Here is a 144,179-nt window from a genome sequence, read left to right as displayed (position 1 = left end):
CTGACTCATTCATTAACACACTGTTTCTGCGAGATGCGTTTTAGTTCTGCTGTGATCTTTGGAACTTTTTCACTGCTGAAATGGAGCAAAAACAGTCTATATTGCATCTAAAATGTAAGTGACTAATGTTAATTCATTGTTTATGGATCTGTCATGTGAAATCAGTGTCATTTTCAGTCATGATGTTATTCAGGAAAACGGCACTCTTGGTGGTGTGACGTTGGGACTGTATCATGCTATAAATATAAAAAAAATATAAAAACTCCACATTTCAAAATTTTCACCGCAGTATGTTAATAACGGAGTTTCTCTGCAAGCACACACACACACAGAGAGAGAGAGAGAGAGAGAGAGAGAGAGAGAGAGAGAGAGAGAGAGAGAGAGAGAGAGAGTAAACGTCGGTGGCATCGTGTGTTTATTGACAACAGAACAGCGTGTAGTGAGAACGTGGGTACAAAGTAATAGTGACCGGTGTAGATTATTATTGTGTCACCCTGCGTCTGCCTCGTTCGCAGCGATAGTGAGGGCGGGGGACGGATTGGGTCACTATAAATCTGGGGGGGACATGTCCCCCCCGTCCCCAGTGCCATCTGCGCGCCTGGTTCCAGGTATAGAAATAAACACAAGATCGACTGCCCGTTCAGTCTGAATGGTTAATAGTAAAACAAACTTGTCCTCGAAGGAGGCTCGTAACAATGCGCAGATCGAGAGAGAATAAGGGAAATAGGAGGAGGAATAGGAGGAGACGGAGAGGCTCAACTCACTCACATTAATGAGAGGAAAATGATGGAGATTTACAGCAAGTTACAAATCCTCCACATTTAATCAAATGCTGATTATATCTTGTGAGCTGTTTGATTCAGAAAGCCTATACAGTGCATAAACTGTTGCAATATTACAGTACAGTGCCATTATTATTCTTTGTTTGTTCTGTAAATATCATTAAATCGTCTGTTTTGTTAATAGTGCTTGTAGATACTTATTTCCTAAGTTCTTTGAGATTTCTTTATTTCCTCCTTAAAGGGGGGGTGAAATGCTGTTTCATGCATACTGATCTTTTTACACTGTTAAAGATTTGGAATCCCATACTAAACATAGACAAAGTTTCAAAAGTTAAGGTGGACGTTTGATGGGAGTATTTCTTTGTCAAAAATACTACTTCCGGTTAGTCATAAGTTTCGGCAAGTTTTTTGAGATCATGCGTCCCCTTTGACGTTAATGGGGGCGGAATTTCCTTGTATGGGCCTTACGGACAATTCTACCGGAAGAGCGTGAGGGAGAGAGAGAGAGAGAGAGGGAGCGAAAGTAACAGGCTACGCCCATCAAAGCGCTGGCTTGTAGGATGCTGGACAGGTAATGTGCACATAACAATGTCACCAAAAAAGTGCGTTTTTGGTTGCCAGACCAAGACAGTCCTGCACAGATTCTCCAAAACCCCGCGTTAAGGCAACAGTGGATGTAATTTGCTTTTCCGGATCAGCAACTGAGTTGCGCGAATGTTTATATCTGTTCGCTGCATTTCGGTGCCGACTGTTTCATAAACAAGGCCCAGCTCGACGCCGGATTTTCCCAATCGCCTAATGCTGAATGATGGAGCAGTCCCAACGTTAGAAGGGTGAGTGAGACTGCTTCAAATGTCTGTGTTTTTTTTAGTCCGCTTACTGTCTACACAAACCACGCGTAAACACACAAACACACGTGCACAACTGCACTTCCCACATGTACACCTTCAAAGACAAAAATACGACGATATAATTCAAGTATAAATATGTAAATAACACAAGCCGCTAAGCATATTATATAGTTAGTGTATAACTTGTAACTTACCACATATAGACGTCCTGCTCTAGTCCTGTTCAACTGCAGCCTCTGGGTCTGATTCCGGATCATAGATGTATGGCTGTATCTGATTAAAAGCCATATTTTTATTTTGAATAAAGTTTTTTTCCCGCTGTTAGGGATGACACAGCTTTACGACGCACTCGACTCAACATAGCAGCAGCGAGCACACGTCATTATTTAGCTCCGCTCACACGACACGCTCCCACCCGCTCGGCTTTTTTCGGAAAGACTCGGAACAGCGCATCTTTCTTATATAATTATTAAAAAAATAAAGACTTTTCGGAGATATGCAGGACGCAATGCTACTCTATAGGTACTCAAGATTGACATGACACTGACTGAAACTGAGTGTTTCACCCCCCCTTTAAGTATCAGAATCCAACAATGGGGTTTTCTCTTCAGCCACAATTTTGTTTAAATCAGCACTGGGTAACTTTTGCTCTCGAGGTCCCCCTACAGTTGGGAAAAAATAATGTCCTCAGCTACCGCCGTAAGTGTTGTACCCTTAAAAGGGGAAAAGTAACGGGAGAAGGTTTAGAAAACACACATGACGCAGCTCTCGCCTTCACTCGTCTGTATTGAATACATTTGAAAAATGTATACAATAAAACATACATTTCAGCATTCAACATCAACCAGAGACATGACATTTTTAATGCTTTCTAAATGATCTTTTTAACTTAATTACCATTATACAATGTTAATTGTTTTAAACAGTTATCAAAATACATTTTAATACTCCTTTTTTAAATGACTTCTCAAGTGACAAAAAGATTAATTGTACTTTTAACAGCATTCAGCAGTATTCAGTATCTCAGCATCACATGAATTCACCCTTGTAGTGATAACGTATACAAAATAACTTTACAGCAGAAATATGTGTACATGTATTTAGTAGTAACCAGCTTAAACACAAACGACACAGTAAACACTCATATACAGTATTGTTCAAAATAACAGCAGTACAATGTGACTAATCAGAATAATCAAGGTTTTTCGTATATTTTTTTATTGCTACGTGGCAAACAAGTTACCAGTAGGTTCAGTAGATTCTCAGAAAACAAATGAGACCCAGCATTCATGATATGCACGCTCTTAAGGCTGTGCAATTGGGCAATTAGTTGAATTAGTTGAAAGGGGTGTGTTCAAAAAAACAGCAGTGTGGCATTCAATCACTGAGGTCATCAATTTTGTGAAGAAACAGGTGTGAATCAGGTGGCCCCTATTTAAGGATGAAGCCAACACTTGTTGAACATGCATTTGAAAGCTGAGGAAAATGGGTCGTTCAAGACATTGTTCAGAAGAACAGCGTACTTTGATTAAAAAGTTGATTAGAGAGGGGAAAACCTATAAAGAGGTGCAAAAAATGATAGGCTGTTCAGCTAAAATGATCTCCAATGCCTTAAAATGGAGAGCAAAACCAGAGAGACGTGGAAGAAAACGGAAGACAACCATCAAAATGGATAGAAGAATAACCAGAATGGCAAAGGCTCAGCCAATGATCACCTCCAGGATGATCAAAGACAGTCTGGAGTTACCTGTAAGTACTGTGACAGTTAGAAGACGTCTGTGTGAAGCTAATCTATTTTCAAGAATCCCCCGCAAAGTCCCTCTGTTAAAAAAAAGGCACAAACCTTCTGTAATATCCCGCTAGCCCCAGGAACTGTCTAACCTCCTTTTTGGTCTTGGGCCTTGGACAGGTTGCAATCGCTGCCGTCTTATCAATTTGGGGACGCACCTGTCCATGACCCAAGTGGAAGCCCAGATATCTTACTTCCACCCGCCCAATCGCACATTTCTTAGGGTTTGCCGTGAGCCCCGCCCTTCTCAGCGACTTCAGGACAGCCCGCAAATGCTGCATATGTCGCTGCCAGTCTGTACTGTAGATGATGATATCATCCAAGTACGCAGCGGCATATGCAGCATGCGGCCGGAAAATTCTGTCCATCAGACGCTGGAAGGTTGCGGGCGCCCCGAACAAGCCGAAAGGAAGGGTGACGAATTGGTGTAATCCGAACGGCGTGGTGAAAGCGTTTTTTTCTTTAGACATTGGAGACAAGGGGATCTGCCAATAGCCCTTTGTTAAATCCAGTGTCGAATAAAAGCGAGCGGTTCCTAGCCGATCAAGCAGTTCGTCAATCCTCGGCATTGGGTACGCATCAAATTTTGACACCGCGTTCACCTTTCTGTAGTCTACACAGAACCGGACCGAGCCGTCAGGCTTTGGAACCAAAACTATCGGGCTCGCCCAATCACTGCTAGACTCTTCTATTACGCCCATATCCAACATAGCCTCTAATTCTGCCTGAACTACTTTTTTCTTGTGTTCTGGCAAACGATACGGCCGGCTGCGAATGACCACGCCCGGCTCCGTCTCAACGTGGTGCTGAATGAGGTCGGTGCGACCCGGTAGGGGCGAGAACACGTCCGCAAAAGCTGCCTGTAACGTTCGTATGTCGGTGAGCTGCGAGGGTGAGAGGTGATCCCCCCCCGGGGCCAGAACGAAAGATTGAGGTTTTTGAACCGCTTCTGGCCCGAGATCCTCCTCTCCGCTAACTACCGTCGCTAGCATCACAGACTCCGCCTCTGACCACTTTTTTAACAAGTTGAGGTGGTAAACACTGCATGAAAAGTGGGATTTTCGTCCCCGTAAACGGCCGGAAATCTCCCTGATTTTCGACAATTAACGTCAGTTTACAGCCTGTGAACGTCGCGTTCGTCTGTGCCACATATTGACGGAAACGAACCATGACGTATGTGGAGCTTGCGGAGGCATGCTGGCGCCGGCGCTAATGGCTCTAATTAGCATATGAATAGCAGCTCTGGGCGGCACCTTGCCGGAATGGCTTAAATTTCCTCACTCAGTATTGGTTGAAACTACTACATTGAAACAAGAAATATCACTCGTGATTGGTTGGCAGATCTGTTACTATTGGTCAACCTGGGTAATAAATTAATAAATTTAAACCCCCAAATTATAATAATTTTACACACATATATATAAAATTATGATTTGCATATTATTTTTTAATTGTATATATTCATATTCATGTGATATGCTATTATGTTTTATATTCATGTCATTGTTATCCTATGGACTACGCTATTATAACCATCAAGGACATTCATTTATTGAGGAAAGGAAAATATGCCAGGGACGTGCAGTTTATTCAAAGAAAGAGCTTTATTAGAACAAACACAAACACACAACCAAATGCAAAACGTTTGAGATCTGCCCACACAACAATAGGAAGCTCACGAGAAGCCCAAAATCCTACAGCACCATGAAGTCTCTGTTTTCCGCTTCAGAGCTGTAGGTAACTAGCGCCATTCTGTCTGATTTCAGTCCATTTTTCAGACGTCTGTCGTGCGTTGCCCTGTTCTTTGGAATCGCCTCTAATCTCGATTGCAGCGTGGCACAGAGCTCGGCGAGCTCCTGGCTGGTCAAACAGTCCATCCAGACACCGCGCCAACGATGCCGTCTTCCTCATCAGACATCAGGTCTATGGTAGCGCACTTCCAAAGGCCCACCTCATCCTCAGCTAACACACTCTTTCTTGCTTGTAGCAGCTGTAAAAACAAACAATAAAGACAATCAGTATTGCGCGGTGTACTGCGTAAAATGCACCTGAAAAATAGTCACACTGACCAAAAACGGATCTAATCTAATAAATCTTACCCTCTTTCTTCTCAATCGACTCCGAGCTGAACTCTTCACAGCTTCTGCTTGCGATGCAAGAAGTGGATGTTTGTACCTGAAGCTCCTGCGTACTGTCTCTGTCTTACATGCAGCTGGAAAACAATTAAATGAGTGTTATGACGAAGTTGTGAAGACGGCGTACTGCTTCCTGTAAAATGACCAGAAAAAGAAAACACTTTTATAAAGCAACTTACATTTGTTCTTTTACAAGGCTAATTTCAGCTTGTGCTACTTAAAAAGCTTTGCTTTAGGTTACTTTAGCTTAGATAACAGTCTTACCGCAATCTTAGGACTGGTCTTCTCTTAGGCACTCGTCTTCTCTTCTTAAAGTTAGTATCTTCCACACAGTTTTTCGACTCCAAAGCAAGCAACCTATCATCTATGGACAGCAACCTGGAGATTACTAAAGTGAACTGCTCGTTAAAATCGGCAGCAAGCTGACGAGATAGCCCACTGATTGCATTCAGCTGTTTCTTCCCGCCGGTGTTACGGATCAACTGGGGATCATGTTATCTGGGGACGGGCGCGTGCACGCAGCTAGTTTTACCTGGATTTACAGCAGATGTTAGACGAGGACAGATTCGTCACAGCGGATTTTCCACTGAACAGATTTAAAACGCTTTCCACATTATTGGTAAATGTTTGCATAATATCAGGCTCTGTGTTTTCCTCTGTCGCTGCTTTGCTGTATGTTTCAAACGCAGTTTAAGGGAATTTTTAATGTGGTTTCATTTCACAACACAGACCACGCCCACATTTTGTTACATTCTTTTCGATGAAAGTCGTATCCAATGACAATTACATTCAATAAATTACATTGTGTCGTATTAGTATCGGAATTTTTATTTTATTTTTAATAACTATTGTTTTTGTAATTTGCTTAGGGTATTTTTTAAATTATATATATATATATATATATATATATATATATATATATATATATATATATATATATATATATATATATCCTAACTAAAATAACTCATAGCCTGTCATATTACCTTTCTCATATTAGCCTATTATATTCTATTATAATCTATTATATTGCCCACCTGCACATCCCAGCTGATATACAAGATTTGGGGGGTCATTCTGCATTTGAAAGTTTGAAAGGGTTTTAAATCTTCTAAATAAAGTAAAATGATTCAAAATCAAGTAATTTATATATACCAAAGTCAACTTTAAACATATACAATATAATTTCCAAACAGCAAAATTGTGGCCAGTGAAAATGCTGAGTGGCTAGTAACTTTGGAAAACCACTAGCCACGGTGGCCAGTGAGCAAAAAAGTTAATGTCAGCCCCTGTATGTATATATGTGTATATTTATATATATATATATATATATATATATATATATATATATATATATATATATATATATATATATATATATATATATATATATATACACACACACACACACACACACACACACACATATATATATATATATATATATATATATATATATATATATATATATATGTAGTGCCGTTAAAATTAATTTGCGTTAACACGTTAATTTTGACAGGCAATGATATATGATATATAAAGTTTTCTGATGTATGACGCCGCTTATTAGCAGGAGACCGCAATGAATTGGTAAAAGTTGCGGTGATTGGTCAAAATTGAGAGTCGCACTGAATTCACGGGGACTGATGGCAAATGACACACAATAAATAATCTAGAATACTTTCATCAAATATATAAATTCAAGCTTAAGTTTAAGATTTTACAATTAGGCTATACTGAGCCTGATCTATCTAAGAGATTTTCTTAGAAGGAAGTTAATACCTTTTAGAAAAATGTCACATGGGTTAAAACTCCTGCTACCCTGATTTGCATTTGTATAGCTCACAGCATGTTCATTTACATGTTAAAGCCTCCCCTGGAGTTAAGGGAAGGGGGGTCTTGGGGGGGACAACTGCCAAGCAAGGCCCACGTCAATTTCTGACAATTCACGGCAGTTTTCGGTGTCGCCTGCAAACTGCCGTGTACAGTCGTAAACCTGATCTTCCACGACAATCTACAGTGCCGCTTACTGACGAAAATCCCACTTTTCATGCAGTGAAATTTGACGTGCCCCGTCCCTATCGGATCGTACCACCTCATAGTTGAGGTCTCCCACTCGCCGTGTAACCTCAAAAGGCCCTTGCCACTTCGCGAGTAATTTTGAACTGGAAGTGGGGAGTAATACCAAGACTTTATCTCCCGGTGCGAATTGACGTAACCTAGCTCCCCTGTTGTACAGCTGCCTTTGTCTGTCCTGGGCCTGTAACAAATTCTCCATTGATGGCCGCCCCAACGTGTGGAGTTTTGTTCTCAGGTCCAGGACATACTGAATTTCATTTTTTGCCGCGGAAGGTCCATCCTCCCAAGCCTCTCTAAGGACATCCAGCACCCCCCGAGGCTGGCGCCCATAGAGAAGCTTGAAGGGGGAAAACCCCGTGGAGGCTTGCGGGACCTCGCGTACAGCAAACAACAGAGGTTCTAGCCACTTATCCCAATTTTTTGCGTCCTCGTGAACGAACTTACGAATCATGGTCTTCAACGTGCGATTAAACCGTTCCACCAGACCATCTGTTTGTGGGTGGTAGACGCTGGTGCGAATCGATTTAATGCCCAATAATTCGTATAGTTCGCGGACCGTCCGTGACATGAACGCCGTGCCTTGGTCGGTGAGAATCTCTTTCGGGATTCCCACCCGGGAGATTAAAGAAAACAGTGCGGCCGCCACACTCTTCGCCGAAATAGTGCGGAGGGGCACTGCTTCCGGGTATCGCGTTGCATAGTCCACTAGGACCAATGCAAAGCGATGCCCTCGTGCAGATCGTTCTAATGGCCCGACGAGGTCCATACCAATTCTTTCGAAGGGGACCTGCACTAGTGGAAGGGGGCACAATGGTGCTTTTGGGGTGGCCGGTGGATTCACCAACTGACATTCACGACAAGACGCGCACCACCTGCGCACGTTCTCGTGAATGCCCGGCCAAAAGAAGCGGGCCATTAGACGGTTAAGTGTTGCTTTTTGTCCTAAATGCCCTGCCATCGGATTACAATGAGCCGCCTGGAATAGCATGTCCCGACGGCTTTTAGGTATTAACAACTGGGTTGTATCCATTTTTGTCTGGGTATCTTGGGTCTCCCGATACAACCTATCTTTCAAAACTGCAAAATTCGGATAGGTGAGCGGTTGTCCCGGTTGGAGGAGGTGGCCATCGATGGAACGGACCTGCTCAAATGCATTTTTCAGCGATTCATCTTGGGACTGTTCCAGGGGAAAGTCATCGCGATCTGTGAGAGGAGCAATCTCCAGACCACTCTGTTCCGCTGAAACAGCTTCCCGAGGTCCCGAATCCACCTCTCCCAACTGAGCGACCGCCTCCCTCCGCTGCATATCTTTCCCCCAAGAGGCATCCGCACATAAGTGCCCTAATAATTTATGGAATGCTGGCCAATTGGTTCCCAGAATCAACGGATGCTGGAGATGCGGGTTAACTGCAGCCTCCACACTATGCTTTTGTCCCCGAAATTGAATAACGACCGGCACTAAAGGATACTTCACCACTTCCCCGTGTACACACCTCACCGTAACCGTGCGGCTGTTACCCAATGCCTTGGGTTGTATCAGGCTTTGGTGGATGGAGGTCTGGTTACAACCTGAATCCACCAAAGCCTGATAAGTACCCCCGTTGATACTCACAGGTATTAGGTACAATCCAGCTTGATCGAGGGCAGCTTGCGGCGCGTCGGGGACCCGGACCAGCGCGCCCACCTCCATGATGGGGCACTGATCAATGAAATGTCCCGGATCCCCGCAGCGCCAACAAGCCGGCCCAGACCTCACCGCCGCCCTAGTGGCCGGAAGCAGGTCGATAGATTGGCGTGGAGAGAGAGCGGGATTGGAGGGAGAAGAGACAGTGTCCGCCGCTGTCGCCCCTCCCCTCGGTGCCGGGCGGGGAGGTGGCCAAGGCTCCCCAGATCCACCCGTCCGCCACCTTGGGGCCGGTTAGGGCGGCACTCCCCCGCGAGACCTGGAAAAGGGATAGGGCGAGAGAGAGGGGGATTGTTAGCAGGAGAGAGAGAGAGAGAAGCAGATGGTAAGTGTTCGCCGACCCCGAGGCACGCCACCAGCTGATCCTCCACCAATTGGATGGCCTGGTTCAGCGACGTCGGGCGGTGGCACTGGACCCATTGCGCGGTCTGTTTGGGAAGCCGCGCGATGAACTGCTCCAGTACCACTCGATCTATGATGCCATCGACGTCGCTTCCACCTGCCATCAGCCACTTGCGGCAGGAGTCCCGGAGCTGGTGCGCGAAGGCGAAGGGCCGGCCGGAGTCGTCAAGGGTCAGGGTCCGGAACCGCTGTCGATGTTGTTCCGGACTCCGGCTGACCCGCTGTAGAATGGCGCGTTTCAGGTCGTCATAGACCAGGAGATTCCGGACTGGCAGTTGGTGGGCGGCTACCTGCGCCTCCCCGGACAGCAATGGCAGGAGCCGCATAGGCCAGTCCGAGCGGGGCCATCCCCTGGACTCGGCGGACCTCTCAAAGAGGTCAATGAATGCCTCCGAGTCATCCTCAGGCCCCGTCTTTGAGAGCTGGAACAGGGTCGGCGAATCGGATGTAGCAGGGGGGGGTGGCCCGAATCTCCCGGTCGATCCAGCTCCGGAACAGCTCCCGGTCTTCATGCTGAGCGCGAAGGAGGACTTCAAAGCACTTTTCGTGGTCCTCCCTCACGGCCAGCAGGTTTTGATGTTGCTCCTGGTGAAGACCGGCGAGCGACTGGACGATGTCCGCAAATGGCGTCTTCGGCGGGGTCTGCATGGCGGCGGCAATCTTCTTCCTTCCCGGGTTTCGGCACCAGTGTAATGAATGTTCGTGGGTGTGTGAAGGAAGAAGATGGGGTCGGCTTTGACTGGGACTCGCTCTCTTTATTCAGTCTTGTTCAAAAACAAATAACGGTCACACATGTGTGTGTGTGTGTGCAAAACTCGTTCTGCCAGAAAGACTCGGAAGAATTAATGCTGTAACAATAACATTTATTTAGGAGCTCAGCAAGCAATCAAGTTCTTTGGCGTAGGCCCCATTTGTAATTCGCATTCCGAGGGTACGGAATCTGCGTATCCTGCCTGAATACAGAGGCAGGGGCGCAGCTCACCCCCACGAAGAACGAAAGGGGGCCATCTGGTGGTGTTGGGGTGGATGGAGGGAGAGACATCCTGAAGTCTTCAGGGTAGAGGGGAGATCCCGTCTGGTGGTGTTGAGGATCATATGAAAGCCTGGCTGGTTGTGTAGGGGGGGATGGAGGAAAGGTCCCAACTTGGCGGTGGTGGGGAGGATGGTGGTGCTGAAGCGGTAGTATCTGCAAACTCAAACATGAGTAAGTACAACCTTTATATGCTCCGGTAAAGGATGTGATTGGATAGATGAGAAGGTAATTAGTGACGTAACAATTGAGTCTTCCTGGCAGAACTTGCACTAACTTCATTTCTGCCAGAAAGACTCGGAAGAATTAATGCTGTAACAATAACATTTTTTTAGGAGCTCAGCAAGCAATCAAGTTCTTTGGCGTAGGCCCCATTTGTAATTCGCATTCCGAGGGTACGGAATCTGCGTATCCTGCCTGAATACAGAGGCAGGGGCGCAGCTCACCCCCAAAGATAGGTGGAAGGAGGATCCACCGTGAACGGGGCCCACCCCCAAAGAACGGTTTATGAAGTATACTCACGGGTCCTTATTCCTGAAGTTCCTAATGGAGAGAAAGAGAAAAGCAATTAGATTTTAGACCATATACTATTTTGGGTTAAGATTCGAAACCGCCGGCAAGCGTATTCCCCGACGCCAGATTCACAGCTACCGTGACATACTGAATATAGCCCGGAGGCCATCTTTTGATAGAACACATGGGCCACGGGCCATCTTTTGATCGGACACATGGGCCACAGGCCGTCTTTTGATCTGACACATGGGCCACAGGCCATCTTTTGATCGGACACATGGGCCACAGGCCATCTTTTGATAGGACACATGGGCCACAGGCCATCTTTTGATAGGACACATGGGCCACCTTTTGATAGGACACGTGGGCCGCAGCCATTTTTTGATAGGACGCATGTCCAACAGCCAACATCTGATAGGACGCATGGCCACAACCATCTTTTGACAGGACGCATGTCCAACGGCCAACTTCTGATAGGACACATGGCCACGAACCATCTTTTGATAGGACATATGTACCACAGACTATCTTTAATATAGTGTAAGACCACTGAAACATAACATCCTGCCAATTCGGCTCGGAACACCACCACCAGTAGTTAAATAGGAATTTACCATTATTGGAGAGCTTGCTGAGCTTCGAGGATGATTTTTGAATCAGTTTTCATACAGACTTGAAAGCAAAAGAAGACCATCTGCCCAGGATTTTGATGGCTGCTGTAGAGATGCCGCACTCGGCTGCTGGAGTGACTGCCCCGATCCTAAAGAATGTCTGGTATGGAGGAAAGACTGCAACTTATAAGGACAGATGAGAGGTGTGGGTCTAAAACCCGGCCTGAGAGAGAGGAGCGCCATTGTGAAAATATAAACCTTAGCCAAACATTAAGATAAAAGATCATGGATGTAAGGGAAGAATACTTACCATATAATATTTAATTAAAGGACTTTGATAATAAAATGTAACTTATCTGATGCTTATTACGACACATGGCTAATCTTAGAATTACCTGAAGGTTTAGCATACTATAGGTTTAAAGTGCTGAAGAAAGCCATCTTGAGTAGGGCTGCACAATAATTCGCTATATTGCACGCAATTTGGCAGAGGCTGTGATAATTGCCTGTGCAGTTTCTCAGAGCGGGACAGCCGCGATCGGCAGCAGTGCTGCGCCGCAAGTCAGAGGGCCCTCTTGCGCAGGGGCTTGGAGAATACCTTTACAGGAACAAAGCCACACAACTAAACAACCATAATCTCATGGTGAAAAGGCAAAGTAGAGATGAAGGCTATGATAGGCCACCTGCACAGAGACCATGTTAGACCACAGAGAAATTCATGAAGCTTATAGATACTAATGAAAACAGGATCAGTGGGAAGTAGTAATTCGAGAAGCATACCACCACCTGTGATTGCATGATAAGTATTACTTGACGTTGGAGTGTTTGAGCAATTTGCATCAGTACTTGCTTGTACTATAATGCTGATGGCGTCGATGTACACAACACCATGATAGAGGAAGCAGACTCTGCATGTTTGAGCTGCATTTGTAGCGACCTCATCTAAGAGAATGTCCTATTCAAATACGAGTTGGAGAACCATAGTTCTTTGTATCTGCAGTTGGAGGAGTTGCAACCATTGGTGTGACTTCCACTTACGGCTTGATAAAGTAGCCATCAGAACCTGTTGAGGGAACCCACAAGAGAGAAACCTGAACAGCATGACCGATGAGTGAAAGAATTAGATCAAAATATACAAACTATTGAGGACCTCAAGATATGCCCTTGCAGAAAATAAGTGCATAATTATATGATGGCACTTTCCTAGCTAATGGCTATAGCTAGCTGCTTGACCCTGTAAAACCTATGAGAACGATCAATACAATAATCATCTTTGGCCCTATCCCGAATGGCACCCTAAACCCTCACGGTCTTCCTCTGAGTCCGCACTTTCGCTGCGTAATGTCGCTTTGACTGCCGGGTAGAAATCCTCTGCATAGCTCGCAAACTTGAGGGCTCAGCTGAAGGGCGCATCCAGGCCGCATAGCAGACGCAAAGGGGGCGCTCACGAGCACCCTTCGCTTAAGCTTAAATGACGAATGGAACACGCTACGGCACCGCGGACCCAACGGACACGCGCACGAGATGGCCATTGTAGGGCCACAAGACTAAAAGTACACGTGAGTGTGCCGTTTGGGACAGGGCCATAGAAACCCAAATCCGGGTTCGTACTGTGCAATTGAGACAAAATATTGCGATCCTGAAAAGTTTTTCCTTTGCTGACATGTCTTTAATAGTTATTTGATAATTCACTAACTGCTAATTTTGCCTGCGAGGGAACACGTTCAACCGATGTAGAATAGATTCGAACCGCGGTGTGGTCAGATTATACAAACATTTTACATTGGAGAAGGATTTTAGCTGCAATTAAGCATTGACAGTTCGTGCATTTTATAAAGGGAGCACCCTCCACTCACTTACTAAATTCATAAAGATATGATAATTATGATTCTGCGCTGTGGTTTAATTGCTATACGGGATGCTATCATTTTAAAGACGGTTAATTTGTGCACAGAAGAAAATTAGTGTTGCTATCTAATAACCAGTTGAACCTTGTTTTGATGTGAACCTTAACTGGCTTTTGCGCTGTAAATGCAAGCGAGAATACACGTATGCGTTTTATTCTAATTGAAGCACTGTGTCCTAGTGCATCTGACAGAAAATGTACTGATGCAGCTGATGAAAGCTATTTGAATAACATTGCATTATAAATAATATATTACTGAAACACCCAACATGGCATAAAGAAAACAGACCAACCATATATTGTCGCGATTGTGAGTTTGTTGTCTTCGAACGTGTCTATCTGCATAGCGATCTCTGCAAGGTTTGTTTATGCCAGGGAGTTCCTGGAATGTTGCATGTTTGTCTGTTCTTCATATGTCATATATGACTAAATGTTCAGTAGTACAGCTTGCCAGCACCCTCCAGCTGCCAGTATGAGCTAAAAACATAGTACAACATCACTCAATGATGGAAGCACAGATTTTTGGATAAGATTGAATAAATATAACTCCTCTGTAAAAATTGACTCAGACATAAGATAATCTAGTGATATTTCTCCACATCTGCACGCATTTGAACTAGAAGCCCTGAGGGATGTTTTGTCGGGATCCTCATGACGCCGCGCATTACAAGGTATTGACGCCGATCATCGCAGTCATAACTCCTGCCACATATTAACGCTATAAGTTGAGAATAAAACCGAGGTGAAATTAAAAATAAACTTTAGTCTTAGATCTTGCAGTGATGTATAGTTTGTCAAGGTAATTACTTACATCTGATAATTTTGAGCTAATTCAAGCAAAGAGAGCTTCAGCACAACCACATCCTCGCGGACCTTAAGAGGTTAATTTATGCATACGTTTATAAAGCAATAAAGAGCATCTTTGAGGAGCACATTCGCTATGTTTCTTCCTCATAAGAAGAAAGCAGTGTAAATAATGCAAGATGTTCTCAACAACACCCTTGAAAATTTGAGCAAAACATGTCTGCATGAACGCCAGGATGACAGCCCAAATGAACTTGACAGTATTTTATCAGTTTAAATTGTATGTTGTATGCCACTTACTGCTTGCGAGAACTGAAGTAACGTTAGATGGAATATCCAGTGATGTCGGGGCTGTACTTTTAAGAACTACTCAGAGCACATTAACGTGTTAATTTACCTCAGCAATCTCGTAATGATGAGTCGATCCGTGATTCGGCTTGCTTTAGTTCGTCCTGAAGCCCGGATAAAATAGGTGCATGTTACTTTAAACCCCGTGAGATTGCCACGCATTCGTGGGGAGACTGATAGGGGATATACAGTACCATCTGTTCTGTTCAGCTAACAATAATTAATGATAGACTGTGCGTAGTGTTTTCGAGGCATTAAATGGTCAGTTTACACACAAACAAGCCACAACAGGACTGATCGCGTTGTGCGAGCAGGGGCTGCGTCCTATGCGTGTGCGTCTGAAATGCATGCTTGCAACAATGAGAAAGAGAGCGATACTACACCAGATCGTCTTTGAAAATACATAACCATATCCCAGCGATGAATGTTGATGTAGGACGCCAGAATGGTGATGAAGAGCGCAGACGTATCTTTAGATAACATGCACAGATAGACTTCCGTGAATGTGATTGTCTGAATCAGAACGCAAGTTGCTCTCCTTAGAAAGGAACAAGCGTCTATTGCCGCGACAGCCCAAGGAAATGATTGCTGACGAGGACTTAAACGCTACTGTATTGCGAATTGTTACTTTATATAAGGCCCATTGATCAACCATGACAAGACGAGACCGTCAACTAACTGTCGGCGTCAGCATGTGCGCAGCATGCTGAAGCGGTAGTATCTGCAAACTCAAACATGAGTAAGTACAACCTTTATATGCTCTGGTAAAGGATGTGATTGGATAGATGAGAAGGTAATTAGTGACGTAACGATTGAGTCTTCCTGGCAGAACTTGCGAAACTTCATTTCCTCCACGATATGGATCGCTCCTTCTTTAATTGACTTTCTTTCTCAGTTTCTCTCAGTTCCTCTCAGTTTCTCTCAGTTTCTCTGCTGTGCACGCAAAGTCCCAGTCCAGGTCTCTCTCCCTCTCTCTCTGTACTGCTGGGGTTTAAATGCGGTCTCTCCACGCCAATTACTGCAAACAGACACAGGTGTTAGTGATCTGCACTTGACCTACTTACTCACCGCTCGGCTCCGCCTCCTCTCTCCCACTACAGACCTCGCGAACCCTCGCCCCTCCTGCCACAAGGTCATGTTGCCCTATGCTGAAGAGGACATGCCCTTGAAATGGTTGTTTCAACAAGACAATGACCCAAAACACACTAGTAAACGGGCAAAGTCTTGGTTCCAAACCAACAAAATTAATGTTATGGAGTGGCCAGCCCAATCTCCAGACCTTAATCCAATTGAGAACTTGTGGGGTGATATCAAAAATGCTGTTTCTGAAGCAAAACCAAGAAATGTGACTGAATTGTGGAATGTTGTTAAAGAATCATGGAGTGGAATAACAGCTGAGAGGTGCCACAAGTTGGTTGACTCCATGCCACACAGATGTCAAGCAGTTTTAAAAAACTGTGGTCATACAACTAAATATTAGTTTAGTGATTCACAGGATTGCTAAATCCCAGAAAAAAAAAATGTTTGTACAAAATAGTTTTGAGTTTGTACAGTCAAAGGTAGACACTGCTATTTTTTTGAACACACCCCTTTTAACTAATTGCCCAATTGCACAGCCTTAAGAGCGTGCATATCATGAATGCTGGGTCTTGTTTGTTTTCTGACAATCTACTGAACCTACTGGTAACTTGTTTGCCACGTAGCAATAAAAAATATACTAAAAACCTTGATTATTCTGGTTAGTCACATTGTACTGCTATTATTTTGAACAATACTGTATGTCGAGACCTGGTCACGATGGAGCCACGAGGTCTCCAAATGCTAGCATAAAGTTATACATCTTTGCAGTTAGCACGAAACTCTTTAAACAATGCAAAAATGTATATTTTACCCATATAAAACCATAATACCATAACGAAATGTATTATAAACATATGTTACTATCTACATTGCTTTGTGATTGGTAAATACCTTAAAAGGGGAAAAATAACGGGAGAAGGTTTAGAAAACACACATGACGCAGCTCTCGCCTTAACTCGTCTGTATTGAATGAGGAAGAGAAGCGAGCGCATGCAATCCCCCTACAGAAGCCCTGAGGCATTACCAATAGATCGACGAATACTCAACCAATAGAAGGATCAGCATTATCTACATTCCACTTCTCAATATTACTCGTCTATATTTTTTTTTTAACAGTGACAACCTTAAAACGTATTCTAATATAATCATTAATTTAACAGACTATAGTAAACTGATTGTAACTTAAATTAATTAGGAACACTTGTCACATACTCCCCCTCAAAATAGATGTTGTCCCCAACATCCGAATGTAACCCTTTGACCTTTAGTGCAAATACAAATAAAAATAGAAAACGTTTAAACCATACTCTATGAATCAACACACAATGCACGGTTATTTCAGATCAACACTTATGCTACATCGTATCTTATATAGTGCAAAATTACAGACTGGAACTCTTTTCATACATTCCTTCAAACACAGGTAAGCCAATATCTTTGAATGTCTTTGTTCCCTGTTTTGATATTTATTTCATGTCCACTTAGGCACATGACTGCCTTGTTAACAGTTCTGTTTGTGCAACATGGTCAAGTAACTTACACTCCCCTTTAACAAAGGTCCACGAGTGTGGTGTGATTCACTGCAACAGTGTCATATGAATGTGAGTGTAGGGTGTAACCACAGTCCACCTTATGTTCAACAGTCCATTTGAATGTGTATTCTGTGCTGAACAGTCCATTTTGAGTGTAATGTGTATGCATTTACTCAGTTCAGCTTCTATCTTTCATGCGCTTAGTAACATAAGTATTGGAAGTGATGTGGCTGTACGATGTATGTCCACGGAACCCTCCAATTTTGTTTTTGTAATGTCCTAATGTTTTGGCAGGTTGGTGATCCAAGCTTATCATACGTGAAAACTCTCGGCCGTCTGTGCTGTCGTCTGGGCCGCTGAAGCGTCTCACCACTTGAAACAAGCAAGGGGGCGGGTTCCTCCAAAGACATATCCTCAACAAAACTGTCCTCTCTCTCCAGTGAGGTTCCCATTTGGTTTGTCGTTCCTTGTTCTCTATCTGGCTCAAGTGGCATGTTCTCCTCAGGCTGTGTGCATTCGAGCTTCGGAGGTGTACTACACACAGGGTTCATTGTCTCAGGTGAGCAAAGCTCATATTTCTGCTGAAGTGACACTGGATAATACTCATCTCCATCATCCTCTTCATCTGACTGCTCTGCTTCCTCTATTTGGTCCACATTCCTTTTCCTGGCTCGTGGCTGCAGTGTCGTTTCAAGTGGTAGATGGTCACATGGGAGAAGAAGGTTACGATGTAAAACTCTTGATCTCCCTTTTCCTTTCTCAGGTCTGAGTTCATAAACTGGAATATCTGGATTCACTTGGCGCACAACTGTGTGGATAATATCCTCCCAATGGTTCCTCAGTTTTCCTGTACCCCCACAAGGTTTCATGTTCCTGACTAAAACACGGTCTCCAGGTTGTAACACTGAGCTTTTAGTTTTACTGTCATAATGTTTCTTACTCCTAATCGTAGCTTTGTGAGCATTCTCTCTTGTGATCTCATAGGCTTCTTCCATGCCCTCCTTCCACTTTTCCATGTAGTGATGGTGATTACAGTTTCCTTGTTCTGAGGTTAAGTTGAATAACATGTCGACTGGCAACCGTGGGGAACGTCCGTATAGTAAGTAAAAGGGGGAAAATCCTGTCACTTCACTCCGAGTACAATTGTATGCAAAGGTCAGTTTGTTTAGGGAGTCTTTCCAGTTTTTTTTTTGTCTCTCTGTGAGGGTCTTTAACATTTGCAGTAGCGTTCGGTTAAACCGCTCTACTTATCCGTTCCCTTAGGGGTGGTAGGGAGTAGTTCTTGACCCAGCAACAGTTGGTTTTCAAATTCACCACCTTGATCGTGGTGTATTCTTGTGGGGAAGCCAAATCTCAGTGTATAGTCATTAAATATTTTGTCTGCTGCTGTTTTTCCTGATTTTGAAGTTGTGGCGTATGCCTGGGCAAAACGTGTAAAGTGGTCAATGATTACAAGAATATATTCATAGCCACTCTTACACTTGTCAAGATGCAAGAAATCTACTGAGACAAGTTCGAATGGTTGAGTGGTGACAATGCTCGTCATCGGGGCTCTGGTCTCACGGCTTGGCTTCTTTTGTTTAAGACATGCACACTTCCTTGTGACATAGTCTTCTATTTCTCTTTGCATATAGGGCCAGTAAAACCGATCTCGGATCAGTGACGTAGTCCTGTCTACACCTTGGGGGCCCATTTCATCGTGAAGCTCCTTTAACACAGTACTTTTATATTTTTCTGGAAGCACCAGTTGTTTTCTGCTTGTTGTTTTCCTGTACAATACCCCGTTTTCGTTCATGTCCAGTTTGTCCCACTCTCTAAGAATGCTCGTGATCTGTGGGCTGAGCTGTCTTAGTTCGTGACCTGATGGTTTATCTCCGGTCAATTTGAACTGAACCACGGGTCCCACAGTGGGGTCATTCCTCTGGTCATTTTTAACTTGTCCTGCTGTTAGTGGACGGAGTAACTTGTCTGTAGCTAGCGTTTCACATTCAGCTGAGATACCCATGGACCAAGATATGCTGGACTCATCCTGACTTTCCACTGCTTGTGTCGCTGCTCATCATACGACATTTCCTCTGAACACTCTTTCATATACGTCTCCTCATCCAAAGGCATTCTGGACAAACTATCTGCATCGATATTTTCTTTACCAGGGCGGTATTTTATTGTGAAATGGAAGTTGGCCAGCTCTGCTACCCAGCGACAGCCTGTTGCATTCAGTCTAGCAGTGGACAGCACATAGGTGAGTGGATTATTGTCACTATAGACAGTGAAGAATGGTGCATAGTATAAGTAGTCGCGAAATTTCACTGTGATTGCCCACTTTAGAGCTAGAAACTCTAACTTGCCTGAGTGCAAATTATAATTCTTCTCTGCTGCAGTCAGGGTACGGGAGCCATAAGCAATCACACGTAGTTTTCCATTCTGTCTTTGATATAATACCGCCCCTAGCCCCTGGCTGGAAGCGTCAGTATGGAGGGTGAATGGCTGGGAATATTCTGGGAAACCTAGAACAGGGGGCTGAATAAGACAGTCTATCAACCGTTCCAAAATGGCCTGATGCACATCAGACCATTCAATTGTCATGTTGGTTGGAACTCCTCTACTGTTTCGTTTTGTTTGCCACTTTCCCTTTATATTTTTCAGGGTCTCATTCTCGACAGGTGCTTTGAGCAGGTCATACAAGGCTGGCAATACGTGAAAAATCCTTGATATACTGCCGGTAATAACTCAACAGTCCTAAAATTGCTCTCAACTCGCCAACAGTACCTGGTTGCTTATCTTTTAGGGCTCTTACCGCAGCAGTATCAGCAGGGTCCATTCTGTTTCCCTCAGCAGACACAATTCTCCCAAGGTACCGCACTTCTGTCTTAAACAGGTCACATTTTCTGGGTTTCAGTTTTATCCCATGCTCCCTCAGCCGTTGCAGCACTTTTCTGACATCACTGACATGATCCTCAAATGTTCTGCTAAACACAAGGACATCATCGAGATATGGCACACAAATTTCATCTCTTAAGCCTTCTAAGCACTGTTCCATGCAACGTTGGAATGCTGCAGGTGCATTCATGAGTCCAAATGGGATCCGAACCCACTCATATAGGCCCCATGGAGTAACAAAAGCTGTTAAATGTCTACTTCCCTTTGCCATGAATCCCTGGTGGTACGCCTTACCCTGATCCAACAGTGAAAAGAGGGTGTTTCCTCCCAGGGTGTCCATAATGTCCTGCACTCTGGGGATGGGGTGGCGGTCTGGATAGGTTTTCTTGTTGAGTTCCCTGTAGTCAATGCATAAGCGCATAGTACCATCTTTTTTTCTGACACAAACAACTGGAGAGGAGTAGGAAGAGGTCGACTTTTCAACCCACCCTTGTGCTATCAAGTTCTGTAAATAGTCTTTCATCTCTCTATATAAAGGTTTTGGAACAGAGAGGTACGTTCTTGACACTGGCTCATTGTCTTTTAGTGAAATGTCCAATTGAAGATTCTCTGCACAGCCTATGTCATTATAATAATAATAATAATAATATATTTTATTTGTAAAGCCCTTTTCATAGTTAAAAACAATCCCAAAGTGCTAAATATTATCAGACCTGGAGAATGACTCTGACTCTTCTCTTAACATCTGACTGACTGTCTGCCTCTGGTGTTCATTAAGGTGAGTCAAATCAACAGGAGGTTCCCATTGTTCTTGGGTAGGGGTACTTCCAATAGAATCCTGAGCCTGGATATGGTGAATGGAGGCGGTTGGTAGATTGTCTTTTTTAAATATGTTGGCAGGATACACTGATCCGGCTGACTGTACAGTTCCAATAACAGTCCTTCCTGACAGCATAATGTCATGACTTGTAGGGTTTTGCACAGTGACAATACATTTTGGGGTCATCCCTGCCTTCACTGACACAAGAGTGTCACAAAACTCTAGTCCTTCAGGCCAACGTGGATTATCATCAGGCTCAAAAATAAGAGTCTTATCCTCTTTGAAAAGTGGGGCCAGTACTCGACACTCGATTTGGATGGAGGTTCATTTAGGCACACTGATTCTCTCATTGGCTGTCTTCACATTATAGTCACATGTCTGTCCTACACTCACTGCATTAATAAATACTTTGGCTTTGTTTTTCTTGAGATAAGGAAAAGCCATCCTTACTGCCTTCACAAGATTGTCATTATCCACACGCTTTGTTTGATCTTGTAGGTTATCTAGGACAAGACGTTCAATGACATTGAAGCCAATAATAGGACATTGTTGTTGTTTGCCTTTTAACACTAGCATGGGTATTCTCAGCTCATCGTCACCAGCAGTAAGTTTAAAGGACACTTCGAGCCATCCGACATACGGCATTTCTTCTCCATTGGCTGCTTCCATTTGCAAAGGGTCAAGAGGGTCAACTAGCTCTGATACATCTCTGAGAGGAACATCAGGTAAATGGCTGTTTTTCCATACCTCATCTATAGCACAAACTTGTGAACCTGTATCCCAAAGTGCCTGGATTTTCTTTTTGTGCAGGAAACACCAGATGACACACTTCTTTCCCACTAACTCACTTACAGTAGGTATTTTCTCTGGAGCCCGCTTTTCCTTGCACTTGACTTTATCTTGTGACTGAATTCCCTGCTTCTTGATACCTGAACATGTATATGGCTTACAAAGTCTTTTGTGTGTGGGCCAATGGTTTCCCTGACACTCTTTTGAACAGTATAGAGTGATTTTACAAACTGAACAACATTTTAATTCCCTCCATCCTTTCTCTTATTTACAGCCTGCACAAAACTGGGACTTATCGCTATCACTGGTTGCTACATGTCCCATGGGAGCAACCCATGTCCCATGGGAGCAACCGCTCTTAGTTTAAAGGGATTCTCCGAGCAGGCTCTACTGGTCTCTGTGCTTTACAACCTGCTCTAAAGTGTTCACTGCTTCCACACCTGAAGCAGTGCTTACAGTACTCCTCACCTGCTTGAGTACATGAGAGACACCTTGGCTGTGGGCGTCGTGCTGGGTAAAACCTCTGTGGTGCAAACCTCTGCTGGAACTGGGCCGTCTCTTTTATTCGCCCAGGGCTGAATGCTGGTCGATATTCCTGCGCTGCTGTTGGTGACTGCTGGTGGTAAAATGGCATGTCATTTGAATCGGCTTTATACAATAAGGATTGTGAGGGTGAAAACACTGGGTAAGGGGAGGCCACAATCGCTGGTTCTCTGCTTGGTGAGAGGCACTGTGGCTGTGCAGTGGGTCTTTGTATGGTTTCCCTGATTTGACAGATCTCAGCTTTCAAGTCTTTTAATAGCACCATGTCAGAGCGCATTTCTTTGATTTCTGCAAGGAGATCGGGGGAAAGTATAGCTGAACTTTGTGAGGTGGCGGTTTTCTTTTCCATCGGAACTTCACTTGACTGTACAGTATTCACATTAGTTACACGTGATGGGGCAGCATGTTTCTTTTTGTCCTGCCTCTCTTTTTCATTGGCACATGAAATGTTCAATTTCTCCAAAAATAGCTCAACTGAGGTATCTGTCTGGAGGAGGTAGGGTTGTAGGTCACCTTTAATATTATCACTCTGAAGGCTAGTTAGGACTGTATGCATAAACAGACTCTGGACTAGTACTGGGTCATATTTTAGACTTGAATCAGCTTCCTGAGAAGCAAACAGGATTTTTTGTCTCAGATCCATTGCCCTGAGCAGGAAGTTTTGAGGGATCTCTTTACTGTTTTGAACCTCAGAAGTGAGTCGTTTATATAGCTCTGTGGCACCTCTCTCCTGGTAATGACACCTGAGGATTCTACGGAGGGCAGGTACACTGTAAAAATTTTTTTTGCGATTTTGTTATTTCAACAAATTTTTTTCAGTAGAGATAACTAGATTGTCCAGACAACAAGGCATTTTAAGTTTTCTTGTCCTCAACTAGACTGAAAGTTAAGTGAACAAGTATAATTGTTGTTTTAACTCAAAAACATATGTTGAAATAACTACACTAGATTTTCTGTTGAATGAACAAGTATAATTGTTGTTTTAACTTAAAAACATAAGTTGAACTGTTCTGGATTTTACTCCAATTATACTTTAGTCTATTTATTTAACTACAGTAAACTAAACTTAATCTACTATGTGCAGCTGATTTATATACAACACTCTAATAATTATATAGATATGAGCACATTTATTTAACTTACCGTATTTAATACGTACCATTCCACACCATATAAACCAAGTCTTAATTCAAGGAGTCAATGAGTAAAGAGTTTTTGTATTAACACGGCTAGTGAAAACAGCGGCATCTGGGGGAGAGGATAATTATGTACATCCAGGAAATGCACGTGCTGTATGCGCGCGCCCCCGTATCCCCTCCCCCACCGACTGACAGACCAGACGCCATTTCCATTCAGTCGCAATGCTGAGCAAATGAGTAGTGTTTACACCGGCATAGTGTTTTATCTCATTAACAGTATGAAGTTTATAACATTATATTGTGGTAGGATGGTATGTGTGTGTGTGTGTGTGTCCGTGCACCTAAACTTAGAGATATCTTCTTTGACTCGCGGTGCAGAGCGGAGGATAGAAGTAGACTAAGGCAAGAGAACTTTTTTACAGGGAAATATTATAAAGTAAGTGTTTTATCTCATTTACCATTTGTTTTTCATAATTTATTGATTTATACCAATATGTAACTTATATGCTGTGCACGTTTAAACGAGCCAAAACTTTTCTCTCAGGGGACATGACTCACCGTGCAGTGCAGACATGGAGTTTACTACACAAAGTAAGTTACGTGTTTAACCTCATCTACAAAGTGCATTTATGACATTATATTGTTTTATAATTATATTTGTGTGTGTGTGCGTGTGTGTGTGTGTTGTGCTCCCAGAGCCGTTGAAATACAGAGTTCCTAACGTTACACGCTTTTACCTCGCGGGGTTCATGGAGCTCTCAACAATGCGCCGTCTATTTGTTCGGATGGTTGGAGGTGGACAGCAGTTCACTATATTTGCTGCAATTTCTGGTAAATATTAACTTTATGAATTTAAATAATATCAAATTGTGAAATTTGAAGTATTTAGCCCTAATTAAATCACATTGAGACATTGTACAGTGTAAACATTGCAACATGTTGTCAATAAGCCTATAAAATGTTTGTTTTTTTTAAAAATGTTTTTATCTATTGCTCCTTGACAAGAAAACTGAACTGGTTTATGGATCGGATGAAACTACATCTCGCTTCACTGCATGGTCTCTCTCTCAGATCGCCATCAGATACAGATAAGTTTCATGAAACTCCTTGAAAATTATTAAATGTGAGTTTGAATCTATACAGGTAAAATAAATAACTATTAAAGGGTAAGTTCACCCAAAAAGGAAAATTACCTCATGATTTACTCACCCTCAAGCCATACTAGGCGTATTCCAGACGAATACAATCGGAGTTATATTTAAAAAAAATCTAAAGCATTATAAATGGCAGTGAATGGCAGTCCAAATTTTTAAGCCCAGAAAAAAGTGCATCCATCCATTGTAAAAGTAATCCACATGGCTCCAGGGGGGTTAATAAAGACATTCTGATGTGAATCGATGGGTTTGTTTAAAAAAAAAAAAAAAATCCAAATTTAACAAGTTATAATGTAAAATATGTAGCTTCTGGCGGGACGGCCTTCCGTATTAAAGTTACGGAAAAAGTGTAACTGGCACGGCGATGTCGTCGGATGTAGAGGGGAAGAAAAACGCAACTGGCGCAGCGACGGCATCGGACATGGTGTAAAAAAAAACGTAATTGCCGCGACGATGACGTCGGACGTGGCGTAAACCTTTTGAACTTCGAGAGGCATTACACTTATTTCGTAAGTTGAAGGCGGTCCGCCAGAAGTCCGCCAGAAGCCTTTATTAACCCCCCGGAGCCTTCTGGATTATTTTTATAATGGATACAGGGCGTGTGTGTGTGTGTGTGTGTGTGTGTGTGTGTGTGTGTGTGTGTGTGTGTGTGTGTGTGTGTGTGTGTGTTTTAAATATAATTTATTCTGAAGTAATATGCTGACCAGTATTCAATCAGCTTTGACATATTTAAATCTGCATATTTGTGAATTTTTTAATTATTATTTTTTACCTTATATAAAGGGCATTTCCCCTCTAATCTTATTAAATATAGGCTATGCTTCAGGTTTCATTTTATATTGTAAAATTTGATCTATACATTAATTTAAAATAAGACACTATAAGGGCTGTTACCAATCACATTAAATAATTTAAACTGAAAAATTTAATTTGCATTAAATAATGTTTTGAAATTTGTATTTTTGGATAGACCAATAATGTTTAAACATCAAACCAAACCTCCAGTAGGTGGCAGCAGGTGGCCGTTTTAATGAGTGAGTCATTGAGTCGTTCATTCAAACGATTCATTCAAACGCTGAATCGTTCAGTAACACACATGTTGCTGTGACGTGTTGCGGTTCTGCTGTGAATGATTTTCACTGCTGAAATAGAACAAAACATTAAATATTGCTTCTTAAATGTAAGTGACTTTAAGGGAGTGTTAATTTAAGTGAATGTTAATTAATTGTTTTGCTATGAACTGTCATATGAAGTCAGTGTCATTTTCAGTCGTGGTGGTATTCAGGAAAACAGGTCAAGTGTTGTAATGTCTTCTCTAGAGGCTGCACAAGTGTCAACAGCGCGACTTTGTTATCGTCAGTTCATTATATATTATTATCCACTATCAATCGCCACTTACACTAAATTAATGCAATCATTCTTGCATTTTGGTGATTCGCTAGCTATTTTTTGTTTTAATCAGGTCCATCGGGCAAGTAAAATTCTCTTTCACTTGTCCCTTCGAAAAATCCACAAGCGTTAATGTCGAGCCCTGGGATAGATGCACTTTTTCTCTGGGCTTCAAAATTTGGGCAGCCATTCACTGCCATTTATAATTTTTGGATTAGCCAGAACTTTTTTTAATATAACTGATTCAGGGCTCGACATTAACGCTTGTCAGGGACAAGTGAAAGAGAATTTTACTTGCCCGATGGACAAGGGCCTGATTAAAACAAAAAATAAACTAACGTTAGCGAATCACCAAAATGCAAGAATGATTGTGCATTAATTTAGTGTAAGTGGCGATCGATAGTGGATAACATATGATGAAATGACGATAACAAGTTTGCGCTGTTGACACTCGTGCAGCCTCTCGAGGAGAAATTACAACACTAGAGCCATTTAAGCTGTTTCCTGAATACAATCACGACAGAAAGTGACTCTGATTTCATATGACGGTTCCATAAACATTACATTAACATTCACTTAGTCACTTACATTTTAGATGCAATATTGAGTGTGTTTGTTCTATTTCAGCAGCCAAAATCGTTCACAGCAGAACCGTAACGTGTCTCACAGCAACTGAACGATTCAGTGTTTGAATGAATCGTTTGAATGAACGACTCAATGGCTCGCTCATTAAGAGGGCCACCTGCTGCCACCTACTGGAGGTTAAGTTTCATGTTTAAACATACTTTTTAACATTTGTATTTGTCTATTCAAAGCTACAAATCTCAAAACATTAAATGTAGTTGTGATTTTTCAGTGTAAATTATTTGATTTGATTGGTAACAGCCCTTATATTGTCTTATTTTAATTTAATGTATTGATCAAATTTAACAATATAGAATGAAACCTGAAGCAGAGCCTTTATTTAATAAGATTAGGGGGAAAATCCCCTTTATAAAAGGTAAAAATATCATACATTTCAAATGATTCAATAATTTTTTTTAAATCACAAATATGCATATTTAAATATGTCAAAGCTGATTGAAAACTGGGGAGAATATTGCTTCAGAATAAATTATATTTACAATGCACACACACACGAAAAAATATTGAACTTTTTTCCGGACAAGCATATTTTTTTATTCGGACAAGTGAATGAACGATTTACTTGTCCGAAGGATAAGCACATAAAGATGCTTAATGTCAAGCCCTGTTATTGTATTCATCTGAAACAAGAATGTAATACACCTAGGATGGCTTGAGGGTGAGTAAATCATGGGCTAATTCTTACTTTTGGGTGAACTAACCCTTTAATATGACAGTGGTTTTAAATGTTGTTTTTGTTGCTTTTTTGCATTTGAATATTGCACTTTACTAGAAGATACAGCATGAAATAAACATGTATGAACATCAGATAATATGTTTAAAGATACAGTACAATGTATGAAATCTGTATTGTCTCATGTAATCGCAGTGTTTCAACTGCGCAAACGTTAATAAACGTCAATAAATAGCTTTTAAGCAATGTCATGTCACATTTACCTCAGAAAAAATATTCTGTCAGCTAGAAAAAGTATATTTACTATATTGCATAGTTATTGTATTGCTGTTCTTTAGTATTTAATGTATGTTTGAATAAATATTTTATGACAGCACCACTTAAAATTTGTATCTGTGTCTCATTTTTTTCCAGCCAGATGACGATGAGAGAGACATTGTTCATGGGGTTAATGTAGGGCATCTTGACCATGAGTGAGGACATCAGACATGATAGTGCCTTCCCAGATGATGTTGTGGATGTGGATGTCATACTAGACGGAGATTGTGGTCATGGATCTAGAAGATGCCCTAAATGCCTTTGCCACACTGTTTGGGCTCGAGCTATGAGGTTATCCAACTTTTTATTTTATTTTTATTTTTAATCTAGGTTTAATGGTTGGGGAGAGCTGCAAAGCTGAAAAAAATGCAGTGAGGTAATATGTGCTTTTTATGCTCATTGATAAATGTACTGAAGCTTGAGAGCTTACACATTGTTAATTAAAATGAACTTAAATTAAATTTAAATTAAAATAGTATAAAGCCAAATCAGAGGTGTTTAACAGTCTGTGCCGTTTCTTTTTGCAATTTTCTGAAGAAAGGACATTTCAGACCTTTTGTGTGGTTGTTTTTGGTGTTTGTTTTTGCAAAAAATATAAATGTGTACTGATATGTGTTGCTGTGATTTTAATTTGTTATAGGTTTTATTCTAAATCAAATGTAATTTACAAATCAATATAGTAATGCAATTAATACGTATTAAAGCAGCTTTGCAACCAACTAAAGTGAAGTTATGATGACTAGAACATTTAAGTTCAGAAAACTGAAGTGATGTTATGATGATTAGAACATTTAAGTTCAGAAAACTGAAGTGAAGTTATGATGACTAGAACATTTAAGTTCAGAAAACTGAAGTGAAGTTATGATGACTAGAACATTTAAGTTCAGAAAACTGAAGTGATGTTATGATGATTAGAACATTTAAGTTCAGAAAACTGAAGTGATGTTATGATGATTAGAACATTTAAGTTCAGAAAACTGAAGTGAAGTTATGATGATTAGAACATTTAAGTTCAGAAAACTGAAGTGAAGTTATGATGACTAGAACATTTAAGTTCAGAAAACTGAAGTGAAGTTATGATGACTAGAACATTTAAGTTCAGAAAACTGAAGTGAAGTTATGATGACTAGAACATTTAAGTTCAGAAAACTGAAGTGATGTTATGATGACTAGAACATTTAAGTTCAGAAAACTGAAGTGAAGTTATGATGACTAGAACATTTAAGTTCAGAAAACTGAAGTGAAGTTATGATGACTAGAACATTTAAGTTCAGAAAACTGAAGTGAAGTTATGATGACTAGAACATTTAAGTTCAGAAAACTGAAGTGAAGTTATGATGACTAGAACATTTAAGTTCAGAAAACTGAAGTGAAGTTATGATGACTAGAACATTTAAGTTCAGAAAACTGAAGTGAAGTTATGATGACTAGAACATTTAAGTTCAGAAAACTGAAGTGAAGTTATGATGACTAGAACATTTAAGTTCAGAAAACTGAAGTGAAGTTATGATGACTAGAACATTTAAGTTCAGAAAACTAAAGGGGAAGTTTTTATTACTAAATGGAATTAGTTCAGATAACTTATCCAAATAAGTAAGAGAAACTTAAAAAAACCAATGCAAAAGATAACAAAATATATTAAGTTAAGTCAACAAATAATTTTTTACAGTGTAGTGTTAATTTGTCTTTCCCTTCAAGGTAACTTCGTAACTGCAGACCTGGTGTGATAGCACGGATTACAGCATCAATGATCTCTGACTCTGGATAGCCTTTGCTGAGCCCAGTTTCAATTTGTTTGGCCAGGCTAGAAAATGTTAGCTTATCTTTTTGCCCTGGCTCGCCTATCTGGCCAGATATCTTAAAATCTTTGCGCCACATGGAGCCATTAGGGGATGCTGGGGCCATATTTTTCTCTGGCTTGCTGGAACTGGCAGGGGGGTTCATGCTTGTTTTCATTAGGTCATACATTGCGTTCTCTTTTTCTTTCAAGGAAAGCCTTAGCGCTTCTACCTCTTTCTGTAGATTTTCCTGTAACTCAATTTGGCTGGAAACTTCATATTCACTTCCGTCTGTTGCCGTATTGATTTGATCTATTATGTCATGTACACTGAGAAGGTCTGACATACCCTCATCCTCTAGGTTGGCTAATTCTTCCCGTTCAAGATACTTTATTACATGTTAAATCACTTGACTGCGAGTTTTACTAGTTACATGTTCTTTCCCTGGTCCTGAAATCTGCAGTGTATTGCATGCTTTAATCAGCTGTTCGATAGTCAGTTTGTACGCTCCTTTAATCTCCAGTTGCAGTTTCTCTAGTTCAGACTCCATTTTATAAGAGGGCACAGACAGTAAAATGATGGTTAGTCTGACTTAATGGCTTTTTGCTACACCCTAGTGGTCAGTTTTGCTCACTTCAGGATACAAGGTGCCAGATTTGTCTGACCACTTCTACTGCCTTTGCTGAACTCTTTTCTCTGATGCCTGGGTTGTTTGAAGGGATGATTGACGCAAGGGCTCCACTTACAGCTCAGGGGTGATCCTCAAGCCAAACATCCCAGCGGTGCCTCCAAATATTGTACCCTTAAAAGGGGAAAAGTAACGGGAGAAGGTTTAGAAAACACACATGACGCAGCTCTCGCCTTCACTCGTCTTTATTGAATACATTTGAAAAATGTATACAATAAAACATACATTTCAGCATTCAACATCAATCACAGACATGACATTTTTAATGCTTTCTAAACTATCTTTTTAACTTAATTACCATATACAATGTTAATTGTTTTAAACAGTTATCAAAATACATTTTAATACTCATTTTTTAAATGACTTCTCAAGTGACAAAAAGATTAATTGTACTTTTAACAGCATTCAGCAGTATTCAGTATCTCAGCATCACATGAATTCACCCTTGTAGTGATGGAAATGGAAATGGACTGCATTTATATAGCGCTTTTATCCAAAGCGCTTTACATTTTTGCCTCACATTCACCCATTCATACACCGACGGCGATGTCAGCCATGTAAGGCGCCATCCAGCTCGTCGGGAGCAGCTGGGGTTAGGTGTCTTGCTCATGGACACTTCGACACTTGGTCAGGTGGAACCGGGGATTGAACCACCAACCTTCTGGTTTGTAGACAACCTACATGAACCACTGAGCCACTGCCGCCCCGTGATAACGTATACAAAATAACTTTACAGCAGAAATATGTGTACATGTATTTAGTAGTAACCAGCTTAAACACAAACGACACAGTAAACACTCATATATGTCGAGACCTGGTCACGATGGAGCCACGAGGTCTCCAAATGCTAGCATAAAGTTATACATCTTTGCAGTTAGCACGGAACTCTTTAAACAATGCAAAAATGTATATTTTACCCATATAAAACCATAATACCATAACGAAATGTATTATAAACATATGTTACTATCTACATTGCTTTGTGATTGGTAAATACCTTAAAAGGGGAAAAATAACGGGAGAAGGTTTAGAAAACACACATGACGCAGCTCTCGCCTTAACTCGTCTGTATTGAATGAGGAAGAGAAGCGAGCGCATGCAATCCCCCTACAGAAGCCCTGAGGCATTACCAATAGATCGACGAATAATCAACCAATAGAAGGATCAGCATTATCTACATTCCACTTCTCAATATTACTCGTCGATATTTTTTTTAACAGTGACAACCTTAAAACGTATTTTAATATAATCATTAATTTAACAGACTATAGTAAACTGATTGTAACTTAGATGAATTAGGAACACTTGTCACATAAGCTCTTGTCATCCTACAACAGGGGATGCCATCGCGCGTGCGTTTGTTGCCATGACAACCCTGACGTCTCATAACCCGCGGACCCCGTATGTCTATTTAATGGTCGCAGGTGCGCGGCGGGTTGTAAAAATATATACAGTGGTGCGGGGCGGGCCAAATAACTTCATAAAAGTGGCGCTGCGGGTTGGTGCAGCACTAACAGTTCCCCTGAACACTGCAGAAGGAGTTCACATGCAGGTGTTCTTCTGGCGGCGCGTGTGAAATGTCTTCATCCCAGGTAACGTTACAGTCAGTGTCATGTTTCAGCATGTCATATGAATATAATTTCATGGGTTTTATTTTTTTCAAACGCCAAATAATCGCGATGCTCACGTTTACAAGCCAGCGTCAGTATAGTAGTCTATTGGTTACCGTTTAACAGAATCTATATGATACTTCAGTTCAATGTTTGAGTGGTAGGTAATCACCATAACAAGCAGGACAGCATCGGTCGGGCACGCCTCCTTCAGCTCACGCCGACCAGCAAACACTGGTCCAATGTTGATCCTCGTCCTGCCTTTAATCCCATCACTTTTTCGTTTCCTCTTATTGCTTTCCGCCAACAAAACCTTTTATTTCTTATTTGTCTGTGCTGCTTCGGACATGACTATATTATCCGACGAGCAAAGTTGGGCTTGCACGTCCGAATTTAAGGAAGTGTGGGTGTTGGTGGAAGTGACGTATATGCCGTAAAGCAGTCAAATTTTGTAGCTCTTTTTGTTCTCGGGTTATGTCACGAGAAGGAACACTGAGGTGACTTATCAACTGTGCGTTTATTGAACATGCTGCATGAACTGCACAGAAAACAACACTGGCCCTTCAGCCGGGCTTTTTCTCTATTTCCCCCCATGTGGGTGGAGTCCCATCAACAGGTACAATTGATTGGCCAACATTATAAGGCAGGTTCAGGACCCCCCCCCCCCCCTTTTACAAAAACATACTATTTTCCTTTAACAACCTGACAAAATAATGCAACACAATTAAACTACATCACAGTTTTTTTTTCAATTAAAGACATTAAAGAACAATGCGATATAACATTTCTTGTTTTTTTTTTCACAACAGAACAAGGTAACTCTAATCAGTCCCTGTGACTAATTTTAGTCTAAATAACGTTTTGGTGTTTTCACAACTCTTCCACTGGAAGTTATCACTGGTTATGCCTTCACAGGAGCACCCGTAGGAATATTTAAAGGTTCTATCTCTGCACCAGCAGGGCCTAAAGTCCTCCCTCCTTGAGGTTCATTGCAGCCAGTAGCGTCTGGGTTCAGTTGCATCACTTGCAGATGCTTACGGTTCCTGTGCAGAACTGCTCTGTTCTGTGTTTGCACCATGTAAGATCTTGGTTCAGATGTTTTTTTCAGCACCACAGCTGGTGTTTTCCTGCCTTTCTCACTGAGCCTTTCTCACTGTCCAGTTTTAAGAAGAACTTTCTCCCCAGGTTGAAGTTCTGGTAAAACTTGAGCAGAGTGTCTCCGATCATAGAAGAAATTGTATGATTCCTTTGCAGCTTTATCCTTCCACTCCATGGCTTTGTAATCAATGGGTCAAGGCTGGTGTTTTTCCTCAAGCATTGGCAGGTTGGTTCGGATCTGTTAACCTGTCATTATCTGGGCAGGGCTTAGTCCAGTTGCAACCATGGGTGTCACCCGGTAGCACATGAGTGCCATATGAGGGTCGGGTTGGCTTAGAATCCGATTTGCAGTTTCAACTGCTCTCTCCGTAGCTCCATTGGCTTGCGGGAAATGAGGACTTGAAGTTGTGTGGTGAAAATCGTAATCTGCACAGAACTGCTGAAATTCAGCTGAGGTGAACTGTGTGCCATTATCAGATACAAGCTCCCTGGGAATTCCCCATCTTACAAACATGCACTTCAGTCTGCTGATGACATGGAAGCTGGATGGTGTCTGGATGTGGGCTATTTCGATGTCACGCGAGTAATAGTCCACAACTACTAAGTAAGTTTTACCATTCAACTCGAATAAATCTGCTGCAATTTTGCACCAGGGACCAGCAGGCAAGGGGGTAGTGATCAAGGGTTCATTCCTTTGTGTGGGTTTGTGGGCTCGACAATAGGTGCTCATTGAGACCTTCCTGTTGATGTCATTGCCTATTGCAGGCCACCAAACTGACATCTTTGCCCTCTGACGGCACTTGGAGAGACCTTGATGCCCTTCATGAATTTGACTTAACACCTCCTCCCTCATCGACTCAGGAATGACAATCCTGTCCTCATACAGGAGCAGCCCATTGACAACAGACAAGGAAGTATGATAGCCACTCAGCTGGAAGGGTATATGCTTTGGACAACCCTTGTTGAGAAAGCTCATCACTGCCTGAAGATCTGCATCTTCCTCCTCTCTCTAATGACATCTAGCTTTGATTGTGACACTTCTTTCGATGTGACAATTGCTTCAACGTATGCCTTCACCTCCTCCTCCATCTCTGAGCGGCAGTGCCCTCTAAGAGGAATCCGAGAAAGTGTGTCCACCACCACCAAACATTTTCCAGGGACATGCACTGCTTCCACATTAAAGCACATGAGGCGCATTGGTAACCGCTGACACCGTAATGGGGCCCGATCAATGTCATAGGAGTTAATGAGTGGGACCAAAGGTTTGTGGTCCGTTTGCAGGCAAAATTTCTCCAAGCCTTGAAGATAGCGGGCGAACCGCTCACATGCCCACACTCCAGCTTGACACTCCTTCTCTATTTGCGAGTATCTGCGTTCCGCTTCAGTCAAGGTCCTGGAGCAGAATGCAACGGCACAAGCTGTATCACCATGAACTTGGAGCAAAGCAGCTCCTAACCCAAAACTACTCGCATCTGCACTGACCATAGTGGGTTTCTCAGGATCGTGATATGCAAGAACAGGAGCTGTGGCTAACTTGCACTTCACTTTATTAAGAGCCTGCTCGTGAACTTCTGTCCAAAGCCAGCTTGCATCCTTCTTCAGCAGAGCTGTGACTGGCTGTAGCTCTGTGGAATGCTCTGGCACGAATTTGCCCAAATAATTAATAATTCCCAGAATTTGCCTGGGCTCTGTCACATTAGTGGGACTAGGCATATCGGTGTTTGCCTTCACCTTGGTTGCATCAGGCTTGATTCCTTCATGACTGATAGTGTGGCCAAAATACTGCAGCTCAGATTTGTTAAAGTGACATTTATCACGGTTCAGTTTCAGACCTTAAAACAGAACCGTCCCACAGGAGTTATAAATGTGGTTAACTTCACGCAGCTTGGGTCCAAAGGGATTTGCCAAAACCCTGAGGATGCATCCAGATTAGAAAATACACAGGCTCCTGAGAGTTTGGGGGCAATATCCTCTAATGTCGGAAGAATGAAGCGCTCACGTTTTACGGCCTGATTCAAACGTTTGAGGTCGACACAAATCCTGACAGAATCCTTTTTCTTCACTACAGGCACCATTGGTGCGCATCATTCCGTTGGTTCGAGGAGAATGGCTGATGACTTAAGCTCAATTTTCACTGGTTCACAATTGAGCAGACCAATGTCTCCATAGACATCATTGTGATCTGTGATTTCCTCCACTCTCTGTACTAAGCCCATCTTACAAGCAGTGCTTCGACTGAGCAAATTGTAAGCAAATGGCCCATCCACAACAAAAACCCAAAAATCAAAATTTTCCCCTTTATTTTCAGTTTTTGCTAGGAATTTTCCCATACAGCTCACTTTCCCCCCAGGACTTCTCACGTTTATACTGGTTTTGTCCAGTGGAGGGCGCCCTTCTAAGCTCTCAAATGTACAGCGCGACATGATGGTGATGTCAGCACCAGTATCAGTTTTGAACTTGACTGATGAGCCCTGTATAGGCAGAGTAATGCACCATCTGTCCTCATTGGCTGACTCATTCATTACAGACCCAAGGAAAAATGTATCACAAGTGTCAGTGTCACACACTACCAGCTCTTTGACATTTTTGGTTTTACATGCAATGGCAAAATGTCCCAATTTATTGCATCTCCTGCATCGCTTATTACGTACAGGGCAATTATTCTCCGTGTGTGTGTGATTACAACGTGTGCAGTCTATGGTTTGTTTCCTCTCACCACCCTTTTCCTTATTTGGTGTTCCTGTAAAGCGCTTGCCTTTCCGGTGTTCGTGCTGTACTGCCGCCCGATCTGGACCGCTTTGTCCAAAGTCAGTTCAGGTTCCATTTGTAACCTCTGGGAAACATCACGATCAGCAATCCCTATGACGACTCTGTCTCGTATTTGTTCCTCCTTGCGCTTGTGCTGAACTCGCAGTATTCAGCCAGTTCACACAGGCATCTCACAAAAGCCTCGACAGTCTCTCCCGATCTCTGTGCGCGCTGGTGAAAACAAGCCCTCTCGTGTATGACGTTCCTCCGTGGAACGAAATGTTCATTAAATTTGCCAACAACAGTTTCGTAATTATTTGCATGTGAAGCTTCAGTAAACGTGAACGATCCGAATACCGCTTCGGCATCTTTGCCCACTGCATAGAGCAGGGAATTTACTTGTACTTCACCACTTTCCTTGTTCAGCTTCGTTGCGATGCGAAACCGGGAGAACTGCTGGATCCATGCAGGCCAGGTCGCAGGCTCAGCGAAGTCGAAAGCCTCTGGTGCGTTGAACTTGGACATTATCACTCAAAACACGATGAATTTGCTCATGGGTGTAACGTACACTTCTGACACCATGTCATGAGAGGGAACACTGAGGTGACTTATCAAATTCAAATGTGCGTTTATTGAACACACTGCATGAACTGCACAGGAAAACAACACTGCCCTTCAGCCGGGCTTTTCTCTATATATCCCCCCCATGTGGGTGAAGTCCCATCAACAGGTACAACATAATAAGGCAGGTTCCACACATATCCCTACCAAAGATTTACTCCAGTCTTCAGTGTCATATGATCATTCAGAAATCATTCGAATATGATGATTTTGAAAGAATCCAAAAAAATCAAAGATATCTGATATTCTTCTTTGAACAAAGACATTTGTTTTACTGTGTTTCACCCCCCTCTCTCTTATCAGTGGGGCTGTTTGGGATTCTCTGTCACGTCACAGACAAGGGAAAATGGTGCGAGGACTCATGTGCAGGAGAAAGATGATTTAATACAAAATAAAACATAAACTCAAAACAACAACCCACGAGGGGGAAAAACACATAATAGAATAATAAAATATAAACTTAAACAAACCAACAGAATCACGGGGAGGACGGAAGACGCAGACATTACACAAGGATCCAACCCAGACTGACAAACACATTATAAAGGGAACAAACAAGGCAGATAATGAGGGAGAACAGGTGGGGCAAATTAACCAATAATCAGATAACAAGAAGGGCGGGGTTGACAGTAGACCGGAGACAAAAACCCAAATGTGCACACAAGACAGGACAGGCATGTGACATTACCCCCTCCTTAAGGAGCGGCTACCAGACGCTCCACTAGGGACGGGCGGGACAGACCAGGGCGGGACGGACCAGGGCGGGACGGGAGGGACAGACCAGGGGGGCACGGGAGGGACAGACCAGGGGGGCACGGGAGGGACAGACCAGGGGGGCACGGGAGGGACAGACCAGGGGGGCACGGGAGGGACAGACTAAGGCGGGACGGGGAAAACAAACAAGGAAGGAACAGACAAGGGAGGGGACAACAAGGGAAACATGAGGAAAACAAAAAGTTCAGGAGAGCATGGTGGCCCACAAAGTTCAGACACCCAGGGAGGCGCGGTCAGAGCAGGGCGCCGGGGCGGCGCAGTCAGAGCAGGACGCCTCAGCGGCGCACGGAGAGCAGGACGCCCCAGCGGCGCAGGGAGAGCAGGACGCCCCAGCGGCGCAGGGAGAGCAGGACGCCCCAGCGGCGCACGGAGAGCAGGACGCCCCGGAGGCGCGAGCAGAGCTGGACGCCCCGGAGGCGCGAGCAGAGCTGGACGCCCGGGAGGCGCGAGCAGAGCTGGACGCCCCGGAGGCGCGAGCAGAGCTGGACGCCCGGGAGGCGCGAGCAGAGCTGGACGCCCGGGAGGCGCGAGCAGAGCTGGACGCCCGGGAGGCGCGGTGAGAGCTGGACGCCCGGGAGGCGCGGTGAGAGCTGGACGCCCGGGAGGCGCGGTGAGAGCTGGACGCCCGGGAGGCGCGAGCAGAGCTGGACGCCCGGGAGGCGCGAGCAGAGCTGGACGCCCGGGAGGCGCGAGCAGAGCTGGACGCCCGGGAGGCGCGAGCAGAGCTGGAGGCGCGGGAGGCGCGGTGAGAGCTGGACGCCCGGGAGGCGCGGTGAGAGCTGGACGCCCGGGAGGCGCGGTGAGAGCTGGACGCCCGGGAGGCGCGGTGAGAGCTGGACGCCCGGGAGGCGCGGTGAGAGCTGGACGCCCGGGAGGCGCGGTGAGAGCTGGACGCCCGGGAGGCGCGGTGAGAGCTGGACGCCCGGGAGGCGCGGTGAGAGCAGGACGCCCGGGAGGCGTGGTGAGAGCAGGACGCCCGGGAGGCGCGGTGAGAGCAGGACGCCCGGGAGGCGCGGTGAGAGCAGGACGCCCGGGAGGCGCGGTGAGAGCAGGACGCCCGGGAGGCGCGGTGAGAGCAGGACGCCCGGGAGGCGCGGTGAGAGCAGGACGCCTGGGAGGCATCTCCGGCCCAGCGGCGTCCACCGGAATGCGATCCACCAGCACAGGGACCACCGGAACACTAGCCACCGGAACAGAGACCACCGGCATCGGGACCACCGGAACACGATCCACCGGTACAGGGACCACCGGAATACGATCCGCCAGTATTGGGACCACCGGAACTCAATCCGCCGGCACTGGGACCACCGGAATACGATCCGCCAGCATTGGGACCACCGGAACACGATCCGCTGGCACTGGGACCACCGGCACAGGGACCACCGGCACAGGCACGGAGGGAGACTTCCTTCTCCTCCTCCGTTTCAGGACCACCGGAACACGATCCGCCGGCATCGGGACCACCGGAACACGATCCGCCGGCACAGGGTCCACCGGAAGTGGATCCACAGGAGCTAAACTGGACTATACGGTCCCAGAGGGGACAGAAGATAGCAGAGGGAGGGGATTGTGGTGACCTCTTTCTCCGCTGAGTCCTCATATTGGTTGGATCCTTCTGTCACGTCACAGACAAGGGAAAATGGTGCGAGGACTCATGTGCAGGAGAAAGATGATTTAATACAAAATAAAACATAAACTCAAAACAACAACCCACGAGGGGGAAAAACACATAATAGAATAATAAAATATAAACTTAAACAAACCAACAGAATCACGGGGAGGACGGAAGACGCAGACATTACACAAGGATCCAACCCAGACTGACAAACACAAGGAGATTATAAAGGGAACAAACAAGGCAGATAATGAGGGAGAACAGGTGGGGCAAATTAACCAATAATCAGATAACAAGAAGGGCGGGGTTGACAGTAGACCGGAGACAAAAACCCAAATGTGCACACAAGACAGGACAGGCATGTGACATTCCTAAAGACAAAGAGATGTTGAGGGCCTGTAGGCCAAATGGTGCCACACCTGTAGTACAGTGGGGGAAGTCTGGTCTGATTGGTCAGTTTGAATGTCTCAGGGTTTCAGTCACATGGTCAGGGGATGGATAAACGAAGATTGCAACTTTTGCTCTGGGTCTTTTTCTCTGGGGGTCTCTTTCCTCTGACGCTGTCTTTTTCTCTGGCTGTCTCTTCTAGGGCCTTCTTGCAGTCAGAACCACTGTAGGCGATCCACCCTTACAATTTACTATCCATGTTGGAAACAGCTCTGCTGCGTGATACTTTTTTCAAGATTCTTTGATTAATTAAAAGTTTAAAAGAACAGCATTTATTCAAAATACAAATCTTTTCTAACAATAAGTTCACTCTTTAAAAAGCCTTTCACTTTTTATCAGTTTAACACATCCTTGCTGAATAAAAGTATTCATTTCTTTAATATATGTATTTTGTTACAAAATATATTTTATATTAATGCTTTTCAAAGTATACTAAAAACAGTATCACAGGCTTTAAAAAATAGACTGGAGTAATGAAGATGAATTCAGCTTTGATGACAGGAATAAATTACACTTTACTATATATTCAAATATAAAAACATTATTTAAAATTGCAATAAGAGTTCACAATACTGTTTTTACTGATGAGTAAGCAGAAGAGATTTCTTACAAAAACATTATGTGTCCAAACTTTTTGACTTATGACAATACTATACAACAGTTAACCATTTTAATAGTCTTTTTATGTTATTCTGCATTGCAATGTTGTGAAAAGTCCAGACTTAAAGCTGTTTTGTCATTTTTAACAGAAATTCACAGGAAGCATTGTTGTCATTTCAAACAATTTTAATTTAAAATCTTTGCGATTGCTTTTAAAAACCTTCTTCTAAAAACCTTCTAAAAACATTCAAATGAAATAACTGACACGAAATGAAAGTAACGATGAAGGAAAGGATAAATAAACGTAAGCCCTTTTCAGAAATGCCCGTAAACTAATCCACTAAATAAATAAAAAATATTTATTCTGAATTCTGAGTTTATAGCTTGCAATTGTGAAGAAAAAAAATGTCAGAATTCCTCGCAATTAAACAAGCTTCCTTAGTAAACAGCTCTCCTCGCTGCAATCGAAAGTAATCAGAACGACGACTCTGGAGAAAACGTACTTCTTTTAAAAAAAAACACAATTATTTCAATACAAATTCTTCTTTAAGGCATAAAGTTACCTGCTGTCTCTTTTGTGGGACTTGATGAGGCCATAATTCAGATTTATCCGCGTTGTTCGCGCAGATATTATGGATTTTAATTAACCATTGCGGATGGAAGAGTTGTTACGAGTTTTTCTGTCTCGGTGGGCAGAGCCAACATTAATATTCATGAGTTTCCTGTTGTTGTGTAATATTAAGTTCCTGTGAAAAAACAGTGAAAAACTAGGCGGAGGGAATACGTAAATATTCATGATATTCCCCTTGTTGTGGGCGTGGTCTTGAGACATCGCGAAAAGAATGGAACTGAAAATACTAGTGCTTTTTCTGTCACTTCATTTTTGTCTTTTATCATGATGCTCTCTGACGCTCCAGATTCAAAATTTTTGCTTTTCTGCCTGAGCTCTGTAGCAAATTATAAATTAGCTCGTGCATGCATGCCAGAGCTGATGTCTCTCAAAAACCACACTCAGTAGTTTCTGAAAGCTTCCAGCATATTTTGCTATTTCAAAAGTGTTGTAAATCTCCAGTGCATCGTACTAAACTGCGGCTGTCATACTCTTTATAGAAACCTCAGCTGCCGTCATATACAATACAGCTCCCATTTGTGCCAGTTTTTACTCACGTTGCCAGTCATTGTCACTGCTGGGGGGGTGGGGTGGGGGGCTTGAAATGCTCCATTTTGTCAGGTATGCATGCAGGTTTTACCTGTAGCCTTGCCTTGACTTTATTTATCCCCGCCTTTCTTCCCAATGTCTTGACTGTTCCTCATCATGATGACGATAGCCAGCTCTTCTGACATGTCATGTTTTCTTTACATGGGTTTACTTATAAAACATTAAACAAAACATGGTTTAGTTGTCTTTTATTTCAGCACATAAACACCAAGGGGGTAATCTAGCGCTCGGAAAGGGTTCCACCCATAGGGGCTGCCATTGCTAACCAAGCCATCACCTGCTGTTAGCATCCCATTGACTCCCATTCATTTTTGAGTCACTTTGACGGTGGATAACTTTACATCTGAGACGTTTAAAGACTCCATTTGTCTATTGTTTATTTCTAAAGAAACACGACAATGCATAAAAGGCTCCATTACCTTGTATCTTACACTATCGCCCCGCAGAAGCTGTTTTTGTAAAAATAGGCTAATGATTGCGTCATAACCAACGCGACTGTCGCACAGTTGAGAAATTACCGTATAGACCTGAGGAGACGCTCGCAGGCAATCTTTTACTGTCTATGAGACAGTCAGGGGGACGTGGAGACATAAAGTCTGATAAAGTCAAGGGGGAAGAATGGGGAGAAGCCGACGGTGAGCCAAAAGCAACGGGAGTAAATATTTAAACAACGTGATTCAGCTTTCACTTTCCACAACTACTAGAAGACCTACAGCTGTCAGACAGGAGGCTCATGTCACATCTACGTCCTCAAGCTCAGTCTGAGCCTGCGCAGTTCGCTCAGCCATCAGGAAGTGAGTGCCCCTAGGTTGACTTCATTATTTAGCCGTTGACGTCAATGGGCTCGCTCTGTCCATTTCTTTTACTGTCTATGATAAACACACACTGCCAGAGAGTAACCATTAGCCCTCTTAAACTTTATAACACTGCCCTCTAGTGGGACATTGCTATAATAGCTTCAATAAACACAGATATATTTACTTCAATAGCCTATACGCACATGCATATACTACACTTATACTAACAGAAGAAATGTGGTTCTCTAAAAAGTGCTTTCAACCTTCTGAATGGATGCAGAAAACTACTTTTAAACAAGAAATGGTGGACTATTTATGCTCATAGTTGCCGTAATCTTTACTGACATTGTCCGTAATGATTACTGAGATTACGTTCAGATAAGACTAAGAAGATCTGGTAATTATTACTTTGACATCTCCATGTAAAGCTAACCCTGTCCGACTGGAGTTTAAGCAGATGAACTTGTAAGAATGGATTTCACCTGAGAACAAACTAAAGGGATTAAAGCTGCAATAAAGACAATAAAACTTCACTATCTGAATGCAAGAGTAAACAAGACTGCACCTGGCCCAATCCTATTTCCTCACCCCTGCCGAGATATGACCCTCTCACCCTCTGGGTCACATGCAAATCTCACAGATACTGCCACAAGCTGTTTCTGTATGGTCAATACAAATACTTTTGGTGTGATTGGTAAACAGGTTTCATTCTCACATCAGGGGAACTGGTGACATTCCAGCTCTAGAAAAACAGGTCGTAAAAGAAGGACAACCGGGTTTGTTCCTCTGGTGTAGGAGATGCTCATAAAGATCTTTTGATAAACATTTGCTGTCAGGCCTCAAGGATAGGTGGGACCATTTGGGTCTGAGAAAAGAACCAAGATCTGCATAAATATTTGGGTGCTAAATGTTTATTGTTCTTTGATCTGGTTGAGTATTTAAGGGGAAGGAGCAAACCGCTCAAGGAAGCAATCAGAACTTCCCACACTGTTCCCATGTGTTTCTAGAAGCCAGGTAAATGATGACTCTTTGAAACTATGTATACACTATTTTATACTTGAGTAACATTGTATGCTGATCAGTTGTGTATCATTGTCTTTTAATTTGACTATATTTTGATGATTTTGCCTGGCTAAATAAACATTAACTTTGATTAATCTTGTATTATTCTAAGGCCGCTTCTTTTAGTACGATCAATCGGAGTCTGGTTTTTCCGCAGGCGTTGTCTCGGCGTAGATCAAACAGCAGGACTCAATGAATTGGAGCATAGCGCACAGAATTAGGGATAATCTGATTTCTGACTATCACTGTATTAGCAAGTTGCAGTTCCTGTGATTATTATTCCCATTACGCTTTAAGATGAGTAAGCAGGCGCAACCACTTAAAGGTAAAATATTCACTCTGCAATCCTCTGACTAATATCAGAACCGGCTCGTCTGTGTTTGAGAATGTAATTCGCGAAACATATCTCTAAGAGATATCGGGTCCCTTGATGAACGAAGATAGTGAGAAGTAGAGATACTCAGAGAGATCAAAGATCTAAATTAAATCACAACTAATCATACGATCAGCCGTAATTTATAAATGTAACAAACTCAAGGAAACTACATACAATTAGAGTCAGATTAAATTAAAACATGGAGTCAGATTTAAAATTGGATCTTCACACTTTAATGAATTACAGTGTCCTTTATAGAAGCGCCCGAAAAGACGAACACGCAGTATTCCTTCGACCAGCTGTTGGATTCCTACGTTGGGCCAAACAGGTGGAGTTTACAAAGTGGTGACCACGACGTGATCTCCCAGTCTCAGGCGAGTGACGTCTTTTGGCGCGACAATTCAGATCCACCCGAGTGAGCATGAGGTTTGAAGTTCTACTTTTCTGTCTACAAATGTCCTGGTAAGTCCATTTTTGTTGTTAGAAAGTGTTGAGGGAAAGCCTAGACGCACCCAATATAGACACATTTGTTGAACGGGTCGGTATACCCACAATAGACCGGAGACCGTAGAAATCCGGTGGTGTTTAAGGTTATTAGAAAACAACATGGCTTATCAGGGAAGCGGCAGTTTGAGTGTAGATAAGGAGATAATGGAAACACTTGGAGTGAACATTAAAGATCTCCTCCTTAGCTTGCGCAACAAAGGTGTAGATTTTGAGTGGAACAATGAGAAAATTCTAGCTTGGTACCAGACTGAGGGCCGTAAATTGGAAAAAAAGGCTCCTTTTAAAAAAATTCTGGTCGCGATCGCTTATCTGCTGCGTCGAAATGATTTGGCAACTATTGCAGAAAACGAGCGTGTAATAGCCAATATAAAAGAGCTAGAAATGCAATGATCGGACGAGTTAAAAAAGCTAAGAGCGCAGGTCGAAGCATTTGTGTATGATAAACAAACATGGGCAAGACAGGGCAGCGTGATCGAATCACAAATGAAAAAGCTTGAAAAGAAGCTTTAATTAGATAAAGATTACACATCCGCGCTTGAGGATTGTTGCGAATCAGCAGGATTTCCTGTATCTGCGGTAGTGGCGGCGATAAGCAGTAAAAAAAGTAACGCTAACGGGCAAAATAGCGATAGTGACGAAGATGATGTTGCACTTCTGTCGAGCAGTTTGCAAGGCCATCTGGACCTGAGAGAGCGTGAGCTTTCTCCAGGACCCGCGAAAGAGCAAAAATTACCCGATGAGCGAAAACAACGCAGTCCTATAATAACTCGAGTTAAATCAGGCTCGGTTCTCCGGAAACCGGTTAAAATTGCTGTGCTTAAAACAATGACGAATGCAGATGATGAAGTCACTACCATTAGCCGCCCTTTAACTTGCGAAGAATGCACTAAACACAAAGAAGTTGTGGGAATGATGCCACGAAAAGGCCCTTTCCAACCCTACTGGGACAACTTAATGTTACAGGCATCGTGTACAAATTAGAGATCAGAGATGTTTGGCAAGTAGCCCTTCTTACCATTCCAGACGAGCTAAAACCAAAAATTCCCAGCGAATTAAGAAATGGAGAAATCATAATCAAACAGGAAGATGAGGATGACGATGACGTGTATGAAAGATTAAAGGAAACTTTATTAGAGTTAAGGGGACCAACACACGCTGAGTGGAATAGGATTTTAGAGATTAAACAGACCAACAAAGAACCGTTTGAAATTTATGCCGAACGTTTATGGGTGACATACAAAGAGCATTCAGGTTTAGAAGATGCACAACGCGATCAGGAAGTTTTATTACAACTCCTGAAAAATAACGCCGGTCCCCATATACAACAGGCATTAGTTCACGGAGCCGATCCGCCAGAGAATACCTACCGGTCATTGGTGGATTGGGCTTCCAAAATAGAGGCCAGACTAAAACAAAACAAAACCCGTTTTGTGGCAACAACACAATGGTTAACCGAAGGAAGAGGTGCTAAAAATCCTGACCCTAAATTTCAACCTCGATGCCAGTTTTGTAAGAAAAACAACCATACTATCAAAACCTGTTTTCAATTAAAACGCAAACTAAATCAGGAAACGCATTCTAAGGACGACAATGGAATACTCAGGCGTTTAGGGGATTTGATTGCAAAGAATAACACTTCAGAAAACAGCGCAAAGCAATCTGAAGAAAGAAAATTGACCAAAGATGACGCATTCCAAACAGAGCTTGCTGCCCTGCTAGAAAAACATAAAAGGCCCCAATAGGGGTGCTTGGCCTCCGTTGCTATGGGAAGCGTTGTCACAAGCGGTAACCGAATCAAAATAAGAGCTAATCTCGGAGGCCGGTTAGTTAACATTCTCATTGATTCTGGAGCCGCCTGCTCTTGTACAAACCTTCCGTTACCCCTAAACACGAGAACTATTCAAATTAAAGGCATAGGCGATACTTTGATGACCGCAACGCAAACACAACCAGTTAAACTTGATTTGGGCGTGGTGGTGCTAACAGAACAATTCTGGTATTTACCAGACAATAGTGAAGGAACTGTGCTGGGAATGGACATTGTGAGAAAGCATGGATTTGTGATTCATTGTTTTGAAAAACAAATTGAACTACGAACATATAAAACTACAAAGGGAAGTTTGCCTAAAGGCAATGCAAACATTATGTCCATGTCCAGTACAGATCCAATTCAACGTCTCATCAGCAAACACAGCGATGTTTGGGCTAATCATGAACACGATTGCGGCCTTGTTGACTTTGAGGTATGCATCGAGGGAGAGCCCCCTCCCCCGCAAAAGCAATACCGCATCAAGCCAGAGGCAGAGGTCGCTGTTCATGAGATAGTACAACAGCTTGAGGCAAGAGGAATAGTTCGACGATGCAGTTCCACTACGAATTCACCGTGCTTGCCAGTGCCAAAACCTAATGGAAAATGGCGTCTGTGCATAGATTATCAGTGTCATAACAAAGTTCTACCTAAAGCGACACGAATAGTGGCAAATCCAGCTACCATCTTATCACAAGTTTCAACCGATGCTTCATGGTTCACAGTGCTTGACATCAAAAATGGTTTTTGGTCTCTTAAAGTTAAACGAAAAGACCAATGGAAATTGGCATTTACTGTATATCAAATGCAGTATACCTGGGAGCGGATGCCACAAGGCCTACACAACAGCCCAGCCATTTTCCACAGAGCTGTGGCAGATGTCCTCGGTCCCTTACTAGGGACTGGCCAGGTCGTTCACTATGTGGATGACATTTTGATAGCTACAGGAAAACAAATTGAGAACCATTTGCAGCTGGTTGACGAGGTGTTACAAAGGTTAGGTGACGCAGGCTTTAAAATGAACAAAGAAAAAGCCCAAACTGCACTAAAAGAGGTACACTATTTAGGGTACACTCTGACGAAAAGCCACAGAGCCTTAACAGATGATAGAAAGAAATGCATCGCCGAACTGCCTCGACCACATACTTTAAACTCGTTACAAAAAGTATTGGGAACAGCAAACTATTTACGAGACTTCATTCCTGATTATGCAAACACCGCTGCGCCGTTGTATTCGCTTCTAAAAGGAAAAACAAAACCAAATGATGTCCTTGAATGGACTGACGAGCATGAACAAGCATTTAGTGATTTAAAACAGCGTTTGTGCGCTGCGCCTGCCCTTGGATTGCCCAATGTATCAAAAGTTTTCCACATTCAAGTAGACACGCATGAAATAACACTAAGCAGAGTCTTAGCTCAGGAATATGGGGGAAAACTGCGTCCAATCGCGTATTACAGTCGGAAAAAATCTCTGGTCGAGCAAGGATTCGACCCATGTACGCAACACGTGCTAGCGGTGCATTGGATGCTAAAAACAACAGAGCCCATTGTCGGTTTTCAACCTGTTGTTGTACACACAATGCACACGCCTGTACGAATGTTGTTACAGGGCCGAATCAAGGGAGTTTCTTCCCAAAGATTAGCGAAATGGCTAGCCGACATTCAAGCGCGTGACATTACCATAAAAAACACACGAATTTTGCCGCATCTGCTCGGGGATGTTGAGGGAAATCCACACACATGCCAGCCTGTAAAAGAGGCACAAAGCCTTGTTCATGATCAACCATTACCAGGCCAAGCACCTGTATACATAGATGGTTCACGATTCTGTCAGAATGGTAATTTTTATGCTGGATGTGCAGTGTGGGTCCCCAATCTTCCAGACACAGATGCTGGACAACAATTGTTGTTTAAATTACCGTCTAACGTATCCGCACAGGAAGCCAAGCTCATTGCATTGCTAGAAGCGATTAAGGCACACCCTGAACCACTTTGCGTGTATACAGATAGTCGGTATGCGTTTGGGGTTGTAACTGATTTTATGGCTCAATGGCAGCTGAGAAAATTCCTCACTTCTGCTGGAACGCCTATAAAACATTTCAACACCATAACGTCAATATGGAAAGCAGTCCAAGCGCGAAAAAAACCCATGTCCATTGTGAAAGTACGCGCACACGTAAGCAAAAATCCAGATCTGCACGAGGAAAACAATAATGTTGTTGACCAACTGGCTAAGCTGGCCGCAGTCAAAGGCGACCAGTGGCAAAAAGAGACACCCTCTGCTTCTGTAGCAAGTGCTGCCCAAGTCACACCCATTGACCTCAAACAGTATCAACAAGAGCTGTGGGTCTCTGAGGGAGAACTTGTGCCACATTTGAAACATGATCAGATGGTGAACATAATTGAAGGCATAGTACTACGAGATAAGACATTTGACATTTGAAGCCCTCGAAAAACCAATAATGAAATGATATCATGATGATGCGCATGTATCGGCAACAAAAACAGCACAGCTGATACAAACTCAGTTTTGGTGGCAGGGAATGATGGCGGACATTGAAAGGTGGTGCAACACCTGCATGGTGTGTGCTACCATTAACCAGGGAAAACCAGGCCGAACAAACCTACGTAGGCCAGAACCACCGAAAGGGCCCTGGGAATCCTTACAATTGGATTTCATTGGTCCGCTACCCAGTACCAAAGGGGGGTATCGGTATTGCCTTGTGATAATTGATAAATTCTCGAAATGGGTTGAAGCAATTCCCACTAGCAATAACACGGCAAATACTGTGGCACGTGTGATAGCGAACCAAATCATCCCTCTTTGGGGAGCACCAATTCAAATTGAATCTGATCAGGGGACTCATTCTACTGGACAAGTGATGAAAAACATGTGCAAAATGCTAAACATCAAGCAAAGACTTCACGTGTCTTACAGGCCACAAAGTTCGGGAAATGTTGAACGCGTTAACCGCACCATAAAAGAAAATATTGCAAAGCAGATAGCACAACACCAAAACAGGTGGATTGATGTCTTACCCACAGTTCTGACTGTGCTGCGAGCAATCCCATCAAAATCGACAGGCATTAGCCCATATGAGCTTATGACTGGAAGGGTGATGAAGTTACCCATTGATCCAGAAATTTCCCCAGCAGATCTGGGGCCCCTCATGCTTGCGACTCAGCAGACTGTGTTGGTGAAATTGCAAGAAAGATTGAAGGTGTTGCATGCACAGGCTGCACTGAAACAAAAACAGTCAGACCTGTCAGATGATGCACAATTTAACCCAATCACTGAAAGAAAATTTTCAGAAGGGGATGTGGTGATGGTACGCGTCTTTGTGAAACAAAACGCATTTTCCCCTAGATGGCACGGGCACTATGAAATGAAAGCTGTTTGCAACAGCTGCGTGGCCGTGACCATCAGAGGAAAATTAAGATGGTACCACATGTCCCAGTGTAAACCATTCAAAGGTCCAGTGAATTAATTATGATCTTCTTCCTTCGCAGGACAATCACTGCAATTCCATGGAGTCCGGACGCCAGGTTGGTATCCGGACCAACCTGCATCGAACTGGGACAACGCATCACACTCACACACACCCTAGGATGCGAGAGATGGGTATGGAAATATAACAAGGGGCCATTCACATCTTATACTTCAATCACATACAAAGAAATAGTCACATGGCCCCCCGGATTAGCACCGGCACCAAATTGCTTCACAAAAATCTGCTGTAGCACAGGTTTTACCCATCTCCCATACCAAAACCTCACTGGTTACACACATGCGGCCATAACATTACGGCCTGGGAGCCACTTAAAGTTTTCCCAGATTCAGAAATTGGTAAACTGCACACATTTTATGAGAAGAATAATTATGGCACAGATCCTAAAAAATGTTATTCAAGTACGGATCTGGAACCAGCAACATATAGGTGCACTCACACAACATCGCATAACGACACACATTTGAAGTTTACGGAACTTCTGTTCAATCTGACAAAACGGACACCGAGCAGTATTGTAAAAACATTTGTTTGGACTAGTCGGAAAGAAGGAACATACTGTGTGGGAAAATGTGAGGCAAATCTGGACAATTTTACTAGCCCTCACAATTGCTCATGGACTTTACACCATTGCTTTAATTTGACTACCTGTGGATACAGGAAACCCACACAGTGTCCAAAATTACATCCCACTCCTCCAGGTGGTCTGATCAAAGGAAATGTGAATAAGACTTTGCTTCATGATGTCAATCTTGTGATAACACATGTGACGTATAACATCTCTAATATTTTGTCTGCCTACGAAAAGCACTGTGATATTAATGACAAAACATACACATGGCTACAGTCACGCATCGATGATTTAGTTTCTGATTACAAAAATAGACTTGCAGTCCAAATTCCACCTGTTCGCACTAAACGAGACATTTTGGAAATATAGCAGGCCTTTTTGGTTCAGTAAATTCTATATCCAACAATTACAAAATAACAGGTCAATCTCAATTTTCAACATGGTTGACAAATCAGGTGGCCACTGGTTTTCAACACATCACTAATAGTAATGAAAATATTATTAAAGCGGTCAGATCTGAGGCGCAGGCGGTTCTGACGACCAGCCAGACAATTTTTAATCAGACCCGTACCATCGAGCATGACTTAGCCTGTAGGTTGTATGCACAGGATTTGTTTACTGCAGCGAGACAAGAGATTTTAGATCTTCGTCTCTATAAAACACCTAGACATGTTCTAAATGATCTGCATAGATGGCTTGCATCAGAGAAAATGAAAAATATTAAATACTCTGAATTATTATCAACGTTAATGATGTATACTGGAAATGAATGTACTGGCTGTATTGGGTTCTTTGCCACTTTCCCTTTAATTCACCCAGATCAAGTTTACTTAAATTCCACTACCATACGCTCTATTGGCGTTGTAGTGAAGGATCAGATCATAAAATGGGACTATCTTATGGGGTATATGACTTTGAGGGGCATTGAAACCTTGTTTACCACTCGCAGTTGTTGTCATGAAACATCAAGTTACGTTATTTGCACCTGCAACACTTTACAGCCTTTTTCTGCCAATGACTCTAAGCTTGTTAACGTCCAGTCATTGCATGGACATTCTGATGCTGTTCAAGTGTCTCACACACAGTGGTGCATCGTCAGTGAGATGAATTCCTTCACCTACGGAGGTCTGACCTGCCCTGCTAACCACACTTTCTGTTTAGAAGTGAAAGAGGACTTTTCAATGGGTCAGATCAACATCCTGGGAAGGGTACCAATGGACGCGGATGTTTCCCCCTGGTGGGAGGACACTTTTTATGAACAAAGCACACAAGATTTGGTCAACACAATGGACTTAGTACAAGAAATGATCCTGCAGACTGAATACCATCTCAACCAAGCACAAGAAATGATCCTGCAGACTGAATACCATCTCAACCAAGCACAAGTGGAGGCAAATCTGGCGAAAAAGACTGCCGAGATCTTGTCCAGTTCTTCTACGCGTTCAGCACAGTATGCGTACACATGGTGGGACTGGATGTTCCGTGGATGTGCCATGGCCAGTGTGTTCATCTTCTTATTCACACTCTGTCAGTGCTGTTACTTCAGATGTCTTCTTCGAGCAATGCGCACTTCAACCAACATGGCCATTGCACTCAGCCCATTACAGATACCAGCCCTACGGAAAGTGCAGCTGTAAAAAAAAAGAAATCCCTGGTGGTGGCCCCTCGGAGACTGCTCTGTCTCTGCTCCAAGGGACCAAGGGCGGAACTGTAAGAATGGATTTCACCTGAGAACAAACTAAAGGGATTAAAGCTGCAATAAAGACAATAAAACTTCACTATCTGAATGCAAGAGTAAACAAGACTGCACCTGGCCCAATCCTATTTCCTCACCCCTGCCGAGATATGACCCTCTCACCCTCTGGGTCACATGCAAATCTCACAGATACTGCCACAAGCTGTTTCTGTATGGTCAATATAAATACTTTTGGTGTGATTGGTAAACAGGTTTCATTCTCACATCAGGGGAACTGGTGACATTCCAGCTCTAGTAAAACAGGTCGTAAAAAGAAGGACAACCGGGTTTGTTCCTCTGGTGTGGGAAGATGCTAATAAAGATCTCTTGATAAACATTTGCTGTCAGGCCTCAAGGATAGGTGGGACCATTTGGGTCTGAGAAAAGAACCAAGATCTGCATAAATATTTGGGTGCTAAATGTTTATTGTTCTTTGATCTGGTGGAGTATTTAAGGGAAAGGAACAAACCGCTCAAGGAAGCATCTGTAATCAGAACTTCCCACACTGTTCCCGTGTGTTTCTAGAAGCCAGGTAAATGATGACTCTTTGAAACTATGTTTATACTATTTTATACTTGAGTAACATTGTATGCTGATCAGTTGTGTATCATTGTCTTTTAATTTGACTATATTTTGATGATTTTGCCTGGCTAAATAAACATTAACTTTGATTAATCTTGTATTATTCTAAGGCCGCTTCTTTTAGTACGATCAATCGGAGTCTGTATTAGCAAGTTGCAGTTCCTGTGATTATTATTCCCATTACGCTTTAAGATGAGTAAGCAGGCGCAACCACTTAAAGGTAAAATATTCACTCTGCAATCCTCTGACTAATATCAGAACCGTCTCGTCTGTGTTTGAGAATGTAATTCGCGAAACATATCTCTAAGAGATATCGGGTCCCTTGATGAACGAAGATAGTGAGAAGTAGAGATACTCAGAGAGATCAAAGATCTAAATTAAATCACAACTAATCATACGATCAGCTGTAATTTATAAACGTAACAAACTCAAGGAAACTACATACAATTAGAGTCAGATTAAATTCAAACATGGAGTCAGATTTAAAATTGGATCTTCACACTTTAATAAATTACAGTGTCCTTTATAGAAGCGCCCGAAAAGACGAACACGCAGTATTCCTTCGACCAGCTGTTGGATTCCTACGTTGGGCCAAACAGGTGGAGTTTACAAATTCATACAACAAGTTTAAAGGGGTGTTTTATTGACACAAGGCCCAGCAAATCTCAGAATATGTCGACCATTGACGTCATAGAATGCAGAATCGCCAACAGATAAATATGTACGCCTGCTTCTGTAGCCCCGCCCACCGACTCGTGGAGCTAAACGGATCACGCTACGGAGCAATAAACATGCCGAAGATAGCAAGATATTGGCCCTCATTTATCAATCTTGCGTAGAAACGGGTGTATATGTTGGCGTAAGATTATGCTTACACTCCTCTCACCGCCTGATTTATGAAGCTGTGCGCACCTCTGCAATTCAGGTGTACGCAATACTTGCCCTTGATAAATCCCGCGGCTGAAAACGATCGTCATTAGAATAACACGCCCCTATATATTCAAGTCTCCGCCTCCCGCACGCCCTCATTTTACGCCATGGACAAACAGAAGACGGCAAAGAAACGAAACTTCTCCGACGTGGAGATCGGGCGCGCTCAATAATCTCACTAGTCCACTAGTCAGGGCACTGATTAGGGCATAAGTTAATGGGCTGACTCCCTGATCAGTGCTCTGACTACTGAACTATTGAGATGATTGAGACGCGCCCATCGAGACCATCACCAGGGAAGTGGAAAAAAAACCCGAAATTGTTTTATTTGGGAGTTTAAAGAGTGGGATTAAAGGCACCTACAAAAACAAAATATGGACCCAAATTACGAGTAGCTACTGTTAGTGTGGGGGTTGAGACGCGCACTCCAGCAGTTTAAAGCTGTTTGAATGATAAATTACCATCACAATGCATTATTTTACAGCACGTTTTGAAACAATTAGCATTTAATTTCGTATCACGGCACATGTATTGGGGTGTACAATAGTGATGATGTATTGTGGAGTAAGATTCTTCTTCTTATTATTATGATTATTATTCTTAATGACGCTTGTTATTTAGAAGAAGAATGCCGTTTTTATTGATTTTATTATTATTTAAAAGAAGAAGGCCTTTTTTATTATTTTGTCAGTCTGAATTATTTTAGTCCCAGTCCGTGCGCAGCTGCTGAGCCAGGCGCGGGCCTGAAACGTCAGATAAAGCGCACAGGCTCGCGACTGGAGGAATACATATGCCTAAAAATCAAACGCTTTGGTAAAGTCACACAAATTAAACATTGACGTTCATGTTGCACAAAAATAAACACTAAATGTTGTTGTTGTGGTTTTTAACAGTGGATCATATAGCATATCTTGTCAGTGCGTTTTGTGGTGTTAGGAATTGTTTTTCTGCGCATTTTCCCACTAACTCAAACGTGCGTACACCACCTCCTGAGCTGGCGTAGGATTTGAGCGTGCCGTACGCCAACGTCCATATTGATAAATCTCAAAGCCACCGTGGGTTTGGGTGTACGCAAGGTGTACGCTGGAAATTTGGTGTACGCACTTTTGATAAATGAGGGCCATTGTGCTGTGCCTGGTTGTGGAAGAATGCAGTCGCTGCATAAGCTTCCTTCGGATCCTGATATTATGAATGAATTAACTTTATTTTTAATAAAGTTCCAGTGCACGTGTGTAAGACATTGCATGTTTATTTGCTTCATATCACTGTGGAATCGTTTGTAAACAAGACACAGGTGGACACTGGATTTGCAGACATATTGAGATTAAAACAATACTGTGTCTTCTATATTGGAACTGACAGGAATGGTGCAATACACTTATGTGAGTAAAACATGTTTTTATGTGTGACAGTATTACAATGTTACAGATCGTTTTGATTATGTGTATGTGTCTAACAGAACATACAGTGGGGCAAAAAAGTATTTAGTCAGCAACCAATTGTGCAAGTTCTCCCACTTAAAAATATGAGAGAGGCCTGTAATTTATCATAGGTACACTTCAACTATGAGAGACAGAATGAAAAAAAAATCCAGAAAGTCACATTGTCTTATTTTTAAAGAATTTATTTGCAAATTACGGTGAAAAATAAGTATTAGCTCAATAACAAAAGTTCATCTCAATACTTTGTGATATACCCTTTGTTGGCAATGACAGTGGTCAAACATTTTCTGTAAATCGCCACAAGGTTTTTACACACTGTTGCTGGTAGTTTGGCTCATTCCTCCATGCAGATCTCCTCTAGAGCAGTGATGTTTTGGGGCTGTCGCTGGGCAACACGGATTTTCAACTACCTCCAAAGATTTTCTGTGGGGTTGAGATCTAGAGAATGGCTACGCCACTCCAGGACTTGAAATGCTTTTTACGGAGCCACTGCTTCTGTGGCCGGGCGGTGTTGTCATGCTGAAAGACCCAGCCACGTTCCATTTTCAAAGCCTTTGTTGATGGAAGGAGGTTTTTACTCAAAATCTCACGATACATGGCCCCATTCATTCTTTTCTTTACACGGATCAGTCGTCCTGGTCCCTTTGCAGAAAAACAGCCCCAAAGCATGATGTTAACACCTCCATGCTTCACAGTAGGTATGGTGCAACTCAGCATTCTTTCTCCTCCAAACACCAAAAAGTTATATTTTGGTTTCATTTGACCTTATGGCATTCTCCCAATCCTCTTCTGGATTATCAAAATGCTCTCTAGCAAACTTAAGACAGGCCCAGACATGTACTGGCTTAAGCAGGGTTTGAGTCCCTGGTGGCGTAGTGTGTTACTGATGGTAGCCTTTGGTCCCAGCTCTCTGTAGGTCATTCACTAGGTCCCCCCATGTGGTTCTGGGATTTTTGCTCACTGTTCTTGTGATCATTTTGACCCCATGGAGTGAGATCTTATGTGGAGCCCCAGATCGAGGGAGATTATCAGTGGTCTTGTATGTCTTCCATTTTCTAATGATTGCTCCCACAGTTGATGTATTCCCAACAAGCTGATTACCTATTGCAGATTGCAGGTCTACAATTTTGTTTTTGGTGTCTTGAATAAATAAATCTCACAGGTTCTCACTGAAGCTCAAACATGATGGGTAACACAAGAATGAACCTCATTGGTTCGTAAGGAGTTAAAACGTGAGCTCCAACTGGGGAGTAAAACTGTATTAACTCTGACACTTCATAAAACATGCAAAGTGGGTCGTAAACAGAGACAAAGAGAATCTTTCCCGCTCAGAATTCACCCTCTGGATTGGTCAAGTTAACCAAAGAGGGGTGTGGACTACTTGTCTTAAAAAACAAAGAAACCGTTTCGTTAGGAGTTCCTCTCTGCTCTTCTTCGCACCTTCCTCCCGTCATCTCAACTCGGCTCGCCCCATCGCTATGCGGCTTCGGTCTTGGCTTGGCAGCAATGACGTTGGTTGGTTCCTTTGAAGTCTGCGCACTTTACTACTCAGTCCTCGGACAAAGGCACACAGGCACTGAGCGCCATCTCAACAGTCAAGGAACTTTCTCAACTTCGATGGAGACCTTCACTTCCTCCACTTTTCGGCAAAATTCACAAATATCAAACTACCTTCAAACTTACATTTACATTTAATCATTTAGCAGACGCTTTTATCCAAAGCAACTTACAAAAAAGGGGAGAGTAATAGAAGCAACGGAACAGACAAGGCCAAAAACCTGTAAGAGCTGTAAGAAATCTCAATTAATTAGCACAATACACAACAATTTTATTTTTTTTTTTTTTAAATAAAGACAGACATCTACAACAAAAACTCATGTCCGCAAAGTGCCGAACACTGGATTTTGATAGCTAAGATAGCTACAACCCATTAGGACTAAGGCTGTTGCCCCAGCTGTTGTCGTTAATGCTGATTCAGTGGCCCAATGGGTTGGTTTTGTATTCTAGCTAAACGCGCAGCAATAGCCATCTACAACAAAAACTCACGTACGCAATATACAGAACACTGGATTCTGATAGTTATGATAACTATGTAACATACCCGCCTGAAGGCACAAATCCGGATGAGAGACGTAGATATGATCCAGGAGTGTGCGCTTTTGGTCGTTGCTGTGGTGATCAGTAAGTGCTATTCTGTATTGGTCAAGTGCAAATGGAAAAGATGTGTCTTAAGATGTTTTTTAAGAATGGCTACAGACTCGGCAGCACGAATTGAGATCGGCAGGTCATTCCACCAGGTAGGAACGGTCCAGGAAAATGTCCGTGAAAGCGATTTCATGCCTCTTTGGGATGGAACCACGAGGCGCCGCTCGCTCGCAGAACGCAAGCTTCTGGAGGGTGTGTAAGTCTGAGCAAGTGAATTTAGGTATATTGGTGCAGAGCCAGAGGTTGTTTTGTAGGCGAGAACTAGTGCCTTGAATTTGATGCGAGCAGCCATTGGCAACCAGTGCAGTCTGATGAAGAGAGGCGTAACATGCGCTCTCTTCGGCTCATTAAAGACCACTCTCGCCGCTGAATTCTGGATCAGCTGCAAGGGTTTGATAGTGCATGCTGGAAGCCCAGCCAGAAGAGCATTACAATAATCCAGTCTGGAGAGAACAAGAGCTTGAACCAGGAGTTGTGCAGCCTGTTCTGATAGGAAGGGTCTAATCTTTCTAATGTTGTATAAAGCAAATCTGCAGGACCGGGCTGTTGCAGTAATGTGGTCAGTGAAGTTTAACTGGTCATCAATCACAACTCCAAGGTTTCTTGCTGTCCTTGATGGAGTTATGGTCGATGAACCAAGCTGAATGGAGAAATTTTGATGAAGTGCTGGGTTGGTTGAGAAAACAAGTAATTCTGTCTTTGCAAGATTGAGTTTAAGATGATGCTCTTTCATCCAGTCAGAAATGTCTGTCAGACAGGCAGCGATACGAACACTGACTGTAGGATCATCTGGTTGAAATGAGAAGTAGAGTTGAGTGTCATCCGCATAGCAGTGATAGGAGAAGGCGTGTTCTGAATGACAGAACCTAATGATGACATGTAGATGGAGAAGAGAAGTGGTCCAAGGACTGAGCCCTGTGGAACCCCAGTAGCTAGATTATGAGACTTAGACACTTCACCTCTCCATGACACCCTGTAGGACCTACCAGAGAGGTAAGACCTGAACCACTGGAGAGCAGATCCTGAGATCCCCGTCCTCTTAAGTGTTGACAGGAGGATCTGGTGGTTAACTGTGTCAAAAGCAGCAGACAGATCCAGCAGAATGAGCACTGAGGATTTGGAAGCTGCTTTTGCCAGTCTCAGTGCCTCAGTTACAGAGAGCAAGGCAGTCTCAGTCGAATGGCCGCTTTTGAAGCCGGATTGGTTGTTGTCTAGGAGGTTGTCCCGTTCAAGAAACGTAGAGAGTTGATTGAACACAACTCGCTCAAGGGTCTTTGCAATGAAAGGCAGAAGGGATACCGGTCGGTAGTTTTCTAAAAGTGCTGGATTCAGAGAGGGTTTCTTAAGCAGTGGGGTTATCCGAGCCTACTTAAATGCTGTGGGAAAGGTGCCCGTGTGAAGAGAAGTGTTGACAATGTGAGTGAGTGCAGGAGTGATTGAAGAAGAAATAGCCTGAAGGAGGTGAGTGGGAATAGGATCAAGTGGACAGGTAGTAGGGTGATTGGAAAGGATGAGTTTAGAAATATCTGCCTCGGAGAGTGGAGAGAAGGATGGAAGCGTGTTCGTGTTAGTTGTTGAGATGTGCGTGTCAGTTAGTGATGAGGAGAACTGTTTGCTAATGAGAGCTGTTTTGTTGGTGAAAAATGATGCAAAGTCATCAGCTGTAAGAGTTGATGAAGGAGGGGGAGGAGGTGGACAAAGGAGAGAGGAGAATGTTTTAAAGAGTTGGCGAGAGTCAGAGCAATTGTTGATTTTGTTGTGGTAGTATGTTGTTTAAGCAGTGGAGACATTTGTAGAGAAAGAAGAGAGAAGAGACTGATAAAAGGCAAGGTCAGTATTGTTTTTAGATTTATGCCATTTCCTCTCTGCCGCCCTGAGTCCAGAGCGATGTTCACGGAGAACTTCAGACAGCCAGGGGGCAGATGGGGTGGGGCGGGCTGGTCTGGATGAAAGGGGGCAAAAACTGTCTAAGGAGGATGTTAGAGTGGAGCAAAGAGTGTCGGTAGCACTGTTAGTGTCCAGTGCTGAGAACTGAGCAGGTGGAGGGAGTGAAGATGAAACCATAGTGGATAGGCGAGAGGGAGAGAGTGAGCGTAGATTACGCCGAAAGGTAATCTGTGTAGGAGTACGTTTTGTATCAGGAGTCAGTATGAGGTTAAGAGTGATGAGAAAGTGGTCTGAGGTGTGTAATGGAGTAACTAAAGTGTTGTCTGTGGAGCAGTTGCGTGTGTAGACCAGGTCTAATTGGTTACCTGATCTGTGAGTAGCCGTAGTAGATACTAACTTAAGGTCAAATGAAGTCAGTAGAGTGCTGAAGTCTGCAGCTAGGTGTTTATCAAGATGGATGTTGAAGTCGCCAAGCAGAATCAGTGGAGTGCCATCCTCAGGGAAGCTAGAAAGTAACACATCCAACTCCTCCACAAAGTTACCGAGGTGACCTGGAGGACGATAGACCACTACCACATGGATTTTAACAGGGTGAGTAATAGTGATTGAGTGCGATTCAAATGAATTGGCCGGTAGAGACGGTAATGGATCAAATTTCCAATCATTTGAGATAAGCAAACCAGTACCCCCACCCCTCCCAATAGGCCGAGGAGTGTGTGAAAAAGTATAATTGCTTGAGAGGGCTGCAGGAGTGGCAGTGTCCTCTGGTTTGATCCAGGTCTCAGTTAGGGCCATGAGGCTAAGCTGAGAATGAGTCCCAATAGATGAAATAAAGTCTGCTTTGTTTACAGCCGACTGGCAATTCCAGAGACCAATTGGAATAAAGAGTAAAGTAGCAGAGGATGTTAGGATATAGCGCAAATTATTAGGATTACGGCGTCTCGTGCGTACGGAGCGTGGTTTACGAGTGCTAGTAGTTATAGTTGAGATTTGAAAGCACATGGTGAATACAAATCAGAGAAAAGGCCAGATAGGAATTAGAGCCGAACACAAATAATGAAAAGGAAGATGATACTCAAGTGCCTTGCCGGGGTCCTTGCTCGGGAGGAGTTGCACTGGGAAGAGTTGAAGTCTTTACACTCGTCGGTCTTGCACTGGGAAGAGTTGAAGTCTTTACACTCGTCGGTCTTGCACTGGGAAGAGTTGAAGTCTTTACACTCGTCGGTCTTCACACAAGGAGGGCTTCACACTGCCGCTTCCGCTGCCGCGGACTATCACGCTATTTATACTCACTTGAGTATCGTTATTGAAAGCAGCTGGGAACGCCCCCAACAAACTCGCTTCCCAACGTGGCAATGACCAAACAAATGCTAACTCAACAAATGCTAACTCCCACACACACCGAGAGAATATACCAAAACTAATAATACACACCTCAGCACTACACAGACACACTTATCCAACAACAAATGAACAAACAATCAAATGAGAAAAGTTACAAACACTTACAGAGTAGTTGTCTATCAGTCAATTGAATTGCTCCTCTCTAGCCAAAATGTTTCAAACACACAAGGCTTTTAATACCTCGCTGGCCACGCCCCCAACAAACTCGCTTCCCAACGTGGCAATGACCAAACAAATGCTAACTCAACAAATGCTAACTCCCACACACACCGAGAGAATATACCAAAACTAATAATACACACCTCAGCACTACACAGACACACTTATCCAACAACAAATGAACAAACAATCAAATGAGAAAAGTTACAAACACTTACAGAGTAGTTGTCTATCAGTCAATTGAATTGCTCCTCTCTAGCCAAAATGTTTCAAACACACAAGGCTTTTAATACCTCGCTGGCCACGCCCCCAACAAACTCGCTTCCCAACGTGGCAATGACCAAACAAATGCTAACTCAACAAATGCTAACTCCCACACACACCGAGAGAATATACCAAAACTAATAATACACACCTCAGCACTACACAGACACACTTATCCAACAACAAATGAACAAACAATCAAATGAGAAAAGTTACAAACACTTACAGAGTAGTTGTCTATCAGTCAATTGAATTGCTCCTCTCTAGCCAAAATGTTTCAAACACACAAGGCTTTTAATACCTCGCTGGCCACGCCCCCAACAAACTCGCTTCCCAACGTGGCAATGACCAAACAAATGCTAACTCAACAAATGCTAACTCCCACACACACCGAGAGAATATACCAAAACTAATAATACACACCTCAGCACTACACAGACACACTTATCCAACAACAAATGAACAAACAATCAAATGAGAAAAGTTACAAACACTTACAGAGTAGTTGTCTATCAGTCAATTGAATTGCTCCTCTCTAGCCAAAATGTTTCAAACACACAAGGCTTTTAATACCTCGCTGGCCACGCCCCCAACAAACTCGCTTCCCAACGTGGCAATGACCAAACAAATGCTAACTCAACAAATGCTAACTCCCACACACACCGAGAGAATATACCAAAACTAATAATACACACCTCAGCACTACACAGACACACTTATCCAACAACAAATGAACAAACAATCAAATGAGAAAAGTTACAAACACTTACAGAGTAGTTGTCTATCAGTCAATTGAATTGCTCCTCTCGCTTCCCGCTGATCGGAGACACGATCACTTGGGAGAACTGAGAGAGAGCGCTCCAGCTCACAGAATGCTCTGCGAGGATTCACACGCATTCTTTTATACTCAACACAAAGCAATCCACGCAAGTATAAAGTCCATCGATATTTAGATGCGTTTTAAGACTAGTAACCCTGTTTAAGGGGATATTGTTCTTTGCTGGCTCTCTGTAGTTAATGTGCAAAATTGCCATTCTGAAGCCTTCCTTTATTTTCTTTCTCTTCTTGTCTTTCTTTCGTTACTTCTCGTTATCCTATATATACATGTATTCTTTATTTAGTCATATGTATTCGTAGTATCAATTATTAAAACCATTTTATCCACATTTGATTCTCATAGTTGCCACTCACAAAACATGAGTCACTTTAATCTTCAGATCTATAGCTACAGCTCTCATGAGTATCTTTAAAATACTTTAAATAATATCCCAATAGTTTGGAAAGATTATTCTTTGTGGCCAGAACAGTAACCTTCCCGAAGATTCGGTAGAAGAATAAAACTTTGAGAGCTGATAAGACATTGTACTGTTCGTTTGGTAAATGAACGGGTCAGATTAATTAAATTAATTCTTTAAAAGTTATTCTGTAATGATTTGATATCTTTATATCTTTATATATATATATATATATATATATATATATATATATATATATATATATATATATATATATATATATATATTTGTTTATTGCGATCCATTGTTGTTAATCATATAGATATTGCTTAAATACCTGGATAAGGTATTTCTCCTTCTGGGTGATTTAGAGATGTATAATTTGATCATAACCAGTTAAGATTAATTATAAATAATTCAATATTAATATACCCATAATTCTCTATTGAGCTAAATGTAATTAATTAAATTTATTTTTATATATAGCCGAGTCGCTACAATGAGAATAAGCTTCATTGGTTCTTGCTGAAGCTCAAACGTGCTGCGTAAAAGTGTAACAATAAAATGGATTGTCTGTTTATGTAAATAAATAAGAATTATTATTTTTTTGCTAAAGAAATATACATTACTATGTCAAGTTCACAAAATACAGAAACAGAAAAAATAAAGATTCTGAAAGCACATTTCAGGAAAACATTTTAAAGGTCTTTCTGCCTCAGACAATGAGCGATACTCTTCCAGATACAGAAGTGTGAATGAAGAACATTCAAGGCTCTGAAAATGCAAATGAAATGATTGTGGTTCAAAAGGTGTAAAAGATAAGGGTGTTCGTTAGAGTTCATTTGTATCCACAATCTCTTATCTGACACATGTAGGAAAGAGAAGTGAACTGAACTGTGTCTCACACATACACTGCTTAACAAACATCATGACACATTATAAACCTGACATTTCCACAGCCTTTACTCCTCTTCATTGTCCATTTCCAATATATATATATATATATATATATATATATATATATATATATATGTGTGTGTGTGTGTGTGTGTGTGTGTGTGTGTGTGTGTGTGTATATATGTTTTTTTTTTTTTTTTTTTTTTTTTTTGGTGTTTCAGTTAACCATTTACAGTATGAGAACAATGCCGCCTGTAATGATGGGTCATTTCTTATTGTAAGGATAACCTAATGGCACAACGACAGAATCCAAAGGTTTGCTCCATGGGCAAAGGTATAATGCATGTAGGTCTTACTTGCACTTCCTTTATTAGAATTTAGTTAAAATTTTAATTTAAAATATAATTTAAAAGCATCTTTACAGATATGCATGCATCTACATTACAATTTAGAGTTATCCGGGAAACTATTGACTTTCTCTTTACCAGCACTTTAGACTTAGTTGCTCCCAGGCGCTTAAAGAAGATTAAAGAAAATAATCCAACGCCGTGGTACAACAAGCCCTTAATACAGCAGCCAGAAAAATGGAGCGCAGCTGGAAGAAAACAAAACTGGAGGGTTTTCGCATTTTGTGGAAAGAGAGCATGATGGCATATAGAAAGGCCATAAAAACTGCTAGATCTGCTTTTTTCTCAACTCTTTTAGAAGTCAACAAACACAACCTTAGGTATTTAATTGATACCATTGATACCAAAAAATAAAGCTTCAACTTCTGATGTTTGTTCATGACTTTATGAACTTCTTTACTAGTAAGATTGATAATATTAGTGTGAGGAACGAGACTTTGGAATCTGATGCAAGTTAACAAGTTTATTAGAAAGATGAGAGCAGACAGTGAAGGAAATTTCCACAACGGATCTCAGGTTAAAGTGTCACTGAATACTGAACAGTCCTCCTCGGGTCTCAGGGCAGCAGTAGAAAACTCGGTAGTGCGATGCTCCCAATCGATACTGAACAGTCCTCCTCGAGTCTCAGAGCAGCTGGAGAAAACTCGGTAATGCGGTGTTCCCTGGAACTCAATATCACGCTCAACCCGATCCAGTCGAAGGGAAGCGAAGAAGGCAGCTCAGTCTAGTGTCGAGATACGCTTGACAGCGGAAATCCAAAGATCCAAGGAGGAATCCACAGGAGAGGACGAGAGAGAGAGAGAGAGAGAGAGACTCACAGAGATCCAACAAACAGGTGAAAGGAGAACGGCCCAGGCAAACACAGTCTCAGCTGAGTCCTGGAGGCAAAACAAAAGGTGAATGCAAAAACAAAAAGAAACAAACAAAAAATAAACACGAACCGGACGACACACGGCAGCGATCACACAGGAGGAAACAGCGAACGCGCAATGAGAACAAAACATCAGGACATTAAATAGAGAGATGAACACGAGACAACGGTGGAAAACAATCAGAGATAACGAGGAGGGAGGAGACAGAGAGTGTACATGTGGAAAACAAGGGGTAGACAAACAATTAGAGCAAATCACACCGGAATCCTGACAATTAGTAATAAAATCATAACCATGCAGCCGTCTACTACAGTATCACTTCAGACAGAGCATTGTAGTGTCACTGAGGAAAAATTACACTCATTCACTACTATAGGAGGAGAAGAATTGGCTAAACTTGTTAAATCATCAAAATCAACAACATGTATGCTTGACCCTATACTGACTAGGCTATTAAAAGAGATACTTCCAGAGGTCATAGATCCTCTGCTTATTATTAGTAATTCATTCTTGACATTAGGATGTACCGAAAACTTTTAAGTTGGCTATAATTAAACCACTTATTAAAAAAACACAACTTGATCCTAAAGAATTAGTCAATTACAGGTAAATCTCAAATCTACCGTTTCGGTCAAAAATACTAGAAAAGACCGTGTCCTCACAATTATGTTCCTTTTTTGAAAGAAATGGTATATGTGAGGATTTCCAGTCAGGATTTAGACCGTATCATAGTACTGAGACTGCTCTAATTAGAGTTACAAATGATTTACTCTTATCATATGATCGTGGTTGTATCTCTCTATTAGTGTTACTCGATCTTAGCGCTGCATTTGATACTATCGATCACAATATTCTTTTGAATAGTATCGAAAATTATGTTGGCATTAGTTGAACTGCTTTGGCATGGTTTAAATCGTACTTATCTGACCGTTATCAGTTTGTAGCAGTAAATACAAATACAAGGTAAAATAAGAGATCTCCAAGTGGAAAAATTAGGAGTGACACCAATACAAACATCTTGTGTCAATAAATAAAGTCAATAAATGGGAATTGGCTAGTTACCCATCTTACTTCTGAATTCATTGTCAAGATTCATTGTATGGTTTAACTTTTGGCATTAGCCATTATCTGAACTATTGCCTCTAGTGGCCAAAAGTTGTGTTGCAAGTGCCAGAGTGGCACACCTGAAACCAATGCAACTATAAGTAGTGCTTGATCCTGTCTGTTTGTTACCAACACCCTGATGAAGGCCAATGGGCCGATACGTGTTGGTGTTTTAATGTTTCAGCCCTACCAATAAAGGATTTTTTACTTTTGCATCCTATTGAGTGCCTGGACTTGGATTTTTTCCAAATTCTTTTTCAACATTTAACCCTTCCAAGAGCACCAGAGGGTGCAAGGGATTCCAGTAGCGCTCCAGTTCTCTTTTGTCTAGTCTCATGAGGATCATTTTGGGTGATCCTGGACAGGAGCAGCTCCGTTTTACTTTTTGAACGTGGAGGACCCATTACAATATCAACGTGGCCGTTAACAAATCTTTCTCCTACACTAAGGATGAGGGCAAAGCTATCGTTGTAGAAGACTTATAGGAACTGGACTTTGATCAGGAACATGCACAGAGGACACACGTAAACTGCACATTGATCTTCAAAAACTTTCTGATAAAGAGGTGAAGCTGAATCTTCATATCATTGCCCTATCTGACTACTAGAGGCAGGACATGATCCCAAGAGGTTTGAGATTGAATGGCCAAATTTGCCCATTGGCCCCTGTCCATCATGGCCTCCTAATCATCCCCCTATTCTGACTGGCTTCGTCACTCGGTCTCCTCTCCACCAATCAGCTGGTGTGTGGTGAGCGTCCTGGCGCAATATGGCTGCCGTCGCATTATCCAGGTGGATGCTGCACGTGGTGGTTGAGGAGATTTCCCCCTTCTATGTAAAGCGCTTTGAGTGCCTTGAAAAGTGCTTTATAAACCGAACAAACTATTATTATTATTACAGTAATGGTTCTATATACGGCTGGGGTAAGAAGGGACATCTGACAAAAAGAAGAGTGTCTTTTAATCTCCCAAGCACTGATGATGAGAACTATGATGAAACTCATGTCACTAATGATCGTGACAAAATTGCTGATGTGTATGACAGAAATGCTTTTTTAGAATATCGACCCAGACAGCACAACCAACCTTATAAAAGAGGAAGAGGAAAATGCGGAGGGGTGGAAAACGGCTGAACCCACTTTCAGGAACCACCAATCGCAAGGAGCCGGTTGAAGTATTGGTAGTAATCAATATCTCAGACCTCCCCCTCTCTGATGATTGCGTTTTTGACTTGTCCAAGGGTCTCTCATTTTCTCCTAAAACTCAGGTAGACCATTCGACACCAAAGTGGACCTTTTTTGATTCTATAGAAGTCTACATTTGAAGGCCTGGTACTCTCAGAACGCACAGGGTTCAGCTGCCTACTCAACCACCACGGTAAACTGTTCTTTTTGGCCTAAGTCTACTTTTTCACCCTGCACCACAAATCCCTTTTTGACTACTTTCACCAAAAAGGTGTCCTTTGAAGTAGAAAAGCTTTACAGTAAACAAAAAATATCACCCAGCATAATCTCACACAAAATGAATATCAAGCACTTAAGTGGCTTTCAGAGAGAGATGATATAATCATAAAAAGTGCTGATTAGGGTGGTGCTGTCTGTGTGTGGGACAAGAAGAAGTATATAAGTGAAGCTCTTCGCCAACTAGACAACACTCAGTATTACTCAAAGCCCTCATCCAACCCAATTGCTGGAGCAATTGCTTAATGAGGCAAAATTACATAATTGGATTACTAAGAAAGAATATGAGTTTTTGCTTTGTCAACACCCACGTTATTCTTCTTTTTATATGCTCCCCAAAGTCCACAAGGATCTGGAAAATCCACCTGGCAGACTGATAATCAGCGGGAATGATTCAATAACAGAACCTGCTTCCAAGTTTGTGGATTATTTTATCAAGCCATTTGTGGCAGATTTACCTTCTTACATTCAAGATACTACACAGGTTTTAAAGAAAATTGATCAAATAGGTAACATAGGCTCTTGTATTATGGCTACAATGGATGTGGAGTCTTTATATAGCAATATTGTACATGACGAGGGTCTAGAGGCTTTAAAATACTATCTCTCATCCAGACCTGAACATTTGATGCCTCCCAGTGACTTTATAGTGCAACTTACTGAGTGGACTTTAAAGAACAACATCTTTCTCTTTCAAGACAAATTGTATAGACAATGAAAAGGGGACTGCAGTGGGTGCTTGTTTTGCTCCCAATTATGCCAGTCTTTTTCTAGGCTTATGGGAGGAGCGCTATATATTTTCCCAAGTCAACCCTTTTAAAGATAAAGTCTTGTGGTGGGGTAGATACATTGACGATGTGATTTTGATGTTCTCAGGCTCAGAAAAAGAACTTGTAGACTTCAAAGTATATGTAAATAGCTTAAATGAGAACCTAAAATTTAGTCTGGACTATGATTTACACACTATTAACTTTCTGGACCTACGGATCTCAAAAGATAATGAGGGATTCTAACATACATCTATCTTCAGAAAGGCAACAGATCGTAATACCTTATTGCAAGCTAATAGTTTTCATCCCTCATGGCTCATTGATAACATACCTTTTGGACAGATCCATAGACTAAGGCGTATATGTGATTTAGATCAGGATTTCCAGTATCAATCTATGGATATGCAGCATCGTTTCCGACAAAGAGGTTATCAAGCACAAACTCTCGTTCAAGCTCATAATCGAGCCCAATGACTTGAAAGGAAGAGCCTGCTTCAGTTTAGACCCAAAAGAGTATCAACACAGAAACCCTATTGTGTCACTCGTTACAGCAAGGAGGCTGTCCAGATTAAACACATTATAAAGAAAAACTGGGACATTATTGAATGTGACCCGACTTTACTGGAAATATTCACGGAACCCCCTGGGATCAGTTTTAGGAGAGCCCCCACACTTAAAGACAAGTTAGTAAGAAGTTACCTCCCTGCTCCTAAACGTGAAACCTGGCTTCGTCAACCCAAGGGTAACTTTCCTTGTGGTAATTGTAATTATTGTGAGAATATTGCTAAACCTGACACATTTTTGGATGTTTTCAGACTTAAGTGGACTTAAACTATTAATAGTTTTCTAAATTGCAATATTATATTAATTGCAATATCCAATATTATATTAATTGCAATTGGATATTAATTGCAATATCCATGTTGTATATCATTTAGAGTGTACTTGTGGCTGTTTTTACATAGGCCTAACTAAAAGGAGACTAAGACACAGGGTAGCTGAACATAGATATGCCATTCAGACTGGAAATATGAACTATCCAATTGCCAAACATTATATAGACGCAAAACATGGGAGTGATTCGACCCTAAGTGTAGTGGGCATTGAGGCTATTCGCCTTTTTGCCAGGGGTGGGGATATCATCAAACGCCTTGAACAATATGGGTCTATTCTTTGAGGGCCACTAGTCATCCAGGTCTCAATGAAGATTTTAACCTCTCACCTTTTTTGTAATGGTTGTGTCTCAATAGCGACAGTGTATTGTTGTCTGTGAATGTTTACTATTCTTTGAATGTACTGTAATGCCCATAACATTTTTCTTCTGTCGTTTTAGAACTATCTTGACAATGAATTCAGAAGTACGATGGATAACTAGCCTATTCACATTTATTGACTTTAGGGACATAATTGTATGGAGTACACAAGATGTTTGTATTGGTGTCACTCCTATTTTTTCCACTTGGAGATCTCTTATTTTACCTTGTATTTGTATGGTTTAACTTTTGGCATTAGCCATTATATGAACGATTGCCTCTAGTGGCCAAAAGTTGTGTTGCAAGTGCCAGAGTGGCACACCTGAAACCAATGCAACTATAAGTAGTGCTTGATCCTGTCTGTTTGTTACCAACACCCTGATGAAGGCCAATGGGCTGATACGCGTTGGTGTTTTAATGTTCTAGCCCTACCAATAAAGGCTTTTTTACTTTTGCATCCTATTGAGTGCCTGGACTTTCCAACTTTCCAAATTCTTTTTCTTCAAAAAATTATGTTCAGTTATGCACTCAATACTTGGTGGGGAATCCTTTTGCAGAAATTACTGCTTCAATGCGTTCAATGCGTAAGCTCATCAAGAGTGTTGGGTCTTAATTGCGTCTCTCAACTTTCTCTTCACAATATCCCACAGATTCTCTATGGGGTTCAGGTCAGGAGAGTTGGCAGGCCAATTGAGCACAGTAATACCATGGTCAGTAAACCATTTACCAGTGATTTTGGCACTGTGAGCAGGTGCCAGGTCGTGCTGAAAAAAAAAAATCTTAATCTCCATAAAGCTTTTCAGCAGATGGAAGCATGAGGTGCTCCAAAATCTCCGGATAGCGAGCTGCATTGACCCTGCCCTTGATAAAACACAGTGGACCAACACCAGCAGCTGACATGGCACCCCAGACCATCACTGACTGTGGGGACTTGACACTAGACTTCAGGCATTTGGGCATTTCCTTCTCCCCAGTCTTCCTCCAGACTCTGGCACCTTGATTTCCGAATGACATGCACAATTTTCTTTCATCCGAAAAAAAATACTTTGGACCACTAATGTATTGATGGTGTGCTAAGCTAACAGGCTAGCTAGTCCCAAGACGCACCTGACACCTGAGCAAATATGTTATTTTTATGAATTATTTTGAATAGTAAAACTCACTAAAACATTTCTATTTTCAAGAAGGGCATTTAATACACTTTCAAAGAAGGTGAAGTGAGAAGTTTGATATAAAAAAAGAAATAAGGTTTGAATAGAAAAGTTTACATTTATTAATTTAGCAGACATTTATCCAAAGCAATTTACAACTAAAGAGTACAGGAAACAATTGATCATGAAGAGCAATAGTGCCTGAAATACTGTTTTGGACATTACTTAGAGTAGCATAAGCTAAAATAGGGAAGGAATATAGGAAACTTTTTTTTTTTTTTAAGATGTGGTTAGTATTTCAAGTATATACAATGAAATAAAAGGCCAACTTATGAAATGACATGGACTAGGAATTATATTGGAGAGTAGTTTTCTCTTCATACCGGTTCATTTGAATAGCAAACGTTGCTATGTTAGTGTGGAGTTGATAAGTCTGTTGTATTTGACCATAAAAACTATGATGTAGTAAAATTATACTGGGATAGTGAACTAGTTGTTGTACGATATGTAGTTAGAATCAGGCTAATGAAAGGTAATCGTTTCTTTATCAGATAATGTTTTTGAAAGGACAAATATTAATGACCATCCTACTGTCATGGAGTATAGTTCAAACACTCACTGGAAGCAGGAGTCCAAATCCATGGAAGTTTGATTTAAATTCACACTCTAGAAATTTGGGGTTAAAAACAACCCAAGTTTGGTTGAAAATGGACAAACCCAGTTGTTTTTATTGAACATTTAACCCAGCCACTGGGTTAAAACAACCCAACTGCTGGGTTTGTCCATTTTCAACCCAACTTGGGTTGTTTTTAACCCAACATTTTTTAGAGTACAAAAACAGAAGACAGGGGTATCGTAGGCTTAACCAATGCTGTGTTGGAAATCACCCCTTATATTCTCTCATTCACTATTCCCTACATCACTCCACTATAGTCACACTTGAAGGAGTGAATAAAAATGACTGAGTGAATTCAGCCTGCCGCTTTTCATTTTTGCTGTTTTTATTTGAAACAGCAAACTGACCGCTCCAATAGTAATGACAAAAATATTTTAAACTCTTCCATGAAACTAGCATGTATAAGCAGCAATTCAACCATTTAATAGGCAGTTTAAAAGAAATTGATACCTCATATGTGATATTACGCTGGACCAGCGCAGTTTGGAAATTGGATGGATAATTGATTCAGCACCATCCTCTATGGTTTTGGACATGACTACAAATTATCCCCTCAAATAGTGCCTTATTTAAAGGGTATGGGGGCAATTTCAGACACAGCCCAACACTTATACCAGACAAAGTGCAAACTGTAAATGGTTTTATATACATAGGAAACAAAGGATTGTGCCTAATTACCAACACAACCCTGAACAGAATCCTCAAGTCAATCAGAAACCATGGAGACAAACAGGCTAGGACTGACTGGGATGGTGATTTAAGAAACATTGAATAAATGATCAAATGCTTCAATCGCTATAAAACACCAGAAGAAGAAAAAGAAGATCAAAATATAATGCTTCTCAATGAAAGATGATTTCTAAACTTCAGATATTGGATCAGTCTGATACATTTCAGTGCAATATAGGAAATTGGAATACTTTTTTTAATGAAAATATAGAATAATAGGTTTATTGAAAGATGTTACAATCCCTAATATTTGCACCACTTCTAATTCGGGAATTCTTGAAGGATGGCTGCTATAAGGCTATATGGCTACCATGACACATCATCAGTTGTGTACCTCAGCATCACAGGGTGTTTCAGCCAATTATCACAATACACCCTCCACTGAGGCAGGCCCACCACAGGTTGATCAAGCCTCGGTGTGTGTCACGCAGTTAGGCGTTCGCCTTAGCTGCCCAGGTAGTATCGCTCCTTTTCAGCCACAGCCAATGGCTCATACTCTCGGCGGTGATGGCCAGTTCTTTAATGGCTTGTCTGTAACCATGTTCCATGATTTTGACCTCCCTAAGCGTATTTGCTGTTGTGCTGGCTACAAAGCCCCTACACCCCACCTCCACTGGGCGCACCCTCATCTTCCATCCTCTGCTTCAGCTGCTAAGTTGGAGTAACGCAGCTTATTTCGCTCATACGCTTCTTCAATGGTATCTTTCCAGGGAAAAAAGGTCTGGTCGCAAGGTGGTTGTTGCAATCTCTAGAAGGAAAATAAGCTTCTGATCTAGGTCGACTCGCATCTGCTAGTCCCTGGCTGCATTCAATGGGGTCAGATCAAGGAGGAGCTTTCCCTCAGCTTGTCCCCCTCCTCCCGAACGATGGTAGGTGTCAGTGGACATCCTGGTTGCTGAAGGGTTGGGCGTTGATGGATGCCCGTTTACACTCCAGTTTGTCGGCTAGACAGCTGAGGACCTTGTTGTGTCTCCACGTGTATCTGCCTTGAGTGAGGCTGGTCCTACAGCCAACTAATTGATCACTAAACATTTAATCCATGTTCGCACGTGATTAGCATTATCTAGAGACCTCTGTGATTTAGAAATTACTGCCCCATATCTGAATTTTGCATGGCACATTCACACTTGACTTGTCAAGACTTGTAAATGTTTTTTTTTTTGTTATATATATAGCTGTATGAAATCATAAACAGTCATATGTATCGATATCGTTTTGATTGTTTTATAGTAGGAGTCAGATTTAATTTATCACGAGTGAGAAGCTGACAATATACGGCGGGAGATTCAGTTTTCAAGCTAAATGTAAAAGCGTTCATTTAAAGGACAACTCCAGGGAATTTTTAAGTTTATCTTGATGGTTATATCTTTGTGAGTACAGTCTATAGAAAAAAAACGAACTGGATTGGTGCTTGCAACACAGAGTTATAACAGTTAATGCCCAGAGCCCCCCCTCAGCTAAAACGGCGCTTTGGGGGCATAGGCGTAACGGGTGTCTTTGAGCCTCTTAACAGACACAAAATGCAATTAAAATGTCTGTTCAACATGAACAGGTCCCTTACATGACATTGAAATGCGTTTAGCCACATTGTAGCTTTAAAAACCAACACAAACTATTAATTACACATTAAAGGCATTTTAACTATATTTGTATTATTCATGTATTATGACCACTTGAACACTTTGAATTTTGAAAGTTGTAATATATAAATGAACTTACCTTGTTTAACATGTTATAGGGAGTCAAATTAGGCAAAGTATTCTAATGTGATAGCTATGCAAAAGCTCATATCTTTACAATGTTCAAATTTAACAGCTCACTAACAATATATATAAATATTTCTGCTCATTATTTCAAGATTACCTTCATGAGACTGAGGGAAAGCTGAGGTAAGTTTCTACATGCTGTGATAATATTTCACACTATCCTGTAGGAATCGACTTAAGTAAATGGTCTTAAGCATAGTCTTTAAAAGAAAATCTACCAATGCTAATTTATTCTCTTTACTTAAAATGTTTGAATAAAACAGCATCTATTCTGTATTTCCAGAAAATCAATGACAGTGTATGTTTATATTCATATACATAATCATCTGACAATGAGGAGTGTGTTTCTTCTGCTGAGTTTTCTGGTCGGTGTTCAGACCTTTTATTTCACGAGAAAATCTAATTCAAAAAATCATCAAGAGATCACAAGAATTGCCATTTTACGTGCTACGGCAAAAGTCTGCAAGACAGCTGTTCCATCATTTCAAATGGTAAGAAACTGACAAAACAATTGTCCATTTTACTTAATCATTTTAATTGCGATCTACTAAACTAAATTGCGATCTAACAAACTAAATTCTATTTCTCTTCTAAACTTTATTTATTTGCTCTAGATTAATGTGATTAACTAAAATGTCCAGGGTAATAGATTAAATCATGTAGCATGAGCGGGAACCATTCAAGTAGTTGAGAATCATTTTGACTAAGGTGCTGTCAGTTTCAATGATTTTCTCTTTTCTTTCCTATAAATATTCCTAATAACAAGAATGTTTTTTTTTGTTTTGTTTTTCTGAAGCCAGGAATACTGGATGTACACACACTGGCAAACGCTTGCCAAAAACAGCAGAATGAAAATCGTTTTGAAAGAGGTATACGAGTTGTTTGCTATTATAATGTGAAGACAGATGTCACTTATTCTGGGAATCCTGAATATCATTTTGATAATGAGAGGTTTGAGGATGGGAAACAGCTTATAATCAGTGGACTAAATACAACTATACAGTACATGAACAATACCAATTTTAATGATGCAAGAAAGACACTTGGGATAACCTTGCATACATTACAGGTAACTCCACTTCTCTGTTGTTAACTTAAGTCTGAACTGAGAATGCTGAAAAAAAAATTGAAGTATTAATTTGGATTGAGATTAACTGCAGGCAAGTTTGATTAATAGGTATTGATCATCTGATCTGGAAGTCTGTAAATTTACTAACTCATCTTGTAAACTATAAAGGATTTCTACAGTCACAGTAACTGGATTGAGCTGAGCAACACTGAACCCTGTACTGCCCTGATCAACCAGGATGAAAACATACCGAATCCTGCGGGTAAGTGTGTGTTTGTAACTACTTACCTATATTTCTCTATCACGACCACTATCGTCAAAGATGACAGACAATTAGCATACAGTTTGCATTGACGGTATGGTTCTCCCCTGTACCCTAGCATGGATTAGAGCAGGGAGCGCAGCGATAACCTCTTTAGGGTAAACACAACAGAACCATTATATAAATGTATTGCAGATATTCTAATGTTCTTAATGCCAATAATTAATGCAAAAACGTTATTCAAGAAAAACGAAGAGGAATATCAGAAGGCCAAGTCCTGACTGTGAACCCGAGGAGGAGCTGAGGAAGGACATATCAGTGAACAGCTGTCCAAATGAAGAGAGATTTAGTAGATGTGTGAATCTGTAGGATATGATTCTTCATATTATATTTGTTCAGAAAAGAAAAGCAAATGAGTCAAAAAGTTACAAGAAAATATCAAAAGGCAAACCCCCCTGAAACCGTAACCTCTCTCTTCTCAGACATGGTCTGAAAATGATATAGTCATGCACACTGGATGGGATACTGCGGTGGCTGTTGATGCTAGCAGCTTTGGTTTCTTATGTCACAAATCCAATGATGCTGGTAGTGACAATTCTATCTGAGCAATCAGTGATCTGCAGCGTTTGCATGTCACATTTTAACATTTCTCGCTTTCAACCTCAACCAGGGTGATACTATTTAAATGAACCTAACCGAGCTGTACCATGCAGTGGAAAAAGGCGAACAGACAGTCTATATATGATGATATGAGACAGCTAACAGACGGTTGGTTTAGTTTGTCTGCTTCCTGACCTGGGCCCTAGTGAGTCGAGGTTTAGCTCTAAGACTATGTGCCAAATTACTAGAGAGAAGAGCAGCACCAGCCCAGGAGGGATGAATGCCGTCTATCTTCAACAGGTCAGGTCTGCCCCAAAAACTTTTCCAATTGTCTATGAACACTGTTATTTTGCGGACACCACTTAGACAACCAGTCATTGAGAGATGATAGTCTGCTAAGTGTCTCATCACTTCGACGAACAGGAAGGAGTTCACACACCTCTTTAATACTAATTTCTTTAACATGTCTATTTCTTATTTTATATTTCTATGTAAATCGTTATATTGAACACACACATTCAGTATTTAATTGTAAATTTAATTGTTATTGTCTAACTCAGTCACAGTAATAAACGGTTGTCTTTCAAACTCCCTCTGCACGCGATAGGATAGCGCTACACCAACCAGAGCAACGAAGGTGAAGCAGAGCTCGTTGATAGATTAAACATTCGCCGTATCCGGTCAGCTAAACTCTGAACACATCTTCCCTTTTTAAGAATGACTTCAGTGCCGTTTTTTTTCAGAGAAAAGCTTAACTCCAAGTCTTCCAGAATCGCGGTCAAAGCTGATTCGAAAGACTGCCGCCGTTCGCCAGTTTCTGTGTTTACTAGAAGCACGCAAACGCAACTCGGCCGTAGTCATTATGGCCCCGCCCGCCGACTCTATACACGATGTGATTGGCCCGTCCAGAGTGAGGGGAATACAGCTCAGAAGGGTATTGAGAGTTGCTAGACGACACTCGCGGGCAAATTAAATTTGCTGCCGCTAGGGTGCGTCTAGATTTCTAGGCTACAATATTACAGCATTTTTATCAAATTAATGTAGCTTTGGTGAACATGAGACTTCTTTCAAAAACTCAAAAAATAAAATCTTCCTCTCCTCAAACTTGTGAACAGTAGTGTATTTTATATATTTTTATTTACAATATATTTTGGTATATATTACTATTTATACTATTCATCATTCAATGCCACATAGCAGATTAGATTTGAACAAAGAGCTGGAATATCATTATCTTAGTTTCTTAAGGAGCAAAAAAGCGTTGTGAGTGTTGAATAAACGCTTTAGAAATTTGGCGCTGAAACTTAAAGCTCCACTGTGTGATATTTTCCCCCATCTAGAGGTGTAAAGGTATATGACCATCCAGTGAATATTAGTTTCTGTTCCTCTCAATTCTGATTTCGTTTTAACTCCTACGGTGGCCGATTTAGTCCAAGATTAACATGGCAATCCCCCTCTTCACATTCGACACGGTGCCATCGAGTGTTAAAACGCGAAAGGCGAAGCTTGAATTTACGGGTATGTCCCTCTTTGGCTAATGTACTTTCAAGATGGAGGGGCAACATGGCGACCAGCATTCGAACCCCTCACCCGTATGTATTTTCAATGGCATATTATAAACTTACCAGAATACTTTATTACTTGAAAGAAGTAAATATACATTAATGAACATATATATATATATATATATATTTGAAAGAACTAAGTGTTTTTAGCTAAGAATAAACTAAAAAAGTTACACAGTGTATAGCTTTAACACAGATTATCACTAACTTCAGCCAATCAGCAAAAAATAAGTATTCATATACATTTTTCTAACAAAAAACAAGAACAAAAGAAGCATATTGTTTTTATATCGTATCTGAATGCTAAACACTCTTGTTTTCACTAGAAGTTCGGCAGCTGCATACAGAAAGCTGACAGAACTTAAATAGTAAATAGTTGTTGATATGGAAAGGGATACACAGTTGATTCTAGTTGTCTGTGTAAACTCACAGGTTACACTCCATCTATTACACCGGATGCAAACTGTGCGATGCAATGGGAAAAAAAAACATTAAAATCAGTCATTCTGTCTATATTAAATGTGCAGCTTGTCCTACTGACTACAAGACAAAAACATTTGGAAAGTTCACTTTATCTAAGGATGTCCCAATGTAGACAGCCTCGTTTGATAAAATGATAGAACAATTCAAATAAATGACGTTTTTTTTTTTTAAAACTGCAGTTAGAAATATATAAAGCAATATACGGTATATGTATTTATTTATTTACTTACTTACTTTCCCTCCAGGTAAGAATGAGTCTACATGTGAGGATAAGGCCGATGGAAAATCTGATATTATTAGGGCAGAGATTCTTCAGCAAAAGAAACTCACATCGGGATACACAAGAAAAAGCAGACCAGAGGGTAAAACTCTTAATCATATTCAGTGACTCCAAATGTTTGTCTGTTAGTGTTTGTACAAATAAAAAGACCATACTATCTTTATCTAACAGGAAAGTGCAGCCATGGAGGTTTCCGTGATTTCTCATGTGGTATTAATAAGGATTACAATACTTCTTGTCACGGTTCACTCCATAGCCGTGCTTCAGAGGTTGCCATTAAAGCCACTGTGCAACTCCTGGAGGAGATCTTGAGGAGAAGTGATCCCCTCAGTTTCTTCAGGTACACGTGCAGGCTTAAGTAACCCACCTAAAAAAGTTCACTTAGTCCACATAAGAGATTAAATGTCCCTTTAAAGAAACTGTCTGCTTTTTTCAGTTAGAGTCATGCTTTTTATACTATTCTTAAAGGACAACTCTGGTGAGAAATGACCCTAGGGGTAATTAACAGATGGTTACCGAGTAGATCGTTCTCTGGGATGCGTTTTCATGAAAATCAAACGTAAAGAGTTTTATCTCAGATTAGCTTATAGCGCTTGTCTATGGGGCACAGGGTAGTCACAGGTTAGTGAAATTAAATCGCTAGTTAATACCACTAACAAGGCTCAAAATAGCCTCACACTTACACGGTAGCATAATGAGGGTCCCTACATGCAAACCGAAGCATTGAGAACTTTGTAAGAGTACAAACAGTTTAATAAGAAGATACTTTATAAACAGAGTGCATTACGCATTCACTGACAGGCGCCATCTTGGCGAGTCGAGTTTTTTTCGAGTATGGGTCAGCTTGACGTTAATAGAGCGGAAGGTCCTTGTATGGGCCGTACGGGCTCTTCTCCCGGTAGGGTGCGGGCGCACGTGACTAGAGCGAGAGAGGAAATGCACGCCCATAAACACTCTCAGCTGCAGATCCAGTCGTCTGTGAACACTAATGTCGGTTATAGTCCGCGGCACGCTCCACTTCATTCCTCCACTTTGACATTAAGCGACTTCAACGCTTCAGCACAGCATTCCGGGAAGGCAGCGCTGCATTTGAACCGATTTGAACGCAGAAATGACGGGAAGCTTCACAACATCACTTCAGTCGCATCGCTAAGTGGATCTCCACACTCCAAGAAGTGTGTTTTTGACGGAGCGGTCCCAGCGATAAAGGTTCGGTCCTGCTTTGGAAGCAGCCGGTGAGTTAAATCTGCTTCAAATGTCTGTGCTGTCGGCTATCGTCGCGTGAGTAAACATCAGTAAACGACACGATCACTTCGACACGATTTTCACTCCCATCCCATCCCGCTCCTGGTAAACTGACTCCCACTCCCATCCCGCTCCTGTTTAAATTGACTCCCGCTCCTGTACCGCTCCCATATATTTTTTTCTTCAATTAGTGTTTAATACATAGCGTTTGATTTAATCTGCTCTCCATCCTGTTTTAGACCAATTGCTGAGCCCCTGTTTCTAGATTTTCTCCAGAAAATGGAAGACAGTAAATAAAAGAAAATAGTTCACACCATGTCTACAATAGTTTAATAAATCCAAACAGCACATAAAGCTGCATTTTACTCATTTATTGTTGAGTAAACAATACATTTATAGTTTACATTTACAGTTTTAGTTATAGTTCTTAGAGCACTGCTCTTTGAATTCGGGCGGGAAGGCTTGACAAAAACTTTTGAGTGTGCGTCCTTATATGACGTACACAGCGCGCGCCTTCACCACTGAAGAGCGCACACAGCGCTCACATGCACCAAGCTATAATGTTGACAAGAGAGGAAAATACATTTTTCTGAAGGATAAACTTTTTATTTCGTAAGAAGTTATGAAGATAATGTTGGCATAATGACACTGTCCTAAAGCTACCTTCAACTGCGCCTGACATTAGAATTAATTTTTTTTATGAGATGATTATTACACTTTACAACAAATAAATATCTTTTATAAAACCGTATAAGTCCCAAAGACAGTAAGATAAGTCCTGGTGGCCGTTGAGAGTTGCTATGGCATCCGTAAACAAATCCCAGCTGCTGGAGAGGACCGCGTCGACATCGGATGCGGTAGACAAACTGAAAGCTTTATATTCGAATACATTGCTTGATATTTGATATCCGTTCAAATTAGTTTTTTTTCCAAAAATGACAGCCCTAGTAGGTGTATTAAAAGGAAACTACAAAATGTTGCATTTACTTTTTTTTTCTTTTTTCGTCTTTGCTATTGGTTGATTCCCGCTCCCGTCTGCTCCCGTTAACCATTTATCCTGTACCGTCCAAATCCCGTGATTAATAGCAAAGATGACTCCCATCCTGCAGGAATCCCACGGGAATCCCGTGACCCGTGGGATTCACGGAAAAATGTCAGCCTCTATCGCGTGCTTCGTCATTCAAATGCGCTAACGGACTCTATTGTTGTTCTCTGTATAACGTTACACTAGTCTGACGTGCAAAACCGTTTTGCTTGCTACTGCTAAGGTTTAGTCGCATACAATAGTCCATAAACCGAATCATGTCCTCATACACTGCGAGTAAACACACACAAATGTTGACAGGCCACTAAATACAGTCCATACCACAGAGACGGACGTCCTGCTGCTGCTTCTCCTGTTCAGTTTATTTCAGCCTCCGAATGATTCTGGATCATTATCTGTATTAGCTGAGATCGAAAGCAAGGGTTTCTCCACGCTTGAGGACGTCACCACTCGGTACAGCCTATATTTCTTTTATAAATATAATAAAACTAAAGACTTTTCGGAGATATGAAGGATGCAATACTACTCTATAGGTACTCAAGATTGACATGAGATTGACTGAAACTGAGTTTCCCCCCCCCCCCCCCCCCTTTAAGTTTGTGAAATGTAATAACATGGACATTTTTATTTATTTATTTTCTCTGTTGCGTTCAGTGCTTTCTTCCGGAAACAACGGACCATATGAGATTCCAAGTCACAGTTCATCACTTAGCAGAGTGCTCATGGCTCGACTAGTCGAGACTGTTTTCCAAGATGGCGCCTGTCAGTGAATGCGTAATGCACTGTGTTTATAAAGTATCTTCTTATTAAACTGTTTGTACACTTACAAAGTTCTCAATACTTCGGTTTGCATGTAGGGACCCTCATTAGTTCAAGATGTTAGCAGTGAATTTTATATATATACACACAACACTTTTTTGCTAAACAGCAACTGTGGCTAGTGGTTTTCCTAAGTTACTAACACTCAGCATTTTCACTGACCAAAATTACAATAAATGTCATTCTTAAAGCAGCACTGGGTAACTTTTGCTCTCGGGGTCCCCCTAAAGTTGGGGAAAAAAAATGTCCTCAGCTACTGTCGTAAACTCTGTCATCCTACAACAATGGATGCCATCGCGCGTGCATTTGTTGACATGACAACCCTGATAGCCCTGAACTAGTGATGCGTGGGTCGTCTCATAACCCGTGGACCCCGTATGTCTATTTAATGGTCATGGGTGCGGGACGGGTTGTAAAAATATATACAGTGGTGCGGGGCGGGCCAAATAACTTCATAAAAGCGTCCCGCGGGTCGGTGCAGCACTAACAGTTCCCCTGAACACTGCAGGAGGAGTTCACATGCAGGAGTTCTTCTGGCGGCGCGTGTGAAATGTCTTCATCCCAGGTAACGTTACAGTCAGTGGCATATGTTTCAGCATGTCATATGAATATAATTTCATGGGTTTTATTTTTTTCAAACGCCAAATAATCGCGATGCTCACGTTTACAAGCCAGCGTCATTATAGTAGTCTATTGGTTAGCGTTTTCCAGAATCTATATGATACTTCAGTTCAGTGTTTGAGTGGTAGGTAATCACCGTAACAAGCAGGACAGCATCGGTCGGGCACGCCTCCTTCAGCTCATGCCGACGAGCAAACGCTGGTCACATGTTGATCCTCGTCCTGCCTTTAATCCCATCAATTTTTCGTTTCCTCTTATTGCTTTCCTCCAACAAAACCTTTTCTTTCTTATTTGTCTGTGCTGCTTCGGACATCAATCAATCAACTTTATTTATAAAGCGCTTTTACAATCACGATTGTGTCAAAGCAGCTTCACAGTGTCAAACAGGATAATATTGCAACAATATTAGATTTGGCTGTACAGTCGTTCTGGAGAAAACAGTGATGTTATCAGCTTATTTTAATTTATCATATAGCGACAATGTTGGCAGATCAGTATTATAGTTTATAGAATTAAATAAAACCTAATTCATAAATTTTATCTGTTTAACTAGTTGAATAACTTTAATCATATTTTTAGTGTCCCCAACTGAGCAAGCCAAGCCAAAGGCGACAGTGGCAAGGAACCAAAACTCCATCAGGACATGATGGAGAAAAATAAACCTTGGGAGAAACCAGACTCAGTCGGGGTGCCAGTTCTCCTCTGGCCTATTAACACACCGTGTAAGATTATTATTCTGGCAACCTTACAGGTCAGAAATTATATTAGATCGGAATATTCAAAATGTCAGGGTATCGCGCAAGAGACGGGTTTAGCATTTTTTTGTTTGTTAAATTAAAGTTTTAATTTTTTTAAGTGACGACCAAAAGCGGCCAGCGGCCGACAGTGAGTTAACCGCATATTTAATCGATTTAGTCTCTCAAATCAACTCTTGACTTGTCTTGCCTATAATAAAATCCATAAAACACTTCAAGCATCACAATGTTAGTTAATTTCGCCAACTATTACCACCACAGTAAAGGCATTTCTGACGAGCTGAGGCAAGCTGATTCTGCTCGCGGCTCTCGCAAACGGAGCTAAACAAATAAAATTAAAAAAAGAAAATGCAGGTTGTCTTATAGCCTACCTTACACCTACGCAAATGAATATAAATCCGATCTTCAATTCCCGTGGTATGCTCATTTAACGGAGTTTACAGCAACGGAAGCAAAAGATTGAAGATCGCATTTTATTCAGCAGCTCATTTCAAATTCAAAGACCACATAAGAGAGCGTGACCTAAGCGCACTGGTAAGATCATTTAGTCTCATTCAATTTTATTGAAGATGATTGTGTTTTTGATCATCTTAGACTTATTTTAAGTTTCATTTACGGCCATTTGCGTTGGCTTGCAGTAGTCATTTGCGGCGATGCGTGTTGCAGCACCATCATATCTATCTGACTACAACATATATAGCCCATAACACATTGTGACACATAATGACATTTTCATGTTTGAAAGTCTGTAACATAAATGCAGACAGGCCTAATTGTAATAATAAAAAACAACATAATTATCGACTTTGAAATATTAAACCAGTCAATACAGAACGAAATATTCTGTAGCCTTTTGCCGTCAATACATATGGATATGGCATGGGCCGGCTACTGCCGACGTTGTCTTTGCTGTATCAATAGGCAATATATTTATATTTAACATGAAGTATAGGGCTTCCCTGTACTTTAATAGCAGTAGACGCCCCGCGGATGAGACGCAAGAGAAACACCACGCTCACACCACGCTTGCAGTGTGTCTCCGGCCTTAACTCTAGCAGCTGCGCTGAAGAAACGCGCGCTGCTGCTGCTGGCGCGGACTCTGAACCTATGCTCTGAACACTGTGCGAGCCATCTTGACAGTCGCGTTAGCTATTATGGTCTCGTGTTGTTACCAACGAGGGCTTGACAGAGCAGTCATCAAGTGTTAGACAGTATTCTCGGTTACTACTTGTGGAGCTTTTCTGTCCAATAATTAAAAATTCTGAATTCTGTTTTATCTTAATTAAGTTGCAGGAAATTACTATTCATCCACTTTTTTATATCAGCTATGCATTGATCCTCGTCATGACTATATTATCCGACGAACAAAGTTGGGCTCGCACGTCTGAATGTAAGGAAGTGTGTGTGTTGGTGGAAGTGATGTGTATGCTGTAAAGCAGTCGAATTTTGTAGTTCTTTTTGTTCTCGGGTTACTACCCGAAACCCGAAGTTTAAAAGTACGATTAAAAACGATACAGACCCCATCAGGCTATGGCAGACGTGTCATTCAACCTATTGTAAGACGATGTATCATCACAAGAGTCTTGAAAATATATGAAGGTTGAAAAGTTACCTAGTGCTGATTTAAAAAAAAAAAAAAAAAAGCAAATTTAGACTTACATGATACAGTGTGTGTAATTTTTCATTTAAATTTTTGCAACCTTATATTATCTGAGGCAATGAGTCATAAGATCTTAATGCAGAGCTGGTCTGAAAACTCTTTGCATTTTTAAAGTTGTATGTTTTAATTGTTTCAGCATGCTTTTTTAATTCTTAATGCTTTTTAAATTGACTTTCAATACACTAAATCAAGTATTTGAAGAAATATTCATGTTGTGTTTTGAACTACTTGTGCTAAGGTCTCATTTTACAGTGTATGAAATGTATAAAACAATATATGCAGATGGAGTAAACTAAGTATCACGTGTGTTTTTTTTTTTCATTTCTCAGACTGGTGGGACTTGATGAAAGACCAGTGGAGGGAAAATTGATAGCTCTTCTATTTTCTGCCTTTAGAAATAGATATCCAGATGCAAGTGAGGATGACAATGAAGTTGTGGAAGAGCCAATGGATTGACACTTACAAAACATCCAGGCATTTTAATATCTTTGTTGGTTTCATCTCTTCTATGTCTTTTTCCTCTAATGATTAAATGTGGTGAATCAAAAAAAAAAAAAAACGCTCAGTTCAGCTCTGCTTGTTTTAATGCTTTTATATCTGTTCAAAGTTACAAATAGCAATAATAACTACAGCTCTGAAAAAATTAAGTGACCACTTAACATTAAGAAATCCATGTTAAGTGGTCTCTTATTTTTTTCCAGCGCTGTATCATCTGGCAAGATTAGGTCAAAGAAACTGTCATTAAGACATATTACAACTTCGCCTGTACTTGTGTTAAAATTGCCATTTTTATTCTCTGACTGTTGATTTGGGATTTTCAAACTTTCAATGATAAGACTTTTTTCATTAAATCATATTATGCAAATTAACCTGTCTCTGTAAAATACTTTACAGTTGTTGTACTAATGTTAGTTTGAACCACCTATTTTATTTCTGTTTCAATCTTGTTTCCTTATGTAATTTTTCTAATGTAGAAAATGTATCTTGATTTAAGAATCTGTAGATATTTTCACTGGAAACAACAAGAGGTAACTACCACAGCTGTTAAATAAATTCCCAATACATTTGGTCATCTTTATGTCCTACAAATACAAAGGTACCAGTTCTTATTTTTCCTGTTGTATTTTACTGTTCTGCCCGTTTTCACCTCTGTGAATATTTAAGAATTAAACTTACGTTTGTCCCGGAAGTAAGCCGACATCCTTTTGTTGGGTGCTGTTGCCATGGTGAATCATAATATCTGAGCTTTTATAGTTAGGGTGTATGTGCTTAACTCAGAGTCAGTTTACTCAGAGTTAACTGAACTACCTCAATTCAGCTGTTCTGAAACCCAAAACTTAGAGTTTCCCATCTCAGGGTAAAGCCCTATTCACACAGGATTAGTATTACCTGGTGACCTCTAGTCATTTGTAATAATTGCGGGGGTTGTCTGTGATCCAGATGTGGGCCGGATCAGCATTACACATGTGCCAGATGTGGGCTGGATCAGCATTACACATGTGCCAGATGTGGGCTGGATCAGAATTACACATGTGCCAGATGTGGGCTGGATCAGCATTACACATGTGCCAGATGTGGGCTGGATCAGCATTACACATGTGCCAGATGTGGGCTGGATCAGAATTACACATGTGCCAGATGTGGGCTGGATCAGCATTACACATGTGCCAGATGTGGGCCGGATCAGCATTACATGTGCTAGATGTGGGCCGTATCAGCATTACACATATGCCAGATGTGGGCCGGATCAGTATTCCACATGTGCCAGATGTGGGCCAGATCAGTATTCCACATGTGCCAGATGTGGGCTGGATCAGCATTACACATGAGCCAGATGTGGGCTGGATCAGCATTACACATGTGCCAGATGTGGGCCAGATCAGCATTACACATGTGCCAGATGTGGGCCAGATCAGCATTACACATGTGCCAGATGTGGGCCAGATCAGCATTACACATGTGCCAGATGTGGGCCAGATCAGCATTACACATGTGCCAGATGTGGGCCAGTGAAAACAGAAACTCGGATCCTGAACGGGTTTGAGTTCTGATGGAGTTGTTCATACATTTATAAAAGAGAGCGATTTTGCAGCTGTTTGAAGGGGAAGGAAAAGTCCTCATTTATCACACCTGATTCAACTCATCAGCTCATTAGTAGACACTGAACTACACTGGGTGTGTCTGATAAGGGCAGGTTTGAAAACCCCTGGACTATATGACTCCTGCCCATCGTCATGTGAACACTGACCAGGACATCCGCAAGTCTTAACCCGTCTACAGTCCCTGACAAAAGTCTTGTCGCGTGTGTACAAATTGACCTAAAGTGCCGCTGAAATATATTTCTAATCAAGATTTTTTTTTACAAGAAATGGCTCATTTTAATCCCACCAGCTTTTGTGATAATGTTTCAGTGAAAAACTAAACTTTCAAAAAGTATTCTAATAATGGATCAATTAGGTCTCAAGTGTGTATAAAAAGAACCCCAGTACACTAGACCTTCACATCAACTGCAACTAGACCTCTGCAAACATGCCTAAGATTCACCCTGAGACTAAAGTTTTGATTATCAAGAGGCTGAAGACCAGATCCACTGCTGATGTGGCAGACACCTTCAATGTGTCTCAGCATCAAGTACAGAGGATAAAAAAAAGATTTGAAGAGACTGGAGACGTTTTTGACAAGCCCAGGTCAGGCTGACCCCGCAAGACAACTGCTCGAGAGGACCGTTTGTTGGCTCGAAAATCCAAGGCCAGCCCATTTTCCACTGCAGCAGAGCTCCACGAGACCTGGTCACCTGAAGTCCCTGTGTCAACCAGAACAGTTTGTCGGATTCTGTCTCGAAATGGCCTCCATGGTCGAATCAGTGCCCAGAAGCCAGCACTAAACAAAAGACAATTGAAAAACCGTGTGGCACTTGCCAAGGCCCACAGCCTGCTAAAAGGATGGACGCAGGAAAAGTGGCAGAAGGTGGATTTTTCAGATTAATCTTCTGTTGAATTACACCACAGTCGCCGCAAATATTGCAGGAGACCTACTGGAGCCAGAATGGATCCGAGATTCACCCAGAAAACAGTGAAGTTTGGTGGCGGAAAAATCATGGTCTGGGGTTACATCCAGTATGGGGGTGTGCGAGAGATCTGCAGGGTGGAAGGCAACATCAATAGTCTAAAATACCAAGAAATCTTAGCTACCTCTTATATTCCCAACCATAAAAGAGGCCAAATTCTGCAGCAGGACGGTGCTCCATCGCATACTTCCATCTCCACATCAAAGTTCCTCAAGGCGAAGAAGATCAAGATGCTCCAGGATTGGCCAGCCCAGTCACCAGACATGAACATCATTGAGCATATGTGGGGTAGGATGAAAGAGGACGCATGGAAGAAGAAACCAAAGAATATTGATGAACTCTGGGAGGCATGCAAGACTGCTTTCTTAGCTATTCCTGATGACTTCATCAATAAATTGTATGAATCCTTGCCAAACCGCATGGATGCAGTCCTTCAAGCTCATGGAAGTCATACAAGATATTAAATTTGGATCTCACAGCACCACAACTTAATTTGCTGACATATTTTTGTATTTGCAGTAAATTTGTTCAATTTCTGTATAGGCGACAAAACTTTTGTCTTGCCAAAATTGGACCTTTCTGTCTTGATTAAATGATAAATATTTTTTCTATGAAAATTATTTATTTCAGTGCATTAAACATCATTTGGGAGGCTTTTCATATGAGCTATTTCTAACACCAATGAATTAATTAAAAGTCAGGTTAATATCAGGTATTTCTAGAAAATAGATAAGCGACAAGACTTTTGTCAGGGACTGTAGACGGCACTCTACTCGTCCCTGACAGCTGCTGAAAGAGGCTTGAATCAGTCATTCATCAGTTTGGACTGTGCTAAGTGCGTTATGTTCTGCGTGCCTTACGAAAGACCTAACATTATAGTTAAGGTAAGCGCATTGTTCTTGTTATTTTCTGTTGGTGGATTATTGTACAGTATCAATGAATGAGGCATTTTGGCAGTGGTTTGTGCATGTGCCTGCTAATTTCGTAATTTATTTTTTCGTTCTTATATTTGGCACTTTTTGCACTTAAAATAGTACTTACATTATAGTACATAAATAGTACATTATACACGGTTTTCTGAGGATTGCATTTGGACAGCTTCCAACTGGATATTTTAGTCATATTTGCAAATTCTCTTTAATGTATTCCCTGTTTTGATCAATTTGTTTCAACACTAGATATACATAACCTATTTGATGAGATAAAATGTTACTTCTCAATCTTGATTGGTATGGCAATACCAGTTAGCTCATGCAATTTTGATGAGCTTTTGGACTGGAAGTCATCGACCAAATCTGCCAACACTGAGGGTCAGGGTCCCCATAAACAAACTATCAACAGCTTGGAGAGTCTGCACAGATTTCATCTAGCACATTTGTGCCACACACTCTGCATTTAGCCTCATATGCTGGACTCAATCTCTTGGTGTGTGGGTCCACATCTGGTGCATGCTTCTGATGTGCAGTTGGCTTTCTCTTATTTGGCGAATGAACAGTGTGGCTCTAAAGGGCTTGTTTTTGTGTTTTGCTCCTTTGGTCATGTCAAATGCATGCACTTTCTTTTTTCGCTCATGCCGTTATGTTTATTCTTTCTTTGGCAATCTCAGACTCTTCGCTCAAATTCTGTCACACACTTAAGTTTTTATTTTTATGATGTCGCACTCTGACTCTCAAAATTCACAATGTTGCTCTTTTTCCTGAGCTCTGTGTCAAACTTATCAATCTGCATTGGCCCATCATGCATGCCCAGAGCTGATGTCTCTTCGGTGTGTGCAGTAGTTTCTGAAAGCTTCCAGCATCTTTTCAACTGTTACTTCTTCTGGTGCTCCTTTTGCTATTTCAAAAGTGTTGTAAATGCAGCTTTTTCCCGTAGCCTTGACTTGACTTTATTTATTCCCGCCCTTCTTCCCGATGTCCTGACTGTTCCTCATCATGATGACAATAGCCAGCTCTTCTGACATGTCATGTTTTCTTTACATGGGTTTACTCATGACACTAGACACTATTTAGTTGTCTTTTATTTCAGCACATAAACACACACTGTCAGAGATTAACCATTAGCCCTCTTAAACTTTATAACACTGCCCTCTAGTGGGGCATTGGTATACTTGCTTCAATAAACACAGGTATATTTACTTCAATAGCCTATACGAACATGCATATACTACACTTATACTAACAGAAGAAATGTGGTTCTCTAAAAAGTGCTTTCAACTGTCTGAATGGATGCAGAAAACTACTTTTAAACAAGAAATGGTGGACTATTTATGCTCATAGTTGCCGTAATTTTTACGGACATTGTCCGTAATGATTACTGAGATTACGTTCAGATAAGACTGAAATCACTGGGAAGATCTGGTAATTATTACTTTGACATCTCCATGTAAAGCTAACCCTGTCCGACTGGTGTTTAAGCAGATGAACTGGTAATAGGTGAGGGTATCGTGATTGGGTGTAAAAGTGTGCCAGTATTTGCCAGGAAAGAGGAGTCATGGCTCATTACTTCATGCCAAATGTCACGAGAGAACTGTCAGACAAATCAAAAATTATATTTCTCAATGAAAATTGCAAATACTCTAGATATCTCACCATCTACTATATTGTGAAAAGATTCAGGGAATCCAGAGAAATCTTGGTATGCCTAAGGCAAGGCAGGAGATCTCTGTTGAATGTGCCTGATGTTTGAGCCCTCAGATGGCACTGCATTAGAAACTATCATCCTTCTGTGTTGAACCTCTCATATTGATAAAAGCACCGCCACGGTTTTGTATTGCCACACGGTCTCGGGCGCTCTTTGGGTATCCAGTGTCCCTTAACACAGTCTGCCACTGCATCATGAAAGGAAATTAAGCTCTATTACACCTAGAGAAATCTATCCATCAATTAAATGTGAGTTTTCTGGGCCTGAACTCACCTCAGAGAATCTAAGACAGTGGAAATGTGTGCTATGGTCAAATGAGTCTACATTTCAGCTTGTTTTTGGGACATCAAATTCTCAGTCCTGAAGACGAAAGAGACCATCCGGACATTGATCAGGGACAGATGTAAAAGCAAACATGACTGTATATTGGGATTGTACAGTGACTTATACTGCCATAAGAGGACATCTTCCAATGCCAGGTGTCATTCTGCATGTGCTACAGCGTCATGCTTTTGTACACACGTTTGAATGACTGACTGGACTGCAGATCTGTCTGCTGTAGAAGATGTATATGACCCATCATGAAAAGGAGAATCAGACTATGGACTGATGGGCTGCTGAAGTCTTGTGTCAAGCGAGATTGGGCAACAGATTTGCTAGCGAAACTTTAACAATTAGCATCCTCAATTCCCAAACTATTACAAACACTTCAAATGAAAGGTGATGTGATGCGGTGGTAAACATGTCTCTGTCCAGACTTTTGGAGAGTACTGTAGCCTTTAAAATCATCAACATTTCTCTATATTTATAAAGTACAATTGAACTGGTCAGTGAAAACCTTTTGTGTACTTTTGTCAGTTAAATAAAGGTTAAAGAGAATGAACAAATCACATTATTGATTTGATGGCATTTTACAAAACGTCCCAGCTATAATCTATACATGCAAGCCATAGTATTTATGTTTTAATAAAATGAAGGCCTATTTAATAACACCAGTTATAAGCATATTTTCAGTACGTCTGTTATTAAAGAAGCTTACATTGCAAACTCGTTGTGCATATCAATGAAACAATACAAAGTTATTTGTGTGAACGCATATTCCCAGCCAACACGTGTATGTGGGGCACACGTGGATTAAACATGGGCTACAGGGGTACAGAGTGGGCATGGGCTCAAAATGGGCATCTTATCTGAGGCCCACTTGGGTGATCTAAGTAAGCTGGGATCCCCAAGTGGGTCCTAGTTGGTTCGCTAATGGGAAATGAGAACATGGGTTGAAAATGAGCAACTCAGTGGTCTAATTCATTCACAGTCAAGACAAGTGCAGACACAGTCAATTCCAAAGGTTGATTACATTGGTAGATAGCACACAAATATCACACTTGAAATAAATCGTATTGTGATTTTGACACTTAAACACAATGTGACTTCAATCTAATCAAAATCTAAAAAGGCCAGCACAATTGCAATTTTACCGAATATTCTGCCATTTACTGGTAACAGGCATCAAGATCAAGATCTTTAATAAATGTTTATTTTGTCACAGAACAACTACTGAGCAATGAGATCTGAGGAGCTTTATCCATCTCCTCATTCAGCTGCCTGTGCTTTTTTTTTAATTTAGTGCTAATTCAAACAAATGCACAAACGCTATCCAACATAGTAACAGTGGTTTTCAAACCTGTCCTGGAGGCACACCGGCCCTGCACATTAGTGTCTCCCTCATCTATCACACCTGATTGAACTCATCAGCTCATTAGTAGAGACTGCTAGGTGTGTCTGATAAGAGACACACAACATGTGCAGGGCTGGGGTGCCTCCAGGACAGGTTTGAAAACCACTGCTTTAGAGTACTGTTGCAAATAATTAGCAATGTCTTTTAGAAGGATTTGGAAATACTGAGTCCTTATTAGTAGCCTACACAAGGAACTTCCCTTTGTAATTAATTATATAATTTTGTATGTCTCCCTCATCTATCACACCTGATTCAACTCATGAGCTCATTAGTGGAGACTGCTAAACCTGAAATGGGTCTGTCAGATATATTGAATATAAGATATAAGACAAACCTGTCTTGGTACTCCAAGACAGGTTTGAAACCAGAACCATGTATTTTACAACACATCTGCTTGTGCTTCTTATTAAGTGGGATCATTTTTGTAGAATTCTTTAGCTAACTGAAGTCTCTGAGATCCTGACACCTTCACTTCTGGAGACTCCAGGTAGGTTGCAGTTCTGGAAAATTGTGCTGCTGGAGACTAAAGGGTTTCTGATGGTTTCACACTTAATTCTTCACCTTAATTCTGAATTATTTGGCAGTTGGTGTGTGTCGTTTCTTTGTCATCTGTTTTTGTCTGACCCTTCTGAGCATTTCATCTAGATCAACTTGATGTGGGGTACCAGAAGGCTTTTGTGCATCCTTATGGACGTTTTTGTCCGTTTCAAAAAAAAAATATTTTATAACTTTGTGGTAAAGCGAACTGCATAAAATTTGCCACAGGTGTGTATTTTTATTTGAATTTTAATATTTAACCACCATTTCCTTTAAAAAAATATTTTGCACTAGGTACACAAAATACTCACACTTAGGGCCTTTAGGACAAAAATGTCCACATTGAAACTGCTATTTTTAATCGCGTTACCATTTAACTATAAAATGACGCAATCTTTGTTAATATGCTCTTATTCTGTTACCCAGGCTTCACAATTCTTGTTGTTACAAATTATTTTTTTATTTTTTTTTACTAGATGGTGACATTTTTTCCAGGTTTGACGTATAAAGCAAATACTTTATTTCAGTTTTTTGTTGTTTATGCATATTATAAAGTATTATGCAGCTATAACTGTGTAGGTGTGTTGGTATGGATGTCAGAGTGTGGTGTGTATTTATGTAATAAAAATAATTGTGTGTAGGTGTGCATGTGTGTGCTTGTAATGTATGAGAGAGAAAAACTCAACTGCAAATAACAAATCCAGCTGCTGTGCACCAGTGGAGTTTTGCTGGCATCTAATGGGGAAAAGTTGGCACTGCGCTCAAACCAAATCATGCTGAGAGCTCATTTTTTTGAGATATCAACCTCCAATTTAAAACACAGCTTTTTTAGATGTATGGCTTTGATTTTCTAGTTTTATAACTCATGTTTTTAAAAATATATATAGGTCCTTCTCAAAAAATTTGCGTATCATGAAAAGGTTCTCTAAACGAGCTATTAAACGAATCATCTGAATCAACTAATTAACTCTAAACACCTGCGAAAGATTCCTGAGGAAGATTGTGGAGAAGGACTGATTCCAGACCTTGGGGGACCTGCGGAAGCAGTGGACTGAGTCTGGAGTAGAAACATCTAGAGCCGCCGAGCACAGGCGTGAGCAGGAAATGGGCTACAGGTGCCGCATTCCCCAGGTCAAGCCACTTTTGAACCAGAAACAGAGGCAGAAGCGCCTGACCTGGGCTACAGAGAAGCAGCACTGGACTGTTGCTCAGTGGCCCAAAGTACTTTTTCGCATGAAAGCAAATTTTGCATGTCATTCGGAAATCAAGGTGCCAGAGTCTGGAGGAAGACTGGGGAGAAGGAAATGCTAAAATGCCTGAAGTCCAGTGTCAAGTCCCCACAGTCAGTGATGGTCTGGGGTGCCATGTCAGCTGCTGGTGTTGGTCCACTGTGTTTTATCAAGGGCAGGATCAATGCAGCTCGCTATCAGGAGATTTTGGAGCACCTCATGCTTCCATCTGCTGAAAAGCTTTATGGAGATGAAGATTTGGTTTTTCAGCACGACCTAGCACCTGCTCACAGTGCCAAAACCACTGGTAAATGGTTTACTGACCATGGTATTACTGTGCTCAATTGGCCTGCCAACTCTCCTGACCTAAGCCCCATAGAGAATCTGTGGGATATTGTGAAGAGAAAGTTGAGAGACGCGAGACCCAACACTCTGGATGAGCTTGCGGCCGCTCTCGAAGCATCCTGGGCCTCCATAACACCTCAGCAGTGCCACAGGCTGATCGCCTCCATGCCACGCCGCACTGAAGCAGTCATTTCTGCAAAAGGATTCCCCACCAAGTATTGAGCGCAGAACTGAACATAATTATTTGAAGGTTGACTTTTTTTGTATTAAAAACACTTTTCTTTTATTGTTCAGATGAAATATGCTAATTTTGAGATTTTGAGCTGTATGCCAAAATCATCAGTATTAAAACAATAAAAGACCTGAAATATTTCAGTTGGTGTGCAATGAATCTAAACTATACTCGGAGTGTGTTGTGATTCAGGTTCTTTTGTTTCACACTGAAATTTCAAAACATGAACAGAAGAAGAGATGCCATTGCTCACACACATGCTGTGAACTTTTAACAACAAATGCACATGCCCCAATCTCCTCCCGATTAGCTTTAACACTCGTGGGTGTTAGGTTAGGTCTCAGATTAGCTGCATATCTTTCACCATCCGACATCAGTGTTTTATTTTCTCTCACCACAAGATGAAAATAGTTCACTGCGGTGTGCATGTCTCTTTCAGGCCACTAGATTTCCCGGCATCTATAACCATGAAATAGTATGTAAGGCTTTCAGTCATGCTGAAGAGTGTCACGATGAAGATCTTCGCTCTGCTTTGTGTTTTTCTTTTTCATGGGACTTTGCCTTCAATTCAAGCAGGTAATTAATATTATTTTCTGTGTTTATCAGAGAACCAAAGTTAAACTAACAAGGATGTTTCATTATTTAAAATGGTGTTGTAGGGCCAGAAATGTAATTTGACCATTAGTGGCTGTCACCAGGTGATAATACACAAAATCACTGAAGGAAAGAGAAACCAGAAGAGCAGAAAAAAGAGAATAATGTCCACCCATTACACATTATTACACTTATTATTAACCAGTTCGACTTTCTTTCTGTCAGACGTCTACAGAAGCTCTTATTGAGAATTAACAGATGTTTAGATGTTAATGTTTTATGGATTGCTAGTTTAAAGTCACCATTATGGAGATCAGTGTTGGCTTTAGTTGGGCTCTGACCCTTTGTTTTTAACATCAGTTTTTCTCTGGGCGCTCCAACTTTTAGTTTAAAGCACATTTTGTTATGGCAAGAGAAAGTATGACCTCATCACAATATGTTTTGGTGGTGACATATCATGTAATGGGAAGAATAGAACATGAAGAATAATTAAAATATTAAAATAAAGAATTAAAAATAAAGGACAATCCAGCTGCATAAATTATTCATGCTGCAATGCATGGTGGGAGCCATGGATGCGTTTTGACTGGTGGCTCCCATCATGCACTGCAACACAAAGCATTTGGGTGATTCTTGATCTCAGTGTGTTTTTGCAAAGGCGACAGTGGCACGGAACCAAAACTCCATCAGGGCATGATGGAGAAAAATAAACCTTGGTAGAAACTAGACTCAGTCGGGCTGGTTATGCCCCAGGCTGATTATGTATAATCATACAATCAAAACATTGTATGATTATTATTCTTGCATGTGTATGTATGTGTGTGGGCATGTTTTTGTGACAAATGAGGACACAAATGTGTATAAGGCCATGGGTATGACACAGGTATTACAAGTAGAGGGTGAAATATGAGGACATTACCCATGTCCCCACTTTTCAAAAGGCTTATAAATCATACAGGATGAGTTTTTTTTTTTTTTTGAGAAAATAAAAATGCAGAATGTTTCCTGAGATGGGTAGGTTTAGTGCGTGTGTGTGTGTGTGTGTGTGTGTGTGTGTGTGTGTGTGTGTGTGTGTGTGTGAGAGTGTGTGTGTAGACTGCCGAGCCAAAAGAGAATGTAAATCCCGCCTACTTTGATTTGATTAAGCGCTGTTAGACCACCTCATTTTGACTGTCTGATCAGCCTCAAATTCTGTTCCTATCAATCACGCTGTGTCCTTTAGATTGTAATATGCGTGTCATTTGCTTCCATTCATAAAAAACTCCTCTGCGGTCGTCATGAAGACTCTCGACAAAACAACTTCCCTCAGGGCTTTTACTTCAAATGTGTAAATGATGTGGAGAAATATTGATAGATTCTCACATGTTTGAGTCAAATTTCTAAAAAGTATTATTTATTCAATCTTTATCCAAAATCCGCGGATGTATGATTATGAGCGCGTTATACTGTGATATGCTGTGTTTTCAATTCATTCTGGCAGCCGGAGGGCGCTGAAAAGCTGTACTACTGAAAATTCACTCCATATGTGGATAGATGAAGAACAGACACACCATGTGACATTCAGGAAGTATCTGACATAACCAAAACAGCTTCCAGAGATCGTCAGATCGCTATAGCATGCAGATAGACACGTTTGAAGACAATAAACACACAATCGCGGCATTATATGGTTGGTCTGTGTTCTTTATGCCATGTTGGGTGGTTTCATAATAGATTATATTTATAATGCAGTTGTAGCCCCGCACATGGTTACTGGAGTGCAATTCTCTACTCTGCCTGTGGGTGGCACATACGCCCCAGGGATTTTCTAAATAAAATTAAAAAAAAGACGCTGCTAGAAAGCATCAAGAACTGGTTGAAAGCTGTGAGAGAGAGAGTTTAGCTGCATGACTTCTCAAGATACATCCGATTGTTTTTTTTTGAGGGAAGGATCATCTAAATCTGACCGTGGTGGTCAGAAATCAGTGAACAGACCAAGAGCCTGGTGTAGCCAGCCGTGGCATCTTTGGAACCATCATAATCCTGTGCCTTCATTTGAAATGCAGATAAGAACACACATAAATCTACCCGGGTAGTGAAAAGAACATACATAATCCAAGAAACACACACACACACACCAAGAACTGTCATAGACTCTTTCTTTGTTTAAGGTTGTTTATTTTGGTCTTATTACTGTGCGCTTGTGCACTCAGGAAGCCGGCTTAGATAGGCAGGGAATGTAAATAACTGTCCTTATTTTTTGTATAATGCACATCTAAAACGTATCTGTTCTCTGCTGACCTTTCACTACTTCAGGCTCCGCAGTCATACCTAGAGTTTCTGATATCAGCCCAGCTGTACTTTATAGCTAATTCAGTCATTATTGGTTACATTAACCTTGAGCCCCGGGTTACACAATGCTATTCCACATAGCTTTTAGCATTGTATATTTTCTGTCAGATTTTTTGACCCGAAGCTACATGAGATCACCGATTGTTGTATAAAACACTTGACTTATAAATTATAAAGTGATATGAAGTAAGTTTTGAATAAAACATGATTTTAATCGTATAAATTGTTGTTTTGCTGGTGTGGTAAGCTAACATGCTAGCTTGCCCTAGATGCACCTGCCACTGAGCAAATGCAGGGCTCTCAAGTTTTGAACTGAGTTCAGAGTGAGATTTCGACCGTGGCGGCAGCAAACAGGGTTTTGGCTGGGTACGGGTTCTGATATGAAAAATGACACAAATATCTATTTAATTCGTGTGTGAGTGAGTGAGAGAGAGAGAGAGAGAGAGAGAGAGAGAGAGAGAGAGAGAGAGAGAGAGAGAGAGAGAGAGAGAGAGAGAGAGAGAGAGAGAGAGAGAGAGAGAATGGTTAGTGTTGTTTATTGGTGTTGGCAGCAGGTTTTTGAGGCCTTCAGCCCAGAGGGTGGTGGCACCTTAACATGAGCACGGTTGCGCTGAAGTGAGCTGTGGTTTACAACAGAGATCATTTTACTCTCAAATAATCTTAGACAAGCTGCCTATGATTATTGTTTGCTATATCAGTATGGTTGTATTTTTTCCTCTCTTTATGACAGCGGCAGGGCCGGCTCATGCTCTATGGTTGCTCTAGGCGAGATGGAGTTTTGCATTTTCAATTCCACATTGAATTTTGCTACATTCATTGCGGGATATATAATCAAAATGCAATCACAAGTATCTTAAATGGAAGTTTAAATGCAATTTAGAAAAATAACATTTAAATGATCATTTTGCTACAATTTTTGCTGGAACATGTTAAACACATCTAATTATTTCTGTAATACATTTTAATTTTAATTTCGCAAATTATATAAAGTATTACAATATACAATTTATGTTTAAACTATATGTTAAAACTAGTGTAGGAAATAGCAAATGTAAATTATATTATTCAATTTGATTTATTATTTTGTTCCAAATGTTGCACACATGGTATGGAAAATGTAAATCTAAATACTGAAATGCATTGCCATTTTGCGTATTGCATTGCAAATTTTAAATCGCTACACTTCAGCTTCCATAAATAGGGGTGAGCACGAATATATTCGATCTGTAATTAATATTAGAAAAATAAAAATAATATTGAAATTTTACTATATTGCTTCGCTGGCCTAAATGCAGTGAATCCTCTAAATCTCACAGTTATAACTAAATCCACTGGGTGGTGCTGTGAAGCGTGTTAATAACTCGACTGTATTTGATCACTAATGTCGTCTGCCTCGTGTTGTTTGGAATTACTTAGATTAAAATGATCTTACTAAATGGAGTTACTTTTAATAAATTAATTAATGAAAGTGAGTAAAAAAAAAAAAATCCCATCCAAACACCAGTCGATGAGTCCATCGTCCATCACCGCATTCACGAGTGCAGAAGAGCACAGATGTTCACTGAGTGAGAGCGCAATAACATACGATAGCAAAAGGCATTTCATGCGAATCATGATTGAGACAAGGCTTCCTTTAAGTTTTGTTGAGGGATTAAGAACAGAAAACACAAAGTGCTGTCAGAAACTTAACTTAACACCGTTATCTTTGTGTCTCTGCGTCGGTCATCGGGGCTTCTAGTTGCCAACTAACGGTACTTCAGCGAGCATTTGATTCAATGAGCGAGGCCGTGGCGTCAATCACAGAATGTGACGTTGGAATCAGAACGTAAACGTTCTTGGGTGGATGGAATATCTATATCTTACCCAGATACAGCAAATCTATTTTATGATTGGCTGTTCTGTTCGGTATCTATATATATATATTTTTTTATTAGATTAACTGGTGCATGGCAGGGCCGTCAGAACTCTATGGGGAACTCGCTTGATTCCTCTAATAGAGCGCAACTTAGTGTGTTACCCTGGCGATTTCTCTGCGTGAGAAATACAAGGTGTGGCGTGTGAGCGTGTGAGCAGGTTGAAATGCGTGTGTCTCACGCCCAAAGCGTGAGACTTGAGAGCTCTGCAAATGCTTAATTTTTATGAACATTTTCTAAATGTAAAACTACTGAAATGCTTATTTGGACGAAATGCATTCAATAGAGTCTCAGTGAGGGTAAAGTGAGAGGTTTGATTTAGAAATGAGGTTTGAATAGAACAGTTTGAATAGAGAATCGTTAGTAATTATAATGCAGACAAAAGAATAATAATTAGAGCCATAACCAGTCCGCAGAAGTGTGAATGTGTGCCGTGGAGACAAACTGAATGGGGCAGTTTGCACCTCTAAACAATAGAGGCAAAATAGAGAATGAAAGCTGAGAAGACATGGCAATAAACATCAGTTGATTTTTTGGAGATATCTCAAAATAAAATCATATGAAACGATCTTGTAAAACGTTTAATAAAATTCAGAGTTTTAGACTTATCATCTTCAGATCTGAAATATAACATGGTCAGACTTGTGGCTTTAGCTGTAGTGCATTTCTAGATTTCTCCAAGGCCCACTTCAATTTTATTTTCATAAAGATATTTCATACAAATAAATTTCTAATAACTTTACAAAACTTTGAAACTTCTTAGAGCTATTTTGCTTTTAGTGCAAAGGATTGACAAACTGTATTTGTTTTAGTCTGAGTATGCATTTCTTAGGACTTTTTCAAAAGTTGGGGTTCAGCTTAACAGGTTAAATCAGCTCATGTGAGTACAGTGGTTCAATATTAATATTATAAAGCATCAAGAAAAAATGAAATAACGATTTATATAGCGATAGCAGATTTGAAAACACTGCTTCATGAAGATTCAAACCGTTATAAATCAGGAAGTCGATTCACGATCGTACATGCGTGTCAAACCACCAAACTGTTGAAATCATGTGACTTTGGCAATCCAAACTGCTGAATCGACTCGCTGATTCATAACGATTTGAATCTTCATGAAGCAGTGTTTTCCCTTTTCGGTCCTGGCTGCAGGGGTTTCCCAGGTTTGGTGATTCGCTGACGGCCTTGCCTTTCTTTGATGGGTGTCTTGGGAAGCCAACCATATGGCGTGTTGGCTGCTGGATGAAAGTCTCTTGGGTGCTTTGAAGTCGAAGCTCGCTCACTTTACGTGAACAGATAGCCAGTCTTGAAAGCTTTGTATCTCGCGACTGGATGTGGCTCTGAGGAGTTATAACCTGTCTCTGTCAGTCACATGAAATCTCCTCTCTAGGCTGAAGTCAATATATCGGAGGTAGTCCTGGATTTCGTGGCCCTCCGTGGAGTTTGGGTTGAACTGGGTGATGTTCTTAGCGAGCTTGTCAAAACCTTTAAAGGTCATCTTCTGTGCAGCTTTGGAGTGTGCTTAGATGAGCTCTTTTGTTGGCAGGGAAGAGTTCTGTGGTGAAGGGTTGTGGCCATTCATTCTTTCATTGTATGGCAGTTCTTGGAAGGGGAACTGTTCTAATTATCAGTGGTGATGTTGAGAGAGATCTCTTCTTGGTTCTAGTTTCTCTGGTTGTCTGCAGAGCCTGTGTTAATTAAACTCCTCCCTGTAAATGCTGCATCATCACAACATCCTTAATGAACACGTCTCTGGCCTGACAACTCCAATCTTTCAAATATCTATTTATCTAATGACCTGTATTGTTGCCAGAATCAATATCATACACTGTTTGTTTGTCAGCCAGAGGAGAACTGGCACCCCGACTGAGCCTGGTTTCTCTTAGGGTTTTTCTCCATTCTGGCCCTGAAGGAGTTTTGGTTTCTTGCCACTGTCGCCTTTGGCTTTTGGCTTGCTCAGTTGGGGACACTTAAATTTCAACAACAGTCAAAAGTTCATGGCCAAAAGTGTTGGCACCCCTGAATTTTTTCCAGAAAATTAATAATTTCTCACAGAAAAGTATTGCAATTACACATATTTTGATATACACGTTTATTTTCTTTGTGTTATTTTCTTTCTCTAGGCAGCAAAAATCCCAGTGTTAAATTACCTCTCCTCAGAGTTTATTTGACTCCACACTTGACTGTTAAAAGTAACTCTGATGAAGTGTTCGTCAATTAGATAACAAATAGATTAACCAATAAAATAAACCTAAATAAAATATTAGGCTCTACATGACATCAGTGATTAAGCTCATGATGATTATGTCAAAACACAACCAACACAACACCTGATTATATCTTCTCTGGACTTGTCTGGCTGCTATAAACCAGTTACTGCAGACTAATGTTATAAAACTACGGGTAAAGAGCCCAACTTAAGCAAACACTGATCACCATAATGGTGACTTAAAAATGGGGACTATTTTCTTCAGTCATTCTGCTTGTTAACATCAGGTGTCACCACTAATGCTCACTCGTTACTTAATTAGTCTCTTAATGATCTCATTAACTTTAACACTGATTAACGCTGATGAATTTCACATGGCACATTCGCACGGGATAAGCAAAGCCTGTGATTTTACTCATATTCACTGATTTATTTCCCGGATATGATGTCAAGATTTGTAAATGTAAGCTGTATGATAGGCTTTATCATAAACAACAGTTCCTTACCACTTGCTGCTATCTAGCCTTGTTGTGATAGTTGGTGTTACACTAATTACATCACTTTCCCACCATCGATTTGATTTTGTATAGTAGCCCAATAAAAATAATTTAGATCAGTTAGAGAACAGAAGTTGCGATTAAAAACGGAACTAAGTACAGACCGGGAGCAGGAAGCAGATTTAATTTATCACAAAAGTGGAGCTGACAATATGATGGTGGAAGGTTTGGTTTCAGTCAAAAGGAGTTTTTGCTGTGTACGTTGATTTGGTCTGGTTGTTCTGTCAGGGTCTGGTTGTTAAACACACTTGAAGATGAAGAATAGGGTAACTAGTAATATTTAATAAATCCACTGGGTGATTCAACAGAACAACATAGAAAACATTTTAATAATGATGACACCAGGCAATAAACTGAGAACAGAAGTAAACGTATTTAATGGTGATAATGAGGTTGATAATGAGGGTGCACAGCTGAACATAATGAGTTTCCGTGACCACAAATGAGTGACAAAAAACAACCAGCCCCTGAAATCTAATAAAATTATCCAACTGTCTTAATCTAAAATAATAAAAGTACACATTTTATAATAATAATTTAAGAGTGCAGGTTTTTTTTTGCCTTTGTATGGGTATTATATTTCTCTTCATTGCAGAGGAACACTCGCTGTATTACATTTATACGGCCTTGTCTAAACCTGTGGATCTGCCGGGCATCTATGAATTCACTGCTATGGGTCTGCTAGACAACAGACAGATCGACTATTACAACAGCAAGGACAAGATAAAGATTCCCAAACAGCACTGGATGAAAGAGAAAATTCAGGAGGATTACTGGGAAAAAGGCACTCAGTCGAGAAGGAGCAAAGAACAGTGGTTCAATGTGAACGTCAATATTCTGATGAACCGCATGAGACAGAATGAGTCAGGTGAGGAACATTCATACAGTTTAACCTGAGTTTGGTTTTTATTAATCCTGTTATCATCTCACCACAAACATTTCAATCTGTGTCCGTGTCAGATCTTCATGTTCTTCAGTGGAGACACGGATGTGAAGTTGAGCAGCAGGAAGATAAAGTGACGTTTCTCAAAGGCATTGATGAGTACAGTTATGATGGAGAAAACTTCTTGTCTTTTGATGATAAAGAGTCTCAATGGGTCGCTGCAGTTCCCGCAGCTCTACCAACCAAGACAAAATGGGACAATGTGCCGATCCTAAACCAATACACCAAAGGCTATCTGGAGAAAGAGTGTGTGGACTGGCTCAACAAATTCAGAGAATATGGAGACGAGGAGCTCAGAAACGGCTGTGAGTTTAGCTGTGTTCACACTGTCAGTCCAAATCTGATTATCCGTGCATCCGAATGTAATCTGATCCTAAATCATGCACTGTCCACAATGTGTATTTTGTAATATTGTAATTTTCTGCTCATACCTGCTATTAGTTGCAACAACACTGCCTTGTTTCTGGATTGACTTCCAGCATGTTTGCTATAACCGCACCTGATGTTTTAATGTGATTTATTTTGCCGTATATTTGAACAGACAGTCTGAATGAGGCTTAAATGTGTTTGTATTTCTTTATTATCTGCATGTTTCATACAGAGATGATTCCTGTGTTTTCAGCTCCTCCAGATGTTCATGTGTTTGCAAAGAAGTCTATCAGGGAGAAATCCAAGCTGAAACTCACCTGTCTGGCCACTGGCTTCTTCCCCAAAGACATGGAGATGACCATTAGGAAATATCGCTCATCTCTGCCTGAAGATGAGATTGAATTCTCAGGAATCCGACCAAACCATGATGGATCCTTCCAGATGAGGAAGAGTGTGGAGATTAAGGCTGATGGAGCAGATTATGACTGTTTTGTGTCCCACAGAACCCTCAAAGAACCAATTACCGTCAAACTAGGTTGGCAAACATTAATTAAGCATTAATTCAATTATATTGCAATGCTTTTTTCAGATATGCAAATTCATGAAATATTGTGTCTGAGAATAGCACTGCCACTAAACTCTTGATTTTATTGTGGTTTTCCAGCTGAATCACTGAATGCCAATACAGATAAAGAGCCTTCCTCTAAGCAGGAGTCTGATGGTATGTCTTCACTACTCTTAAAAAAAAAAGCTTTGTCATTTATCAGGCAAATTTCCAGCAGATTCAGGACTGGAGATTTGACGTTTCACTGTTTCTCTAACAGGAAAATCGAGTTCTGCTGAAGCTTCAGACATCAGTGCAACTGTTTTCATATTTTACCTCTCTCTCATATTTCTTTCATTCTGGATATTGTGAAGCAATTTGCTAAAACTGAAAATGTAGACTCTGTACCTAAAGACAGATCTTTTTTATTTGAAGAGAGATGAGTTTCCAGACTCAAATTGAATGTTTTCAATATATTGAAATTTAGACATGATGTATGAAATGTAATGAATCATGTGAGTTTGTTTCTGACCTGCATAGAGACCCAACAGCATGTTTCCACTGTAAAACAGAACTTTCAACAATATTTTCAATAATAAAATGAAGTGCAATTTGCCAGACATGCACAGAAACAAATTAACATCTGTCTCTTGTACATATTGAAAAAGTTACATTTTACATCTATATCTTTTTTTAATTTGAATTATTGAAAGATCATGTTTAGCAGGGTACAGGGCCGGCGTTTGCTATAGGCGAGCAAGGCTGTTGCCTAGGGCGAAAATTGTGTTAGGGGCGCGAGCGCGCTCTAGTGCCGCCCATACTTCCCATTAAGCATAGAATCGGAACAAGCGAAATACAACATAATGTTCATTAAACATGATCATCATAGGGCGCCCCCTCAGCCACACGTTTAATTACTTATCAACCTGATTATTAGATTGAATTGATGGTGATTATTGATTATTAGTTCAGGCGTTAGGTCAGGCAAGTGCTCATCTTGCGCGTTCATCAAAAGTGAGGCGTCTAAACCCGCGGATGCACAGGGATGGAAAAAGAGAAAAAAAGAAAGGAAGAAAATCGAAAGAAAGCCCAGTATAGAGGTTAGTCTTCTTATCTCAGCCAATAAGTTGTCAAACACAATAAAATTACTTAGTATCAATCTTATCAACTAATATTTATTTTATAAATATTATTAATATTGTCACTAAGCTATCACTTGCTAGTTTTCTACATAATTACTATACGTATTGCATACATAACTTCACTGACAATAATCTACAATAACCTACATGGATGTCATTTAAACATCAAAAGTCCAGTTCGTTATGAATATGGATAACGTATGCATGTTAACGTTATTTATGAAAAGTACAAACACTCTCTACGTGGGCGTCGGAAGGAAATAAATACGGCCTCTCGTTTTTTTGTTTTTTTTTACTGGAGCAGCCTAACGATAGATGCCATATTATTTACATTAAACACAAATATGCTGTGTTCACCAAACTCTTTACAGTGGCTGTAGTGTAGTGGTAAGACGCATGGCATCAAGATTTGATGCAGATCGATCAGAGGTTCGATCCGGCCTTTTGCCACACTCGCTCTATTCCCTTTTCCCATCACATATCAGATCGGAAAGGCATTTATTTTCAATAAAAAGTGAGAAAATGTTTGAAAAGTGGAAATAAAGCGTCAAACGTGTTTAATAATAAGTGCTTCTCGGTTAGGGGTAGGCCTAGGAAAACAGACGTGCTGAATTAGAATAGAGACGATAAAAGTGAGTGGGGTGGGGGGCGCAAAACTCCATCTCGCCTAGGGCAACCAAAGAGCTAGAGCCGGCCCTGGCAGGGTATATTCTATGAATAAGTCTAAAAAATATAACAATTAAATAAAGTATTGTTTGTCCTCCATTAGACATAATCCACAAACAGACTTTTTTCACAAACCGTAGTCCATCATTTGACACAATGTCATGTCGCATTATAGATGTTTTCTTTCTTTCGTTTCTTAGACCTACATGAACGCGAGTCATTGGATATCATGCAATGTGCAAATGCTCAAACCCAGTCAATTATTAACTCCAGAAAGTGAAAGTAAAATATGACAACACATATTCTCAGAGGCAAGGAGAGATAAATGTAGGCTACTTTTTGGCCTTCCCCAAAAGACCATTAGACAGTTGCAGCTCATACAGAACGCTGCTGCCAGGATTGTGAGCAGAACCAGAAAATATGACCATATCACACCAGTCCTCAGGTCTTTACACTGGCTTCCAGTTACATTTAGGATCGATTTTAAAGTACTACTACTTGTTTATAAATCACTCAATGACCTAGGACCTCAATACATCGCAGATATGCTGATTAAATACAAACCCAACAGATCACTCAGATCAGCAGGATCAAGTCAATTAGAAATACCAAGAGTTCACTCAAAGCAAGGAGAGTCTGCCTTTAGCTATTATGCCAGCCGCAGTTGGAACCGGCTTCCTGAACAGATCAGATGTGCTCCAACAGTAGCCACATTCAAATCCAGACTCAAAACACATCTGTTCAGCTGTGCATTTACTGAATGAGCTCTGAGCACTGTATGTCCGACTGACTGCACCTTATCTATGCATCATCTTTTCAAGTATTTTTATAACTGTTTTAGTTTACCTTTGTTCTTTTCTTTGGTTATCATCATTTTTTTTTTTTTAAATTCTCTTTACATTGTATTCTTTTTATTATGCATGTTTTATCCCTATTTTAATTTCCTTTGCATTGCCATTGTGTATGAAATGCTATATAAACTTGCCTTGCCGCGATCGCGACCTTCATGGTGAGCGTGGCAAAAATCTCCCGCGGCTGCCTCGTTGCCAACACTAACACACCTGCTAACTTTGCGATCAACACTCCAACCCCGGGAAACATTGTTCCCACCACTGAAATTGGGCAAAAGACCATCTACATTGGGCAAAGGATGCACCGTTTGTGCTTAGTGTAACGTGAGGTTTAGTTTCACTTTCAGAATCACTGTCATCTCATATTTCCCTTCAGAATCAGGGTCCATGAATAGAAGACCCAACACTTCATTTTGGGTAAGCTTTATTGATGCCATTAGAATATAATAAAAGTAATAGTAATCTAATGCAAATACTCGCTGGCATTGACAATGCTCTGATAAAACGTCTCACTCGCACACCAACTCCGCTTTTGTTTGCGCTGATTCAATGCGCTCTTGCTCATAGATTTTTTATAGAATCATGATGTTTGTATGAGTCAGGGACGAGGTAAGACATGTCTACCATCTAGTGGAGGGGAGGTTGAATGAAATTTGACTCCCTATTTGACAAAATTGTCTGTTTTACTTAGTGACGCATCCTGTCGAGTAAACTCGACCTTGGCGCCTAGAGGGTTAATGTTGGAGCCAATGGTGCTACAGTTCACTCAAAGCAGGTGCTGGGGATGTTACACTCAGTGGTTGACATTCAGGCAGCGCAGCTGAGATTTGAGGGGGAAAATGGTGAGGTTGCTGTAGTTAATGCACATATTGCTGAGTGGCCACCTGCCTCCATCTCAGAAGTCCTTGCCGCTTTAAACTGGCCAGAGCTTTCACCTGATGAGGAGAGCCAAGCAAAACAGCTGTTAGAGAAGTATAGTTATGTCTTTGCTAAATATGATGGAGATCGGGGTTTACTTATGAAATTGTACATGATATACCTCTTTTAGATGACACACCAGTCCGACAAAGATATAGGCGTATACCCCCTACACAGTGGCAGGCTGTGAAAGACCATATTAAACAGCTTATGGATAGCAAAGTGATCAGGGAGAGTAGCAGCCCTCATTGTCCTGGTATAAAAGAAAACTGGAGAGCTACGGATGTGTGTTGATTACCGCCAACTTCACGCCAAGACAAGAAAGGATGCCTACCCATTACCTCGTATTGAGGAGTCTTTGGATGCCTTGTCAGGTCCTCAGTGGTTTTCAACATTGGACTTAGCTAGTGGCTATAATCAAGTTGCTGTTGCTGAGAGAGATAAACCAACGACTGCATTCTGTACCCCATTTGGCCTTTTTGAATTTGAAAGGATGCCATTTGGACAATGCAATGCTCCCAAAACTTTTCAGACGCTCATGGAGCGAATATTTGGTAATCTTAGCTTTCATTCAGTTCTTTTATATCTGGATGATGTAATCATTTTTTCTTCTTCTGTGTCCCAGCACTTAAGTTTTCTTTTTTAATGATGTCGCCCTCTGACTCTCAAAATTCACAATGTTTGCTCTATAATTGTACTTTATGTTATTTATAAAGTACAATTGAACTGGTCAGTGAAAACCTTTTGTGTACTTTTATCAGTTAAATAAAGGTTAAAGAGAATGAACAAATCACATTATTGATTTGATGGCATTTTACAAAACGTCCCAGCTATAATCTACACATGCAAGCCATAGTATTTATGTTTTAATAAAATTAAGGCCTATTTAATAAAACCAGTTATAAGCATATTTTCAGTACGTCTGTTATTAAAGAAGCTTATATTGCAAACTCGTTGTGCATATCAATGAAACAATACAAAGTTATTTGTGTGAACGCATATTGCTGCTTATTGCCTTTATTAAAATGACAATTATTTTGTAATAAATGTATGGATAACCCATGTGGGGTCAACAAGTAAACTGTGGAGAAGCTGCTCCAGTTAGACAGCCCAGGTCAAACCCATCTGAGTGTGTTCTTCATCCGGGAAGTGGAGGAGGCCATGAGGACAGGTGAGAAACGGCTCTCTTTCACTCTCAGTAACAGTTCAAAGGCCAGATCTACAGCTGCTTACATCAGTGCAAACCCTCTTTTGGCGTAAGTCATAAATTAGCACTGAAAAGGCATGGACAGGCTTATTTTGAAGGCTGACCTTATTGCATATGAGTTTGATGAGTTTCCCTTTCAGGCACAACATTTATAGGAAGAGAGTGTTTAAAGGAATCAGGCAAGGTGGTTTACTAAGGTTTGTGCTCGTTGATGTACTGGTGTTACCGCCCAATAAAGCACATCTTAAACCAGACGCTAACGGGTAGATTGTGTTGGTCATGATGGAAATGATCCGGCAGCGTCTGTGATCTTTAATGTGTGTGTCATCAGTAGATCACACACAGAACTGTCCACTACATCAGTGCTTTTATGGAATTGCATTCTTTTATGCTAATCTGCCCTGTTTAGTCACCAATAAAACTATTCATGATTTAATTTAATTTTATGAGTATATGGCTAGCTGGAGAGCCCAGCTGTGATGCTGGAAGAACAGCTGTACTATAATAATTCATCAAACATGATACAAATCCTCAGAATGGATGAAATCAGAGCTTGTGTGCCGGTCCATTATGTGATTTTTATTTTATGTAAATTTGTCCAAAATCTCTAGAATTTCAGCAGCAACTCGTCTATTTAACGTCCTCATTTCCATAAATGAGGATACAGATGTGTGTCCTTCCCTCACATCCTAAGATGGTGGAGCTGAAACATGAGAAAAGGCCTAGAGGATGTGCAAATAAGAAATGTAAAGCACAACTATCCATTTTCTTGTTTCTTGTTCACTTCCTCATTCTGTGCTGTCAGTGAGTCACATGGTGCCTGTAGTGGTTTAACAGTCAGAAAGAGTGAGTAAATGTGTTTTTTTATTTTTTTATTGTACTAAATAAATGTTAAATTGGCTGACCTGATTAATAGCTCTTATATACTACTAACATTTACGTCCAGGGCTTAAGTGTTCAGTACAACATATCATTGCAGAAAACATCTGCGGTTGTTTTTGACAGTGTGTCCTGCGGCAGCTTTTAAAAGAAGTATCAGTGTTTTTTTTTCTCACTTGTTTTTTTTCTCACTCCACCACAAGATATAAATAGTCCACTGCAGAGTGTGTCTCTTCCAGACCACGTATACTCAGGGCCAGCACAAGCCTTTATGGGGCCCTCAGCAGATTTTTATTTGTGGTCCCTCTGTGCCACCAATACGATGGACTATTGTCAGTTCTTGATCATCCACGCAGCCATTATCAATGTTAGTAGTTGTAGCTGTTTTGCTTTCTCATGTCTTCCTGTCATGTTTTTACCGTTATAGGGTTTTTAACTAACAGTAGCAAACCCACAAGAGTGGTCAGATGTTAATATTCAAAGTCTGACAGTGCTACAGTTAAGACTTGAGATATGTACTTTAAAAAAAGTTGTATATGCTGAATATGCTCACTTTTCCCCAGGATTCTTTGATGAATAGAGAGTTGAAAAGAACAGCTTTTATCTGAAATAGAAAGCTTTCAAAGGAAAGACCTTATTAATAGCTCATATATATTACTATCTTTTACATCCAGGGCTAAAGTGTTCAGTACAACATATCATTGCAGAAAACATCTGCAGTTAGAAGTGTGTCATGTGACTGTCTACACACTTTCACCCAGCTTTTGCAAAAAGTGTGAGTGTTTAGTTTTTTTTTTTTTTCTCTCACTGTGGTCTTCGTTTTTACAACACAATTTAAATAGTTCACTTCAGTGTGCATCTATAACCATGAAATAGTATATGTAAGGCTTTCAGTCATGATAAAGAGTGTCACGATGAAGATCTTCGCTCTGCTTTGTGTTTTACTTCTTCGTGGGACTTTGCCTTCAATTCAAGCAGGTAATTAATATTATTTGCTGTGTTTATCAGAGAACCAAAGTTAAACTAACAAGGATGTGTCATTATTTAAAATGGTGTTGTAAGGCCAGAAATGTAATTTGACCATTAGTGGCTGTCACCAGGTGATAATACACAAAATCACTGAAGGAAAGAGAATAATGTCCACCCATTACACATTATTACACTTATTATTAACCAGTTTGACTTTCTTTCTGTCAGACGTCTACAGAAGCTCTTATTGAGAATTAACAGATGTTTAGATGTTAATGTTTTATGGATTGCTAGTTTAAAGTCACCATTATGGAGATCAGTGTTGGCTTTAGTTGGGCTCTGACCCTTTGTTTTTAACATCAGTTTTTCTCTGGGCGCTCCAACTTTTAGTTTAAAGCACATTTTGTTATGGCAAGAGAAAGTATGACCTCATCACAATGGCCCTCATTTATCAATCGTGCGTAGAAACGGGTCTATATGTTGGCGTAAGATTATGCTTACACTCCTCTCACCGCCTGATTTATGAAACTGTGCGCACCTCTGCAATCCAGGTGTACGCAATACTTGCCCTTGATAAATCCCGCGGCTGAAAACGATCGTCATTAGAATAACACGCCCCTATATATTCAAGTCTCCGCCTCCCCCACGCCCTCATTTTACGCCATGGACAAACAGAAGACGGCAAAGAAGCGAAACTTCTCCGACAGTGGAGATCGGGCGCGCTCAATCATCTTACTAGTCCACTAGTCAGGGCACTGATTAGGACATAAGTCAATGGGCTGACTCCCTGATCAGTGCTCTGACTACTGAACTAGTGAGTTGATTGAGACGCGCCCATCGAGATCACCAGGGAAGTGGAAAAAAAACCCGAAATTGTTTTATTTGGGAGTTTAAAGAGTGGAATTAAAGGCACCTACAAAAACAAAATATGGACACACATAACGAGTACTGTTAATAGTGTGAAGGTTGAGAAAATTAAACATTGATGTTCATGTTGCACAAAAATAAACACTGAATGTTGTTGTTGTGGTTTTTAACAGTGGGTCATATAGCATATCTTGTCAGTGCGGATTTGAGCGTGCCGTACGCCAACGTCCATATTGATAAATATCAAGGTCACCGTGGGTTTGGGTGTACGCAAGGTGTACACTGGAAATTTGGTGTACGCACTTTTGATAAATGAGGGCCAATATGTTTTGGTGGTGACATATCATGTAATGGGAAGAAGAGAAAAAATAATAATTAAAATATTAAAATAAAGAATTAAAAATAAAGGACAAAGCAGCTGCATACATTATTCATGCTGCAATGCATGATGGGAGTAGCCTAGAAATCTAGAGGCACCCTAGCGGCAGCAAATCTAATCTGCCCGCAAGTGTCATCTAGGAACTCTCAATACCCTTCTGAGCTGTATTCCTCACAATCTGGACGGGCCAATCACATCGTGTATAGAGTCGGCGTGCGGGGCCATAATGACGACGGCCGAGTTGCGTTTGCGTGCTTCTAGTAAACACAGAAACTGGCGAACGGTGGCGGACTTTCGAATCAGCTTTGACTGCGATTCTGGAAGACTTGGAGTTAAGCTTTTCTCTGAGAAAAGAACGGCACTGAAGTCATTCTTAAAAAGGGAAGATGTGTTCGGAGTTTAGCCGACCGGATACGGCGAAAGTTTAATCTGTCAGCGAGCTCTGCTTCCCCTTCGTTGCTCTGGTTGGTGTAGCGCTATCCTATCGCGTGCAGAGGGAGTTTGAAAGACAACCGTTTATCCCGCCCCTCGGATTGAGCCCTGTTTATGGTGAGTTTCCAGACCAAACATCTTGATGTGGGTCTGGCTTGTCAGGCTATGATGGGAGCCATGGATGCATTTTGACTGGTGGCTCCCATCATGCACTGCAACACAAAGCATTTTGGTGATTCTTGATCTCAGTGTGTTTTTGCAAAGGCGAGAGTGGCAAGGAACCAAAACTCCATCAGGGCATGATGGAGAAAAATAAACCTTGGTAGAAACCAGACTCAGTCGGGGCTGCTTATGCCCCAGGCTGATTATGTATAATCATTAGGGGTTTCCCCAACTAAGGATTTACACATTCGAATCAGAATTTTCGAATCTCTCTATGGTCGACCGATAGTCGAATCTTCAATGTGTGTGTAAACCATAGACCGGAAAAAAATTAACGGGTTGGGAAAGGGCAGGACACTAGTCGGTACACAGCCACCACTTTTAATAAAGTGATCAAAACTAGGCTACACTACACATTCGTAAATTAACCGTTCTCTCATAACATTTAAAAGCCGCGATCGAAACACAAGAACATCAAACAAATATATAAAAGAACTGCCACTGAGCAAATACATTTCCTAAATGTCAAACTACTGAAATGCTTATTTGGACGAAATGCATTTGATAGTCAGGGAAGGTAAAGTGAGAGGTTTGATTTAGAAATGAGGTTTGAATAGAACAGTTTGAATAGAGAATCTTTAGTGATTATAATGCAGACAAAAGAATAATAATTAGAGCCATAACCAGTCCGCAGAAGTGCGAATGTGTGCCGGGGAGACAAACTAAATGGGGCAGTTTGCACCTCTAAACAATAGAGGCAATACACTGAATGAAAGCTCAGAAGACATGGCAATAAACATCAGTTGATATTTTAGAGATATCTCAAAATAAAATCACATGAAACGATCTTGTAAAACGTTTAATAAAATTCAGAGTTTTAGACTTATCATCTTCAGATCTGAAATATAACATGGTCAGACTTGTGGCTTTAGCTGTAGTGCATTTCTAGATTTCTCCAAGGCCCACTTCAATTTTATTTTCATAAAGATATTTCATACAAATACATTTCTAATAACTTTACAAAACTTTGAAGCTTATTATAGCTATTTTTGCTTTTAGTGCAAAGGATTGACAAACTGTATTTGTTTTAGTCTGAGTATGCATTTCTTAGGACTTTTTCAAAAGTTGGGATTCAGCTTAACAGGTTAAATCAGCTCATGTGAGTACAGTGGTTCAATATTAATATTATAAAGCATCAAGAAAAAATGAAATAACGATTTCTATAGCGATAGCAGATTTGAAAACACTGCTTCATGAAGATTCAAACCGTTATAAATCAGGGAGTCGATTCACGATTGTATCACAAAAAATTTAGAAACTTCTCCAAATGTCAGACTTTCCTTGCTTAGTTCTTTTCTACATCATCTATTGACATCTCCATCATGGTGCTAGGCAACCTCCCTATCCCGCTGTGTTTTTTTTAGCCACCCATTCCCGCCCGCAGCAAAATTCAAACCGCCCGCTCCCGCAAGATTTGCGTTGGGTCCCGCGGGACCCGGCGGGACTCAATCCCAATGCAGTCCTCTAGTGTACTGCCCCGGTAGATAGACACAATTAAAAAGAGTTCAAGGACATAATAATCCGCCACTTGGATCAAAAGTTATTACTCATGGAATTATAACACATTATAACTTCACAGGTGCAAATACTCTAAATAATAGGGGTGTAACGATTCGTTTTAACACGCTTATTTAAATTATTTAAATTTTTGTCTAAAAAGTTACTGGATCGGTTTCAAGTCACTGAATCGTTTTGGATCATATCGTTCTAAATTAACCAATATTGTCCTTAAATCGTATATCAACAACCTCAAATCGTGATACGAATTGAATCGTTGTTAAAACGAAACTTTACACCCCTACCAAATAAGCGTTGGTAGCTCTAAAGTTACATTTACACTTGTAACTTCATGAAATATCCTCCACAGCCTTATTTACAGCAGATTTTTACAATTAAAAAGAGACCAAGGTCATCATATGACATGATGACCTTTGGATGTCCAGATAGGTTCCCAGTTGTTTCTATCTTTTGGGTTTCTTGAGAAGTGTGGCTAGTCCCATGTTTTTTTCCCAGCAGTTGATGTGGTAGCTGTCATGGATGTCAAGTTATCTGTGCTCTTTAGGATGGACTGTGGTGTTGTCATGCCTCTGGGTGTCATGGCATTTGGTCTAATGGAATTTGACACTGTGGATGTTTTCAAATCTTTCTCTGAGGACATCTATTATTTGATTTAGGCCTTGTGTGTCAGGTCACATAGCTGTTGGATTGTTATTGTATCTGGGCAGGCCATGATGCCTAGATTACTCACCCCAGGGTATACATGTTTCTTAGGAAGAGGGTTTTGAATTTCACATCTTCTTCAAGTTCAGGTTCATTATGTTTACCAAATCAGGCTTGTTGGAATTGGCTCTAGTAGGCTTTTGGAGTCTCTGTGAACCTTACAAGAATTAACAGTCCATGTTCAGACTCTGGACCTATAAATTCTTTAATAAATGTCTCACGTAGTGGCTGGTAGTTGTGCTTTACGTGAACAGATTGCCAGTCTTGAAAGCTTTGTGTATCGCGACTGGATGTGGCTCTGAGGAGTTATAACCTGTCTCTGTCAGTCACATGAAATCTCCTCTCTAGGCTGAAGTCAATATATCGGAGGTAGTCCTGGATTTCGTGGCCCTCCGTGGAGTTTGGGTTGAACTGGGTGATGTTCTTAACAAGCTTGTCAAAACCTTTAAAGGTCATCTTCTGTGCAGCTTTGGAGTGTGCTTAAATGAGCTCTTTTGTTGGCAGGGAAGAGTTCTGTGGTGAAGGCTCACGTCACGTTTTGGGTTGTGGCCATTCATTCTTCCATTGTATGGCAGTTCTTGGAAGGGGAACTTTGTTCTAATTATCAGTGGTGATGTTGAGAGAGATCTCTTCTTGGTTCTAGTTTCTCTGGTTGTCTGCAGCGCCTGTGTTAATTAAACTCCTCCCTGTAAATGCTGCATCATCACAACATCCTTAATTAACACGTCTCTGGCCTGACAACTCCAATCTTTCAAATATCTATTTATCTAATGACCTGTATTGTTGCCAGAATCAATATCATACACTGTTTGTTTGTCAGCCAGAGGAGAACTGGCACCCTGACTGAGCCTGGTTTCTGCCAAGGTTTTTTCTCCATTCTGGCCCTGAAGGAGTTTTGGTTACATTTACATTTAATCATTTAGCAGAAGCTTTTATCCAAATCGACTTACAAAAAAGGGGAGAGCAATAAAAGCAACGAAACAAACAAGGCCAACAACCTGTAAGAGCTGTAAGAAGTCTCAGTTCACGAGTTCACACTTACAAATAATTCAGATAGAACAAATGGTATGCGTATTTGGCGTGCTGTCCGAGGAGAGGGCTCCGAGCTCGGTATTTGGCCCGAACCCAGAGTACTCCCCCCGTATTTCTGGTTAGGAAAGTTAACCGGGTGCGTGTGAGGTAGAAGGGGTGGTGGAGGGATGCTGCAAACTTTGTCAAGGAACGTTGGTGAGTTGACTGGGTATTTATGTGATCCTCCACTTGAGCTGATTGGTAGACATGTTGATTACTGATTGTTGACAGCTGGTTGGAATGACATGATTAGGTAGATCATTTGAACGTGCTTCTCCCGAACTTAGTTTTTTAAGAAACATCATTTCACGAGTTCACACTTACAAATAATTCAGATAGAACAAATGGTATGCGTATTTGGTGTGCTGTCCGAGGAGAGGGCTCCGAGCTCGGTATTTGGCCCGAACCCAGAGTACTCCCCCAAAAAATGGCTACTAGCATAGGACAGCAGCCAGTAAATGATGTTGATGCCCCCCAAAAGTTGCAGAGCATGAACTGGTGCTGTGCCAATCGAAGGGGGGGATAGTCACTGGATCGGGAGATCTTGTTCATTATTGTCTGAGGTTTGTATGGTCGTGATATCAGAAAGGTGAACCTCGTTGGTAGTCAGCTGGGGTGGTTGCGTGTAGGCAAGAGGAGATAGCAGTGCTGTGGCAGTGGAGACGAGCTGTTTCAGCATACTTTCAAACGTATCCAATGAGCTGGCTGTACAAAGAATTAGGCTCCTGTAGGAGTTGAGAAGATGACACTGCTGTGGGGGTGGGACAAGTTTGGATGGAGGAACAGAACTCCTGCGGGAGTGAGGTTGGTGATACTGCTGTGGCAGTGGAGATGAGCCCTTTTAAATCTGCTTTCCAAACTATCCGAAGACCCAGTTGTACAGAGAATTGGGCTCCTGTGGGGGGGAGAAGGTGAGACTGCTGAGACAGTGAAACAGGTTTTGAAAAGACGTATCAGAGCTCCTGCGGGAGCGAAATTGACTATAACTGCTGCGGCAGAGGATACGAGATGTTTCAACTTGCTTTCCAACTATCCAAACGAACAATTTGCACGGATGATTGGGCTCCTGTGGGAATGGAGATTACGACATTGCTGTGGTATTGAAACGAGTTTCAATGGAGTATCGGGCTTTGCGAGAGCTGAGTTGTCGATACTGCTGCAGCCGTGGAGACGAGCCATTTTAACTTGTTTTTCGAAACCAGTGAGCCAGGTTGGACGTAGAACTGACACTCCTGCGGAAATATGGAGAAATCACTGCTGCGGCAGTACAAGCAAGTTGAATGGAAAAATTGAACTCTTGTGGGAGCTGAGGCGGTATCACTGCTGTGGCAGTGGAGGCCTTTGGGTGGAGGAACTGGCTTCTGTTGGAGCGGAGGAGATGACACTGTTTTGCAGTAAAGTCGGTTGGAGAAACTGGGCTTCTGCTGGAGCGAATGAGATAACACTGCTGCAGCAGTGAGAACTAGCTGGATGGAAAAGCTTAGCTTCTGTTAGAACGGATGAGATACTGCTGCGGCAGTGAGAGCCAGCTGGATGGGGAATTCTGAGCTTCTATTGGAGTGGAGGAGATAACACTGCTGCGGCAGTGAAAACCAGCTCGATGGAAAAGCTTAGCTTCTTTAAGAACGGAGGAGATACTGCTGCGGCAGTGAGAGCCAGCTGGATGGGGAATGCTGAGCTTCTATTGGAGCGAAGGAGATAACACTGCTGCGGCAGTGAGATCCAGCTGGATGGGGAATACTGAGCTTCTATTGGAGCTAAGGAGATAACACTGCTGCGGCAGTGAGAGCCAGCTGGATGGGGAATAATGAGCTTCTATTGGAGCGGAGGAGATAACACTGCTGCAGCAGTGAGAGCCAGCTGGATGGGGAATAATGAGCTTCTATTGGAGCGGAGGAGATAACACTGCTGCAGCAGTGAGAGCCAGCTGGATGGAGAATCCTGAGCTTCTGTTAGAGCGGAGGAGATAACACTTCTGCGGCAGTGAAAGCCAGCTGGATGGAGAATCCTGAACTTCTGTTAGAGCAGAGGAGATACTGCTGCGGCAGTGAGAGCCGGCTGGATGGAGAATCCTGAACTTTTGTTAGAGCGGAGGAGATAACACTGCTGCGGCAGTGAGAGCCAGCTGGATGGAGAATCCTGAGCTTATGTTAGAGCGGAGGAGATAACACTGCTGCGGCAGTGAAAACCAGCTGGATGGAAAAGCTTAGCTTCTGTAAGAACGGAGGAGATACTGCTGCGGCAGTGAGAGCCAGCTGGATGGGGAATGCTGAGCTTCTATTGGAGCAAAGGAGATAACACTGCTGCGGCAGTGAGATCCAGCTGGATGGGGAATACTGAGCTTCTAATGGAGCGAAAGAGATATCACTGCTGCGGCAGTGAGAGCCAGCTGGATGGAGAATCCTGAACTTCTGTTAGAGCAGAGGAGATACTGCTGCGGCAGTGAGAGCCAGCTGGATGGAGAATCCTGAGCTTTTGTTAGAGCGGAGGAGATAACGCTGCTGTGGCAGTGAGAGCCAGCTGGATGGAGAATCCTGAACTTTTGTTAGAGCGGAGGAGATAACACTCCTGCGGCAGTGAGAGCCGGCTGGATGGAGAATCCTGAACTTTTGTTAGAGTGGAGGAGATAACACTGCTGCGGCAGTGAGAGCCGGCTGGATGGAGAATCCTGAACTTTTGTTAGAGCGGAGGAGATAACACTGCTGCGGCAGTGAAAGCCAGCTGGATGGGGAATACTGAGCTTCTGTTAGAACAGAGGAGATAACTGCTGGGGCAGTGAGAGCCGGCTGGATGGAGAATCCTGAACTTTTGTTAGAGCGGAGGAGATAACACTGCTGCGGCAGTGAAAGCCAGCTGGATGGGGAATACTGAGCTTCTGTTAGAACAGAGGAGATAACTGCTGGGGCAGTGAGAGCCGGCTGGATGGAGAATCCTGAACTTTTGTTAGAGCGGAGGAGATAACACTGCTGCGGCAGTGAAAGCCAGCTGGATGGGGAATCCTGAGCTTCTGTTAGAGCGGAGGAGATAACACTGCTGTGGCAGTGAAAGCCAGCTGGATGGAGAATCCTGAGCTTCTGTTAGAGCGGAGGATATAACTGCTGCGGCAGTGAGAGCCAGCTGGATGGAGAATCCTGAACTTTTGTTAGAGCGGAGGAGATAACACTGCTGCGGCAGTGAAAGCCAGCTGGATGGGGAATCCTGAGCTTCTGTTAGAGCGGAGGAGATAACTGCTGCGGCAGTGACAGCCAGCTGGATGGAGAATTCTGAGCTTCTGTTAGAGCGGAGGAGATAACTGCTGCGGCAGTGACAGCCAGCTGGATGGAGGATCTTGAGCTTCTGTTAGAGCGGAGGAGATAACACTGCTGCGGCAGTGAGAGCCAGCTGGATGGAGAATCCTGAGCTTCTGTTAGAGCGGAGGAGATAACACTGCTGCGGCAGTGAGAGCCAGCTGGATGGAGAATCCTGAGCTTCTGTTAGAGCGGAGGAGATAACACTGCTGCAGTGAAAAATTTGAGGTGGGTTCCTGCGGGAGTGACTGGAGAGATGCTGCTACGGCAGTGAATATTATTGATTCATTTAGTGAATTTGGTGATGTTGAATTGGAGTGGATGTGGTGATCCTGTAGGATTGAGTGTATGGAAACAAGCTGAAGCTGAAACAATTTTAGCTGATGAGGGTCTGTTGGGCTTCTTTGATGTGGGAGCAATTGGAGCGGATGTAGCTCTTGAAAGCCTCTGACGACCAGCGACCAAGTTTTTGGATCTGGTGCTGGGAGAGACCTTTTTGAGCAGTTGTGGTTGCTGCACCTATGCGGAATGAATGGCTAGAAAAGTTGTCTGCCGAGATGCCGGATAGAATCAGTATAGACTTGAGGTGTTTTTGGAACCAGAAACGTGTGACAGGGCGGTTAGCATCGTCTGTGAAGAGTGGTTCAGATAAAAGTTTAGTCTGCAAACTTCTGAAATGTAGGTTGGCTAAAATGGATTGATACGGCTGGATTGGTGATGGAAGGTTGAAAATGTAAATGGATTGCCCTTTTTTTTTTCATTTGATCCGTCTTGCTTTGTTTGATGAAGTAAGAGATTGTTTCGTCATCTAGCACTGCTAGGTCTGAAATTATAGGATGAAGCTTTGGGTTGAAGGTGGACGTGATGGTAATTTCTGAGCTTCTGAGAAAACCGGAGCAAGCCAATATGAACATTGCATCCAGAGTGCGGGCAGTATTGGTGGAGTGGTAGCCTTGGCGGAGGGTGGAGATACATTTGGTAAGTATGTCTAGAGTTATTGGTTGTCTGGGTGGGTGGGTTGAGTTTTTTTTTTTTTTTTTTTGGATGCCTTTGATGAGCATGGATGTTTGTGAATTGGTTATTTCTGGAGAGGGCAGACCAAACACAAGTTTGTTGAATTCAGCTTAGATGACCCTTGATGGAGCTGACTTGGAGGTTCTTGATGCTGTTGAAACAAGATATGAATGAAGTGATGGTAAGCAAAGAATAATCTGGAAAATTCAGCTTGTATATGGAGTGAAAAGACTTGAAACACTTCCATGCAGTTAGGTAGGATTGAAGGGTTCTGGGGGAAACAGCTTGAAGGATGGAATTGAGAGACGCGTCAATGAGGGGTCTCAATGGGTGGTTTATGGGAATATTAGCTCTCAATACTTTGGTACTGGGGTTGGGAATGGGTCCGCCTCTGGCGCCAACAGCCTGAATTTCTGTGAGGATCTGTGCTCTAATGTTGCTGGCGACAGGGGGCAGTTCCAAGGCTGTAGCATACGGCGGGAAGGGCATCTGTGTTGCAGAAAACAGAGTGAATGGAGCACTAGTTTGGAAAAAAGTGTTAGGCGGATAGAAACCAGGGGCCGAAAACCGCTTGCGAAGGCAACCTCTCGTTTCGGTCGGTCCCCGACAAAGGAGGAATGGGAAAAAAGGGGAAAGAGGAAAGCTAAGGAGGACAAAAAGCAGCTGGGCCTGCACCTCTAGCGGAGGCAGCCTCGCGCTAGAGTTTGATGGTGGGGCTGCAGGCCAAGGGAAGGGGTTAGAAAAAGTGACAGGAAAAGGCTGTGATACAAAGCTTGAGCTGCTGGCGGAAGCGTACTTACGCTTAAAGGATTGCCTGGGGCAGAAGAAACTGGTATTGTAACCTGAGGTGCAATGCTGGAAACACCCACGGTCTCTGGCTCGGCGGAGCAGAGAGATGAGTTGGGCTGGGTGGCGGCGATGATGGCAGCGGTGGCTGGAACTGGGGCGCAGCCCGGGCTAGCTGAGGGCCTGCTGCAGTGGCCTGGTGCTCGAGGAAGAACCAGTTCTGTGGGAGAAGGGGTCTTTTGAGAGCGTGAGTTCGGATCCTTATGTTTCCTTGACCTGTTTGTAGTTTTGGAAGGTGGAGTGGATTTTGGAGATGGAGAAGCTGCTTGAATTGACACGTACAGGTTGTATAATTTGGCTTTATTAATTCTTCTGGAAAAATTATCATCAACACTGATTAGCACTTGTCTTATCCCTAGTACGGTCCATTTCTCTATTGCTGGAATCGTAGGTTGTACTGAGGAGTAGGAGGAAGCTGGAGATGGTGGATGTCTTGAAGGTGGAGGCGATGGCAAGCCTCCGAGTCTCGGTGTACGGGATGTGGCTCGGCTGGGCCGTCGGCCACGCTGTGTTGCTGGAGATTCAGTCACGGTGTCTTGTTGGGTTGTGGTGCTCCTTGCAGCTGTGGGATGCTGTAGAGGATCTTCGTCAGATGGATAAATTTCATTCTCAAACATTGCAATGGGTAGGACCAAATGCTGATTTTCTTCAGCTCCTGAGGAAGCATAAAGAACAACACTGCTTTGTCAGTGGAGAAACGGTTAGCCAGAGAAACCGAGCTCCTGTGGGAGCAGAGGGAACAGCACTGCTGCAGCAGTGGAGAAACGGTTAGCCAGAAAAAACTGAGCTCCTGTGGGAGCAGAGGGAACAGCACTGCTGCAGCAGTGGAGAAACGGTTAGCCAGAAAAAAAACTGAGCTCCTGTGGGAGCAGTGGAAAAACGGTTAGCCAGAAAGACTGAGCTCCTGTGGGAGCAGAGGGAACAACAACTGCTTTGGCGGAGGAGAAATTTGCCAGAGAAACTGAGCTCCTGCGGGAGCAGAGGGAACAGCACTGCTACAGCAGTGGAGAAGAGATTAGCCCGAAAAACTGAGCTCCTGTGGGAGCAGAAGGAAACACACTGTTATGGACACTGGAGGAATTAGCCAGAGAAACTGAGCTCCTGTGGGAGCAAAAGGAAACACACTGTTATGGATACTGGAGAAATTAGCCAGAGAAACTGGGCTCCTGTGGGAGCAGAAAGAACAGCACTGCTGTGGCACAGGAGAAAAATAGCCGGAGAAACTGAGCTCCTGCGGGAGCAGAGATAACAGCGCTGCTGTGGCGCAGAGGAGAAAAAGATTAGCCAGAAAACTGAGCTCCTGTGGGAGCAGAGAGAAAAGCACTGTTATGGCAGAGGAGAAATTAGCCAGAGAAACTGAGCTCCTGTGGGAGAAGATGGAACATCACTGCTTCTGTGGTGGAGAAAAAGTTAGATGGAACAAAATGGAAAAGCATGTTTGTAAAACCATAATGGGACTCTTATTTTGAAAGAGACCCCTTTGGGTCCAACTCTTATTAAATTTAGCATACAACATTACAATATAATCACAATAAAGAAAACAGTCCTGGTTCATAAGAACTTGGCGCCATACATTGATTGTAAATGCTCTGAAACTGTAATATTCTGAACGCAACACAGCGCCACATTCAAAAGTTTAATCACAATTAGGAAGATGTGATGTATGTTTCTGTCTCCAAAATATAAGATGGCTTAAATAATCATTATGCTGTATTGACAACATTTAAGTTACTTAGCCTCACGATACATTCATTCGCTTTGGGAGCGAGTAAATTTATTGTACATCACCACGGCAAATGCACTTTGTGTGTGACAAGTTTCTGTCTGTTGTACACAGAGGCAGCAAGATCACAACAAAGCTTGATGCGTGCCAGAACTATGTTATTTAAGATACATTTCTATTTCTTGGGACAGGAGCTGTTGTAGCTGTCCTGCTGCAAGTCTGTGCAGTGTGCACTCTTTACAGTGTCTGAGCACTGCTCAAACAATTGACTCCTCATTGATTGAATTGTGGCAAAGACCACATTACACTTTGGAAAAAACAGGAATTCTTTTACCGTGATGTTGAGGTTTGAAATAATGCTGATGAAAAGCGGCCAAAAGGGGCTTTAGGTAGCTTAGGAATTTGTAAGGAAAGTTTTTTATCATTGTAGCATAGCTTCAAGCAGCGTGTGGAGCCATGTTGACAGCGTGGGTAGAAAAAGTGACCTGCCAGAATGCTGCAAACTTTGTCAAGGAACGTTGGTGAGTTGACGGGGTATTTATGTGATCCTCCACTTGAGCTGATTGGTAGACATGTTGATTACTGATTGTTGACAGCTGGTTGGAATGACATGATTAGGTAGATCATTTGAACGTGCTTCTCCCGAACTTAGTTTTTTAAGAAACATCATTTAATTAAGCACAGTACACAATTGTTTTTTTTGGGGGGGGACAATTTTTTTTAATGGATAATTAAGTGCTATTCTTTATTGGTCATGTGCAATTGGAAAAGATGTGTCTTCAGATGTTTTTTTAAAAATGGCTACAGACTCGGCAGCACAAATTGAGATCGGCAGGTCATTCCACCAGGTGGGAACGGTCCAGGAAAATGTCAGTGAGCGATTTCATGCCTCTTAGGGATGGAACCACGAGGCGCCGCTCACTCGCAGAACGCAAGCTTCTGGAGGGTGTGTAAGTCTGAACAAGCGAGTTTAGGTATATTGGTGCAGAGCCAGTGGCTGTTTTGTAGGCGAGAACTAGTGCCTTGAATTTGATGCGAGCAGCCATTGGCAACCGGTACAGTCTGATGAAAAGAGGCGGGACATGGGCTCTCTTCGGCTCATTAAAGACCTTTCTCACCACTGCATTCTGGATCAGCTGCAAGAGTTTGATAGTGCATGCTGGAAGCCCAGCCAGAAGAGCATTACAATAGTCCAGTCTGGAGAGAACAAGAGCTTGAACCAGGAGTTGTGCAGCCTGTTCTGATAGGAAGGGTCTAATCTTTCTAACGTTGTATAAAGCAAATCTGCAGGACCGGGCTGTTGCAGTAATGTGGTCAGTGAAGTTTAACTGGTCATCAATCACAACTCCAAGGTTCCTGGCTGTCCTGGATGGAGTTATGGTCGATGAACCAAGCTGAATGGAGAAATTTTGATGAAGTGCTGGGTTGGTTGAGAAAACAAGCAATTCTGTCTTTGCAAGATTGAGTTGAAGGTGATGCTCCTTCATCCAGTCAGAAATGTCTGTCAGACAGGCAGCGATATGAACACTGACTGTAGGATCATCTGGTTGAAATGAGAAGTAGAGTTGAGTGTTATCAGCATAGCAGTGATAGGAGAAGCCGTGTTTCTGAATGACAGAGCCTAATGATGACATGTAGATGGAGAAGAGAAGTGGTCCAAGCACTGAGCCCTGGGGAACACCAGTAGCTAGATGATGTGACTTAGACACTTCACCTCTCCATGACACCCTGCAGGACCTACCAAAAGGTAAGACCTGAACCACTGGAGAGCAGTTCCTGAGATCCCCGTCTTCTTAAGTGGTGACAGGAGGATCTGGTGGTTAACTGTGTCATAAGCAGCAGAGAGATCCAGCAGAATGAGCACTGAGGATGTGGAAGCTGCTTTTGCCAGTCTCAGTGCCTCAGTTACCAAGAGCAAGGCAGTCTCAGTCAAATGGCCGCTTTTGAAGCCGGATTGCTTGTTGTCCAGGAGGTTGTTCTGTTCAAGAAACACAGAGAGTTGATTGAACACAACTCGCTCAAGTGTCTTTGCAATGAAAGGCAGAAGGGATACCGGTCTGTAGTTTTGTAAAAGTGCTGGATTCAGAGAGGGTTTCTTAAGCAGTGGGGTTACCCGAGCCTACTTAAATGCTGTGGGAAAGGTTCCTGTGTGAAGAGAAGTGTTGACAATGTGAGTAAGTGCAGGAGTGATTGAAGAAGAAATGGCCTGAAGGAGGTGAGTGGGTATAGGATCAAGTGGACAGGTAGTAGGGTGATTGGAAAGGATGAGTTTAGAAATATCTGCCTAGGAGAGCGGAAGAGAAGGATGGAAGCGTGTTCGTGTTAGTTGTTGAGATGTGCGTGTCAGTTTGTGGTGAGGAGAACTGGTTGCTGATGAGAGATGTTTTGTTTGAGGAAAAATGATGCAAAGTCATCAGCTGTAAGAGTTGATGAAGGAGGGGGAGGAGGAGGACAAAGGAGAGAGGATAATGTTTTAAAGAATGTGCGAGAGCAATTGTTGATTTTGTTATGGTAGTATGTTGTTTTAGCAGTGGAGACATTTGTAGAGAAAGAAGAGAGAAGAGACTGATACAAGGTAAGGTCAGTAGAGTTTTTAGATTTCCGCCATTTCCTCTCTGCCACCCTGAGTCCAGAGCGATGTTCACGGAGAACATCAGACAGCCAGGGGGCAGATGGGGTGGGGCGGGATTGTCTGGATGAAAGGGGGCAAAAACTGTCTAAGGACGATGTTAGAGTGGAGCAAAGAGTGCCAGTAGCACTGTTAGTGTCCAGTGCTGAGAAATGAGCAGGTGGAGGAAGTGAAGAGGAAACCATAGTGGATAGGCGAGAGGGAGAGAGTGAGCGTAGATTACGCCGAAAGCTAATCTGTGTAGGAGTGCGTGTTGTATCAGGAGTCAGTATCAGGTTAAGAGTGATGAGAAAGTGGTCTGAGGTGTGTAATGGAGTAACTACCCTTACGAAAGGAAAATATATTTACCAATATATTACTTTTGAAAGCAGCAGGGAACGCCCCCAACAAACGCTCACTCACAACATGGCAATGACCAAACAAATGCTAACTCCTCCACACACACATCGCGAGAATACACCAAAACTAATAATACACACCACTGCAGTACACAGACACACTTGTCCAACAACAAATGAACAAACAATCAGATGAGAAAAGTTACAAACACTTACAGAGTAGTTGTCTATCAGTCAATTGATTCTCCACCTCGCCACTGGTTCCTTGCCACTGTCGCCTTTGGCTTTTGGCTTGCTCAGTTGGGGGCACTTAAATTTCAACAACAGTCATGGCCAAAAGTGTTGGCACCCCTGAAATTTTTCCAGAAAATTAAGTATTTCACCCAGAAAAGTATTGCAATTACAAATATTTTGATATACATGTTTATTTTCTTTGTGTGTATTGGAACAACACACAAAAAAACACACAAAAAAAGTAAAGGTAAAAAAATCTCTAGACCAAAAAAAATCTCTAGCAAAAATCCCAGTGTTAAATTACTTCTCCTCAGAGTTTATTTATAGTTTCGGTCAGGGTCTGGTTGTTAAACACACTTGAAGATGAAGAATAGGGTAACTAGTAATATTTAATAAATCCACTGGGTGATTCAACAGAACAACATACAAAACATTTTAATTATGATGACACCAGGCAATAAACTGAGAACAGAAGTAAATGTATTTAATGGTGATAATGAGGGTGCACAGCTGAACATAATGAGTTTCCGTGACCACAAATGAGTGACAAAAAACAACCAGCCCCTGAAATCTAATAAAATTATCCAACTGTCTTAATCTAAAATAATAAAAATACACATTTTATAATAATAATAATTTAAGAGTGCAGGTCTTTTATGCTTTTGTATGGGTATTATATTTCTCTTCATTGCAGAGGAACACTCGCTGTATTACATTTACACGGCCTTGTCTAAACCTGTGGATCTGCCGGGCATCTATGAATTCACTGCTATGGGTCTGCTAGACGACAGACAGATCGACTATTACAACAGCAAGGACAAGAGAAAGATTCCCAAGCAGCACTGGATGAAAGAGAAAATGCAGGAGGATTACTGGGAAAAAGGCACTCAGTCGAGAAGGAGCAAAGAACAGTGGTTTAATGTGAATGTCAATATTCTGATGAACCGCATGAGACAGAATGAGTCAGGTGAGGAACATTCATACAGTTTAACCTGAGTTTGGTTTTTATTAATCCTGTTATCATCTCACCACAAACATTTCAATCTCTGTCCGTGTCAGATCTTCATGTTCTTCAGTGGAGACACGGATGTGAAGTTGAGCAGCAGGGAGATAAAGTGACGTTTCTCAAAGGCATTGATGAGTACAGTTATGATGGAGAAAACTTCTTGTCTTTTGATGATAAAGAGTCTCAATGGGTCGCTCCAGTTGAAGCAGCTCAACCAACCAAGAGAAAATGGGACAATGTGCCGATTCTAAACCAATACACCAAAGGCTACCTGGAGAAAGAGTGTGTGGACTGGCTCAACAAATTCAGAGAATATGGAGACGAGGAGCTCAGAAACGGCTGTGAGTTTAGCTGTGTTCACACTTTAAGTCCAAATCTGATTATCCGTGCATCCGAATGTAATTTGATCCTAAATCATGCACTGTCCACAATGTGTATTTTGTAATATTGTAATTTTCTGCTCATACCTGCTATTAGTTGCAACAACACAACCTTGTTTCTCGATTGACTTCCAGCATGTTTCCTATAACAACGCCTGACATTTAATGTGATTTATTTTGCCGTTTATTTGAACAGACAGACTGAATGAGGCTTAAATGTGTTTGTATTTCTTTATTATCTGCATGTTTCATACAGAGATGATTCCTGTGTTTTCAGCTCCTCCAGATGTTCATGTGTTTGCAAAGAAGTCTATCAGGGAGAAATCCAAGCTGAAACTCACCTGTCTGGCCACTGGCTTCTTCCCCAAAGACATGGAGATGACCATTAGGAAATATCGCTCATCTCTGCCTGAAAATGAGATTGAATTCTCAGGAATCCGACCAAACCATGATGGATCCTTCCAGATGAGGAAGAGTGTGGAGATTAAGGCTGATGGAGCAGATTATGACTGTTTTGTGTCCCACAGAACCCTCAAAGAACCAATTACCGTCAAACTAGGTTGGCAAACATTAATTAAGCATTACTGAAATTATTATATTGCAATGCTTTTTTCAGATATTATTAAGAATTCAAATATTCAGATATTGTTTCAGCTTTATTCATGAAATACTATGTCTGAGAATAGCACTGCCACTAAACTCTTGATTTTAATGTGATTTTCTTGCTGAATCACTGAATGCCAATACAGATAAAGAGCCTTCCTCTAAGCAGGAGTCTGATGGTATGTCTCTCTTTAAAAAAAGGGCTCAAACTACCAATTTTACTGAAACTAGGTAGGCAAACTGAAAGCATTAATTCAATTATTATATTGTAATGTTTTTTTTTTCTTCCAGATATTCAAATATTCAGATTTTGCAGTGGTTTTCCAGCTGAATCACTGAATGCCAATACAGATAAAGAGCCTTCCTCTAAGCAGGAGTCTGATGGTATGTCTTCACTACTCTTAATAAAAAAAGCTTTGTCATTTATCAGTTAAATTTCCAGCAGATTCAGGACTGGAGATTTGACGTTTCACTGTTTCTCCAACAGGAAAATCGAGTTCTGCTGAAGCTTCAGACATCAGTGCAACTGTTTTCATATTTTACCTCTCTCTCATATTTCATTCATTCTGGATATTTTGAAGCACTTTGCTAAAACTGAAAATGTAATTGTATGAATTCAACTCAAATTGAATGGTATGAATATATTGAAACTTAGCCATTAAAAAATGTAATGAATCAAACGTTATTATTTTCAATCATAAAATCAAGTACATTTTTTCAGACATGCACATTAACAAAACAATGTCTCTTGACATACATTGCAAAAGATACATTTTACATCTATATATTTTTTTAACTGAAAGATCATGTTTAGCAGGGTATATTCTGAAAAAGTCTAAAAGATATAACAATTAAATAAAGTAATGTTTTTTTTCTTTCACTTGACACCATCCACAAACTGACTGCAGTATGTAACACTGTAAAATCGAATTAGTCATACTTAAAAATGCATGCAAACCGATTGCCTAAGAAAACATGTAAAGTACAGTGTGTAGTGGTAATAAATGCTAAGTATAGTTCACCTACACAAGAGTTCTAGTGACTAAAAACTGTAAAGAGTACTTGATCATTTACTTTAGATTTACTGCTGACTTAGTATCGCTACCATTGTTGTGTTTTGATGCTGAATGTTGAAGTGTGCGTGCGTGCGTGCGTGCGTGTGTGTGTGCATGTGTGCATGTGTGTGTGTGTGTGTGTGTGTGTATGTGTGTGTGTGTGTGTGAATCACGCATGATCAACTGCAAGATATTGATACAAATATAGAGGAATTATATCAACACAATTAAAAGTGTTTATGATGCATGTCTTAGCAATCCAATTGTAAACAATCATTATACAACATGAAGGGAAATATAACTTTTAAAGGGGGGGTGAAACACTCAGTTTCAGTCAATCTCATGTCAATCTTGAGTACCTATAGAGTAGTATTGCATCCTTCATATCTCCGAAAAGTCTTTAGTTTTATTATATTTATAAAAGAAATATGGGCTGTACCGAGTCTTTCCGGAAAAAACCGAGCACCTGGAGGCGTATCGAGTGGGCGGAGCTAAAGAATGACGAGTGCGCACAAAGCGGTGACGTCCTCAAGCGTGGAGAAACCCATGGCTATCACAGATAATGATCCAGAATCATTCGGAGGCTGAAATAAATTGAACAGGAGAAACAGCAGCAGCAGGACGTCCGTCTCTGTGGTATGGACTGTATTTAGTGGCCTGTCAAGATTTGTGTGTGTTTGTGCGCAGTTTATGAGGACATGATTCGGTTTATGTTTACGTTACGTCTTCGACGAATGTTACGTCTTCCTCCACGTTTGTGAGTGAGCCACCGTACTTCCTGCGGGGCGTGTGTGAACGTCTGAGAGGTAGGAACTGCTGTCCGAGATTGCGTTGTGATCTGTTTTGTTTGGCCAGCATACAGGGTTTCAGGGTTTTATTTCGTTAAAGGGTGGACTGAGGAGCTTTTCGGGATGCCTTCGGCAACAGCCGTTTCTATGGAAACCCGTGCAACCCGCATTTTCTGTGTCATATGAGTCGCCAAATAACAGGTAGGCTTGGGTTTTGGTTTAACTGTATCAATGTTGGGGGCTTGGTCGTTAAACCTGTCTTATGCTGTCTTAAACAACAGGTTTAGGTCAACGTGCAAAGGACGTTGCAGTGGGCTTTTGGTCTTATCCAAACGGTCGTTTGAATTCTGCATTTCTGCTCTGCTTTACATCATCGGAACTTTTATACTGATTTCTTGGGACATTCGGGGAGCGAGTGCGCGATTCACTGCTGGATTAAATCGGCGTATCCGCTCGTCTGTTGCAGTTTGAGGGGTTCGCTGCACCATAGCGTTTCATTCTTTTTTTTACATGTGCATGTCTGTAGCAATTTCAGTGGTACAGGATCAGCTGACCCGCCGTTCTGGGCCTGTGACGTGGTGCTTCGACTTTTAGTGAAACTCAACACTCGTGAGTAACAAAAGTCACTCAAAGCCATGAATGGCTTGCAATAAACAGTCAGCCATTTAACTGTCACCAGTCGTTTTGGTGTTTGCTTTTGTGTTTACTTTGGTTGCAATTAAATGATATTGCTTTATATGTTTATTTTGATGTTTGTTGTTTATATGCATATCTGTTTATTAATCTGATTTTCAAGTGGTTTATTGTGGGTGTGTGTGGTTCAAATTATCTTTTCTGTAATTTGTGTTTTGTTTCCAGTCCACCAATATGTGTGGTTGTTGGATGCGGCACCTCCGATGGGTTGGACTGGTTTTTGTGAATTTAGTTATTTTCTTGTGAATTTAGTTTTCTATCATTTGTATGATTTATGATTGTTTTTTTTTCTAAATTGTCCTGTTTTTTTTTTTATTTTCATTTTTCCCTTCAGAATTGAGGCAGCTAGCTGCAGATGACCAGCATCTTCCTGTGTTGTGGTGGTGGTGGGTTTCCTTCCTGAGTGCCGTGTTCACAGTGAGGTGTGCTGTGGTGTGAGTGTGCACGTATGGTGTTCATCCTGCTTGGGAGTGTCCGCTTCTGAAGTGGGTTTTTTTTTTTTTTTTTTTTTTTTTTTTGATTAGTTTGTGTGTTGAAATCGTTTAATGGGTTTTAAATAAAGTTATCTTTTTGTACTCAACCCATGTCTGATACCTGACTCAGCCGTAACGAACCTGTGAGCTTTGCTTCATTATTAAGGATTGTTCCCCGGGAATGAGATCACTCGGGGTGGCGTAGTTGGTGTTTATGTAAATCTTTATTTCGGGGTCTATTTATATCCAGGTCTGACGTCCTGTAGAAAGGTATTGAACCCCTCTGCGAACATTCATTTATAACTGCCACACATGTACAGATTATTCGGTTTTAAGTGAAGTTAACTAAAAAGTGTTAAAAACAGTGTTGTTTTTAAACACAGCTCTAGTTGAGAAGCTATTATTAAAGAAATATTCCTCTACACAAAAGCGGGTTTGGAGGATGAGGAGAGAGAATCAACAATCCAGGCTCAGTTTGGTGTTTAAACAGCATGGACACACCGGCAGTAAAGGCCATAGCAAACTCCTCCGGTGGTCTTAACATGCAGGAAAAATGTGTAATGGACACTTTTTTGTGTCTTTCCCTTCAAATAAAGTTGCTTGAATAAAGTCACATTATTACTAAACTCTTATTCTTTAAATAAATAAATAACACACAAGTATATTGGATGAAGCCCATGTGTACTCAAACAGGACGAATGGCTGAGAAGCACACTAAATAGTGAAGGTGAAATGTGTAACGAGAACTCTAACAAAACGTCAGAACTACTTTCACTTTTAAATGATGTGCCGCTGTTTGTGTCCTGAAGGAGGCGCTGTGACTCCAGAAATGATGAAACTCCGCGCGATGAACCGTTTTAACCCAATGACGTTAATTCATTACATTTTATATATAGCGCTTTTTCTAGGCACTCAAAGCGCTTTACATAGAAGGGGGGAATCTCCTCAACCACCACCAATGTGCAGCATCCACTTGGATGATGCGACGGCAGCCATATTGCGCCAGAACGCTCACCACACACCAGCTGATTGGTGGAGAGGAGACCGAGTGATGAAGCCAATCAGGATATGGGGAAGATTAGGAGGCCATGATGGACAGAGGCCAGTGGGCAAATTTGGCCAGGATGCCGGGGTTACACCCCTACTCTTTATCGAAGGACATCCTGGGATTTTTAACGACCACAGAGAGTCAGGACCTCGGTTTAACGTCTTATCCGAAGGACGGTGCTCTTTGACAGTATAGTGTCCCCATCACTATACTGGGGTGTTAGGACCCACACAGACCACAGGGTGAGCACCCCCTGATTGATCAGGTGTAAACAGTATTTTGTTAACATTTAATAGAAATATACCTAAACCTTTGTGAATGTATTTGTCTGTCTGTAGTAGACCATCCATTAACGAATGAAGTAAAGCGGGACTTTCCTGTCAGGTGAAACCGATGACCCAAGAACAAAGGCAGGTTCAATGACAAATGTTAATGAAGACAGAAACAAAGGCAGTCAGCCGTGCAGAGGACGCTGATCCGGAACAATGGAAGCCCCACCCCCCCCATCAAATATTAATGCATCCTTCCTAGAAAGTTCTGATACATTTTAGTTAGATGTTCATTCAACATTTTTAAACGTTAGATTCAGAGGAACGTTCACAAAATGTTTGCAAAATGATTAAATTAAATGTCCCTTAAAAATGGTTTTAAAAGTTTAAGTCATTATCTTAGTTAACTGTATCCAAGACTAATCCTACTGTTAACTCTTTTACGAATGCAAATAAAGCCTACGGTACATTATAGTATATTATTTTATGTAGCCTATTGTTAGACATAGTTAACCCATAACAATTACATAACAGGGAATTACTCTACAAGACCAATTTAAATTGTATTCACACGCACCCTTTTAATATATTTAGTTGTACACCGAATGAGCATTTTGTCATCCATAGACCGTAAAAATATGGACAGTGTCTGAAGAAAAGTGAAGTCGCCAAAGTCAAAATATGCCGCTGATATCTTGCACTGATTTGGGACCGAGTCTGCGCAGTAGAGAGCAGGAAGTAGAGCGGCGATATCAAAAGCCTGCCAGTAATATGTTAATCAACTCTTCAGTATACTGCTTTTCAGCTACAAACGGAGAATACATGGCTTTCACTTAAATGTGTATCACAAATGAAATCCTTTATCAGGATTGTCCTCTTTTGATGGTTGTTCATGTTTTGCTCAAACTCGGCCCTGGACTAACCCAGCCCATGCAGCACACGAGTTCTCTGGGAATGTTTCTGCTGGTGTTAGGGCCTTAAAATTAAAAAAATAAAACTAGGACAGAGGCAAACTAATATGGATATTACTGAATTTACTGCAAATGCAGTTAACACTTGACAGTAAAGCACTGATTTTAAGCTACACACAGTGAAATTTAACACCGCTCAGTGTTCATATGGCAGCAGGGTGCTAAAGTAACACTGAAGCAGAATAACTGAAGGAAAGAGAAACACAAGAGCTACAAGCCTTAGATCAAATCAGCGGAAGATAAAAGAAGACATTAAATCTCTGAAGATCTCACCAGAGGTGGATTAAACAACTCCACACACAGCATTACCAGCTTCACACATTACTAACCAGTTTGAATAACAGAGGTTTAGATGTTGATGTTTTATTGAAAAATAATAGGTTTCTGAAGTCACCATTATGGTGATCAGTATTTGCTTTAGTTGGGCAGTTTGACGTGTAAGGTTTTTTTTTTTGTGTGTGTGTGTGTTTGTGTGTGTGTGTGTGTGTGTGTGTGTGTGTGTGTGTGTGTGTGTTTGTGTGTGTGTGTGTGTGTACTGTGTAATAGTGTTTATCAAAACATAATTTGTTGTAACGGAAGCCAAAAAAAAAACAAAAAAAAAACACTGATGATGATCAGATGATATTTTTAAAAGTAGAATGAATCACTGGCCTCATCTCTGATCTAATTTTACTTCTAATCTAATTACTTTCACTAATGACAATGCCACATATCAGAAATTCAGAATATAGATTTTAAATGCATTGTCAGGGAAATCTTTAGGATCAGGATATGAATCTCAACAATGGTCACATGCTTCATGCAGCAATGCATGCTGGGAGCCCCACCATGGTATGAAACTTGTGACTCCCCTCATGCATTGCGGCATTAAGTATGTCACCATTGTTGGTAAATGGACTGCATTTATATAGCGCCTTTATCCAAAGCGCTTTACATTTTTGCCTCACATTCACCCATTCATACACCGACGGCGATGTCAGCCATGCAAGGCGCCATCCAGCTCATCGGGAGCATGCTGGGGTTAGGTGTCTTGCTCATGGACACTTCGACACTTGGTCAGGTGGAACCGGGGATCGAACCACCAACCTTTCGGTTTGTAGACAATCTACATGAACCACTGAGCCACTGCCGCCCCATTGTTTGCCAAAACACCATATTTCTTCACTGTTAATAGTTTCATGGTAAATTACTATAAATGTGGTGGTGCTGGATTGACAAGCTAGGCAGTCAGTGGCAAAAAATAAATAAAATAAATAATAATTAATGAATAACCATGTACTGGAAAAAATACCTGGTATGCCCGAATACAATTCCAGCCCTGATGTTGGGTTAATTTAAAATATTAGCGATATATAGTTGCTGTAAATAATGTAAGCTCTTTAAATGGTGATCTATCTACATATTTACGCCCTGGTGTGATCCAGCAGGTGGCGTGTGATATGTGTGTGTGTGTGTGTGTGTGTGTGTGTCGCATGCGCACAGCTTTCTTTTTTGCTCAACCACAACCTGAAGGGAAACGTCTTTTTCTTTGTGTTTGTTTTGAGATGTGTTGAAGTGTTTCTTATAGAAGTATTTTAAGAACTCATCTGATGAAATCACAGCGCAAGTTTTTGGATCTGTATGTTTATTTGATTCTCTGAACGCGATCATCTTACCGGTTTGATCTAAACATTAAAGTGTACCGTTAAACCGGAGCAGCTGATTGACGGACCGAGACACTGAAAACAGAAACGCGGATCCTGAACGGGTTTGAAGTTGTGGAGTTATGGAGTTGTTTGTAGGTCTACATGTATAAAAGAGACGGTGTTTTTGTAGCAGTTTGAAAGGAAACAAACTGCAGTGGACCCGAAACAGATGAACAGAGACATGACTAATCCCGTGTTTGTCTCTATTCCTGTGTGAAGAAGAAGAAGAAGAAGAAGAAGAAGAAGAAGACTTGCGAGCGCGTCCTCGATGCGGTGACTGAAGTGAAGAAGTGTTGTCCCGGTCATGTGTGCAGTGAGAGCTCTTCAGGACTGGTGTCGAGATGTTTGTGAAGGTTACTCTGATGTTCAGAGCACAGTGACATCGATCCTGGCAGCAGTCAAAGAACAGAAGCTAGACCGGGCCGTCACTGTGAAACAGTTCCAGAAACTGTTAGGTCTCATGGCAGCAGCGTCCAATGTAATACCTTTTGGCCTACTGAACATGAGGCCGCTACAGTGGTGGCTCAAAACAAAAGGATTCTCCCCGAGGGGAAATCCGCTCTGCACGATCAATGTCACGCGGCGATGCTTACGTGCTCTGGTCATGTGGAAAAACCCGGGGTTTCTGTCCCAGGGTCCCGTGTTGGGGGCTCATGTTCGTCGCGTAACGCTAACGCTAACGACAGACGCCTCTCTCACGGGCTGGGGTGCGACCATGAGTGGCCGTTCATCCCAGGGTCTATGGCAGGAACATCCGCGCCACTGGCACATAAATCGGCTAGAGATGCTTGCAGTGTTTCTTGCATTGAAACAGTTTCTGCCCGACCTCAGGGGCCATCATGTGTTAGTCAGGAAACACAACACATCGGTGGTCGCCTATATGAATCACCAGGGGGGTCTGAGGTCCCGTCCGCTGGACAAATTGGCACGTCGGATCCTCCTGTGGGCCCTGGGGAAATTGCTGTCCATCAGAGCGGTATATATCCCAGGGGTCCTAAATCAGGAAGTGGACATCCTGTCGAGGCAGGGGCCGAGACCCGGGGAGTGGAGACTCCACCCCGAGGTGGTGGAGCTCCTATGGAAGAAATATGGGAAAGCAGAGATAGATCTATTCGCTTCGGCAGAGAATTCTCACTGTCCTCAGTGGTTCTCTCTGTCCCATCCAGCCCTGCTGGGGTTGGATGCCATGGTACAGGAGTGGCCGAGGCTGCCCCTGTACGCCTTCCCCCCGATTGTCTTGCTTCCACGAGTTCTGGAGAGGGTACGCTGGGACGGGGCCCAGGTACTTCTAGTGGCTCCGTACTGGCCGACCAGGATATGGTTTTCGGACCTAATATCTCTCCTGGAAGGCTCTCCGATGGAGATTCCGACCAGGAGGGATCTACTCTCTCAGGCGGGCGGGAGATTCCTGCACCCACGCCCAGAGTTGTGGAAACTGTGGGCCTAGCCTCTGAGGGGGCCAGACTCATAGAGGAGGGTCTCTTGGCCGAGGTCGTTGAGACCATCCTTCACTCCAGAGCTCCGTCCACGAGGAAGCTGTACGCTTTGAAATGGAAACTTTTCTCAGAATGGTGCAGAGAACACCAGTGGGATCCAGTTAACTGCCCGGTTGGTACAGTGCTGGAGTTCCTGCAGGAGAGGTTCTCGGCAGGGTTGACCCCCTCCACAATAAAGGTGTACGTGGCAGCCTTGGGTGCCTTCCACGTCCCTTTGGGTGGAGTGTCTTTGGGAAGACACCCTCTTGTTACACATTTCCTCCGTGGTACCCTAAGGTTGAGGCCGGTTATGCACTCGAGGGTCCCGGCATTGGACTTGGCCATTGTTTTGCGGGGCTTATCTGAGCCTCCGTTTGAACCCTTAGAGGAGGTGTCAGAGAAGTTCCTCACCCTAAAAACCATCTTTCTTTTGGCCATTTCATCTCTCAAAAGAATAGGAGATATTCAGTCCCTGTCGGTAGGGCCCTCATGCCTAGAGTTTGCGCCTGGTATGGTAAACGCTTTTCTGCATCCTAGACCAGGCTACATCCCCAAGGTTCCTACGAGCCCACGGGGCCCCATTACTCTACAAGCCTTCTGTCCTCCTCCTTTCATGACGTCAGACCAGGAAAGTTTGAATCTGCTGTGCCCTGTTAGGGCGTTAGATACAGTATTGTTCAAAATAATAGCAGTACAATGTGACTAACCAGAATAATCAAGGTTTTTCATATATTTTTTTTTTGCTACGTGGCAAACAAGTTACCAGTAGGTTCAGTAGATTCTCAGAAAACAAATGAGACCCAGCATTCATGATATGCACGCTCTTAAGGCTGTGCAATTGGGCAATTAGTTGAATTAGTTGAAAGGGGTGTGTTAAAAAAAAAATAGCAGTGTGGCATTCAATCACTTAGGTCATCAATTTTGTGAAGAAACAGGTGTGAATCAGGTGGCCCCTATTTAAGGATGAAGCCAACACTTGTTGAACATGCATTTGAAAGCTGAGGAAAACGGGTCGTTCAAGACATTGTTCAGAAGAACAGCGTACATTGATTAAAAAGTTGATTAGAGAGGGGAAAACCTATAAAGAGGTGCAAAAAATGATAGGCTGTTCAGCTAAAATGATCTCCAATGCCTTAAAATGGAGAGCAAAACCAGAGAGACGTGGAAGAAAACGGAAGACAACCATCAAAATGGATAGAAGAATAACCAGAATGGCAAAGGCTCAGCCAATGATCACCTCCAGGATGATCAAAGACAGTCTGGAGTTACCTGTAAGTACTGTGACAGTTAGAAGACGTCTGTGTGAAGCTAATCTATTTTCAAGAATCCCCTGCAAAGTCCCTCTGTTAAAAAAAAGGCATGTGCAGAAGAGGTTACAATTTGCCAAATAACACATCAACTGGCCTAAAGAGAAATGCAGGAACATTTTGTGGACTGATGAGAGTAAAATTGTTCTTTTTGGGTCCAAGGGCCACAGGCAGTTTGTGAGACGACCCCCAAACTCTGAATTCAAGCCACAGTACACAGTGAAGACAGTGAAGCATGGAGGTGCAAGCATCATGATATGGGCATGTTTCTCCTACTATGGTGTTGGGCCTATTTATCGCATACCAGGGATCATGGATCAGTTTGCATATGTTAAAATTCTTGAAGAGGTCATGTTGCCCTATGCTGAAGAGGACATGCCCTTGAAATGGTTGTTTCAACAAGACAATGACCCAAAACACACTAGTAAACGGGCAAAGTCTTGGTTCCAAACCAACAAAATGAATGTTATGGAGTGGCCAGCCCAATCTCCAGACCTTAATCCAATTGAGAACTTGTGGGGTGATATCAAAAATGCTGTTTCTGAAGCAAAACCAAGAAATGTGAATGAATTGTGGAATGTTGTTAAAGAATCATGGAGTGGAATAACAGCTGAGAGGTGCCACAAGTTGGTTGACTCCATGCCACACAGATGTCACGCAGTTTTAAAAAACTGTGGTCATACAACTAAATATTAGTTTAGTGATTCACAGGATTGCTAAATCCCAGAAAAAAAAATGTTTGTACAAAATAGTTTTGAGTTTGTACAGTCAAAGGTAGACACTGCTATTTTTTTGAACACACCCCTTTCAACTAATTACCCAATTGCACAGCCTTAAGAGCGTGCATATCATGAATGCTGGGTCTTGTTTGTTTTCTGACAATCTACTGAACCTACTGGTAACTTGTTTGCCACGTAGCAATAAAAAATATACTAAAAACCTTGATTATTCTGGTTAGTCACATTGTACTGCTATTATTTTGAACAATACTGTACATATGTCCACAGAGCTGCCCTGTGGAGAAAGACCGATCAGTTGTTCGTCTGTTTCGGAGCCCAGAAAAAAGGGGCTCCAGTATCTAAGTGTGGCATTCCGACGGGAGGGGTTACAGATTTATTTCAGCGACTACGCCACCCTGGAAATTTGCCAGGGACGATACCAAGTAAATTCTCTTTGGTTAAGACACCACAGGTTCGTTATCTATATGGGTGAAGAGACGCAGGTCGCATGTATGAAGAATTACTACTTTATTGTATCAATCTTGAATAAAAAACAACTTCAGAGCAGGAGTCGCCAATCTGCATCCGACACATACACACACAGTACAAAATGACCAGAAGCGGAGGTATATGGAGGGTTGGGCCCACTGTCCAATTTAGAACGTTCCCGTGATACAATACACGCCCATACCACACGTGAAGATTGGACACAAGAAAACACACAGCACTAAGTGTGAACACCACACCACGGCAGCAGGACGTCACCCTCCAGAAACTCTCAGCTCCTGTAACAAAACAAAAACACAAAGAAAGAATCTGAACAGACACCAAAAATAACAATACAAAATGAAACATTAACAATTGAAAATATCCCTAAATTAAATTAAAGACAAATTCACACTTAACATTCACTCGGACCTCTGGCAGTCCAGTTACAATGTCAGAGTGAGGTGCCCTGGGGGCGGAGCTTGAAATGACGCACCCTCAGGTAGGACCCAGGGTTTTAAATAGACAGGTCTCAAATGCTGATAGGCCATCACTAAATACAGGGGAGGGAACTTACTCACCCTGCTACATAAGCAGAGAATGAGCAAGAGTTGGTCGAGGCCATCTCACTTGCTTATGAGGCGGTCGGGCAGCCGTCTCCACTGGCTGTCCGGGCGCACTCTACCAGGGGTATGGCTGCTTCTAAAGCACATTTGTCGGGGGCTTCCCTCCAAGACATATATAATGCGGCTGGCTGGTCGTCGCCGCTGACCTTCGTCAGATTCTAAGAGTTAGATTTGGCATCTACAGTTGGGGCACAGGTACTCTCGTAATCGTGTGCGCTTCGGCTTCACACATACGAGGCACTTGGTCCCATGGCGATGTGGGTATAAGCGTTCTCACAGCGTTTCGACGCAGCTCGAGTTCCCAGAAAGGGCACGTCTCGGTTATGTATGTAACCCTAGTTCCCTGAGGGAACGAGACGCTGTGTCGCCCTGCCATACTCCCGGCGTGCCCGTGATCACTTACTTCAGGCTTTATCAGAAGCTAGTTCCTGTTTGTTTTCACGGACGCTTTATAGCTTCTGGTCGATGACGTCATCACGCCGACGATCGATCGATCTTCCGATGGAATGGTTCTACACGCGCTTCACGACGCATTAACGCAGAGGCATTCTCACAGCGTTTCGACGCAGCTTCTCGTTCCCTCAGGGAACGTCTCGGTTACGTATGTAACCCTCGTTCCCTGAGGAGGGAACGGAGACGTAACGTCAGTGACTGACGAATGGGGGTTTCGCTTAGAAGCCTGTCATCTCCGAGACTAGAAAGCGCCCAATGGCAGTGCCAATGCCATGGGCATGCGAGATTTGCATGCGTAACTCCGCCTACCCACGTGGGTATATAAGGGAGTAGCTGGCATCATCGCATTATGTTTTACCTGCTGAGGAGCCAAGTTGAACTCCGTTCCAGCGGTACAGCGGATGTGGCAACGGGACGTTACGTCTCCGTTCCCTCCTCAGGGAACGAGGGTTACATACGTAACCGAGACGTTCCCTTTCGTTCAGTCACTCCGAAGTAACGTCAGTGACTGACGAATGGGCCTCTACTTAACGCAGGAATACCAAGGTACACTGGGAGGCATATTCCAGGAGGAGATATGCGCCAAGATGCCTACCCGTAGGGAGGACTTAGGAATACACGTATGACCCCGGAGGGCTGCATACGGAAGATTACTGGGGTACCAGCCGAAGGTGGATTTTTAACCCCAGGGGGTGGCAAGGTTGCCAAGGGAATACACCCGCTCAGGGAGGCTTACGGTGGAAATACACATGTGGGGGTCGCCGGAGGGGAACCATGCACATGGGGCACCTGGCCGGACACGAGTGTCTGGGCTAAGGGCAGACTTACTGGCGTCGGCGTCGTCAGTGCTGGAGGAGCTCAGGGCTCTCGGGGAACTCACCTGAGAAGAATATCGCACGTATCCAGTCCGTGGAGTGGAATGGCGAGCAAGCGAAGACACCTGAGCCAATCCATTACCGGCCACTTGTAGAGGCGAGTACATAGTCGGATACAGGCTCCACTCGGAGGTTATAAAACCTGGCGAATGTGTTTGGTGTCGCCCAGCCTGCAGCTCTGCAGATGTCTGTCAGCGGAGCGCCATGTGCTAAAGCCCAAGAGGAGGCCACACTCCGGGTGGAATGGGCCCTGACCCCAAGGGGACATGGGCGTCCCTGCTGCTGGTAAGCCAAAACAATGGTGTCCACTATCCAGTGAGACAGCCTTTGCTTTGAGAGAGCCTTCCCTTTCAGCTTCCCACCATAACAGACAAAGAGCTGGTCTGAGGTCCTGAAACACTGCGTCCTGTCTACGTAAGCGCGAAGGGTGCGTACTGGACAGAGCAGTGCCAAGGCTGGGTCTGCCTCCTCCAAAGGCAGCGCTTGCAGGTTCACCACCTGGTCTCTGAACGGAGTGGTGGGAACCTTGGGCACATATCCAGGCCGGGGTCTCAGGATCACGTGAGAGTCGGCCGGCCCGAATTCCAGGCACGCTTCGTCAACCGAAAATGCCTGCAGGTCCCCTACCCTCTTGATGGAGGCCAGTGCGGTCAGGAGCGCTGTCTTCATAGACAAGAACTTAACATCTACTGACCGCAAAGGCTCAAATGGGGCCCTCTGCAGAGCACTTAGAACTACTGAGAGGTCCCAAGAGGGTACGAGAGGAGCACGAGGAGGATGTAGTCTCCTCGCACCCCTCAGGAACCTGATGACCAGGTCGTGCTTACTTACCGTTTTCCCGTCCAGGAGGTCATGGTAGGCGGCGATAGCGGCCACATAAACCTTCAGGGTGGATGGAGACAGCCTTCGATCCAACCCTTCCTGGAGGAAAGAGAGCACAGACCCGATCGGGCATTTCCAGGGGTCTTCTTGGCGAGAAGAGCACCAATTGACGAAGAGGTTCCACTTCAACGCATAGGCCTGTCTCGTGGACTCGGCCCGAGCGGAAGTGATGGTAGCCACCACCGGAGGTGGTAGGGTACTCAAACCTGCCGCGTCCCGTCCAGGAGCCACACGTGGAGGTTCCAAAGATCGGGACGCGGGTGCCACAGGGTGCCCCGTCTCTGAGAAAGTAGGTCTTGTCTCAGAGGAATTGGCCAGGGAGGGGCTGTCGCAAGGAGCACTAGTTCTGGGAACCAGGTCCGGCCGTGCCAGTACGGGGCGACCAAAATGACCTGCTCCTTGTCCTCCCTGACCTTGCACAGAACACGTGCAAGAAGGCTCACTGGGGGAAACGCATACTTGCGTAGACCCCGCGGCCAGCTGTGCGCCAGTGCATCCGTGCCGAGCGTGCCCTCGGTCAGGGAATAGTACAGGCTGCAGTGGGACGAGTCGTGGGAGGCAAACAGATCTACCTGTGCGTCCCCGAACTGATCCCAAATCAGCTGGACCGACTGGGGATGGAGTCTCCACTCCCCAGGGATTGGCTGAACCCGTGAGAGCTCGTCGGCTGCACGGTTCAGGATCCCCGGGATATGGACAGCACGAAGGGACCTCAGGCGCTTCTGACTCCATAAAACGAGATGGCGGGCGAGTTGAGACATGCGGCGGGAGCGTAGACCGCCCTGGTGGTTGATGTACGCTACTACGGCCGTGTTGTCCGATCTAACTAGTACGTGTTGACCCTGCAGCAACGCTCGGAAGCGGTGCAGGGCGAACCGTACTGCCAGCAACTCGAGGCAATTGATATGCAGGCGGCTCTGGCTCTCTGACCAAGAGCCGGCGGCTGCATGTCCATTGCACATGGCACCCCAACCCGTGGTGGACGCATCTGTTGACACAACAACATGCCGGTAAACTCGTTCTAAGGGCACTCCTGCCCGTAGAAAACTGAGGTTCGACCACTGGGTGAGTGTCTGTCTGCAGGCCTGAGTCACTGGGAACCGGAGCGTGCCAGACCGCCATGCCCATCTCGGGACTCGATCGCGAAGCCAGTGCTGAAGCGGTCTCATATGAAGCAATCCGAGCGGCGTTACCGCGGCTGCAGATGCCATATGCCCCAGGAGCCTCTGAAACAGTTTCAGTGGAACCGCCCTCTTGCTCTCTATCTGCTTGAGGCAAGTCAGCAGCGACTGCGCGCGCAAGCCGGTAAGCTGCGCGCACATGGCGACCGAGTCGATCTCCATACCGAGAAAAGAGATCCTCTGCACGGGGCAGAGTTTGCTCTTCTCCCAGTTGACCCGAAGGCCCAAACGAGCTAAGTGGTGGAGAACCAGGTCTCTGTGTTCGCACACCCGGTCCCGAGAGTGGCCCAGTATGAGCCAGTCGTCGAGATAGTTCAGGATGCGAACCCCTTGTTGCCTGAGTGGCGCAAGGGCTGCCTCGACAATCTTCGTGAAGACGCGAGGGGACAGAGCTAGCCCGAATGGTAGTACAGCATACTGATATGCCCGCCCCTTGAACGCAAACCGTAGGAACGGTCTGTGTCGCGGAAGGATGGACACATGGAAGTACGCGTCCTTCAGGTCGATCGCTGCAAACCAATCGCATGGACGAACGCATTCGAAAAGGCGTTTCGCAGTCAACATCCTGAACGGAAGCCTGTAAAGGGATCGGTTCAGGACGCGAAGGTCCAGGATCGGTCGTAACCCACCGGATTTCTTCGGTACAATGAAGTAAGGGCTGTAGAAGCCGGACTTCATCTCGGCTGGAGGGACGAGCTCGACCGCACCCTTCGCCAGTAGGGTTGCGATCTCCGCACGCATGACTGGGGCATTGGACCCCACCATGGTGTACCGGACACCCCGGAAGCGGGGAGGAGCTCGCGCGAACTGAATCGCGTAGCCGAGCCGGATGGTCCGTGCGACCCAGCGGGACAGTCCCGGCAGCTGTAGCCACGCTCCCAGGGAGTGTACCAACGGGGTCATGCGGAGCACCGGCGTACCCTCGGTGGGGCAGCGAGGCAGCGTTACCGGCCCGGACTCGGGTGGCGTAGCGGCCCGGTGTCGGGGCGGCGGTAACGGCTGCGCCCTGACAGAGGAGACCAGGGAAGGACTCGCGTTCCACTGGGTTCTGCTCTGAGAGGGGGCTGGCGACAGAGAGGGACGAGAGCGGCGTGGCCCGGGGGCGGCGCACACTGCCGTCACCGGTCTCTGGGTGCTCAGAGATGGGTTTGTCAGTTCTTTCTTTAACCACATTAGGGTGCTGCCAATCCGGGGGGCGGCAGCGGAACAAAAGATTCTCCCCCGGCCCTCCACCGGGGGAAGGAGCGGCCCTGCTGCCGTCTCCTGGAAAGAACTGCCCATCTCTGAGCTGTCCGCGTCAGGAGCGCCGCTTGGCCTGGCATTTAGCGGGCCGCGGGGCTGGCGCGGACTGGGGCGGCTTCTTGCGGCGCGCTCCGCGGCGCGGCCCGGGTGAAGGCTGCTGCTGTGGCCGCGCGGGAGCGGGGGGGACCGCAGGAGGCCGCCCTCGGCGGCGAGGCAGCTGAGGCGACTGTGCCGGCGGCGCTTGGGGTGCAGCAGCGGGCCGCCGGGGCAGTATATGCTTTATAGCCTCAGTCTGCTTCTGGGCGGCCGAGAACTGTTGGGCGAAGCTCTCGACCGCACCGCCGAATAGCCCAGCCTGGGATATGGGGGCGTCGAGGAAACGAGTCCGCTCGGCGTCCCGCATATCGGCCAGGTTGAGCCATAAGTGTCTCTCCTGGACCACACAAGTGGACATCACCCGGCCCAGGGAGCGTGCGGTAACCTTCGTCGCTCGGAGAGCGAGGTCGGTCGCGGCACGCAGCTCATCTCTGAGCCCTGGGTCGGCTCCACCCTCGTGCATGTCGCACAGCAACTTGGCCTGGTAGGCCTGGAGGGTTGCCATGGCATGCAGAGAAGCGGCGACCATTGAAGATGTGAATCTACAGGCCTTGGAGGGGTGCTTAGGGTCGCCACGCCAGGAGGAGGCGCTCTGGGGACACAGTTGCATCGCCACAGAACGCTCCACCGGGGGGACCCCAGTGTACCCTCTAGCCGCCGCCCCATCGAGGGCGGAGAAGGTGTAAGAGGTTGCCAAACGCTCGCGAGAAGACACGGGGGCCCTCCACGAGTGCGCAACCTCCTCATGCACTTCCGGGAAGAAAGGAATTGGGGGCACGGCAGGACGGCTGTCCTGTCGTGGCGCACCCAAAAACCAATCATCTAACCGCGAACGCTCCGGCCGGGGCGGAGGGTTCCACTCCAGACCGAGCGCCGCGGCAGCCCGGGCAAGCATGGCTGTCAACTGGACCGGATGAGACCGAGGCCGCGGACACGTCAGATCGGGGGGTGACGGAGGGGACTCTCACTCCGGCGGCCGCACGGAGATCATTGAGTCTCGACCGCAACACAGAGATGGCCATGTTCCCGCAGTGAGAACATGACTCATCCACAAGCGCCGCCTGAGCATGCTGGAAGCCCAAGCATGCCAGACAGTGCGAGTGCCCATCAGTGGAGTGTAAAGACCGGCCACACCCAGAAGCACACGGGCGAGACATCCTGAAAAGGACGTGCCACGTGTGAGCTCTTTTGTGAGAGGATTAACCTCGCAGTCGATGCCGAAGCGCCCAGGGGACCACACACCAACTGGAAACCAATCGTATGACCAGCAGGCAGGAAGTATGTGACCGCTGGAACGCGCCGAACACCAACACCGACTGGAAGATCCTGATCGTCTCGAAGAACTGACTTAACTCAGAAGGCTTATAGGAGTGAAAGGTATGTAACCCTTGGCTCTGAAGCATTAAAACATAATGCGATGATGCCAGCTACTCCCTTATATACCCACGTGGGTAGGCGGAGTTACGCATGCAAATCTCGCATGCCCATGGCATTGGCACTGCCATTGGGCGCTTTCTAGTCTCGGAGATGACAGGCTTCTAAGCGAAACCCCCATTCGTCAGTCACTGACGTTACGTCGGAGTGACTGAACGAAAGGGAACTAGGGTTACATACGTAACCGAGACGTTATTTGTTGCTAATAGTCATATAATATTGTTCATCTGTAGTGCAATG

The 144,179-nt window shown here is 42.4% G+C and overlaps 4 protein-coding genes, 1 long non-coding RNA gene and 1 pseudogene across 5 annotated transcripts; 4 read left to right on the top strand and 2 right to left on the bottom strand.

Moving 5' to 3' along the window:
• Nucleotides 1-5,007: 5,007 nt before the first annotated feature.
• Nucleotides 5,008-6,440, bottom strand: LOC137091203 (uncharacterized). Its single transcript, XR_010908045.1, has 2 exons — nt 5,522-6,440; nt 5,008-5,412 (listed from the first exon to the last, which is right to left on the bottom strand). It is a non-coding gene; the product is annotated as an uncharacterized lncRNA (long non-coding RNA).
• Nucleotides 6,441-38,360: 31,920 nt separating this feature from the next.
• On the top strand, nt 38,361-51,360 carry LOC137048298 (uncharacterized; annotated as a pseudogene).
• A 6,642-nt stretch (nt 51,361-58,002) lies between these two features.
• LOC137091031 (uncharacterized) lies at nt 58,003-61,128 on the bottom strand. The gene is made up of 2 exons (XM_067455120.1): nt 60,014-61,128; nt 58,003-59,658 (listed from the first exon to the last, which is right to left on the bottom strand). Exon 2 carries the CDS (start codon nt 59,504-59,506, stop codon nt 58,391-58,393), a length of 1,116 nt encoding a protein of 371 aa, XP_067311221.1. The 5' UTR covers nt 59,507-59,658; nt 60,014-61,128; the 3' UTR covers nt 58,003-58,390.
• A 12,477-nt stretch (nt 61,129-73,605) lies between these two features.
• LOC137048288 (von Willebrand factor A domain-containing protein 7-like) lies at nt 73,606-83,509 on the top strand. Its single transcript, XM_067426400.1, has 5 exons — nt 73,606-73,718; nt 73,887-73,980; nt 76,874-76,990; nt 77,080-77,248; nt 83,383-83,509. Exons 1-5 carry the CDS (start codon nt 73,656-73,658, stop codon nt 83,507-83,509), a joined length of 570 nt encoding a protein of 189 aa, XP_067282501.1. The 5' UTR covers nt 73,606-73,655.
• Nucleotides 83,510-101,009: 17,500 nt separating this feature from the next.
• LOC137048283 (H-2 class I histocompatibility antigen, Q10 alpha chain-like) lies at nt 101,010-102,852 on the top strand. Its single transcript, XM_067426392.1, has 5 exons — nt 101,010-101,310; nt 101,403-101,690; nt 102,008-102,289; nt 102,419-102,475; nt 102,579-102,852. The coding sequence occupies exons 1-5, from the start codon at nt 101,010-101,012 to the stop codon at nt 102,668-102,670; spliced, it is 1,020 nt and encodes a 339-aa protein (XP_067282493.1). The 3' UTR covers nt 102,671-102,852.
• A 5,956-nt stretch (nt 102,853-108,808) lies between these two features.
• Nucleotides 108,809-126,801, top strand: LOC137091047 (H-2 class I histocompatibility antigen, Q10 alpha chain-like). Its single transcript, XM_067455155.1, has 6 exons — nt 108,809-108,939; nt 124,887-125,159; nt 125,252-125,539; nt 125,856-126,137; nt 126,509-126,565; nt 126,669-126,801. The coding sequence occupies exons 1-6, from the start codon at nt 108,858-108,860 to the stop codon at nt 126,758-126,760; spliced, it is 1,074 nt and encodes a 357-aa protein (XP_067311256.1). The 5' UTR covers nt 108,809-108,857; the 3' UTR covers nt 126,761-126,801.
• The last annotated feature ends 17,378 nt before the right edge of the window (nt 126,802-144,179 follow it).

The sequence above is a fragment of the Pseudorasbora parva genome, chromosome 2, assembly GCF_024679245.1.
Source record: "Pseudorasbora parva isolate DD20220531a chromosome 2, ASM2467924v1, whole genome shotgun sequence".
NCBI classification, from domain to species: domain Eukaryota; kingdom Metazoa; phylum Chordata; class Actinopteri; order Cypriniformes; family Gobionidae; genus Pseudorasbora; species Pseudorasbora parva.
The sequence above is the reverse complement of the archived record's forward strand: the minus strand, read 5'-3'. Positions and strand labels throughout refer to the sequence as shown.

Excerpts from the sequence above, each read along its gene's own strand:
- LOC137091031 (XM_067455120.1), bottom strand. The coding sequence starts at position 59,506 with ATGTGCTTTCAAATCTCAACTATAACTACTAGCACTCGTAAACCACGC.
- LOC137048288 (XM_067426400.1), top strand. The coding sequence starts at position 73,656 with ATGAACAATACCAATTTTAATGATGCAAGAAAGACACTTGGGATAACC. Across the intron at positions 73,981-76,873 it reads AAACATACCGAATCCTGCGG|GTAAGAATGAGTCTACATGT; the intron begins GTAAGTGTGTGT and ends CTTTCCCTCCAG. Across the intron at positions 77,249-83,382 it reads GATCCCCTCAGTTTCTTCAG|ACTGGTGGGACTTGATGAAA; the intron begins GTACACGTGCAG and ends TTCATTTCTCAG.
- LOC137048283 (XM_067426392.1), top strand. The coding sequence starts at position 101,010 with ATGGGTATTATATTTCTCTTCATTGCAGAGGAACACTCGCTGTATTAC. Across the intron at positions 101,311-101,402 it reads CATGAGACAGAATGAGTCAG|ATCTTCATGTTCTTCAGTGG; the intron begins GTGAGGAACATT and ends TGTCCGTGTCAG. Across the intron at positions 101,691-102,007 it reads CGAGGAGCTCAGAAACGGCT|CTCCTCCAGATGTTCATGTG; the intron begins GTGAGTTTAGCT and ends CTGTGTTTTCAG.
- LOC137091047 (XM_067455155.1), top strand. The coding sequence starts at position 108,858 with ATGATAAAGAGTGTCACGATGAAGATCTTCGCTCTGCTTTGTGTTTTA. Across the intron at positions 126,138-126,508 it reads ACCAATTACCGTCAAACTAG|CTGAATCACTGAATGCCAAT; the intron begins GTTGGCAAACAT and ends GTGGTTTTCCAG. Across the intron at positions 126,566-126,668 it reads CTCTAAGCAGGAGTCTGATG|GAAAATCGAGTTCTGCTGAA; the intron begins GTATGTCTTCAC and ends TTTCTCCAACAG.